The sequence below is a fragment of the Ambystoma mexicanum genome, chromosome 6q (genome assembly GCF_040938575.1).
Source record: "Ambystoma mexicanum isolate Mex_15411 chromosome 6q, UKY_AmexF1_1, whole genome shotgun sequence".
Taxonomy (NCBI): Eukaryota; Metazoa; Chordata; class Amphibia; order Caudata; family Ambystomatidae; genus Ambystoma; species Ambystoma mexicanum.
The window spans coordinates 336,579,348-336,723,526 of NC_090937.1; positions in this window are offsets into that span (position 1 = coordinate 336,579,348).

Sequence of the window (144,179 nt, forward strand, 5' to 3'; positions counted from 1 at the left end):
CTTGTGTTACTATGTGCAATACTGTCCCAAACATATCCATGGAGCTGTGTGAGTGAAAGCAGTGGCACTAGGTCACAAGTGTCTATTTCTTATTTTAGTGTGGAGTATTTGTAGACCCTATTTTCTGGGGCGGGGAATATTTGCCTGTTTTTTAGGGAGTAAAAGTGGCAGATACAACCCTTATCTGTAGGCTGGGTAAAGCCTATTTTTGTTACCACTATGCAGCAATTTCCCCACGTTTCCTTGGAATGGAGTTTGTTTATATCATGGCACCAGCCCCAAAATATTTTGTGATGGGTGTTTAGTGGATGAAAACAAATATCATGTACCCAACAATGTTTGTTTTCAGAGGTGAAAACACATTCATCCCACAAAATATAATACTGAGTGCAACAAGGAAGACCGCCCATCCTGCAGTATTCTATCCCAGGGCCTCACTTGCCATAAGCTGCCTGTGCAGCCGCCCATGGCCTATCAGGAATAACTCCCCGCAAGCAGAAGCTGCTGCTGGCTACAGGCTTGCTTGGAGGCAGGGCTGCTTCAAACAGAATGCATGGACCTTCCTCCTCCGCAGGGTCATCACAAAGGGGGTGCAGAAGTGGCAGTGGGCAGTTTGCCTAGGTCTCGCCCAATAAACAAGGCTTTGCTTCTTAGTGAGAATTTTAGTTTCAGCTATTAGGTGTCACTTAAAGTACCAACTATAAACCAAAACTATTGCATTATGGGAGAAATGGTATATTTAATTGCTGTTTGGTTATTTCCCCACCCATTGACTGCCGATGCTCATACTAATCTCTATGGCCATTCCCACCCAATGCCTGCCACTCCCTGCCCAATACACATCCTCCTTCGATCTCTGTGAGCTAGCTTTTTCAAGCCTCACCATCAAACCATGTGCTCAAAGTGCCTGCCAGTGTTTTTTCAAAGCAGTCATCTGAGAGTTAGCCACTTAATTGGAGCTACAGATGCACTACTGGTGTAATAAAAATGTGAACCATGTCTGCTTACAGTCTCTCGATTTATAAGCACTCTGCAGGTCCTTCACTGAAAGTCCTGTTGAAAACATGCATTTGTACACCAGCCGCTGTGGCTCCTGTAGAAGTATTAGGCATTTGCCAGGCACTGCTATTATATACTCAGGTACTTGCATCATTTTACAGCTGCTTCCATCAATGACCAGTTAATACCAATAAGGTAGTGCCTGGCAAAAGTGCCGAAACTGTTGGCATTGCTAATGCCTACTCCTGTCATCTTGCTGATCGTGCTGCGTTGCAGAGTCAGTCTGAGTCTCCTCCCAGGGCACCGAAATCGACATTCATTTGCAGATTTGTTTCTAAACTGAGGGCACTCTTGTGGGGCATTCTGACCTTGTGAAAATCAGAATGGGGACCATGGATTAATCCAATAGAATGAATCTGCAGTAGCTGCCTGCAACCACGTGCCCTGCTACTTCAAGCTTTGGCGGGATTCATGTTCTTTTCTTTTCAAATGCAGCAGTTAATCGCCTCCAGTGCTATGGGAAGGTGGGCTTTGTTTCATACATTTTGTCAGCTTCGCAAACCGCAATTCGCTTGTTTCCTTCTTTGCATTTGATAGTCCACGTTGCAGAATAACACACACGCATTTGTAATGTTTTAAACCAGCAATATTACTACATTTGGAAGACACGTCATCTCTTTTATGCTAATGTATCTTCTAAAAGTGAAGCGTGTTTGCTTTGCATAATGCATTTCTATGACCTGGCATATGCTGTTGGATCCACAGACGGGAAAGAAATGACAAGCTCCAACATTTGGCGTGTAGGGAAGATTCACAGGGGACGGGTCCCCTAAAGATATGTATCATACTGTCCCCACGTTAAAGGATCAACGTTATGCCAATCTTTCATATCGAATCCACAATATATATTTATCTAGGACGCTTAGTACGTTTTCTTGGTATGAAAATCAATATTTGTTTCGGGGTGTTTTAGGCTTAGGCACATTAGTTGGATACAGAAACGCTGGATTTTCTGCATTGCCGACATTGTATGATCCTGGGCAGATCACCTCTTACCTCTCTGTATGTGCGATAGTTCCAGGGACGTCATTTCACCAAAATGCCAGGGGTCGCGGAAGTGACATCACAATGGCACGCCCCCAAGAGTGACATCACAGGAAGTGATGTCATTTGACCACGCCCCCACGTGACATCACGTACCGTGATGTCATTCGACCACGCCCCACGTGCCCTCACAGGAAGTGGCTTCACATAGCATTGTTTCTAAGTACACTACGAACAATATGGTCACAATAACCCTGTAAATTGATGTACATTTTTAATACAAGAATGGATCACCATATGTATTGTTAATATCAATGCGTATTGGCCCATATTACGAAATCACTGTCATTGCAAGCAGATGTCCAAGGCCAAACGATAATGATGTTTTAATATATAGCACTTAAGCACTGCTTGTGCCTCATGCCTGCTACGCTGTGCCACAGTAACCGTGGCCCCAGCCGTGCGGACTGCATGCAGCCCTCACCTTGCTTAGCGGCAGTGTGGTTCCGGCAGACCCCCTTGCCATGCAGCAGTGCTTGCAGCAGCATCTTCTCCTCGGCCCGGGCAATGCAGCACAGCACCAGCGCTCAGCTGGGAGTGTAGACCCCACAGGGCTCCACCAGGGCTCTGTAGCAGGCCAGGTCGCAGGGCTCCCCAGGGACAACTCTGTAGCAGGCTTGGTCGCAGTGCTCCTCCGGGGCTCTGTAGGAGGAGGGGTTTCTTCAGGCGTTGCTCGAGTTGGCTTCCTCGGGGTGCGTGGTCTGCTCCTCTGCCGCATCCAGATCTCCGCCGGTGCAGCCGGGGCATCCCTGGGCCCCCACACCCTGGACTCCATCAGCAGCACCATCAGCAGCCAGCAGTGGGGACAAATACTTTGGAGTGTGTTTGAGATGTAGAATGGGTGTGCTGGGGGTTTGCGTGCACGCGGCAGCCGGTATTCTGTCTGTGTGTCTCAAAAGCCGGGCAATGCTCCGTGTCCCGGTGCGGGTGCCCATGCAGGAAACAAACATAGCGGAGGCAAGGTCGAACTCGACAAAGTTTATGGTTGCCAGGCAACCATGGCCTTGAGTGCCAGCCTCCAGACCTAGTTGAGTAGCGCCCGCTCCAGGCAGGCATCATGGAGCTAAAATAGTCAGAGGTTGAAAGGCACTGGCAGGTTGTCTCGCGTGCACGGCAACCCGCAAGGCAAGTTCCATGACCTCACCTCTGCAATTCAGGAAACATAGCGGAGGTGAGGTCGGACAAAGTTCATGGTTGCCAGGCAACTATGACTTCGAGTGCCAGCCTCCAGACCTAGTGGAGCCGCAGCCGCCCCCAAGCAGGCATCATGGAGCCTGCCCTGCAAGTCGCTGCGTGCGCGATTCAGCCCGCCAGTGACTTGCCTCATAATTCTTTTTAAAATAATCAGAGGTTGAAGGCACTGGCAGGTTGACTCACGCTCACGGTAACCCGCAAGGTAAGCTCCATGACCTCTGCAATCTTTTTGCGACCCCTGATTATTTTAAAAAGAATTATGCAACAGCCTTAATCAGACGTCGCAAAAAGATCACAGAGGTCGCAAGGGAATCGCCAGAGGTCGCACTTGCGACCTCTTGCGACCCCTAAATGACATCCCTGCATAGTTCAGTGCTGACATTTGAAAGTGAATGAAACTGTGACCACCTTAAGAAGTGCTATACAAAAACCAAACAAGCATTCGCAAAGACAGGATGTTTGGCTTTGGTATAGGCAGTGCAAAGAGAGTCTATGAGCAATGAGGAATTGAGGGCCGGTAAGGATTGTAGCAAAAGGGTTAAAGATACATAGCAGAGTGCAGGAAGAACAGAGTGAAGAGGTGTGCAGGAAAGAGGGGCAGTGATTAATGAGGGAAAGAGACGAGCTTTCCTGGAACTGTCTACGGATGAATGGACAGGGTGAGGTGGATGTTGCAGTGCAAAGGCTTATGTACAAATCGCAACTGAAACGTTTTTCAAAGCAGTTGATGAAATGCACAAAACCCATATGCCATCAACTGGATCTAGAACAAACTACTTTGAAATAGTAAAGGGAAATGTAAAAAAACATGAGATAGCAGAGGCTGGTTATGGCAGAAGTAGAATATCGTAAGTGTTCCCATGTGAGCTGTGAGCAGCTCATGCTAGTGAAATTCTAATTGACATTTAGGAACTGCTTTATACTAGATCAAGTTGATAGCTCAGCGGCAACGTGCTTGCCTTGGAAACAAGATGACACGGGTCTGCACTTAGAAACCTCTGGGTATTAAGCGCATTATAAATAACCTATCATATGTGTTTTATTATTGGAATTCAGCTAATACATTGGCCCTCCTTACAACCACGGCGATAACCAATGGCGCTATTAGCGCCACCGTTAACGCCGGTAACTTACCGATTCCGCCATGGTGAAATGGGGAATTACCACCCCATTCCAAGGTTGGCGGGGTGGTAATTCCCCATTTACCATTGGCCCTTCCCCATTCCCATTTTTCCCATTTTTTGCGCCTTCAGAATGAAATGCATTTTATGAAAGGCGTAACCTTCTACCTAAGTGAACTTTATGAGCATCATTCCAATTGTGTTCCTGATTTAATAATTGTTTCTTACTTGATGTGTGTACATTACATTCTAATGCACAGTATAGGGCATTAAAGGTAGACAAATCAAGTTTTTTTAATGTTGCCAAAACGTGTTTTCATGTAGACCCGTATGGGTGTTACAATTCGTATTATTCAAAACATAGTATTCCGGTTGGCCATTTTTTGGCTTGGCCCAATGTCAAAACCTCATACTCTTCTGTAGAAACCATTTGCAACTGACCAACTGAAGTGTTCCCCAAGATTGCATCACATTCAGGGAGGTGTCCATGGACCAGATTCAGAGAGAGTGGAATCAATTGACTATTTCAGGGAAGGTCACCTACAACACTATGATCAGAGAGATTGCTAGACAATCACAGAGACTATCTTGAATTATGGGGAAACCAGTACATTGCAGGTTTTTCATTATATATAAGGCATCTGTTATCAGGGCATAATCAAAACCTCTTCTTACATTTGCACATGCCCTTCACACTAGTCTGTTTGCCTTAGTCCCTTCTGGTTTTATTTGCCACACTTTTTCCATAACCCCCTTACCGAGGGAATGCCAATGAGATTTATTTCCGAAAGGAGGTTGGTTGAAATGCCTTTTCTTCACGGTTGCATCCCTGAGTGGCACAAACAAATTTACACACCGGGCCCAATTCATGGAAAAGTGTGCATTAATCATGCAAAGGCCGCATGCTGAGAATGACACTGCGTGAAACTTCACGCAGAATTAGTTTTGCGTGCTCCGCGTATTCATGGAATTGTCTGCGCAAAGTAACCGTATACCCAAGTCACTGCCGGAATGGCACCGACACGCTGCCACATAAAGCAAAAACAGCCATAACAGCTAACTATGCATGCTCCCCTGGGTGCGAATACATGCACCCTTCAAACAGTGCATGGAGTCCCACACAAGCAGGCCTGCATCTCGGTGACCCTGTACGGGGTCCCCTGTAACTGTTACTGACAACATGACAACATGCATATGATTTATCGTAACTCGGGTAAAACTCTGAAATTCTGCCTGTGAATCCCCGTAAACTGTTCCTGCACCCCTCTACACTGCATATATGGACCTCTGAGTCAGATCAGAACCATTGCTTCTTACAAGCACCCCTAAATCTGACACCCAATCTTACCACTGTGCAGTGAATCCTATGCGCAAGTGTCTGTACACCGGCCTTCGGGTGACGGATCGTATGAGGGTTTTGCATGTCCATTTCCCTGCTGAGAGGTTGTGCGCTCGGATCCATGAATATGTATCGTTCCATGAAATTGTGGGCATACAATGGACTGCCTGCAGGCCATCCCTTGGAAAACCCAATATTTTCCTTGTTTTTCCTCATTTTCCATGTTATGCCCCCTACTCTGCCCTCGGCACAGGCCATGACCACACTCTGCGTGGTGTTTTGCGCAAGGCACACGGCCTCTAGCAGTGACGTGCTGAGCCCTCACCAAGCTCCCGCAAAGTACGAAAAAGTGCTGCACAGTCATTCCATGAATCGACAAAGGTGATTTTGCATGCAGTTTGGCACACAACGTCCTGATTTTCTGTGCAGATAATTTCATGAATTGGGACCACAATGTACAATTTCCGTTTCTGGGATGCTTGTCCTAAATGATGAAGGGCCAACTTTCAAGGCCCTTTGCAGTCCTCCCTGTCTGGCCCTGCTCATTTAACACCAAGGAACAGGTGTGCTCCCCTTCGAAGACGCCATGCTTCTAGGCCCCCAGCTCCACCTTATGGCACCCTGCCTGCAAGGTAAGCTATTCCAAGCTTTTGATTAACATCTCTACTAGCCATTTAAAAATGGCGTCCGCCACAATGGCGACCACAGCAGATACATTCTGCCACACCATATGCCCACCTCCGCAGGCATACGATTTGAGGCCTGTTACAGAAATACAGCCTACCAGGGTGAACTGTCAGGTGATGCTGGCCCCCTGTAAAGGCCAACCTTCAAGGACCTTTGCAGCACTCCCTGTCTAGCCCTATCCGACAATGACCGCAGGCTCGCTCCTTTTACACTCAGCATCCTTGGCAACACATAGCCCACCAACATACCGAACCTGTTCGTGCTCTGTTTGGAGACACATGCCCACCCAGATATGTTCCAGGTAAGGGCACTAATCAATACATTGCCCCATGTACACCTACTCTGTTTCTGTTGTGTCTCACCAAGCACAACCTACTGTAACTCACCGGATTCGTATTTCACCCGACTGCTCTTCACTCTAGGTAGGCTCTGGATAACCAAACCGACCCCTGACCGCGGGTCTGGGATGGAACCCAGACTGTTGGTCCAGGTCTCCTCACCAGGAGGGAGTTCTTCCTATTAATGCACCCCTCTGTTAGGTTTGCATACTAAAAGATGGGTTAATTAATCAGAAGAGCAGGGCAGAAGTACCAAGAAGAATGCCAGCTGTAAGAACAGAAAGGAACAACAGTTAGCAGGATGAGCATTTAAATTACAATAAGGCGTGCTTAGTAGAAGATCATGGCTAAACTCTTTACTGAGGAGTGACTCGCCTTCTTGGGGTGCTATCAGTCTAGGTTCACGGTCAGTGGAGATAGGCCAGGAGTCTCCTGAGAAGCCTGGAATGACTACAGTAAATAAGCTACTTGGGAGAGAAGATTAGCAACATGGAATTACTGGGGGAATAGGGATCTTACCAGTAAATTGGTACAACGGGAGATCAAGAAGAAGAATAAGGGTCCAGGTGTTCCAATCCTGGAAACGTATGTGGAAGGAATAGTGAGTGTTATTGGGACCTGATTCCCGAAGAAACGAGGATGCCGGAATGACCGGGAAGGTGGACATATACCAGGTAAGCGTCTCTAGTCCATGCACTGATTTTATATGGAATCATTAAGCAATCCGGTAAGCAAAAGAAGTTTGGTATGTTTCAGGCAGCAAGGTTTCCAAATCAGCAAGCCAAAAGCAGTCCAGGTATGGTGCAGAGGGTCAGCGTTAGGCGGGCACCAAGGTTTCCAAATCAGCAAGCAAAAAGAGAAGTCTGGAAGGGTAGCTGAGTCGGTGACTGGTTTCAATAACAAGTGGTAATCCTCAAGGCAAGTCAAGGCAAAAGAAACAGGGTCAGGAAACGAGGAGTCAAGAATACAAGGAAGCAAGGAACTGTAGCAGTAACGCAACTTCAATCAGAAGTAATTAGCTTCCGGATGAGTGCGGCATTACATTCGAAAGGAAGGCAGCACACGTTACGTCCTGACATCATGTATGAGCTTGCACAGCCGTTCCCCAGGCAACCGTGGGAACAGAGTAGCGGGATCTAGCATACAGAGGTCTCCAACGTTGCCATGCCAAATTCCAACGCCGAAGGACAGGCGAAAGCAGTTCCAAAAAGAACCGTGGTGCAGCGCTTTCGGCCTGTTTCACTGTGTAAGCGGTGGAAACCTAATAGTTTCATATGCTTGTCTGCATGCATGATGTAGCCCCCGTACCATGAGGTGAGGCTTTCCCAGACTGCACACACACACCCACTCTCTCTCATACACTTGACTGCATGCCTTATGTAGCACCCGCACCATGAGGTGAGGCTGTCCCAGAATGCACAAACACATATATTCTGGCTGTGACCCATATGTATGTTTTTGCACTTCACTAAATGCACTATGCACTTTCTGTAACTAGAATCTAGATGTCTCAGGGTTTTGTGTGCTGAAATAAATAAATAAATAAATAAATAAATAAATAAATAAATATTATTTTCATTTAGATGTGTCACCCTATACACCATATTCGAGAATTCCAAGCATGTCAGTGAGCTAATTCAGGATGAATAAGGCTGCCAAGGGTACAAATCTGCCAATTACAGTGGGAGACCAATATTTACAGATGCTCAAGAAACAAAATGCCCAGTTCAGAATGCACATATGGGATTTATAGAGTGGAAAACCTAGCTGCAGAGCAATGGCATGCTGAACAAAGGGCCACATTCAGGAAGATTAAAGCTAGGATGCCTTTGTGGTAGATGAGCTGCAAAGGGTAAGCGTCTGCTGACCAGGATGCTAGGCCAGCTGCAGGCAGACAGCATTGAGTAGGCTGCTGATCACGTGTCCAGGCCCTGCCATTCAGTTGCTACGCCCACCTCCAGTTTTTCACACCTTGCAAGCCCCTACTTAAGGAATCTAGGGCAGCTCCAGGCAGGCAACATTTAGTAGGCTGCTAGTCATGTGCCGCTCAGTTGCCCTTGCCTCCAGCCAACACCCACCAACCAAATGCACACAGCCTCTCATGTTGATCAATGCTTACTCAGCAGTCTCTCACGCTGCAGAGATCACAGACCTCATCTCGTACAACAGCCGTGATGCCCTGTTCATCACTGAAACATAGTTTACCCCATCCTCCCAACAGGTTTTCAATGTCCTCCCACCCCAAGGCCACCGCATCCAACATGCCCACCGGCCAGGAAGGGAGGGAGGCGAAGTGGGTATCATGCACAGTAGCAATTGCCCATTCGCCATCATCCCCTCTACCAGAACAAGTTCATTTGAAACACTCACCTGCTGGTTCCCTCTATCGCACAAGCAATCCATCACCTTCCAACTCAGCTACAGCCCACCACACAGGAGTGCCTCTTTCATTGCAGACATTGCCAACTTATTCTCCTCTGCCAAAATAGTGCATTCTAGATATATCTTTCATGGTAATTTTAACATCCCATAGTCACAGCCTGACAATCATACACAATACATGCTTTTCACACTGACTGCTTCCATGGACCTTACACAAATTGTGCTCTCCCCCACACACAACCAAGGCAAAACCCTAGACTTAGTCTTCTCATCCGCCACCTACATCACCTGTGCAGTCGCTATCCCACTTGATTCGTCTGACTACACCGCCATCCAATTATCAGTCACCCACTCCACTATTGCTCACAAAGGTAAGGCTAAATGCCCCCTCACTCAATGACACTCATTCAAAATCTTCCCTGTCAATGAGCTAAAAGCAAACTTTGCAGACTTCCCCACCACAGGAAATGCACTGTTCCTTCTGGAATTATTCAGCAACTCTGCTATGAAACTGGTGGACACTCTTGCCCTTCTAGAATCCAGCCAGCCAAAGACCAAACCAGCCACCCCATGGTACAACCTCAAACCAGTCTCCAACAATCGTCAATAAGAGCCCTAGAGAAACGGTGGCACAAAAACATGGAGACCGCACCAACCTCAAATCTCTCTGCACAAACCATAGGAATCAAATTACTGAGGCCAAAGCTGCACACTACTCCATCACCATTGCAGCAGCCTCCAACAGGAGCAAAGCTCTCTTTGAAGTAGTAAAGCATTGTACCAAACCCACAACCGACCCAGAGGTACCAGCAACTCACAAAAATGTGATGGAATCAACACTCTTTTAATGAAAAAATAGACAAAATCCAAAAGACCATCAAATCAAACTCTCAAAGGATTTGCATCCCCTGCACCCCGCCAGGCAGACTGCCCCTCTGTACTGAATTGATTACCTCCCTCAAACCTACCTCTTATTCTGACGATACAATTCCAGACTCCATCATCAATCAATTGATGGACCCGGTGCTCAATGCACTCCTCAGCATCATCAATGCTTAATTTGCAGAAGGATAATTCCTGTAAACCCACAAAACTGGTCTCATATGACCTCTTTTGAAAAAATCAACCCTATTTCCAGATGACCTAGCCAACTACCGCCCCATTACGAACCTCTTGTCAATTGGCACAATCTTGGAAAAAGTTGGTGCTACACAACTATTCACCAGCATCAAACAACTCCAGCTCCTAAATGACTATCACTACTTTCCTTTACTTTACTTTACTTTACTTTATTAAATCTATAAAGCGCATGCATGAACCCGTAGGCTTCAGGGCGCGGACGGACGTACAACAAAAAATCATAAAAAGGAAGTGGAAACTCAGCCAGTAGCATGTGAGAAAAAAAAGAGAGTCAAGGTGCCAGGAGATCAATAGCCTAGGCAAACAGCAGAATATTCAGCCTCTCTTTGAAGACATCCATTGACTCAATGTCTCTTAGGTCCAATGGCAGGTCATTCCAAGCTCTAGGGGCGATAGCATAGAAAGTTCCCTTTGAAGCCTTCTCAGTTCTGCACCTCTGGATCATCACTAAGGGTTCTGTCACAAGTGTAGCATTGAGACAGTCACCATCCAGGTGGTGGATGATGCCCTTCAACTCATACATAATGGTGACTCATGCCTCCTCGTTCTCCTTGAACTGTCGGATGCATTTGACACTGTCGACTACTGCATCCTTCTCTCTCTCCTTTTGACAGGAAGGGAGTCTCTAGCACTGTCCTGAATTGGTTTACCTCCTACCTCTCAGGCAGACACCAGGGTGTTCAATGAACTTGGAGCTCCAAACCGACTCCAGGTCTCCTGCAGAGTCCCCGAAGGATCCATCTTCTCATCTATACTTTTTAACCTTTACATGGAGCCTTTTGGCACTCTGCTTAAAGATCCCAATATAGCCATCCACCAACATGCGGACGATACTCAGTTGTACATTAGAGTAAACAGCACGCAGGACATCTTGCATCTATGTTATTAGCTAGCTGTCATCCTGTTCTGGATGTTGACTGCCTACCTCAACCTAAACCCATCCAAGAATAAATGTGTCCTCATCGGTCCGCCCACAAAAAAAAACCATGTCCGACACTGGCTAAATTATATGCACCTAGAAGGATTTGATCCACAACTCTCAGACTCAGCAAATTTCTGAGGCTTCACAATTGACCGCAGCCTGTCCTTCCAGAAACACATAGCCAAGAAGGCCCAAATAGCGTGGTCCAGAATCTCAGCTCTTTGAAAAATCAAACCCTTCATCCTGCTGCAGGACTTCGGGAACATAGTTCAGGCCCTTGTGGTCTTCCACATCGATGGGGGAAATGCTCTTGTAAGTGATTTCAACCCAGCACTTCACCTAAGTCAATGCCTAGCGTGGGATGCACAATTGAAACCCTTAATTATATATTTTTGTCTATAAGTTCTTTTATTTCTGAATGATGTACCCTTATATCTTGCCCCTCTCTTTGAATCCCCCCGTCTCACCGAACCAGGAAGCAGGCTGTTTTGCAAAGTTAAAAGATGTATTTTATGAATTTGAACAATATATATATATCACACTATTTAATATTTATACAATGATCTCCATTGGGGTGATGTTACAATCAACAATCTCTTTAATAAGAATGAGTATTGATAAGAAAGATAATGCAGCATAGAATCAAACTTTATGCAGGTTCAATCAAATGCAATGTCACCTTTTCCCTCTGCACACTACTCAATCCCCCCCTAATATGCAAAATGAAGAGATGGAAGGGGAGAACACAGGTTTCAGGAATAAACACTCAAAAAATACAGTTCCAACCCCAATTCCCCCCAGGAAGCATAGAGAAAAACAGGAGTGATCTCAAAACAGGTCAAATGCTTTTAAATGTGGCTTTGAATTAATGGGTAAACACTAAAAAATTGATTTAATTCAGTTAACAGGATTCAAAACTAGTGGGAGCCGCTTTGTATAGTTTCAGGAAAACACTAGCAATGCTGATTGAGTAATTAGCAGATTTAAAACTGAATTCTGAGGTCGGATGCAAAGAATAGCTGTTTTACACGTGATAAAATTTAGCCAAACGAAAAATTTGCGGCAACTTTTTCTGCACGTGAGAAATGCGATTGCGGGAAAACTATAAGCAGTTGGAATGCGGTTTTGGGTTTGTTGGAAAGTTTCAGGTAAACACTAGCAATGATGATTGAGTAACTAGCAGATTGAAAACTGAATTCTGAGGTCGGATGCAAAGAATGGCCGTTTTACACGTGATGAAATGCAGCCAAACTAAAAATTTGCAGCAACTTTTTCCACATGCGAGAAATGCGATTGCGGAAAAACTATAAGGAGTTGGAATGCAGATTTGGGTTTTTGTAAAGCTGGGGATGTTAGCCTCAATTTGACACTTATATGTCATTTCTAGCATGTATGGTATGGAAGTTACAGAGGTTTTAGTAGAGGTCAGTTTTTCTCAGAAAGAGTCAAGATTTTCAAATGAAAGATGTGCTTTTGAATTTACAACAAGATTTCTTTACACTAGGGAGTCTATGAAGCCACAAGCTACACAACAGCACAATCACCAATCCAGTGATGCCCCCGGATGGTTTCTACCTGCCGAGACGCTTGTCTTTCTTCAGCAAATATATTAGCGCAAAGATGATGTTATTACTACAATTAGCAAAGAACTATATGGATGAGGGAAAGATTCAGAAAAGACAAAAGAGATTCTACAATGCAGTTCTGGACATGATAGAATGGGTTGCATAGGATTACTTAAGGATAAGATACTGGCTATGGACAATTCTATGCTATAGATACTCACAACTATGGTTTGGAATAGGTCCGTCAAAGATCTGGTCAAAGGTTTTGAACTGGAATTCTGCTAGGCCACCGCACAGGATTCAGGCACTTGGTTCTGCAGTCAGCATGGCACTCTGGACACTGCACGGTCTCTGGACTGGATCTGATGGGTTAGTTCTGGGTTGCAGCTATAAGGTTACAGCTGTGCTCTACTGGTTTGGATCTCTGGATTCTAGCAAGAGTTATTGGCAAGAAAGCAGAATAGCACAGCCCGGCTGTTCTATGTGGTGTTATTCCCTTTGGAAGTTTGGGGTTAAAATCAGGTTTCAAGATTTTAAAGGCCAGCTGAAAAGGGTTCAGCTTTGGAATTGGGGCTTCTCTGCTTTCAAAGTTCTGGAGTCTAGGATCTGGGTTTCTCCTGCAGAGTGCTTCGCCAGTAAATCAGTTGATGGATCAATCTGTGTGTTTTTCTAGGTCCTAAGCTGTCCCTATTTATGAATTATCCTAAGGGGTGGGTAGGCTGAATCATACTAAGCACACCCTCTAGGAATCCTATTGGTTAAAGTCTATCCTCTCTCCTGATTTGTGAAGGAACACATGGTTTCATGATGATGCAGTATTTTACAATCCAGGGAGTACATCCCCTTTGTTTCTGTACAGTAAACCTATTTTTCACATAAATCATATTGACAATATCACCAACTTTCTAACAATACATATTTACATCACAGATTTAATAGAGCAAGTATCCGTCCGTGTCCCATCTTAGTGAGAGCTTCGTTTCAAATATGAACGTTTTTCGCGCTTTTGGTTGGGTACCCAGTGTCAGATCTGTGCACAGTTTTCTACATAAAAGCGCATGACATCTGGGCATAATCCTGTGAAGTTTCATATTTCTAGAATGATCACAATTGCTACAACATCAACATTTCGGTAGTCATGTCTCTGAACATCACACAGAGTTCAGAGTAGTTTCAAACTGTGAGCAGAATTTTCATGTTAACAGCCTCTATTTTATAGATTTTTACAAGTTTTGCACAGTTATCTATGTGTCTTTTTCAAAAAGATAATTCCTTGTAGTTTAAGATACACATATATGTCTGGTCCCACCCCCCTGGTTTGCTGGGCCCAAAGCAGTCCAGGGCTCTCTTCCCGCTGGCAGTTGTTTCTGTTGACACCTGAATTTGCATTCCCTTTTAGTCCAGGAAGCCTATTGTCTCTCCCCAGAGAAGCAGAGCAAAATCTCCTCCTCCTTTAATTAGCACCTAACTGAGAGTTCCTGGGCAGAGAGCAAAAGGGAAGGCACCTTTGTTTGGGGCAAACTGTGGAATGTGCTTTGAAGTCCTCTGTGGCTGGCATCAGTTCACTTTAAAACACTTTGTTTAAAATTGTCTTTCGTAAATAAACCTTACATTTTCAACAGGTATACACACAGATAGATCTCTTAATTCCAGTCTTTTTAAAACATAGAAATTGAATAGTAGCCACACATATTGCTTTTGATGGCAAGTCTTTTCTTTTCCACAATTTGATCTTAATGTACCAGTTTAAACTAACAGGGTAAGTAAATGACAGCTTTGACACAGGCGAGCGCCGGGATTGTGCCCATTTTCTGACATATTTTCCCAGGCAAGCACCTTTTTGAATGTGGATATTTTCGTGATGAAATGTGCTTCTCTAGACATTGTGCCTTGGTGGATTCTTTAAATAAGGAGATGGTTAACACCCAACAAGGATGTTGGATCTTTTCTGATATTTGGGAACCATGATTTTGCAATTTCAACAGTCAAGGAAAACAGATTTTAAAACACTTCTGGGTTTTCCTGGCAATGCAGCACTGCCTTTTCAGGTAGTTCCATTTCACTCTATGGGCAGCCCAATGACAGGTTTTGGTAGTGTGGTCTCCTGTTTCACCACTGACACTTGGCTCTCCTAAAAGTAGTCTACCACGGTGCAGCATGTTTTATTACAGGAGCACGGACATCTGACCAAATTGCCCCTGTCCTACGTGAACTACATTGGCTTTGACTCCAAACCAGGATACTGTTCAAGACTGCATGTATCATCTGCAAAGCAGTCATGATTAGCACACCAGTGTACCTGGTGGCTAAGCTCCTTATTTCTGGAGGCACACACTCCTCACACAACAAAGAGACAAACTGGCTTGAATCACAACTCGTTTGCAAAGAGAGGACCCGGAAACAAACCTTCTTTTGTCATGCACAACCCTCTGGAACTTGATCCTGGTGTCGGCTCAGAATGCCCGCACAATTCTCTAATTTTGCAAATCTCTCAAAACATGACTCTTTCAACAAAACCTGATCAAGGTCTAATTCCAATGGATTTGCATACCGACGCACAGACCTCACAGCATTGTGCTACTGTTAAAATATGACATCCAAAATGCAGACTACCCACTCTTTGTACAGTGCTCTGCAGCTCTCCAGTTAGGGCCATGCTTTAAACAATAAAACTATTAAAAAATAAAAAGGAGCAGTGAAGGCATACGATCCTGAGGGAGGAGAAATACGGTTGAGTGGAGTGATCAGGATTGGTAAACTGTTCTTTTGAAGAGGAGGGTCTTCAGGGCCTTCATGAGCTGCAGGATTGAGGAGGCCAGTGCTATCTGTGTTGCTAACTTGTTCCAGAGAGAAGGTGTCAGGCTGTATCCTTAAATTGTGGTTTATACAGAACCGAAGCAATCTGCCAAAAGACAGCAGCTCCAGGGCTTCTAAAAGTGTCTTTTTTTAATTTCGTTCTGGGTATTCATTAGAGTACAGCTGGGGAGAAGTGCCATATGCAGTCGGACTCACAGCTTGTAGGTGTTGTTTGGTCACTTACCCACCGATTGACAGCCCATGGCCATGCTAAACTGTATGGCTATTACCACACACTTCCTGCCTTTCCACAAAACATGTCCTCCTGGGATTTCTTTGAGCTAGCTTTTAACAAGCTTCACAACCAAATGTTGTGCAAGAAGTGTGTGCCAGTGTTTTTTTTCAAAGCAGCCTTCTGAGTGGTAATGTCTCAATTTGTGCTTTATGCATACTACTGGTGTGCCACAAATGTCTTAACCAGGACTTCCTTCAGCCACTTGATTTACAAGCATGATGTTTGGCCTTCACTGAATTCCAGTTAAAAACATGCATTTTCAAAGTCAACAGTTTTGGCTTGTGTTTAGGCATTTGCCAGACAAGGCTACTAAATGCCCAGGTACTTGCACCATTTGCAGTTGCTACCATGAATAGCCAGTTAATACCACTACGGCAGGGCCTGGCAAATGCCTTTCCTATGCCTACACAAAAGCCCAAACTTTTGCCATTGGCAAAGCTTGCTTGAATTAGCTTTGGGGCACAGGTAACATCTATACACTAATGTTACAGTTTAATATTTTACAATAATGAAGTAATAATTAGACGCATTAGCCCTTTCATTTTGTCCAGAGGCAATAGAGAACAAAAACCGTTGATAGCCTGAAGCACTGATACACTGCTCCTCTTTTACAGTTTTTAATACATTTTCTTCATTTTTAATTGTGGCTTTTAAACGGAGGAAGATATATGTAAATAGCTAGCGGGGCCTAGATTTAACAAAGCAAACTCAACTATTGACTGCCGATGTGGCCATGCAATTGGATTCTGTGTGTACAGAGTTGTATTTATATGCACTTTATGCATTTGCACGTTACTGCTCAAGGGCCTGAGAAGAATTCTCAGATTTTTTGCAACTCATTATTTGCGAACTCTGCTTAATATATTGTTTTATTCTGGTTTTAAATTGTTGCTACCTTCTCTGTATTCATTTTGTGATGCTGCTGTTAATTGTGATTATCAAAGCGTTATGTCGTTTTAATATCTGTTCTTGTTATGTATGGATAATTTTGCTTTTAGGGCACATAGCCAAAATAAAGATAAATGAGTCAATGCATGAATGATTAAATGATATAACTTGGAGGGTGCAGTGATAGATACATGCATACAAGCCTTAAGTGACATTATGAGGGGTAGGTTCCCCAAAAATCTTTTAAAAATAAATACATTAACAAGGGAATGGATAATGTAAACAATGGCACTCATTCCAGGGAATGATGCAGTGCTGTTAATCTTTACAGATGAGGAGGAGAAACATGATGATGAAAGGTGATAGCACAGTAAAAGTCACCCTAAAACAACAATTCTACAATACAGACCTCTGGAACAGACTGTGGGGCGCCCAGAATAGAAAGATTCCTCTCGGAAATAACAGGCTAGAACAGTAGAAGATATATTTAGCAAATAATTGTTAAAACGCTTTATAGGGTTTGAATAGTAAGTATCATGCAAATGAATATTAGGTCTAGTACTGCCAAGCATCATAGATGGCAATTCATCTGATGGAGTGAATGTGTGGTTTAGAAGGCTGCTTAGACTGATGTCTTAGTGTTATAGGTTTCACTGCATGTCTTCACTATGTTTCTCTTTATGCACTGTAAACAGAACTTTACTATAAATACTTTACAAAAGGTGTTTGTAGTTATGGAGGAGAAAAATTGTATAATGTTATATGCGAATGCAAACAATTGATATATGTCTATGTCGTGTACATAAGGTACATATAACACATGGAGTAGAGAAGGAAGGTCCTAAAGAGGGGACATGACAATTATGAGGAATAAGATGATGATTGATGCACAGTGCTGGCGAAAAACCATATCTTCGTGGAATGTATTTGAGGACAGGCGACTAGACTGGCAATGGATGTGTGTAAAGGCCAGTAGCCCTCCGATAGGCTAGAAGTGCACTCTCAGAATACTTTCTCTGTCTTGACAACCATCCAGGGTTTCATTCATCTTCCCAGTTGTAACGGTTACCTCTGGTGCCCTTCAGGAGTGCCTGGTCCGGACTGTTCCGTTGCATTTCCCCCACAGAATAACTCTGCTAAAATGAATATCCCAGCCACTCCTTTCCCCACTGGCCTGCTGGTGAAGCAAACCCTAGGGGACAGTGAGGTTAGGAGGGACCGGGATGAACCGGGAGCCTCTGGTAAGCTGTAATAGGGGGTCTCGATGAAGACCTAAAGGTAAGTACAGGTGTTCAGTATTTGTTTCCTTTGCTTTACACTTCCACCCTCCCCTTTGTCCCTCTAGGTAGGCTGGCTGGTGCGCTGGTGCTCGTGCTCACCGTATTAAGAATGAAGAAGGCAGGCAGGGGAGATCTGGTAAGCATCCGACTCCAGTTACTTCACTGAAGGTAGTGGTCCAGGCCGGCTCCGACGCACTGGATGCTGGAAGTATGAAGGGGAGTCTTTGCATAATGCTGCCCTGGAGCTGTAGCTGCTTTGGGTGCGAAGCGCAGCTTACTTTGTACTGTTTTCTCCTTTCAAATGATGTGATACGCTTTAATGAGTCTCTTTCTCTCTCTCTTCCGAGGTGCGGAATCACAAAATGTCTTTGAAGGAATTGTTGTGGCGTGCAGTTAAAGCGATGCGGTTGAACTCTGGCGCGGGTACGTTTGTTCACCACAAGGAACTGGGGAGGATTACCTAGTAATTGCAGTCTCTTAATATTTTCTTTCTCTGCTTTTTCGTTTTCAAGATCTGCGGTTGCTGTGGGCTTCAATCGGAGAGCAGAATCTCGAAACTGAACTTCTTGCGGTGAATGAAGTTATCGGGTTGTGCAGCTACGGGTCGACGACGATCCAGGTAAGTATCAGGACAGGAGCATGCAGTGGAATTCTTGCGGTCTTCAGGTGAGTATCCGTAAATAAGTCTGGGTGTTCACTGCACGTGGATGAAGAGGAGTGGTAAGCATTTAACTGCTCTGGTAGGTAGCAGGCGAAACGCTAAGCACACAGTGTGGCCCGGGGTGTGGTTTTATAGCCTTGGGCCACGACCACCAGGGAGGACAGATCTTTGTATCTGCCAGGGGCCATCCTAGGTTCCATAGTGGGTTCTTTTTTGGCAGCCATGTTGGTTTGGGTTAATACCATTCCCATCAAACACCTATGCCAGTCAGCCACCATACAAGTCCACCTTCTCCCTACATTGCCATGGGGGGGGTGCACTCCTGGTCCTACAACCCATGCCTTGTGCCCTTAGTGGAATCGTGGCACCAGTTTTGACAAAACAAACACTCTCAATTAAGAGATCACATTCATTCAAGATACCAAACTCCTCTCTCATTTCACACACAACCACACACAGAAATGTACGCCACTCCACTTGAATAACAGCAGCCTGACTGGTGGGGTACATGGCTAATATCACGGCAATACAATAACGCTTTGCCAAGCAAGATGTGCATTCAATAAAGCAATAAAAACATTGTACCTCACCGTCCAGAGCAACCTTGAGGATTGACAATCTGTGCAAGTCTAGCAAGACCTAATCGTTCAGGACAAAACCAACGGGCATACGTGTGTGGAAAACCGATGTCCAGACCTCCCAGAAAGCAAGCCAACAATTCCAGAGGACAGGAGAACACGTCTTTCACAAAAGGTACAGATCGGGTGGCGTTGCTCCTCGCTGTCAACCCACAACCCACAGGGCAACACATGCACACAGAACCATTATTAAAAACAAGTGATCCCTAATGAATTAAGGCACAGCAGAATTCACAATGAACATACCCGCCCATGTCCCTTCTGGTGAAATGTTCACAACACAACCGCGGGATAGGCTTGGTGAATTAAAAAGTTCCTCATGGGTGACAATCGAGAAAATACCAAGAAAAAATACAGAGAACTTAAACACCACAACAGTATGATGAACTTGGTACATGGTACACATCATCAATGCACGTTAACATCTACGCAGTGATGTTGAACTATCTAATATTTGATTGCCTCTTGTCTCAAACTTTAATGGGCATACAATTAAAGAAATAATCTTTCTAATGCACCTTATACCAAAGACCAGTCAGACGACCAGTGTCTAAGTGCAGGACAGGGATGCAAACCTGTGTTGCGCTGCATTGTCTTGCTACCAGTGCAAACACATTGCCCCTGAGCTATCCTCCCAGGGATAGACAATAACAAATGTATTCCATTACAAAAGCCTAAATCAATTCCATTTTGCTCACTTTAGACCCTGAATAGTGTGACTGGGATGTCGCCCGAACTGATGAGCGGGTATCCGTGCGCACAATGAAGGGTTCTTCGCAGGCCGGAGGGCACATGAATCGGATAAGGTTGCAGATCGTAATGTAAAAATAGATGGAATATATCATCAAAGACAGATTAGTAAGAACTCCCCCTTTTTTAAAAATGATCATTCACTCATCCCACATGTTACATCATGCACACAGTCAATCAATCAAGCACATGCACTCAAGATAACACACAAAAAACAGTTATTACTTCCCACTTCAATGATTCCTTTGTCACCTGCTCTTAGGACAGACCTGCCTGGCTGCAGTTTCCGAATGTCTATACTTGCTCACTGCGGTTTGTCTAACCTACTAGGGTCAGGGGGCTCACAGGCCACTGCCTCAGTGTTGCAGATGTACTGTTCGTACCCCCTGTACTTTGCAGGAGTCCATAGGTACTTGAGGATAATTTGTAGAAGACAAAAGTACATATTTATGTCATGGCAGAGGACTAATAAGTGGTCAATAACTTACCGTCAATCAGGCAGATATTACAAAAAGGTGGGTGCTTTGGCTAGTAAAGTGAGACCGTCCTACATTTAAAGTAAATGCAGAGTGCTTGCCTCACTTGTGCGCACAGACAGCGGTAAACTACCAAACCACTGTGTGCCAATCCCCTCCGAAACAGGTGCAATATAGCAGTCACACAACTATTGTATCGTAATTAACATATATGGGGCTAGGAGGGCCAGCTGAGGGGCTACAACTTGCAGTGTTTAAGCAGTCATACTTACGTTATGAGCAGGAACGGCAGTGAACTCTCAAAATATTTACCTTTTTAAAAAAAATAATGGTTTTGTGTGTTTTTGAAACTTCAAAAGATCTCCAATTTTCTTCAGATCAAGTGGTAAGCGGTTCCAAACTTTAATTGGCTGGATTGTACTTGATCTGCCACATGTAAATCATCAAATTGGAAAACCCACCATGAAACCCATTAACCATTCTTGTTCAACACAAAAAATAAAAGTCAACACAAAATGAAAGTCACATGCACAGGGATAAAATGTACTTCTTCAAAAACCCTGCACCTGTTATGTTCGCGGGCCGCGGCCTACGCGCGGGGGCTGGCGTTGATCAAAGAGGCCGCGCGGCCTGTGGCGCAGCTCCAGCAGGAGCTGGAAAGAATGCACACCCACGCTGATGTTGGGTCTGCCCCGGAACTGCCTCCCGAACGCGGGGGCGGGGCTTTTATTAGGACGCCCTGCGTCACCGCGCAGCGGGACGCAGGGCGGAACGTAACATTCCTCCTTTATTATAAAACAAAACAACACACATAACTATAACTGCCAAACAACTGCGAGGTCCAACAACAACTGTCCGTCTTCAACACTCAGCCGCCCCGCTAGTAGGGTTCAGGGCACCAGTGTACCATCTACCACACATAGTCACTTAGCTTAGCTGGCGGTCTTGTTGTTGTTCTCAGTCTGTATCGTCCTTCGCGGGGGTCACCCCCCCTTGCTTCCGGCTCTGTTCCATCTTCGCGGTTCGGGTCCTCGAGGCCGGGTTCATTCACCGGCTCCCAGTCTCCATCCCTCGCTCCGTTGTCCTCAGGGATGGCCTCCGGCTCTTCTTCACTGGGAGGAGTGTCCTCGCCTTCACAGTGGCCCTCCTTGTCGGTCCACAGTGTACGTGGTACGGCCTTGAACCATGACGCATTCCTCGTCACTTGGCGGCTTCCCCGTGTCACCGTCACCATGGTTCCATGCCGGTTGCTGACGGTCCATGGAAGTTCCTCGTACCTGGTGTCCAGTTTAGACTTGGAGGGGTTTCGTAGCATGATGACCTGGTCACCCACTTGATGATGGGACGGCCTCGCTCTCCGCTTGCCACTCATGTGTTCGTTGGCATCCCTTCTCCTTCTCTCTGTGCGTTCCTCGTTCACCGTGTCCGGGGTTCTGCTTGGGTGATGCGGGATTGAGGATCTGATAACGGTGCCGAACATGAGGTCCGCTGGCGGAATGCCGGTTGTGCTGTGAGGCGTGACCCGGTAATTTCGGAGGAATCGGAAAAGGTCAACCTTCCAGGGGCTGGCGTTGGCCTTAGATACTCTGAGCACCTTATTGATAGTCCTCATAAATCGCTCTACATCCCCGTTTGCCTGGGGGTGTCTTGGAGTGATGTGATGATACTTCACATTGAGTTCCTGTAGATACTTTTTGAAATCCTCCCCTGTAAACGGCGGCCCATTGTCGCTTTTGATTGAGATAGGTAGTCCGTGAGTCGCGAACATTTTCTCTAGTGCCGGAATTACCACTTCCGCTGCTGTGGACTCAACTACCTCGACTTCCGGGTATCGAGAGTGATCATCGACTGCCACCAACAGGTGGAGGCCTTCTTGGAGCTTGCAGAAGTCAATGCTGATGGCCTCCCAGCGAGAGCGGCCCCGTTCTGCTGATATGATAGGTTCCGGGTCTGGCGGGGCCCCCGTGATCTGACAGGGTAGGCACGTGGCAACGAGTGTCTCGACCCGCTCCTCGATCTGGGGAAACCATACTCGGTGCCGAATGCGGGCTTTCGTCCTCACCAGTCCTTGGTGTCCTTCATGTGCTAGGGCCACTATCCTGTCCTGTAGTTTGAGAGGTATCACGATGCGGTTTCCCCGTAGCAACAGTCCACCTTCCGTGACTGACAAGTCTTGCCGCACTGTGAATATGCCGGACAGAAACCCTTTTGCTTCCGCTGTTCTGTTGTGTGTGTGTCTCATGAAAGTCTTCCAATCACCGGAAAGGATGGCATTTTTCACTAAGTCACAACACGGGTCCTGGTGCGTTTCCGCCTCGATCTCCTCGATGCTCACCGCCTTGGGTCTCATTGCGCGCACTACTTGGCATATGTGTTCCTCTGTCTCTGCCGCCACTTGGATCTCTTGTTGAGTGGCCTCTCGCGGATGCCTGGAGAGATAGTCCGCTGGGTTTCCGCTGCCTGGTTGATAGACGAGATTAAAGTCATATTGCTGGAGGTGCAGTAACCACTTGGTGATTCGGGCCGGAGGGTGTGCAGATGTTCCCATGAAGATTGGTAGCAGGGGCTTGTGGTCCGTGATTGTTGTGAAATGACGCCCATAAAGGTAGAGGTGAAAGTGTCGGCACCCCCACAGCACGGCAATGGCCTCTTTTTCGATGTGTGAGTACCTTTGTTCGGTCTCTGTGAGGGCTCTCGACGCATACGCAATCGGTCTCTTCTCCCCTTCTCTCGTGACTTGCATTAAGATGGCTCCGAGCCGTACGGGGCTGGCATCTACGAATAGCTCTGTGGGCAGTTCAGTGTTGTAGTAGGCCATCTTGGTGTCAGCTGAGAGGGAGTCCTTGATGCTCTCGAACGCGTCCTGGCATGTTGGCCCCCATTCCCACTTGACGTTGGCCTTCGTGAGTTCCCGCAGCGGCTCAGATAGCGTGGCCAGGTTTCGGATGAACCTCCCGCAGTAGGTGGCCATGCCTAAGAAACTGCGCACTTCCGTGGGGGTCATCGGTGGGCTTGCCGCCTGGATGTCTGCGACCTTCTGCGGGTCAGGTGAGATGCCTGTGCTGCCAAACTTGTAGCCGAAAAAAGTGATCTCGGATTTGAGGAACTCGCACTTTTCCCGGTGTATTGTGAGCCCAACCTCTTGTAGTCGGCCCAGTAGGGCGTGAAGCCTCTTGACGTGTGTTTCTTTGTCGGGGGCGTGAATTAGAATATCATCGCTCACGTTGAGGACACCGGGGATGCCCCTGATGACCTCTTGGATGGTCTGCTGGAACACCTCCGCGGCAGACGATATTCCAAAACTCAGGCGTTTGTATCTCCGTAGCCCCAAATGTGTAGAGAACGTTGTTATGTATCGAGAGTCTCTGTGGAGTCTGAGTTGGTGATACCCCGCCTTTAGATCAATCTTTGAAAATATGCTCGACCCTGTGAGGTCAGCCACAATCTCGTCGATTGTTGGGGTTATGTGGCGTTCCCTTTTGATGGCGGTGTTGGGGAGGCGCATGTCTATGCAGATCCGTACCTTTCCAGGCTGCTTGGGCTTCCGTGTTACCACCATGGGAGAGACCCAGGGTGTGGGCCCTGTGACTTCCTCAATGATACCTGCTTCTTCCAGGGCCTTGAGTTCCTGCTCCACTTGTTCTCTCATGTGGAAAGGCGTTCTCCGGTGCCGGACGGCTTTCGGCTGCACTGTCTCATCAATATGAAGTTTGATGGTTTTGCCTTTCAGACAGCCTATGCCTTCTTGCAGGTCAGGGTACTGGTTCAGCATCTGCTCCACTTCCTTTTCATCGTTGACATGGCAGATGAATTGGACCACCCCCAAATCCTCCGCTGCGTCCCCGCTCAGGAGGCTCTCAACACCTGCCTTCACCACATAGACTTTGGACCATAGTCTGTTTTTTCCGTGTTCCAGCGTGGTGCGGAACCTGCCAATGACCGGCAGGGGCTTTCGACAGCCGTATGCATACAACAGAGTGTCGGTGCTTTTCAGCTCTGGTGTAGGACTTAGGGTCAGGAAAATGCTTTCAGGCATGACGTTCACCGAAGCGCCTGTGTCGATGGTCATCAGAATGCACTGGTTTTGGATGGATACCATGCATTTGCGCCTTCGGGCGGCTTTTCTGCGAGGTCCTCGGTCTTGGCATAGTGCAGACACCATGTATACCTTCCTTCCTTTCCTGTCTGTGTCCTTGGAGGGGGCCTGCAGCATCGCCGAGATATCATCCCCTTCATCCTCCGTGGAAGAGCTGGCCACTGCGACCCTTCTGGCACTGGCTTGCTTCTTTTTCTTAGTCGCAGCCTTCTCCGGCTGGTTCTGCGGGGGCTGTATGGGGGTGTCCGTCGATCGGCATACCTTCGCGTAATGGTCCTTCCGGCCACATGCTCCACATGTGGTGCCTTGAGCAGGACAGTTGCGACGGCCATGTCGTGGGCCACCGCACCAGCCACACTCTGTGGATCCCGGACCGCGCGGTTGCCACCTGTTTTGGCCGTATCCACCACTGTTGTCATCTCTCGAGGGTTGTTTGTTGGTGACGCGGGCCACCATAGCTGTGTTCAGAGCAGGTTGCAGCCTGTGTAGTGTGGCCTCCATGTTGGCCGCTCTGGTGTGTGCCAGTTCCCTCTGACGTCCTAGTTCAAGGATCCGCTGTAGGGGAATACCCTTCTCACTAAGTATCAGGCGCCTCAATTTTTCCGAATGAATCCCGTTGATGATCTGCCTCCTGATTTCCTTCTCCACGTTCGTGAATTCACAGGACATGGCTAACTTTCTCAGGCGGGTGTGGTATGCATCAAGGGTTTCCTCCGCTGCCTGTAAGGTGGTGCAGAAGAGAAACGTCTCATAGTCTGGGTTTAGTTGAGGGAGGAAGTGATCGGTGAGGGCGTCTTTCGCGCTTCGGTACCCATCCAGGCCATCATCAACGTTGAGGGAATTGAAAATGCGCAGTACCTCGTCACCCACGCTGAGTAGAAGGTGTGCCTTCAGTTTCCTGGGGGCAGTGATCTCTTTGCACTCCATCGCCATCTCGAACTTCTGGATCCACAGCTGCCATCTGGGACCGCATGACGACGGATCCGTGAAAGGGTCAAACGGCTGGACCAGTGTCGACGAAGTGCCTTGTGTTCGAGGTGGAGGTGGCGTCATGGACAGGTTTGCTGCAATTCTGGACGGCGTGGAGGGCCCAGGCGTGGATGCGCCGGCCGCCATGTTGGCGTGGACCTGATCCGTGTTGTCATAGTTGTCTCTGACGGCCACCCATGCAGCGACGTTGGGCCTACCTTGGAGGTGCCGCCGTATCCAGGCACCGTGTTACGACTCAGGGCCTGGCCTTCCCTACCCGCCGTGATGCTGCTCCCTTGTGTTGGAAGTTCGATGCCACCTGGTTTTCTCGTTTCTGGAGTGAAGAAAAGTGGACTTGGTGGCAGAGAGCATGAATGGATGAGGTAGACAAAAAAAAAAAAAATGTTTTTTTTTTTTTTTTTTTTTTTGGGTGGGGGGGTCACGTGTGTGATGGCACTCCCACCGGGTGTCCAAAAATTTAGCCGATGGCTGTGTGGCGTTATTGTGCTCTCCGAGCACCGAGCCTTTCGTGAGGTTCGTCTCTCCTCGTCGCCATTGTTATGTTCGCGGGCCGCGGCCTACGCGCGGGGGCTGGCGTTGATCAAAGAGGCCGCGCGGCCTGTGGCGCAGCTCCAGCAGGAGCTGGAAAGAATGCACACCCACGCTGATGTTGGGTCTGCCCCGGAACTGCCTCCCGAACGCGGGGGCGGGGCTTTTATTAGGACGCCCTGCGTCACCGCGCAGCGGGACGCAGGGCGGAACGTAACAGCACCCACCCAAAACCATAAAACAAGCGCTGGCAAAGCCAATATCTTCGTCTTTTGAGTTGTTCATTTAATTTTACCTTCATGAGCACGCATTTATGTTGGCCCCACAAAGATTGGGATCAGCTCAAAAAAAATTCAAGCTGAAGGACCAATGATTAAGTGACTATTGTTATGTGAACTGTTTGCCTCTCTTGTTTAATGAACTACGGTGTGCAGTTATAATGTCGACTGCAAAAATTCGAATGACAAAAATGTAAAAAAAGAATGGCCGATTTTTTTTTTCGAATGTCATTTTTTATTTTACATGTTTTATTTTGCTCTTGTGCGTTTAAAAAAAGGGTTTAAAAAGGGGGGGCTTGGGGGGAACCCCCCCATTTCGAACAGAAAAAAAAAGGACATTCGACATTTTTTTTTGGGACTTTTTTTTCGACATTTCGACTATCGACATTTTGTAATTCGACATTATCACTATAAACCATGAACTACTTCAACATTTCACATCAGCAGCTAATGCACAAAGCTTACATTTTACACATGGCATGGAGACCTATACAGTGATTTTGATCTCAGAATCATCTGTCTAGGCTATTACAAAATGTTAAAAGATACCTTAAGACCCCAATTTCCCAGGGCCATAAATGATGTCCATCTGAACAGTGCATCCCCTTTAACACATTCACTACAGGGGCAAACACAAGGACTGCACTACTTTAAAATAGATAATACACATACATGTCATATGGGAGAATGTATAGGGGGACATACACTCCTTAATATCCATTGTTTGCAGCAAGATGAGTCTACTGTGTCGTACTAAGAACCACAACCTTTTTACCAGTCACGCCCATGCAAAGAGGGCAGAAACATGTATGTTAACATGTGAACTAATGCAAGGAAGATCGAGTATCATGAAGGCCATATGGCCATTTCGGGAAATATTTGAGCAGCATTAATGCCTTACAGTTTACCCTCATGACAACTGAAGCAGTTGCTTTAATCCATCCTTTTCTGCAAGTTTCACTTTTGAAATCAGTACTTTAGTTACATGGATATTTTAATCTCTCCAATCAAGCCATTTCCTGATTTGCAACATTTAGAAATAGCTGACACATTTCCAAATGCAGGCCGATGGGGTCCAGCAAAACGAAGCAGAATTCTAGCAGAATACACCACATGTGACATTTCCTGCAACCATTCCCCTTGCCAACTCTGGGTGCTCCCTTTATTTGTTTATTCACCGTCTCTTTAACCAGTTCCACCTGTCTGACAACAAAGTCACAAGCAAGAGAAAGGGAAACAGATAAAAGGACAGAGGGAAAGAGAGAAAGAAAGAGCGAATGAGGCACATATGTTTTACGACAAGAAGTAGAGATAGATGAAGTGATACAGATGGGGATGAGAAAAAGACTGACTGAGAGATTGTGCCTGGGAGACTGGCATGGTCTAGGTCAAATGAAAAGGACTTGGATAAAAGAGAAGTACAAGGACAAAGGGCTGGGTCTACAAACTCACAGTAGTACCAAGTTCTCAAACTAGGACCAGGTACTAGGACTTGAACAAAGGACAAGGAAGAACAAAGGTAAGTGCTAGATATGAGTAGACGGCCTACAACCAAGAAAAAGGCCTGAGATGGAGGTGCAGAATGACTTACGTGAAGTGAAGGGCTTGTTCTAAGGAGAAGGATTGGGATGAAGAAGAAGTACTGAGATAAAGTAGATAAACTTGGATGAAGAACAATGAGAGAGGCTGGGACCAAAAAAGGAGGAAGGTTGGGATGAAGAAGAAAGAAAAGGACTGAGATGAAGGCTATGCATTGGGATGAAGGAGAAGGAGACTAGGTGAGAAGAAGGAAAGGGAGAAGGATGCAATCAAGCGGAAGGGCTTAGATGAAGGAAAATATAGTATAATGAAGAGAAGGACTCGGATGGGTGTAAGGACTATGATGAAGGGGAAGGACTGGAATGAAGAAGAGGAATATAAGACACAGACGGAGAAGGGAAAGTATAAAGGAGAAGGATATGTACTGTTAGAGAGCAGAAGGAGAATTACAAGGACACAGATGATGAAGCTTTAAAATGAAGGGGAAATACTGGTAAAATGGGTGAGAAGAAGGCCTTAGAAAGAGGAGAAGAACAGGAACAAATGAGTAGTAGAGGGACATCGGCAGAGGAGAAAAATTGGCATTGAAGAGAAAGACTGGAATGAAGGAAAAAGACTGGGCAAAATAGAAGTACAAGGGCAAAATATGGATGGGAAGGACTGGGATGAAGGAGTAGGATTAACCCTGATTTGAAGGAGAATGATTGTCATGAAGTGACGTTTTTGGATGAAGGAAAAGGATTGGGATGAAGGTGGTGGCCTTGGATTAAGCATAATGAGATGGAAAAGGGTGTGGATAAAGGATAAGGACTGGGATTAAGGAAAATACAAAGAAGTTGGAAGAGTTAGAAGAAGAATGCAATGCATGGAAGGACTAGGGTGAGAGATGTAGAAAAACTGGGATGAAAAGGGAGCAGAAAGACAGGAATGATGTGGAAGAAATACTTGTTTGAAGGTGAAGGAGAACCACTGGATTGATGAAGAAGCAGAACCACTGGGATGAAATGTAAGAACTAGGATGACCGAGAAGGGCTTGGAAGAATATGAAACAGAAAATCTGGTATGAAGCAAAAGGAGAAGGGGCAGAATAGGGAGAATGATAAGTAATGAGAAAAAGTAGAAGAAAGACTGGGACAAAGGTGCAGAAGAATTCAAATGAAGGAGAAGAACTGAGATGATGAAGAAGTAATGTGAAAGAATGTGGAAATAACTTTGATGAAAAAGAAAGATAAGGACTGGGAAAACGGAGGACGAAGATGGCCTGGACAAAGGAGAAAGAGAAAGAATGGGACAAAAGAGGAATACTGAGATGATGGTGAAGGACTGGAATGAAGTTGAAGAAGAACCACTGTAGAGAAGAAGGACTGAGATAAAGGAGAACACGTGTAACAACGGAAAAGTAGAAGGATGAGCAAGAATGAGAATGACTAGAAAGGGAAGGATTGGGACAAAGAAGAATGTTTGGGATTGACTAGACAGCTAGGACGAAGAAACACAGGGAAAAAACAGAAGGACTTGGATGAAGGAGAAGGGGAAGGTTTGGGCCAAAGAAGAAGTAGAAGGAATTGGATGTAGGAGAAAAGGGACTGAGGTAAGGAGAAGATGGACTTGGATAAAGAAAAAGAGAAGGATGAAGGCAGAAAAGAAGGCCTGTTACTATGGAAGAGCAGGAATTGGTTGAAGGAGAAGGTGAAGGAATAGGATGAAGGAGAGGGAGAAGGACTGAGACAAAGGAGAAGGACTGGAAAGAAGGAGAGGAAGAACTGTGACAAAGGAGAAGAATAACCGTCACGAAGGAGAAGTACTGTGGCAAAGGGGGGAGGAACTGCGATGATGGAAAAGTATTGGAATTAAGGAAAAGAAGCAGGGCTGGAATGACAGAGAAGGACTGGACAAAAGTAGAAGCAGAAGGCCTGAATCAAAGGATGAGAAGGACTGGAATGAAGAAGAAGGAGAGGAAGAACTTTGGAAAAAGGAGAAGAGGAACTGGAATGAAGGAGAAAGACTGTCATGAAGGAGAAGTACTGTGGTAAAGGGGAGGAGGAACTGGGATGAAGGAAAAGTATTGGAATGAAGGAAAGAAGCAGGGCTGGAATAATATGATATGATGGGTTATTTATAATGGGCTTAATACCCAGAGGTTTCTTAGCGCGGTACCCGGGATCGAACCTGTGTTGCTCTGTGTTGTCTTGTTTCCAAGGCGAGAACATTGGCATGGAGCTATCCTCCCAAGTCATGAGAAGGACTGGACACATGAAGAAGCAGAAGGCCTGAAACAAAGGATGAGAAGCACTGGAATGAAGAAGAAGGAGAGGAACTGAAACATCGGAGAAGAGGAACCAGTAACAAGGAAAAGGATTGCCATGAAAGAAAAAAAGCAGAACTGGATTGAAAGAGAAGGACTGGGCAGAAGGCTTTGGACGAAGGGGCGAAGGAGAAGAGCTTCAATGAAGAAGAAGAAGGGCAAGGATTGATATGAAGGAGAGGAACTGGGAGGAAGGGGAAGAATTTGAATGGAGCACATGAAGAAGGATTGGGATGAAGAAGGAGAAGGACTAGAATTAAGCAGAAATAAATGGTCTGGGATGAAGGCGATGGACTTGGACGAAGGTGAAGGAGGATGAGTGGGAAGCAGGAGAAGGATGGGATAAAGGAGTAGAAACATTGAGATGAGGGAAAAGAGAAGTGCTGGACGAAGTAGGGTAGGAACAATAGAGAAGAAAGACTGGGATGAAGGTAATGCTGATGGACTAGGATGAACATTTTCTTATTAAAAGTCATTTGTTTGCCCTGTTATCTAATCTCGAACTTCCCTCTTTTTTCTGTTACCCATTTCATTCAATGCCAAAAATAATCTCTTGCCAGTCTCAAAATGTCCTTAATTCGAGTTTCAATTCACTCAAAAAGTGCAGGAGTTGCGCAGCCGCATGCATAATGATTTGCCTGTGATTTTGTCATCCGTGGGCCACCATACACTCTTTCATTTAGCTCCTTGTTTATTTGGCAATCCATGTTTGACAGCCGCGCCCCAGAATCAGCCATCTCATTACCTGTCTTTCATAATGAGGCTTAAGTATATAAATAGTAACTGACGATGTCTATTGCTGTTTGCTTGTTTGTAACGTATGGATTTGAATGTAATGAAATGTAATTTAAATTGTGTATGTATTGTTTTTGGTCTTTTTGCAAAGATTACTTGTCAATCATATGCAAATAAATAAAGTAAATCAATAACAACATGGCTTGCTTTGTGGCGACCATCGTACATCATGTGTTTCATGGGAACACTACCCACTACTTGCAGACAATTGCCACACAAGGTATGCTTATATAAAGTGCTACAGGACAATTATGGTCTATCTATCTATGCTAACTACACACACATTTCAGCCCAGATCCTTTCCATGGAGTTCTGTCCCATTACATTTGTGAAACAAAAGAAGTGATTCGCTGGAACTAATCTTAACCTCTGGCATTGCTCTGGGAAACACTCCCGACCATCATTCTTCACTTGTCAAGCCATTAAACGGAGGATAGCACAGGGGCAACACAGAGATTTTGGAAGCAAGACCACGCAGAGCAACAGAGGTTTGAATCCTTGATCCACGCTTAGAAACTGAACTCAGGTCCCGAACCCAGGTGCGGTATTAGGTGCGTTATAAACAAACTATGAAATAAATAAACAAATTACAAAAGGAGAACGACCATATGCAAATCAGGCTTGGTCCCACCTCCAAAGTAGAAGTCCAACCCGAAATGCAGGCACGGGATCCACTGGACCACGTCTGGGCATACCCGTCCCACTCGGGGTGAGTACAGAGTAATGAAGATGCTGATACTGAAACATTTCTGGGGATGCTTGTGGTCTCGTGCAGAAGGGAATGTGATTTAGCAGTTCTGGCTGGACTGCCCCTTTTGCGATGGGACAAAGCCTAATTTGCATATGGTATTTCCCCTTCTTTACTGGCTTGGCAGGCTGAAAAATGATGGTCTGGAGGTTTGCTCAGAGCTGTTCCAGTGGTAATGATTAATTGACAACTTTCCAGCCATTACCTTGTCTATAACATGTGTATATTTTCTTTCCTTTGTATCTCCTTTTCCAGTTTATTCCTTGAACAGATCCCCTTTTTGTTGTAGAAGTATCTACCGAGCTCTCATTAGCAACATTAAGGTCTGTTATTGATTTATTCTGTTTCCCTTAATGTTTCTGTCCAGTTCTTAGTCCCCTGCCATTTCTACTTGAAGCCATACACCCATTTGAGGTACATTAATTATCTACTGTTTGACTGTGATTTTTATGAATTAATGCGAATTTCAGAGGTTTATTCATGGTGACTTCAAACTCATTTGTTTATTTCACACTATTACCCATTAACTATTTCACTTGTCCGCCTCACCCCTTTTTCTCGTCTCATTATTAGTTCTGTGTTAAAGTGTCACTTTCTGTACTACAGTGAAAAAATGTGTTGAGGACCAATCATAATTAATAATTAGTGTAAACTTAAAAAATTCAAATATTGACTTTAGTTTGATTTTCTTTACTAAGTGGTAACTAAGTGCAACGCTGAACACAACCTCTCTGACTTCCATAAATGAACGTATCCTTACAACGGCGATGGTCTACCGACCACAGCAAGGCGTGATCCTTGAGCCCACTGGATCCCGCAGTGGTGTTTGATATCAACGGCCATAACGTGCGGCTCAATTATCTGGAAATGTTGAGAGGCACTGCGGCACTTTGGCGCGCACTGGAAACAGGGAGCTCGCCCTGATAACTCATGCAAAATTGAGTATTTTAGAAACACAGAAGTCCACATAGGAGGTGACAGCGAGTCATTACTACCTACGTCAATGGGTGGACTGGGAACCAAAAGAAGCCCTGGAAATAATTTTCAGAGTGGCGCCATATGATATATGTTTAGCAAACCCAACTCTTTTCCTAAGGGAACATTTAAAAATACCACACAGAGGAGGCCCAGGGTACATAGGCCTACTGGGAAATCTCCAGAGTTCCCTATTGGCCAGTCCACCCCTCCCTACATCAAGGAACCTTTATGTAATTGATGTAGCACAGGGGTTTTGCTAAGTCCGGAAAAGAAACGGGGCTACGCTAATGTCGGGACTGTCGAGACTCGGGGCTAGCTAGCCATTTGGTTGTAGCCCCTGATCTTCTATCCGGGGCTACAACCAAAACACCCCAAGCTATAGCCCCCTTCACCCCCTCTGTCCCCACACCAACGCCTCTATGTAGCAGAGCCTTTTCCAACCAGCAATTGGAACATTGAAATTATCTGTTTATTGCACTAAGATCCATTGAACCTTACAGTAATGTTAAAGACCACTCTGTTACTTTTGATCCCAGTACTATGTTATATTTAAAACAAATCTTACCAGTGCCTGTCATTTCCACAGGCTTTAGCGCCAAGAAGCTATTTCATTGGTAAACATTGTGCTTCATGACCTATTACAACATACTGGCAACCATTTTTCACTGCCGTATTGAATGATCTCTCTGTAGCATATTTTACTTTGCTCGTAGTAAAAATACCAGTCACCTCGCACACTGGCACATTTTCAGGGTATGCTTTACTTCTCTGACAGATGATTGTGAATACAGAGCAATCTGCGCCTGACTATTCTTCTCCGCGTGTCCCTGGGGTGCCATGTGGCTGTGTACCTCCCTAGCACGGATCTAGGCCCATCATACCCAGATGAGACATTTGCTGGAAAGATTGACGCATCTTGGCGCCAACTCTGGCATCACCATAGACAGGAAATACCTGATCAGGCACGAAGCCTGCTCGTGTTTGATTTTGTATTTCATGGCCACCCCCTAAAGGTTTGCATCAGGCATTCCTGTGCCAAGTTGGCATAAACATCAATTCAAATTGCAAATGTAGCGTCCAATTTAAAGTACCGAACAACGTGCTGCAAATTGATAACAGACGACTTTAAGAGATATGAGCTCAGACTGTTCCTGCTTTATCACACTACTGCTTGCAAAACCTTTTATTTTTTTTCCAGTTTTTAATGCGTTTGACTTCTTCTTTCCTTATAATTGGCCTAATTATATTTCCATGTGTTGTGTACAAATTTTTTTAAAAAAATGTAAAGGCAGGTGGATTTGCGATCCAAGCACTTCACAGGCCCCTTGGCATTTTGCAGCAGCCTTGCGCTTTAAGAGAAATCATGTGTGGCTCCGAGATCTGTGCCAGCATATTTTTCAAGTTCATATTTACACAGGTAACAGGGGTAAGTCAGCACTTGGGCTTCCAGGAAGTTCGCTTTGCTGAAGCTGCTACACAATTTCAGTTGCAGTTAATTAATGTTGGTTGGCACTACTGGAAATATCATTTAGCACAGTATATAGCTCTTGTCACCACTCTTTTCATTTTCTCTGATTATGTTCCATGACGTACAGAATGGAGCATCTACTCCATGACTGAACAATTCTTCAAACGTCATATGTGACACACAAGAAATGTCCTGCCCTTGCATGGGACTTATATATTCTGTGACCGAGGTCGCATCAATTGCACCTCTGCTGGCAATTTAGCGCCAATACATGAAATGAACAAACACGGCAACCTTACGTTTTCACGGTGGTCAGTTGGGGCAATTTACATTTTATTCACTGGAGGTCAGTGCAACTGTTGATGCACTCGCGAGATTGCCCATCACTCTGTTTGAATTCCTGCCCCTGTGCCAGCTGGAACAAGTCTCGAAAAAGGCTGGCACAAGTTAAAGGACTTGTATAAAACGGATAGTAAAAGGCAAGCAAGAGGGTACCAACAAATAGTCTGCCAAAAAGATTCACCTCCAAGCAAAGCTCTCAGAAGCTAATAATACTCAATTCTAAATATTCTAAATTCTAACGGAACAGACCGGCGTCCAGTCCTCGTAAAATTCTCACCCCGAATGTTGCAGAGGGCATGGCTCCGTTCTTCATTGGTAAAACGGACAACTTTTGGAAAAGAGATCTTTGATTTACATCCCCCATAACCTCCCTTCCTATGCCACTATCAGAACCAGAACATTGCTTTCCACGTTTTCTGCAATTTCCATTCAAGAGCTGCTCAGAGTAGACTCTACATTCAGGTCCTCTTCATCAGGTGTCGTCTATACCTGTGTTCAGCGTCAATTCTCAAAAACCATCAAGCCACTTTGGTGTAGTCTGTGGCCCCCTAGGAATAACAGCGCAGACACTAGGGCAATAAAACATTTTTATCAATGTCAGTGCGTGTGCGTGTGTGTGTCATGGACTAAAACATTCACTGTGGAGCAGAATGGAATGTTAAAAGAAAGAAGGAAGGATAGAACATGACGCCCCTGCCAAGGAATGGGATATGCTGGGGAGAGACACGAATTCAGAGAGGATTTTAAAAAGAGACAGTTAGAGAGCATTGAAAGGGAAAAGAAGCAGACAGAGACTTATCTGGGAAGTCACTGCCTTGAGCAGCCCCCCCAGGACCTTAATCCAACTATTGGAGCTGGGCGGGTGCCACAATGGGAGTCTTCCCAGAAGCTGAATCCAAAGGGGTGAGTTGCTGATGTCAGGGGCATCTTGGCCACCCAAGGGCCAGACCTGGTGGGAAAAGTGAAATCCATGTCCCAGGCAGCGTGCCAGGTGCTGCCTGTGCCAATTAAGAAAAGCACAGCTCGGTCCGCGTGTGGGGGCTGCCCAGACCAAGCTGCAAAGCCGTGCCCCTGATGGCCCGTCCCATGGCCAACACGGTGGGCCCTTCATTGAAGTCCTCCCAGTCTGCGTATGCTAGGATCAGCCCAGGAGGTGAAGTGAGGCAGCATGAAAGCCCTCTCCACAAAGCAGGGTGGAACGGTGTGTAATGAAAGTCCTGGGTTGACCACGCCGAGCAACTCGAGTGAAGCGGAGGATCGGGCAGAAGTTCTGGGTTGCTCTGTTGAGCAGGCTGGATGGAGAAAGCCGCGGGACGACCTGAGGAGCAGCCCCATGCATCTTGCAATGAATTACAAAGGGGGGGGGGCCCGAAGCTCCACCAAGTCTGCGAAGTATGACGGCAAAATCAGCGGCATCCCCGTTGTCATGGAAATGCCACACAACACAACATGGCTGTGGGCAACTTGCCAGTGAGCGTGGCTGCATCCGCTTAACAACAGAGACACTGCCAGAAGTCAAAATGGTGTCGTAGTTGCAGCAGTGATGTCATGTAAGCCCTCCCAGCCAACGGGGCCCAACCAAGATATATCAACAATACTGCAGGTGCAGCAGTGAGCGCAGGTGGGCCCTTCAGCCAACAGCGCACACCCAGAAGATAACAACTGGCTGCGTGGCATGTTGGTGAATGGAGACAGACCCCCACTCATTCAATGGGCCGCCCAGTACATTGAGAAAAGCGCAAACGGCACAGTGAATGAGGGTTGCCCATGTGGTGGATAGGGTCACCCTGTAGAAAAGAAGAGGAGCCAGGGCCCCATCGAAATTCATCAGGGGACAGGCCCCCACCTGAAACCAGCACCCTGCAAGCCACCGTCCAGCCTTGCCATCTGGATCAGCCCTGCACCGGCCAGCACAGAGCCATCACCAACATAGAGAGATGCAGAGGTACTGTGAAGTGGTAACTGACTGCAGCCGTGACCCCTTTGTGAAATTGTGTTTTATGCTGTAAGTATGTTGTAAGACAATGTATATATTTATGTGCAGTTATATGTATGTATTTATTTAAGTACTGTTATGTAGGGTAATTGTTAAGTGGGGAGAGTACAGCGTTGGGGTAAATGTTAGGGGGAACATTAAGTAGAGGTAAATGTTAAGTAGGGGTAGGACAATATATGTGGCCATTATTTCAATTAGGGGCAAGAGGGGAGGTACTCTGGCGTGAGGTAGTGGGATAGGATGGTGGCCTGCCTGAGGCCCCCTAACAAGATGGGACTACCCACAGAGGCCATCCTCTGGCCTCACAATCCATGTTGGTGGTACCTGAGTTTAACTAGAGCATCTGTTGTGTCCGACTCACCCTAAGGATCCCGGAGACCCCTCCAAGGGAGGGTGAGCTGACGTAGTGGGTCCCGAGTCCATTGGAGCTCACGCCAGGGGAATCCTAGGGAAAAGGGAAAGGTGCCCATTGGAATACCTATAAAATTCACTCTGGTGATTGTGTTCCATATTGATCAAAGAACTCAGGGTGTAGACCATCTCCTGTTAACAGCGATTTTATTTTAGCAGGTTCAGCGCCCCTCTCTAACCAGCGGGCTGGGAGTTGAAGGTGGTGGTATTCCTGGGTACTGTACCTGCTGTGGGCAAGGGAAGAGTACACCCTTGCATGAAGCAGGGCCAGGAAACAGGGGCTATATTGGCACCAGTCACCACTACTTTCTCAAACGTTGCTATCCTAATTCTCCTTGACCTGTCTGCTGCCTTTGATTCTGTCAATCACTCTGATCTCTTTAATACTCTCTTTATTCTTGGGAATCGCGATCGAGCCCTACCCCCGGGTTGAATGCAACCTTGCACCTCACCGATTCTCTTTCTCCTGGAGCACCAACACCACTCTAATCACTCCCATAACTGTTGGTGTTCCACAAGTCTCTGTTTTGGGTCCGCTCATCTTTACACCATACACCTCGGTTCTTGGGTCACTAATCTCCTCCTTTGGATTTGGGTACCAACTCTTTGCCGGCGACACCCAAATCTTCCTCTCTTTTCCCAAACCTTCCTCTGATCTCTCTATCAAAACGTCCAACTGTCTCTCTGTTGTTAAATATTGGATGGCTTTGCACTCTCTGATGTTAAAATCTATCAACACAGAGGTGCTCTTCTTCCCTGCTAAAATCTCTCCTTCATCTCTTCCACTCCCTATCAAGTTCCCATCTGACACTCTCCTCCTCTCTTCTTCAACTAGAGATCTCTGCATCGTTGATGATCCTTCTCACACCTTCTCTACTTTCATATCCAAAACTGCAACAGCAGCTCGCCTCAACCTCCTAAATATTAGAAAAAGCAGACACTGCCTTCCTTTCAACACCACTAAGTATCTCTTAGCAACACTTGTCTTCTGTAAACTGGACTGCTGTGCCAGCATCCTCTTTGGTCTTCCGATAACTGATGATGCAAAACAGGGCCAGATTTAAATGTGTTCTCCTGGTTCACAGATCTATCCATGGTAAGGCACCACTGATTCTAACCTCCTCTATCCAACTCTACATGCCTCCTTGCTATCTTTACCTCTGCCTCCTTGACTTGGATGATCAGCAGAAAAGAGGTTACAAGTGGCCACTGGGCAATGAGGTTGCCAGGAAACACAGTCCCATGCTTCTACTACAGGTCAATAACACAACAACAGAATTCCTGACTGACACCGGTGAAATGGTGAAAGTTATGAGCGAAGAGGCATACACAAATTTCCCATACCCCCAAAACTGAAACCGCCATCCATGGACATTTATCCATATGTGTCAAACACTCCATTATTGAGCAAAGGCATGTTTGCAGCTGTATGCTCACACAAGTCAAACTCAGCACGCATACAACTGCATGCACTTACCACAGAAAGAAATGGCAGCTGTATATTGAGTTTCAAGACAGCAATAGACATGGGGTTGGCGTCCTATACCACATCGTGGCACACAAATACATAGCTCAAGATGGTGATGTGATGTAGGCATTCCCCATGCTATTCAATGGGCTGGAAAAACTGTGCAACTGTAAAGTGTGATTGCGCATTGATTCGTCAGTCAGACACATAGCCCAGCACTACAGAGGAATACCAATCAACATCCAGAGACAGGTGGAGGAAGAAATCTACTGTTTGCTAGACCAAAATATCATCAAGCCTGTGACCGGGCCCACTCCCTAGGTTTTTCCCAATAGTGCCCATCCCAAAGAAGACAACAGAAGGGTCTATCACGCTTTGTGTAGACATGCGCTAGACAAATGAAGCCACCCAAAGGGAAAGACACCAGGCTCCCAGAATTACAGACATGATCCATCTTCTCAACTGGGAGACTGTATTCTCAAAGCTAGACTTCAACAAGGGGTATCATCAGCTGGAACTCACTCCTGAGCCCAGGTACATTACAACATCTGTGACCAAAATGGGGTTATATGGGTACAAATGTCTCAATTTCGGAATATCCTCTACAGTGAAATATTCCTAGAAGAAATCCTTCAGGTCATCAAACAGGTACCAAATTGCCACAATTACAGTGATGACATTGTAATGTTTTGTGAATCCATGAGAGAACATGATGACACATTACACTGATGCTGAATAAAGAAAAAATTTAATTTCGGAAATGAGCACTCACACATCAATGCTTCATTCAAAACGGGCATAGTCCCAGACAACCTTAAAGAGGCATGCATGCGCCATCTCTTAAAAAAAAACGCTAGACCGAACTAACCCCATCAACTACCGACCCATAAAAACAGGTCCATTCCTCCTGAAAATATTAGACAAGGCCGGCCACAAACAGATTAAACTGCACCTTGAATGGAACGCGATCCTAGGAAAAAGACAATCTGGGTTCCGCCAGGGATGTCATTTCACCAAAATGCCAGAGGTAGCAGAAGTGACATCACACGCCCCTTGACCACCTGATGACATCACAGGAAGCAATGTCATTTGACCCGCCCCAAAGTGATATCGCGGGTAGCGATGGAACATGACATTTCACCCGTTGACAAAACAGGAAGTGGCAACACATCGCATTGTACACTACGAAAAATATAGTTACGATATCACTATGTGATGTACATTCCATACACGAATGGATGGGCATATGTATCATTAAGAATATTGTGTAGAGGCCCATATTACCAAATTACTGTGTATGCAAGCTGACGTCCATGACCAAATGATAATGATGTGTTATTATATAGCACTTACACTTAAGCGCTTTATATAGAAAAAATATACACCCAATATCACCCAACCTGTGTTGGTACTCATTTATCGACCTCAGAAGGTTGAAAGGCTGAGTGAGGCGTTTAAGAACAGACTAAATCAGTGACTCACCCCCTGAAGTGTGCCTGAAATAAACATTTAATGAGCCTAGCAATTATTGTATAGAATTCCAGAAAGACACATTATTTGGTATTCCTATTCTTTCTTATTTAGGGTCAGTGCTGAACGTGTTAGACTTGTGGCACTCCTGTTCTTATCTTTCTTCTTTTTTTAAGGGGCCTGAACAAGAAAGCCAGCCACCCCAGAAGTAAAGAGCCACAGCCCAGGAGCTTGCATTCCAAAAAACATTTTTTTTTAGAGGTCGCAAGGGAGACCTCAGAGGTCGCAATTGCGACCTCTGGTGACCCCTAAATGACGTCCCTGGGTTCCGCAAAGGGCAAGGAACTGAAACCGCCCTTCTAGACCTAAAAACCAAAATCAATAACATCCTTGACAAAGGGAAGCCCGCTCTCCTCCTTCTCCTTGACCTTTCTGCAGCATTTGATCTGGTAGATCACGTCACACTTACCAGTCATCTGACGCATTCTGCACACTTCTCTAAGGACGCAGCGTCCTGGGTAACCTCTTTCCTAGAGGGCAGAGCTATGAAAGTGTTCTCAAACACAGCTCATCCAGCACCCTCCATCATCCATTGCGGTGTCCCACAAAGCTCATGTACTGCCCCCACGCTCTATAATCTTTTTACCAAGCCTCTCTTTGATAAACTGGACGCACTTCGGATCACATACACAAATTACGCTGACGACACACAGGTTCTCCTTCCCCTGACGGGGTATTATCATCAAGACGCCACTACCCTACAGCAAATCTACTCCACCATACAAGCATGGATGGCTACTAACAGCCTCTGCCTCAATGGGGACAAGACTGAAACCCTCATTCTAGGCCAGAAATCCATGCTCTCCAACCTCAACCCGCTGTACCTCAACTTCAACATAGATAACATAGATAACTTTGTCATCCCAGTACTATCTTTAGTCAAAACACTGGGGGTTCACATAGACGCGACCCTATCTATGGACAAACAAGTCAGCACCATATTCTCAGACTCCGCACTGAGTACTAAACTTATCAACGCAATAAAACCATTCCTAACTAAGGATAACTGCCTCTCCATTGCTAGAGCAACCATAGGAGCCAAACTAGATTACTGCAATGTGCTCCTAGCTGGCACCTCCAAATAAAACCTATCTAGACTCCAAAAAACTCAAAACACCACTCTTAGAGCAGCCCTCAGCATACCACATCACTCAAACTAGGAAGACAGCTCCCTGGCTCCCAGTCAAGGACCGTATCTCCTTCAAAATTCTCACAACCACTCATAAATGCATCAACCTCTCGGCACCCTCATACCTATCTGACACATTATGTAGATCTGAATCCATCAGACCGACCAGATTACAATACACCAATCAACTAACGATACCTCGCATCAACAGGACAAAGGCAGGAGGTATAGGCTTCCCCTTCCTCGCACCTAATCTTTGGAACTCCCTCCCCACTGACCTCAGAGCTGAAACATCTCTCTTTTTTTTTTTTTTTTACGCTACTTACCTTGTACTGCACTTTCCCCCCCACCTCCCCCCCAGCACTTTCTCCTTTTCCCCTTACCTCTGCACTTGCGCGATCTGAATGACACCTGGCCTAGTAGGATCGTTTGTCTGTCTTCCCCTTGTTTCCCTCCCTCCCTGCCTCGTCGCGCCTTGAAACACTTGTGTATAGGCGCGTTACAAATACCATATCATATCATATCATATCATTCTCCTTCCACAAAAAACTCAAAACTGCCCTCTTCAACTAACCTTGTTCTCATAGTTACCTGCTTCTCAATGTATGTATGTAACAAAATAATAATATCGTTCAATGTAACACCGACAGACTTGATTTGTATGTAACTAAGTATAAGAAACACTGTAACAAGCGCCACAATGCCTTTGGTCTGATGTGCACTCAGCAAATGTGAATAAATAAATAAATTGTTTGGCCACATCTTCTTGGAAGAAGGAATGCCAGACACAGACAAAGTGGTCGTGTTGAACGAGGTTCCTGAGCCGAAGAAAAAATATCTAATCTGAGAACATTCTTGGGTCTAGCCAGCTATTGCTCATGATACCTAGAGAACTATGCCAAAGTGAGTTCCCCACTGTGTGAACTCATGAAGGACAGGCAAGAATGTAAGTGGACTCAGGAGTACAAAAGTAATGTTGACACCATACGAGCAAACATTTCTTCTGTTGACAAATGGCATATTTCAGCTCCTCGAAAAAGATGGAAGTGACTGTAGATGCCAGTCTAGTTGGGCTGGGCACCATTTTCACACAATATGACAAGGAGAAGCAGCACATGAAATTGATCATGTCATCCGCTAGTCGCAGTTTATCATCCACCGAACAAGCATAATTGCAGGCAGAGAAGGAGAGCCTGGCAGTGGTCTGGGGATGTAAGTATTTTCACCTTTTTTTGTATGGGACAGCTTTCACAATTATCACACACCACCACGTACTTCTCACTATATATTGCAATACAAAAGCCAGGATGCCGCTGAGAATAGCGATCTGGGGCTCCACTCCAAGATTACAAATTCACTATTCACCACATTAAGGGGAAAGACAAAAATCTAGCATATTAAATGTCCCGTCACTGCACAGAACCTGCACGACCTGAATACTTGATTGCAAAGACATATCTCAATTACATCATCCACAGAATGAAGCCATTCCCCATTTCCAGGAGCCTGAAAAACATCCAGCATTGGCCATCATTGTACAATTCCTTCATACAGGGACGATGAGACACGCAAAGGACATGGCGAAACATCACAACCAAATAACCCAGGTACATGGCCCTTGTGTGTGAGGAACTCTTGGTCATGGAGGACCACATCATTATGAAAGGGTGTGTAGAGGAGGTCCCGGACATGGCTTACACCCCAACCCCACAGGGTGAGGTACCAGGAACATACTCGCCAAGGTATGTGACGTATGAGGAACAATTGAACCAACAGAGAGCTGCACTGGGCTTATGCCCAGTGCCCATCAGAAGGGCAATACCTTATGAAGTGCCTATAACCAGACAACCATGGACGGCTCGTTACCCACTGAGGCAATTGTACCAGCAGCTGGCCCGAAGTGAAGACTACTTACAGACCGTCCCCGAAGAGACCCAAAGAGCCTTATTGGAAGCCAAATGGTGACGACATAAGAGCCCGAAAAGACGTACAGATGAACATAAACGACAATCAAAAGATGACACACAAGGACGAACTGTAATGAATAATGGTGTAATGGACTTGTAAGAAAAAACGATGTTGATATATAAAGAAACGGAACCATGAAGTGAGATGTAAATATGCAACTAACAAATGCCTGTAAATAGGATTGGAATGCAAGAAGCTAAGTAAACGGTACTGCTTGCAATGCTTAGTAGAAGAATAGAGCGGCATGCGCCAATTATATATCTACCTCAATGAAGCACAGTTTACAAGTGTGTCTCCATTTTGTAAAGCAGAACTAAGCTCAGGCCGGAAGGGGTAAAACAGACCGAGATTCATATCCCAGCTAAAGCCAGAGAAGAGCAGAATCGAAACTCAGTAAAAAGAAGCTAATGCCTGGGAATTTGAGGTCAACCTAAGGAAGGGAGGAGAGCGGCAGTCTCGAGGAATCGAAACTTCAGAGCATACCAGCCAGCCAGTGAAGTTCTAGATAAAGAGGCCCCAGGCAGGTGGCGAGGCCGTAGAAGAATCAAATACATGAATACAAGGAAAATGAAGCATATTCACGGTGAACAGACACGTGACCAGCCAAGGGCCAAGAGGTACCAACGCCTGATGTCACCCAGAACCCAAGAATACCATAACTTTTCCTGATAAGAAGCTACAGTTTCGAGGCCATCTTCAGCCAACTAATTGACACATATCCCTAAAAGTACTGATTGATGGAAGGGTGGCAGGGCGAATCTTGGGGCACTCCGCATCTGGGAGTCTATTCTGCATGCTGCTAATTAAAGTGGAGATTTATGCCTAGGGGTATAACCCACCCAATCACAATGGACCAAATATTCTAGGGTCCTATAGCCTGTAGAACCAATTAGACGTCGTAGTTGTAGTGACGTCTATCATGAGTGATGTAGAGGGATGGGCGTAGACGCCCACCCGATAAGAGTTATCCAATCCTCACGCTCTGTTACCGTTTACAGATATAATACCTATAGTAAAGTTACCTTTTCCAACCAATAGAATTGCATGACAAACTTTTGAGTGTTACACGTCAATGATGACGAGAATGGACTATAACTAGTGCTGTCTGAATGAAGATTTTGGGAGTTGAAGCGAGACAGGCGATCGCAACACTATTGATTACCAGTTGTTTCCCCGTTTTTTGTACTTGTCATTAAACAGATTTCCCTTTGCCAAACTATTGAGTTATCCTAATTGAATTGTGTTGGAGTAAGTGAATCTACACCCCATTCTCCTCAACGTGCAGCTATCTTGTCTTACAGGTATCGAGGGTGATCACTGACCTATGGGCCCGTCAGAGGACGCTCCGCCCTCCTGTACACTTGGTAGCAGTGGGGATGGTTTTGACCATCGATTATTGAATAATTATCGATAAGACATCTATTGACCAATGACACGAAGTAACTCTAGGTCTTAGCAATATTACGATTCCTTCGCTATTCGGCTGAGTAGACTGAGAAGCTTCCCGTGGACAATGATAGTATAAATCCATAAAAAATCTGCAGTGGGTCTGAAGTAACCTGCCTTTCAAAGCATAACCCTTCTCATTCCTATGGGCAGCTGATCGGACGAAAAAAACAGAAGAGGCGGTAAAGGAGGGGCGGTGATCCAGAAGATCCAGAGAGGAACTATGCGAGCGGTGAGTGAAACAATAAATTCAACATTTTGGCAAATGTATTGTAGGCATTAGAACAAGTAGGTGTCAGATTGTTCACCGTCACCACCCTTCTCCTCACCTGAGGCTTCCTCTTGCTTGTCCTTGGAGTGTTTGGAGGATCTTCGAAGGGTTCTGGTATCTTCCTTTGTAGACTTGTCTCTGGACCTCCTGTCATGCAAGTAGGGTCTGGCTCCCTCGGAGGCCACCTCGACAGGAGGTGGAACCTGTCTTGGGGGGCCCCGAGGAGCCAAAGCCCCGCGACAGGGAAAAAACCGATGGACGGTGAAAAAACCCTGTGTAGCCTTTCTGAGATGGTATTAATGGGAGACTCCAATGATTTATGTGGTATCGAGAGATCCGGAACGAAGCCAAGATATGAGTGGATCGAGCAAGTTGGTTCAATCCTCCGAAGTGAAGGTGTCTCGAGGAAAAGGAGGCCGGCACCAATCCGAAGAGGCGAGGTAGCAGCAACGAGCAGCAATGGAGGAAGAGAGAAAGGAGGAAGAGTCCGGAATGGGGAATCGGACCGAGCCGAGAGGGAAAGGTAGGAAAAGAGGGAGAAGTAAAGAAGTCCCTACTTACCAGAAACGGTTGGATCCACGAAGGCACAGAGAGGAACACGAAGATACGCGAGGTAGGCGGCGAACCGCTAGTACGAAAGGCAAGATGCCTAAGCAAAAAGGAAAGTCTGAAAAGGAGTGGCGGAGAAGTGCCGAGAACGGAACAAGGGAGTAGTGAAAGGCAGAAAAAAGACAGAGGTAAGACGAGCGGGTATGAGTAGCACAACAGGAGGGACTCAGAGAGAGAGAAACAGAGTAATTTAGCTGAGCGCTGGTATCAACTAGGAGTAGCAATACAGATACAACGCGCCGGGAGGTGGGCGGAGCTTGCTTAAATAATAAAGGCAGCCATGTTGGATGAGGACTGGACTGCTAAGTGCAGGTTCTCCGCGGCGAAAACTTCCACTTCTGCCATAGCTTCCAGGGATGGATCCTGACAGTAGGGGAAAAGGTAACGGAGGGAGGCGAAAATAAATTAGTCAGTAGTAGAGAAGACTGTATAGATATATAAGCGGATAATGACTCGAGCACAATAGATACAATAGTGGTTACTGGGAGGACACCCAAGAGAAAATAGTGGTTACTGGGAGGACACCCGAGAGAAAACAGTAGGTTACCAGGAGGGGCACCGGAGAGGAAAAACAGAGGATACAAGGAAGGACACCTGAGATAAAAAAGTAAGAGGATTCGCCTTGTTCTTGCGCTTTAATATAGCAGTCAGAAGAAACATGATAGGGGACGATTAGGCTACTCTGACGATTAAAACGTCACAAAAGGGGTTTGTTTAAGCTCCATGTTGGGGTAGTGAATAGAAGGCAGGAATATGTTTGTCCAACTGGTGTCCGTCTAGTCTGTCAAGTGTCTGTCGTGCGTGTTCTGTTATATGTGAAATGTAAAGAATTGAATAATTGACTGTTTGAAATGAAGTTTGGGCTTTACGCAATTCTGTAACTAAGAGAGAATCGCCAATGGATTGATGCTCTCGAATAAACTGATGATATAAGAATTTGGCAGGAAAAGATTGGATTGGAGCTTGTGTATGTGGTGCTCGCTCATATTGTTGGAAGTGTTAAACGTGCATGAAAATATTGTTGGTAACGGAATTTAAGAATGGAGGAGATTACCCCACTCGCCCACTTATGTAAGCAGCAGCCCAAACATGCACCCAAGCTTAAAAAATACAGCGCAGAGTGGGTTAAAGGTACCGCCCACAAGATGTTTATGCCGTGACCACAGAACGGGTCCCTATCTAAAGCCGTATTACAGCATATGACGACTTACTTGCATGCCACATATACAGCCAAGAAACTAGAGAAACACCTCACTGTTCTAGAACTTTGGAAAATGTTCGAACAAACGAAGGAGGAAGAACCACCTGTAGACTGGATATTAAATGTATGCACAGAGAGGGGTGAGACGCCTACTGCTCCGCCAGCCCCGCCTGAGCCAGAAGTCAAGGGAAGTAAGTCAGAGGGACTTTACCCACTAAGAGAGCTCAAGGCAGCCACGGGATATAGCAACCCTGCGTATGAGTCACCTACGTACAGTAGGGACGAAATCAAGGGGAAGGACCAGGAATTTAATATTACCTCCGCAGTCCCGAGGGACATGGAGAGACGCGATGATGAAAGGAAGGACCAGGCACATATCGGTGCACCTCTCGATAAAGAGAGGGAAGTAAAGAAGTGGAAAGAAGTGAAGGCAGAACTGATGAGATAGCATTCACAAAGGACGAATGGATGGGAGGACAGATATTGTTGAAACTCGATGGTAAAGGAAGTGATGATGTGATACCGAAAGAGAAGTCTGCTGAGACGCAAAGAAGGGAGAAAGAAAAGGAAAGAGAAATAAGGGATGAAAGAATAAAAAGGAAAGATAGGTTAAGGCGAGAACAGCTTTATCGCGAAGAGCAAGAAAAACTGTTTGTTCGCAAACAGAAGACAGGCTATGACCAGTACAGACAGAATCAGCAGAGTATGGAAGAAGAGTAAAGAGTATGTGAAAAAAGAATAAAGAGGCAAAAGGATGAGGAAGTTAGAAGGGTAAATGAATGTAGGAATGAAAGAAAAGGGGAAGAAGAAAGGACTAGAGAAGATGCAAGGAGACGCAAAGAAGTTGATGATGATATAGAATGTAAGCGTAGACAGAGGGCACGAGAACTTGAATACTTGGAGCGGAAAGTTACGAAACCAAATCCTATTGTAGAATGGGAAGACATCGAAGAATTCATCCTGCATACGATTCAGTACCAGGCACGAGTGGGACGAATATTGAAGATGACTTCGACACCAGAAGCATTGGGGAAACGATCGATAAAATATATGATGAAATGGGGTTAGAACAAATGTCCCAGGGGGCAAGGGAAGACGAGCGCTTGGAAAGCACTCAACTGTATGACACTGAGGATGTCACCCGAAGTAGTGGGAACAGGTGACTGTCCCTGGACAGGCTAGAAATGAGTAAGAACGACGAAGATGCAAGAAGTTGCGTGAACTGGGAGCAATCTGCATCCGACTCCGGTGGGGAGACAGAGGATGAGGCACACGATGAGGGGAGACGGCGCGAAAAGCAGCTCCCAAGGGACAAAGGGGTATGATGGTCAGATGCCAGTGAGTCTGCATCTAGGGCATCAGAGTCTGCAGCGCAGCCTGGCTGACATGAAGGAACACACCACGGCCAGAGGGGGGTGTCAGCACCTGCCTATGTAGACAGATTGAGGACATTGCCAGGTAGACGGCGATGTGGAAAGGCTACTCCAACAATAGACAGGGGAGCTATGGGGAAAGAGAAGGAGGACTGCACATTCCAATTCCCGTTACTAAAAAAGGGGGGAGTAAGACCACAGTATATTCCATGGCCACACACGGACAGTGAGAACCTGAAAAACAAGCTTACAATGCTGACATCGGGAGCTGGGAAGTGGATACACGAGTTAGAAAAGATGACAGGGGGTGTCACATTAGCTATAGGGGACATTAAGGGCCTCCTGATCACCATACTTGGTGAGAGTGCAAACAATGTATGGAAACGAGCTGGGTACCCTGGTGTAACCATAATTAACACTACCCATGACGGAGCGCCATTTAATAATTGTAGAGCAGCGGTGTGGAAAGCGCTACGAGTGTTGTACCCAGACACTTCCGATATGGGAGCTATAATGACTCGGAAAATTAAGGAGTCAGAAGATTGGTTACTTTATATCCAGAATTTTCAAGACGCGTGGGTGCTCGAAACACATGAATCTTGGTCGAAATCCATCCCTGTATTCTGCCATATATTGTGCCAAGGGTTGCCTGAACAGGTGTAGAAACAGCTCAAGAAGTTGGGAGCAGTGGAGGCTAAACCATGGGCCGAAATACAATTGACAATTGCACATTACTGTAGATTGTTGCAAGAAAAGAATCAGAAAAAGGAGGCAACTCGTATGGGTGAGGAAGCGAAGCTGGTGCAAAAGAAACTCTCAAAGTATGCTCTCGAAGGAGTTATGCTGACCAGCCCAGCTGAATCGAATGTACAACAGACGACTAACCCGTCTCAGAATAACCAGGGCAGCGCGGGATTTTAACCGAGGGGAAGGGGATTTAGAGGAAGAGGATTTCAAAGTAATCGGGGAGGTTTCCAGAATAATCAAGGAGGGTTTCAAAATGTGCAGATGGCCATTCCAGATATGCCAAATGGACAGATGACCCGACCACCACCAGTGTGTTGGCTGTGTGGAATGACAGGACATGTGGCATGCGGCAAAATGGTCAAGGATTGGGAGTTGGCACGGTGAATCCGCCTGCTATCCCACAACAGGGTGGTGCACAAATTCACACGGTGTAGCAGCAAGCACCAGGCTTGCAGCAAGGTGCTGAGCTAGGGGTTCAACCCTCAAACATGGGAACTTGCCACAAGGGCAATCCCAAAAGGCACCACCGCAAATGCCTCAGGGCACAAAGTCCGGAAGGGGAGGCAACCCTGGGAATAGAGAAAACGCACAAGCATACAGTGGGCCGAACTTATACATGAGCTAGGACAGCTCGCTGGGGACCCTGATGTGTTTTATCCTATCAGTGACACCAGACACTAATAGGGAACCTAGGGTAAATGTCATCATAGGGGGGAAATAATATACCTTCTTGGTTGACATGGATGCAACACGTTCGTGCATACGAGAAGGCAAGTTTTCCTTGTCTGGCCAGGCCATAGATACTCAGAGTTTTAAAGGAGCTCACAGCAGAGTTCCCTTTACGGACAATCTCCCGGTCTCTGTAGGAGAATGGGAGATGAATGTACCTTTGTTTTATTCACATCAGACCCCAGTAAACATTTTGGGTCGAGACTTAAAGACAAAGTTGAATATGACTATCTCGTTCACAGAGGAGGGCATAGTGTGCTCCACTCCAGGTATGCATTATTTGAACATGTGCGAAATGATCAGAGCATACTCGGGACGCATAGCCATGAGAGCTTTACCATTAGAACCAGAAGTTTTTGCATATGGCATGTGTATGCTTATGGCGGGATTGCCAGGCCTCGCAGATAGAACTATGAGAATTCCTGATGAGTTCCTATTCAGGCCAAGAACAGCTATGCATAAAGAAGAGGGAGAAGTATTTCCCTTAAGAATACATCGTGCAGCAGTACGAGGGAAGGTAGCATTGGTCGAAGGATACGATGATGAAGGCAGACAATGGTGTGCGATAATCGCCATTGAAGAAGGGTAACAAGTGACTGACGTCACTGATGACGATCTGTTCGAAGAACACCCTGACTTAGAAGAAAGGAGGGTGGAAGTAAGTCTCATATTCTCAGTCAAAATGATCAAACGAGAAGTGCCACAGAGAATGTTGTTGGTGCTGGTCCGTCCAGCATACTTTGATGACGACATGGCCGAGGTGCCTGTCTCAGTATGGACTACAGGACCCTATGACGTAGGCGTCCTGAAGGCGTGGGAGAAGTGAAAATCAAATTGAAACCAGGAGCAATTCTACCAAGAGCGCGACAATATCCCATGTCCATAGAAGCGGACGAAGGGATCGCAAAGACAATTTCCGCCATGATGGAACAGGGCATCCTGGGGACGTCAGAATCGCCTTGTAACACAGTGATTTACCCTGTCAAGAAATCAAAGGGAGGGTCTTGGCATTTAATCCAAGATTTAAGAGCATTAAACAATATAGTCAAAGCCGAGTTCCTTGTAGTCCCTAATCCATCCACGATCCTGTGTAACATACCGAGCGAGGCAAAATATTTCACGGTGATTGACTTGAAAAAAAAATGTTCTCGATCCCGCAGCACTGTGACTCACAAGATCTGATGTCATTCACTTTCAGACAAATGCGTCTGAAAAGCACGAGATTGCCACAGGGTTATTTGAGTCCCCGTCCATTTTCAACAGAGTCTTGCAAATGGACCTAAGCAATATTGCAGTAGACAGTGTTGTTTTGCAGTATGTGGATGACATTCTGATCTGCAGCACCACCGAAGAGCAAGGCAGGCGCGATTCAGTCCAACTACTGCTCATATTGGCAGAGAAAGGATATAAGGTTGAGAAAGAAAAGTTACAATACTGTCAACAAGAGGTGCTATACATAGGCCAGCTAATCTCAAATGAAGGGAAAACGGTAACCCCAGAAAGGGCTGAAGCTATCATGAATACGGCTAAACCGCTCATGATAAAGCAAATGCATAGCTTCCTAGGCCTGTGCAATTATGTCAGAGCATGGGTCTTCGATTACAGCTCGTATACCAAGCCCTTGCTCCAAGCCCTAACGAAGGCCCAGGCGATAAAGGAAAATATTGAATTGACTGAGGCAATGGAGAAGGGGTTTGCAGAACTCAAGAGGGCGATTTGTACGGCGCCAGTTCTCGGGTTTCCTAATTATGCAGAGGAATTCTGCCTGTTCTCACACACGAATGGCAACGTTATGACGGCAGTACTTGCCCAAAGAAACTCACTGGGGTACAAGCCCCAGGCAGGCATACTACAGTGGGAACCTGGACCCAGTCATGAGAGGCCACTTCCCATGCGAACAAAGTTTAGCTGCTGCAGCGTTCGGCATAGAGAAGGTGCCACCCATTGTGATTGGCTGTTCCATGACGTTATACGTCGAGCACTCCTTATTCGCCATCTTGGAGAAACCAAAAGGCACATTGACATCACAGAGGGCTTCTGCCTATGAAGTGATCATATCTAATCCATCGATCAAAATAGTTCGATGTAAAACTGTAAACCCAGCTACGTTCATAGCTGAGCCAGTCACGGAAGGAGAGCCGATACATGACTGTGCAAACTATGAAGAATTCTATGATGAAATCCCCAGGTTAAAGGAAAATGCCCTGGCAGCAGGTGAGATCGTTTTCATTGACGGTTTGTCAAGAATCGACCTAGAAGACGGACAAAGATACACAGGCATGGCCATGGTGAAATACATAGCAAACGGAGAAGTTTGAGTGCTCATCAGTGCACGAATACCATCACATTATTCAGCACAGGCTGCACAACTGTTAGCGCTGATACTCGCCATTAAGAGTCATGCAGACCAGGAAGTAACAGTATACAGTGACTCTGCCTATGTGACGTCCACCGTGCACGCAGGCCTAGCACGCTGGAACAGGAGGGGCTACCTTCGAGCAGATGGCACGCAGCCTTATTGGACAGGCTGATTAAGGCACTACAGCTCCCAGTGGGCATAGAGGTCATGAAATGTGCCGCCCACATTAAGGGAACAGATTTCGTGTGTCACGTGGAAACCATGAAGCAGACACGGAAGCCAAGCATATGGCATCCAAGAGTGAGATGATCATGGAAGTAGAAGTGGCACGCACCCATGAACGAATGATGGTAGCTTGAGCCACACCAGAGGCCTACAGTAATATGGGGCAGACTCACTGATGGAGCTTCAAGGGGAGGCACCACAGGACGAAAAGAACCTGTGGAAGCTTTGAGGGTGTTCTTTAAACCCCTCTGACAGGTTGTGGCGGCAAGACAGCACTGGTAAACCAGTAATGCATCTAGCCCTACTAAAAATAGCATTGGAATAATTACATTACCCTCTTCACATGATAAAAGAAAATCTTGCTGCAACGCTCGCAGAAGACTGGTTTATACCGAATTTAGCTGAGCATGTTGCATTCTTTATGGTGAACTGTATAATCTGCCAGCAATTCACTGCTGGTCACACATTAAAACTAGTGAGAGGATTTATCCCCAGGCCAAATGGGCCATTTCAGCACTTACATGTTGATTATGTCGACATGATTCAAGTATGTAACGGGTACAGGTACTTAATTGTAGTGGTGTGTCCATTCTCTAGATGGATAGAAGCAGGTCCTTGTACACACCCAGACTCAATATGTGCTGCCAAATTCCTAGTGAGGGAAGTGTTCCCTAGATAGGGGGTGTGTGAGGTGATGAGGTCAGATAACGGGGCTCATTTTGTTAACACAGTTTTAAAGCAGATCAGCTTGTTGCTTGGTATAAAGCACACGTTCTCATTGGCGTATCACCTGGAAGGTAATGGTATTTGTGAGAGGCTCAATGGCTTGTTCAAGGAAAGGATAGCCAAGTTGAGGCTTACTCTAAAGAGGGGATGGCTGCACTGCCTACCACTCGCATTGTATGCTCTTCGGAACCAACCAGGCTCCAACCATCATCTTATGCCGCATGAGATAGTCACGGGAAGGAGAATGAGGACCCCCCCTTAACCCTCGAGATAGAGCTAGATGTGATGCCCAGCCTACCCGAGAGGTCTTGGGAACCGAACTGAAAGAATACCTAAACTGCATGACATCAAGCCTAATGTCATTACAGACCAACTACAGAGACGACGAAAAGGGTGCAGCACAGCACAAGCCACAGCAGGAGGCACTGAGACAAATGCAGTTCAAGGTCTATGTGCGCCAATCATCTTCCCTGGTGATGCCGTGTTGGTAAGAAACCACACAAGAAAAAGGTGGGATGAGCCAAGATTCAATGGTCCGTTCATCATAGAGGACTGCACTCCTTCAAGCTGCAAGGCCAGAGAGCATGGCATTAAACCATATATCGGTGAGACCCCTTTAGCTGCACCACACCGCGAAGAAATCACAGACGACGGGGAAGAACCTCAGCACATGCAGACGAGATCCATGATGAGGAAGAAGGACGCATGAGCAGCAAAGCCAAGACAAAATGAACTCTGTTTAAAAACTGTGGCTTTAAACTGGACAATTCCTCTAAGCAAAAAAGGGGAAAGGACATAATAGATGCTCTGTGCATCCTAGTTGCAGGGTGAGGAAGAGAATTACACATCTAAGCCACAATGCACTGACAATATGAACTTTTGAATCAAGCTACACTTAGGCATCATTGAAGAAACAAGACTCTGAATAGACTGTACACAAGGACTTTTCGTTAGGAGATTAACACAGTAACCTGAAGTAACCAGCACCAAGACCTTGGTTTGCAGATCTCATGGTATCTCCCAGCAGAAATCTCACATGGGATGTACTCACTTACTTCCAGTTAGTGGTAATATCATATCCGTCATTTGCAGGGAGAGTCACCAGTGTCACAGAATTTATATAAGACCCTGCCAACAAGAAAGTAATCTGGCAACTGCTGACTGTCATCACGGAAGCCTTCGCCGAGTTGCCCGAATACAGTGATAAGGACACAAATGCTTCCACCACAAGTGATTATCGATGAACTCACGAACACGCTTTTCTTTCACATCATAGAGGAGTGCCCAGGACTCGTCTGGAGAACCACGGATACACTCACATATATTAGAGATCCAAGAAACACTGAACATTTGAATCAACTGTGGATCAAGCTAAACTATGTGGTCGCAATCCACGAAACAGGAAAGTGCAGCGACTGTTCACGTCAAAAGAAAGGCCTGTGATCCTGAACCCAGCAGGACAAGACAAATATCCCTTTCACCTGAGACAGTAGATATGCATACCACGTCTTCTTTCACCTAATTGAGAACTTTCCAGAGCTAGTAGGAAGACCAAACGATGTTGACGTACTTACATTTCTCAGAGATCTGCTAAAGAATGCTCAGCTAAATATGCTCTTGCACGCCATTGTAGCCGAAGTTAAAAACTCTAACCTCCATCAAACCCTTAGGAGATCATGAAGAAACCTTCTGCCGAGGGACAGATCCAGGGGACAGAGACACTGTTCTTCATCTTTCCGCCAAGGGACAGATCGAGGGGACAGAGACACAGTTCTTCATCTTTCCGCCATGGGACAGATTGAGAAGAGCAGAGAAGAGAACTTCATCGGTTTGTTTTATTTTTTATTTTTATTTTTGTTTGATTTTGAGTGATACTATTTCTTCCATCTTTTCTGCAGTTTAACAGGTTCCAGCATGTCATCAGGACTGAAGCAGATTCGGGGAGTGCATTGGGAAGTTACTTTTTTTGAATATACATAATGAATGTGATTTACCAAAGGCGTTAGTCTAATCTTTTCCAGTAAGAGTACTATTTCACATAACCAGAGACAATTGTCAACTGCAAGAGGGGGGCACTTGAGAAGCACTTTACACTTTATGATACGAATCTTTCGAGAAACAAGAGCGGAGCAAGTGAAAAGAATTAGACACTGACAATTGACTCATGATTGAAATGGGGGCTCAGAACAGTAATCTGGTCCTCCCGCAAACAGAAGGGCGCCCCCGCTTCCCGGGAAGAAAATGCTGCCAGCTGTCGTACCGATCAATCATGTGTATATGCATAGTAATTATCATTGTGTTCCTGTCATTAACAATCAGAACTGCATTTTTCATTGGTGCACAAAGTGTCCCGATTTCAGTGCACCCACCGGATAAGGTACGCATGAGTCCTACAAAAGCACCTGGACCTTATATAGTAATTCCAGTCCCAAGAAAATCTGATGGTAAGGTAAACAAACTAAAAGTAAATATAATTAGCAGTGATTCATATACATTTGATGTAACAAACAAAGAGAAAAGCTGGAGACAGGGTCAGCGCGGAATGAATGAAAATGTAGCACTGACTACTACACGCGCACATACACTGAATGCACACGAACACGGGCAAGTGTCAATGGCTACAGAACCTCGAACGATGGCAACAGAAAGTACGAGACTGCTTCCCAAAGAACCAGTTCCAGAAAATAGGGGAAGTGACCAAGAAGAATCAAGTGAAAGACAAACTAAGGAAGATATAACAAAAGCCCTCAAGAAGACAGAGGCAGCTACAAGAGAATTCACTGCAAGGACACAAATGCTGATAGACAATTTGTTCCCATTTATAGTAAGAGCAAAGAAACTGCACGACGAACTGACAAATAGAACCACAGAAACTGCAGCAATACGCACACCAGTTCCAACACAAAAGACAAGCACCAGGCCCACGACGCAGCCACACGTTGGACAGACGGTATACAGATGGTGGCTAAAGGAGCTATGAGAGAATACCAGAGGAGAAGAAGAGAATCCCAAAACCTCCTCCTACCTCAGCGATACAGATAATGAAGCCTGGTCCACTGGCAAGCATGCCTGAGAAACCTCCAGCCAGAAAGAGTAGCATAGACGCATTTAGAGATATCGTTATAGCTAACTACAAAAAGACACTGAAAATAAAGAGAAGCCTGCATGAAGACAACAATGAACTAAATGATTACCTGGATAGCACAGCACATCTCGGAAACAACATTTGGTACCAACACATGAAGGAAGTGGGAAGACAAAGAGCTGAAGGAGAATGCTTCGTCTGTGCACTTCTACCATACAGCATGGGAAAATCCAAGATCTTTGTGGCTGTAGAAATAGATGTCCCTACAGCACACTGTGGGCCTCATTACGACCCTGGCGGTAAGGGGTTTACGCCAGCGTTAGCTGCGCCGACCCCTTACCGCCAATTACGAGGTCCCTTAGCGCCATGGCGCTTTTAACACCTGCTTTTAGCAGGTGTTACAATCCATGGCGCTAAGGGACCATGGAGTTAATTACGCCACCGTAATTTACGGTGGCGTAATTAACGCCTTCCCCACTCCCATTATGCCCTATGGGGCAAAAATGGGAATGGGGAAGGGTAAATGGGGATTGGGGACTTACCGCCCCGCCAAGGTCGGAATGGGGCGGTAAGTCCGCCAACCACCATGGCGTAAACGTAGTTTACGCCATGTTGGTAAAGTCACGGCCCAGGCGGTAACTTACCGCCTGGGTCGTAATGAGGCCCTGTATGTTGCACGTGGCAATGTGCAACACCAGAGGACAATGTATTGGAAGAGACGCCTCATTGATATGGGCGACTGAAACAGAGTATCCCGATGAAGACGGGTACTTTCAGGATATGAAGACAAGAAACAGAGTGCACACTAAGAATCACGTGATCAGGTATGAGAAGCCTGAAGTGAAAGGATCAGGAACAAGATGGGAGATAAACCCGAGACTGAATGTCAAAGGAAAGACTGCAGAAGGGTCCCAAATTTGGAAGAACAGAGGCCAGCTGCAGATCTGGGGAACAGTGGTTTCCCCAAAAGGATGGGAAGAAGAGTCGTAATCTGCCAAGCATGGATGGTCCTTGGAGCCTGCAAGGAAGCCATAGAGAACTCACAGAGATTATGCAAACCTGAATGGCCGAAATTGGTAAAGCTACTGATATGGGTCGAAGACAGAAGAGGACCCCTGCAAATAGTACCACTGGAAAACCCAAAATTGTGCTTCAGAAGCAATGGCACAAGGAAGATGGGAGAGAATCACAACTGTGGACGAATCTTTGAAGCTCCCGGTATGACTCAGGGGACCGCAGTTATAATGGACCATTACTGGGCATGTGGATCCAAGGCATATATAAGACTACCGAAAAGCTGGGGAGGCATATGCACACTAGTGAACGTCCACGTTCCTGCACTAGTGATCCCGAAATGTGACCTGAGTATAGACAGTTTCCCGAAAGCAGATGCTCACCTAAGGAAAAGGAGGTCTGCGGAACTGCTGTCCCGAATTAAGAGGGAGAATTACTTTTCTGCCAAATCAGAAGAAGCATTTTATGCAATCCCATATGAACACAGGCTGTTTAGCCTCACCTCAATAGTATTCACAACACTACTCTTGCCACACATCCAAGTCGGAGTGAATGCTAAATGGTTGCAGATATCCAGATGGGAGTTATTGCAGACCATCAACACCACCATAAAAGGATTCAACGCGATCAAAGAAGAACTGAGAGCAATCCGATTGATGACCCTCCAGAACAGATATGTACTTGACATGATCACAGCGATGGATGGAGGTGTTTTCGCAAAAATCAGAGAATCATGTTGCACATTTATACCTTTGCATGACGAAGAGAATGGAACGTTAACAGAAGCCATAAGTATGCTGACAAACCTAAAGAACCAGGTGATTGACGAAACCGACAAAGTGGGTGATGACAGCTCGTTTGGAGCACTATTTTCATGGATCCCACAATGGATGGCGGACATATTCAAGTTTCTGGGAGCCCTGCTATTGAATATACTACTAGGATTCTGTGTTATCAAGATAATCATCACACAATGCCAGATAACTGCAAAAAAAGCCATTCGGATGAAAATGATGGTCGATGTCGAACCTGGATGGAAACCCAGAGACCTGACTGATAAAGAAATAAGAAACTTTGTGAAGGCCAGCGAGTTTGTGCCAGAAGGAACAAAGTTTGAGTACCCCAGAAAACGAAGAAGGTATGAAGGGAAATGGGTCTACTGCAGCCCAAACGGACAATGCCAACTAAGGACCTGGAACAAAGACGAACATGTAAAAACAGCAGGAAGTATAAAAGGAGTGATAAAGATATATGGGGTCATTACGACCCAGGCGGTCATTACGCCAACTTTACCACCATGGTGTAAACTTCGTTTACACCATGGTGGATGGCGGATTTACCGCCCCATTCCAAGGTGAGTGGGGCGGTAAATCCCCATTTCCCATTTTCCCTTCCCCATTCCCATTTTTGCCCCATAGGGCATAATGGGAGTGGGGAAGGCGCTAATTACGCCACCGTAATTTACGGTGGCGTAATTAGCATCATGGCGGGTTAGCGCCATGGATTTTAACGGCTGCTAAAAGCAGCCGTTAAAATCGGAATCAGGCGTTAAGGGTTAACGACGGCGTTAACCCTTAACGCCTGAGTTGTAATGAGGCCCATAGACTCCAAAGACACACACGTTCACACCATCATGTACAAACCCAGAAGATGATGAACAAGATACAGAAGAACCAAGTAAGACAAATCCAAAGATGGCTGTAGAAGTGATCGATGAACCGACCAGAGAGGGGAGTGTAGAGGAGGTCCCTGACATGGCCTACACCCCAACCCCACAGGTTGAGGTACCAGGAACATACTCGTCAAGGTATGTGACGTATGAGGAACAATTGAACCAATAGAAAGCTGCACTGGGCCTATGCCCAGTGCCCATCAGAAGGGCAATACCTGTTGAAGTGCCATGGGTGGCTCGGTACCCACTGAGGCAACCGTACCAGCAGCTGGCTCGAAGTGAAGACTACTTACAGGTGGTCCCCGAAGAGACCCAAAGAGCCTTAATGGAAGGCACATGGTGATGACATGAGACCCGAAACAGACGTACAGATGAACATAAACGACAATCGAAAGATGACACACAAAGACGAACTGTAAAAAATAATGGTGTAATGGACTTGTAAGAAGAAACGATGTTGATATATAAAGAAACGTAACCATGAAGTGAAATGAAAAAACGCAACTAACAAATGCCTGTAAATAGGATTGGAACGCAAGAAGCTAATTAAATGGGACTGCTTGCAATGCTTAGTAGAAGAATAGAGCAGCATGCACCAATTATACATCTACCTGAATGTAGCACAGCATACAAGTGCGACTCCATTTTGTAAAGCAGAACTAACCTCAGGCCGCAAGGGGCAGTACAGGCCGAGATTCATATCCCAGCTAAAGCCAGAAGGGAAGAGCGGAATCAAAACTCAGTAAGAAGTAGCTCATGCCTGGGAATTCGAGGTCAACCTAAGGAAGGGAGGAGAGCGGCAGTCTCGAGGAATCGAAACTTCAGAGCATACCAGCCAGCCAGTGAAGGTCTAGATAAAGAGGCCCCAGGCAGGTGGTGAGGCCGAAGGAGAATCAAATACACGAATACAAGGATAACGAAGCAGATTCACGGTGAAAGACATGTGACCAGTCAAGGGCCAAGAGGTACCAGCGCCTGATGTCACCCAGAACCCGGGAATGCCATAACTTTTCCTGATAAGAAGCTACAGTTTCGAGGCCATCCTCAGCCAACTAATTAACACATAGTACTGATTGATGGAAGGGAGCCAGGGTGAATCTTGGGGCACTCCGCATCTGCGTGTCTATTCTTCATGCTGCTTATTAAAGTGGAGATTTATGCCTAGTGGTGAAACCCACCAAATCACAATGGATCAAATAATCTAGGGTCCTATAGTCTGTAGAACCAATTAGACGTTGTAGTTGTAGTGATGTAGTGAATCTATCACGAGTGAAGTAGAGGGATGGGCGTAGATGCCCACCCCATAAGAGTTATCCAATCCTCACGCTCTGTTACCATATACAGAAATAATACTTATAGTAAAGTTACCTTTTCCAACCAATAGAATTGCATGACAAACTTTTGAGTGTTACACGTCAATGATGACGAGAATGGAGTAGAACTATTGCTGTCTGAATGAAGATTTTGGGAGTTGAGGCGAAACAGGTGATCGTAACACTGTTGGTTATCAGTTGTTTCCCCGTGTTTTGTACTTGTCATTAAACAGACTTCCATTTGCCAAACTATTGGGTTGTCCTCATTGAATTGTGTCGGAGTAAGTGAATCCTGCACCCCATCCTCCTCAAGGTGCAGCTATCTTGTTTTACAGGTTCTTGAGGGTGAGCTCTGACCTATGGGCCCGTCAGAGGATGCTCCACCCTCCTTTACAGGTGCAAAATTATGTTGCCCATGTTGCTGCGCTAGCAGGTCATCGAACTGGCACATGAGGGCCATTGGGGAGTATTATCCACCAAGAAACGACTGAGACAAAAGATTGGGTTCTTGAGACTGTAGAGTAGAAGAGACACTCAAAAACTGCACCATACGTTGTTAGTAGCCCCGGCTCCCAGGCCCAACCCTTTGCAAATGTTGCTGCTGCCCTAAGGCATATGGGAAGATCTGGCAGTGGATTTCTTTGGCCCAATCAGGGATGGCTCCAATCTCATTATTGTGCAGGATGAATATTCAAGATTCCAGAAGTGCAACTCATATCATTCACAGCAGCTACTTCTGGACCTCATCCTCACCGCATATGGCATTCAGAAAATCATTCAATTGGACAGTGGCCCACCATTCCCAAGCCAAGACTTTGCCAATTTTGCACAATACATGGGGTTCAAGCACCAAAAAATTGCATGGTTGAACGATTCATGGGGGTTATCAAGAAGGCACTGCAGGTTGTTCAAGAGGCGGGTAAGCTGTTGGAAGAGCTCTTATCCCAGCTCATGATGGATTACCTCCAGACACCCCACCGCACCACAGGTATGTGCCCAGTGGACCTCAATTTTGGCAGGAGGATCAGAACCTGAATCCCACAGGTGGTGAAACAATCAAAACATTGAAAGGAGGAATCCATAATTACACTGGATGTTCTGATGGTCATTCCAAAGAAGGCACCATGATAGGGAAGGGTGGACAATCACAAGAAATATATCTCACTTCAAGGAATGCCGGGAAGAGAGTACTAGAGAGCGAGCAGCCAGAAGACATAGGCGTTCATGGGACTCTGACGACTTATACCAAGTAGGCAGTGAGGCCTCAGAGGTGGAGGTGGAGATGTCAGCGGTGTCAAAGCACAACACTCCGATAAGAAGTCTGGATCATAAGAGGAAGGGGTGGCCTCTAGGGGCAAAAATAAAACTGAAAAGACTAATTGAAGAGATGTGTTGATGTGTAACATAGTGTTTAAGAAAGGGGGGCAGTCATGTTGACAGTCAGCCTCATTGTGAATAAAGACGGAGTTCGGGGAGGGTGGGAAAAGGGAAGTGAAGTGTGAGGACGGGAAATCCTCAGTGTAATATTAAAGATACTGTAGTTATACATACTAGTGTGGCCTCCGTTCTTTGGTAGCACTACTCGTATCTGGAGAAGGCCCCTCCTATGTGGATGTTGCAAGGACATCACAGTATGTAAGAATTATTTGACACATTTTTCTATGTATATTCTCTAAATAGGTGTGTTCTTAAATCTAGCCCATGTCAGCATTTACCACCATGATTCACTACTAAAGAACAGAAAGAAGTGATAGCAGGTGCAGCAGCACACTGTTACTTCCCTTTCTCTTCTGCGTTCCACAAGCTCTCACTGCAGCATATGTATCTGCTGCCACAGAAGCCCCAGGGCACTGACCAAGTGCTCCATCCGCTCCTTTGCATTTACCCATTCAGCACCAGACCTCATCTCCCCACCAAACACAGGTTCTAAGTCCTCTCGGAAGCCCTCCAGAGTGATCCTGATCAGCTGACCAAGCTATTGTATGGGCCAGATTGAGCTGAGGGTTGACCGTCATCAACTCTTGCAGGGCCTGATTCTCAAATCGTGTTCCCAATTCAAAAAACGCTTTGTAAATCAGGCCCACAATCTCGACAAATGGTGTCTTAATGATCGAACTATTTCTGTCCATCCTGTTGAGCAATATGTATTATAAATGTTGTTTTTTTATGATCTATTGTATGGTAATGTCACTTTTGATGTTTGTGTTTTGGACTACATATTTATTACACTGAACAATGACGTTTTTAAACTATTTCAATTGTGCTGCTTGTTTAACAGCGCTCTGGCATCACATCTGAAGGGATGCCTGGTGAGGCGCTTGTTCCAGCAAAGCAAGCAAGGAACACTGCATTAGCCATTGCTCGCTCTCGTTGCAAGGGTGCCCCCTGTAACTGACAGCTGATAGACAGCCCCACAACCACATATGAGCAATGGAGAACAATGCTGACCAAACATGGAGGCACAACAGAAAGAGCAGGCAGCTACCAGCAGCAACATACAGAAGACTGAAGAAGCAAAATAAAGGGTGCCCTCTGCCCTGAAAAACTGATACTGTGCCCTCACTTCCCCCAAGAGCATGGCAGGCACACATTAAATATATGCCCTAAGAAGGCACAATGTTCTGGGGTATGTACCCTCCTGGATATTGGTGGTGTTTCAGACATTACACAGGACTAGATGGGAATCTAACAAAACATTTGCAAGGTGTGAACATTGTATGCAGGACCATGCACCTGTTGGCTGGAGCCCTATATACCATCCGGTGTTTATCAACCATTGGATTCTGCCAAGCGCAAGATTCAAAGAATGACATGATGGTATAGGGTGGGGCAAGGATGACAGCCCAGGACATACCACATGATATGCAAAAATCCACATGAATTATAAGGGCTCCTTGCACACTGTAATAAGTCAGGCTCCGGACCTACACCTGGATTATAAAGGCCCCATTGAAGAAGGCTGGCGTCTTTCCTTAAGTGCAGAACCCTGATCTTCTCTCAGGTTAGCTCATTATGTCTCGACCGTGTAATCATTGTGATAAACCCTCGCTGAACAGGTGCATTGTCCTGTGGGGTTCCCCGACTCCTCAATCCTTTGTAGTATGTGTGTCTGACCCTTCCTCCACTGGAACACCTGATGTGGGCTGACATGCCAGTCGTGCAGGGATGGCACCCATATATATCTAGCAGCCAATGGGCATCCAGATCAGTTTCTATGCCCAGTTGGGTGATTCCCATAATGCTGCGCAAGAGTCGATTGGGGCCAATTGGCTCCAGCCTGATGGGGGAGAAACGGATATCATATTCATGGGGTCCCTGCCACATTTATGCAAGAATTAAAAAGATAGTCTTTTATGGGATGATTTCTCCAACCGCATAAGTAATAAATGTGGCAAGAACTGTTTTAATTCAACTCCACTGAATGAAACCACCCCTCCCCTTCACACCTTTGGCAGACCGGGCCATTATGGGGGAGGCACCGACCAACTCAAGGTTTGATTATTGTAATAGTCTCAATGATGAGCCAACAGGACACACTTTTATCCTGTATCGGATGTCCCAGAATGCTGCAGTTACACTGAATCATAGCTCAGAGAATAGAGGCCAAATCACAGTTTTTACAAGGCCCTGCCCACACTAGATCCCTGTCAAATCCATAACCAACTATAACATCTGTTTCTGGTCGATAACTGCATTTACGGCCGAGGCCTGTCATATAATTCAGGGGAAATCAGGAGAACCACATGTATCCACCCCCTAAACCCTCTATTCATTAGAGCAAGACCTCTTTACTCACTTTTTAGAAGGGTCATATTAGGAGCCAGAGACGTTAGAGCACAGGGCGCAAAGACTAGTGGTAGGTTCCTTTTAACCCTTCACCGAAGTGATGAAAACCTTTTCTTCAGTAGAGATTCGGAACACCTTCTCTTCAGCTATCACGTGATGCCAGATTTATTCTGTATGAGTGTGTCTCAGAAATGTACTGACTCTTCTTCTCGTCATATTAGGCGCACCCACATCTAGGTCATTACACATCTATTCTATTTGCTGCCAGGATAGCTCTGGAAGACATCCAGGAGGACCAATGAAATACAGACCTAGAATTAATTTAAGAACCTCTCTGGTCTTCCGGCACTACCCTCCACTCTCTCTCCTCCATAGAAGGGAAGCACTGAATGTGCTCCTCTAACGTACTCCTCATCTGCAGACCATTTAATCGAAACTGTCCATAACACTGACAGCCACCTTGACGGCGGAATCCAACGCCACACACATGCTGCGATGCAATTTACACTACTATGTGGTCATGCCAGACAGAATAATCAAGGATTATGAGAAACAGTAAACAAGATGCCAACCTCACACAAGAAATAGAGAGGTGATTTAAATGTACCCCCAAAACATAGCACACTATGCCTTCACACTACAGCACAAAGAGTAGCCCTGCGGATCTCTGCATACCCACAATGCCTGGATACATTGTTTCCTTTTGAAGGGTCACGATTTGCAAAAGGTACACGGTAAAAGTACAAAGGCACATGCCAGAAGACACAGCAACGACCACACAGCAACTGCAAAGCAGCTATGTTCACAGATCAGTAACCTGATCTGAGAATCTGCAAGCGCCAGGAGATTAATCCCACAAAAGGCATGTATGAGACTGAGAAAGGAACAACTTTACAAAAGCCACATGTCCACCCAGGCATATATACTTCAAACCTATGTTGAGCTTCTCCACCAGTCTGCAAAAGCACCCAAATCACAACCGAGAACAATCTAAGACAACGTCTGTATTCCCTGCTGTGGTGAGTGATAGAGTACGGGAACTGATCATTAATTGCAGTTTAAGTACAATCAGATGCTCTGCCTGGTAAAAATAAATAATTAAGACAATGGCCGATTCTCAAAAGGGCTTGGAGAAGGGCAGCCAGTGCAATACCCCACACACCCAATAAGTTCTCTCAGTGGGAGGAAGGAAAATATTGAAAGAAGCCTAACAACAGACCCAAAACATGGAGAAAGCGGACAAAGATGAAGTATGCATCAGAACATGTGACATCTGTATGCATGTGAGTCACAGTGCAGAGGTGACAAGTGCTAAATCAGTGGGAGGGAGTTCTGGGTGCTCTGACTACTGGGCTGACATTCAGTAAGGCACATGCCACGCTTCATTTGCTTGCACCACACGGGGAGTGGGGTGTTTGTGGCACCAGGGCCAATTTAAGGAATTTTGGGGCCTGTGAAACAGACAACCTCGGAGCACGCTTTCGAATAAAGAAATGAAGGGATCCAGAATCTCTGGCCATGCAGTAAGCACGGGTGCTCCCTTAAACTCCCCTTGCCCTCTTCATCCTTATTAGAATCAGAATAGGAAACAAGTGGCATGCCAAGGCCAACATTACCGGTTCACAACCAGGATACTGGTGTTATATTGTAGGCACAGAGCACTTTTTAACAATAGCAGTCACAAGGAAGTTATACCAGATGTAGTATAAATCACGACCCAGATCAGTAGCTGCACGAACAAGCATTGGCTATGCCGCTAGTTTTGGCGTTTACTGTTCTTTGCTTTTTACATTTATAGGCATCTAGGTGCAGGAAGAGTGCAAAGTGTGAAAGGAGGGTGTGGATAGGGGTGCAGGTGTGCAATAGAATGAGATAGGGAATACAGCAACGGGCGAAGCCATTGATCAGGGATGCCGATGAGAAGCAAGAGGAAATATGTGTGAGAGTGTAACAAATAAAGTGAGAAGATGATTTTACGGAACACGTACAAATATACATGTTTTGGGCTAATAAACCAACCATTTTTTATGTTTGCATTAATGACTCCCTGGCCTTGTCGATTCCACAAAAATTGAAAGGAATGTGTTGAAAATGGCAGAATATTCCCTGTTTCCAAAAACGACATTTCTTTCACGCCTCTTGAGCTCAGTTTTACCATTTGATTTTCTTACAATGAAATACCTTGCCTTACCATCTGCAGCGTACATGCAGCAAAGCATGTTGTTATTGCAGGTATCTGTTTAGTGTGGCACTTTAGAGTTTGGTGCAGAACCACTGTATTGGCTCGAGGATGCCCACCTTGGCTGTCAGCAATCGTGGAATGTTTTTGTCCTATTGCTGAAACTAAGCGCAACCCAATGAACACAAATCATCTCCTCAATGTTTGTAATAAACATTGTCACTTTCAATGTAAGGTTTTAGACGTACAAAATCTGCAGCATTGTGCAGTGTAACGTCGTCTTCGTGTTTGATTGGTTATGGAAGGAAGTGGTTGGCTGACTGCCACACCATTATGCTAACTAATTGGTCACTGTGCAGTACAGAACTAGAATATACTTCATGGGTTCTTTTCTTGACACTAAACCTTTTTTAAAGTGCAAGCGTGCATACAGTGTAAAGAATGTATAGAAGCAATTTCAAGTAGTTGTTCAAAAATTCATAATAATGTCACAATCAATATTACACAATCAAAAAACACACACTCTAATGTTAAATTCAGTAAACATAAACATAAACATAAAAATAGGAGAGTCCAAGGGCACATAATCTAAAAAAGTTGGTTTGACCTCCATCAAACAGACAAAAACAATCTGTTTTCATCAAAACTGAAAGGTAATTTAACTGTGAAAAACAAAACACCAGAAAGCATATTTAAGTACCTGCCATTTTTCCACATGTAAAATCATAAAACATGATTTTTTTTTATTTTTTATTTATTTGTATATAGTCTTTTTAGATTTTTACAAAGACGTTTTCGTAGTTACAGAGAAGAGAAAGGTTGTGAACTTTCGCAGGGTAGGACTTGTTGAGCGCTTTTGCTGTTCATGACTAGCAGGGTTAACACAGATGCTGTGAAGAGATAAAGTTTTGAGGACGTCTTCTAACTCGGTTAGTAAGATTTCCTGTTGAGGTTGTGGTTAAAGTTGGTTGATCTTTTCCATGGCGATGCTTAGGAGTTTTGCCGTTGGTATTAGCCATCTAGTTTGGGCTCCTTTGATGAGACGATTCCACCATGTGTCTTCATCGTCGACAAGAGAATTTGTGAGCAGCGGGCCGAAAAAGGCGTTTCTTTCTTGTTCTAATGCCGAACAGACCATCAGGAGATGTCTAATTGATTCTGTGGTTTGCGGGTTTAAAGGGCAAGCGTGCATACAGCGTATAGAATGTATAGAAGCAATTTCAAGTAGTTGTTCAAAAATTCATACCAATGTCACAATCAATATTACATAATCAAAAAGCACACACACCCTAATGTTAAATTCAGTAAACATAAACATAAACATAAAAAGAGGAGAGTCCAAGGGCACATAATATAAAAAAGTTGGTTTGACCTCCATCAAACAGACAAAAACAATCTGTTTTCATCAGGACTGAAAGGTAATTTAACTGTGAAAAACAAAACACCAGAAAGCATATTTAAGTACCTGCCATTTTTCCACATGTAAAATCATAAAACATTATATTTTTTTATTTTTTATTTATTTGTATGTAATCTTTTTAGATTTTTCCAAATACGTTTTCGTAGATACAGAGAAGAGAAAGGTTGTGAACTTTCGCAGGGTAGGACGTGTTGAGTGCTTTTGCTGTTCATGACTAGCAGGGTTAACACAGATGCCGTGAAGAGATAAAGTTTCGAGGTCGTCTTCTAACTTGGTTAGTAAGATTTCCTGTTGAGGTTGCGGTTCAAGTTGGTTGACCTTTTCCATGGCGATGCTTAGGAGTTTTGCAGTTGGTATTAGCCATCTAGTTTGTGCTCCTGTGATGAGACGATTCCACCATGTGTCTTCATCGTCGACAAGAGAATTTGTGAGCGGCGGGCCGAAAAAGGCATTTCTTTCTTGTTCTAATGCCGAACAGACCATCAAGAGGTGTCTAATTGATTCTGTGGTTTGCGGGTTTAAAGGGCAAGCATGCATACAGCATATAGAATGTATAGAAGCAACTTCAAGTAGTTGTTCAAAAATTCATAACAATGTCACAATCAATATTACACAATCAAAAAGCACACACACCCTAATGTTAAATTCAATAAACATAAACATAAAAATAGGAAAGTCCAAGGGCACATAATCTAAAAAAGTTGGTTTGACCTCCATCAAACGGACAAAAACAATCTGTTTTCATCAGGACTGAAAGGTAATTTAACTTTATTAAAAACAAAACACAAGAAAGCATATTTAAGTACCTGCCATTTTTCCACATGTAAAATCATAAAACATGATATTCAATGTTCTTCTTCCATATAATGTCCGAAGAAATCTGATAATCGACTGAGAAAATCATATGGATTGAGGTAAAGGCTCTCGATATGGGATGCATTCGAAAAATCCTCTATCTGATCCCAACTAACACACCCAAATTGCAAAAATTCCAAGGGCTTTATTCTATTTCAGACTATCCATGTTTCCTAAATGTAGAAACACACAGTTCCACCCTTCAAATACCAGAACTTTACGTGACAGTATGAATGGAATTACGTCATACAGAAATGATTAACAGCTTTCAATGCAGGCTGCAGCCACTGTTCCAGGTGCAGTTCACTAGTGCAGTGAGCAGGCGGGCGTGCATGTGTCACTATGATGCGCGACTAGTTGGACCTCCTCACGTGGGAGCACTCAGCGGGCGCTCTGCCCTTAAAAAACTCGAGTCCTCTGTGTTTATTGGGAACACATTTACATAATGAATTAAACCGGTCGATTTTAAATAAGTCAGAAAAAAGGGGCTGGGTATAATTTCATCATGCTGATGTTAGAATGCATAAATCCCCTGTGACCCGCATGGGATGAAAAAAGTTGTCTCCCCACAGCGGGTTACGATGGCAGCATATTTGTGAGCTGAGCAACCGTACCCACGCTGCCTCTTTCTCTTCAGAGCAGCATACCCTCTGAATAAAAATACCTGTGGACAAAGGCTGCAGAACAGCTGTCATGTCTGGGAGGTTGCAATATGAATACTAAAAATGCAGAGCCTGATCCGTTTAGAAATAAATTGAAACACACTGCTACAATGGAATGAAAACTATGATCACTACTGCCCTAGAGCCCTGCTTGGATTCGGTGAAAGAAAATGGCTGCAGTGTGGACAAAAAGCACATAGCCAAGAGCGAATAACAGAATATTAACATTACTAACAAACTGGACAGCCAATCAGCTACTGCTTACATTTCTAAGCATTAGAACAATACCCATAAATTAGTAAATGGGCATTTTCAGAACCATTTTATACCAAAACGTAACTAGTACAGTACTTTGTTTATTTCAAATACAAAATGCAGTAACATGGTTAACATTAAAACTTAGAGGCCGCCATTTTGGAAGGAATAATAGCTGACAAATTCACCACACAGTAGAAAATCAGCCTAAGTGAGCAAAAAGAGGTGTGGTTGGAGGGAAAATGGGTGGGAATTGGAGTAAAATCCTATAGATTTTACTAGGTGATGGGCATTGAATGGGTGTGACACATAGCCAAACCACATATATCCATCCTTATTGGTCAACTTGCATTGCAAATCATTACAAACCTGCATTTAAAGCCCCTATTTTAAGCTCCCATGTTAAAGCTCTTATTTTAATGACAATAGGTTCGGTTTCATAGGTAGCGCTTTCAGCGCAATCTAATAGACAAAACTAAAATAAACTCAGATCCCAGCCTGGACACAAAACTCAGATTACCAGCCTCACAGAATATAAAAGTGCTTAAGCATGGATTCAGAAGGCAGATTGGACGCAATGAGGAAGGTATACATTTCATAGTATAGATAGTTGATAATGTTCAGAAGGTACGAGAAAGGTGCACATGTCTGGAGCTGGACTAATACTAGAAGAGGACCATGGTTGTCAAGTGGTTAGTGAGTTTGGATACACACTGGTCTGCGATATAACAATGGTCACTATTATATTATATATGAAGCAACAGTACAGCCAGTTAGACAATGAGTGAGTTTTTTTTTTCTTTTAAAGTACCCTGACAACTAAGTCACTTTTAGGACTGGCAAATGTGACAGGTTAGTTGACTTGTTTTTCACTGAATTTGATAGTTTTTTTATTAGTGCAATTTAACCATAATGTCCTTTAAACAAAGTTTTTTTCAGTGAATTTCATGGGTTTTTACCAGTCCAAGCTAATTTCCTACAGCTTACTAATATCATACTTACCCCAATTTAGCAACATTTTTGTCCAATTTACAAAGTTTCACCTTATAACTCTGCCATTTCTAACCTTCTAGCATCATTTTTAACACATCTATACACTTCTTGTGATTTTTTCCACTGTTTTTGGGTTCATCGACATCCGCAAATGTCTGATGGCATCGCTGACTTTCTGGACAGTGTCACGTGACCTTGCGCGCGCACAGCTTGATGACGTGTTCGCAAGTGCATCCACACTTCACGATCGGGTCTGCGCTTCGCGAACAGTTTGTAACTGCATTTTCTGCTGATCTAGCAACTTTCATGCTCAAAATGTACCCTTGCACAACTCCTACATTTATTTGTACTCATTATTCATTAACAAGCTAGCACAGAACACATACTTTGAAGAATATTCACACAACTGTGATTTATCTTAAAAATGGCATCAGCTATTACCATACCTCCTCCACACGAGACACCACCACCACCTGCTGGAGGACCTACACAACAAAAGAAGGGCAGTACTTCAAAAGACAATGAAGAGGATCAAAAAGATGAGGTAAAGGAACTACCTACCTCTACAACCCACAGCAGATCATTGATGTGACAGCTATTTACCACTGTTGGGAATGGACCAAAGGCTAAAGCTACCAAAGTAAAATGCACTGACTCATTTGCGGATTACCTGGACAGTACTCCTGCGGGACCACCTTCATGCGCTGCCACACCAAATCCAACCACTGCAATGTTCTCAGAAAGGTTGTTCCTTTCTTAGTAAGTACTAGGCTGACTTCCTCCACCTCCTCTTCCTCAACCAATTCTGTAACCACACAGCCTACTTCTGTGGGACACAAAATCCCACAAGCTAACTTGCAAGTGATAAAAAAGGCTGTTGATCCATATCTTTCAAAGACAACAGTACTCTGTAAATACTGCAACATACTACTCTGGAGATGGGAGCAATGTCTAAATGCTTTTGAAGCTGTATTCAAGGAGCATGAGAACCACTGCCCTGTACCTTAGATCTAAAAAAAGGATGTTGCTTCGTACAGTGAGACGCGTGCTGTGTCCCGCTGTAGGAAGGAAAATCCTTTTCCAAGATGGCCACCATTGAAAGCGAAGGTGGGGCTCCGTACAGAGTCCTTCTTCCATTTTCATGGTGGCCTGCGGGAGGTAAAGAGAAGGCGCAAATGCGACAGTGGCACCTCCCACCGCCGAAATAAAGTAAATAGTGGGTTGTGGGGGTGAAAAAAATGAAATAATGGGACGGAGTTTGCGGAAGAAGATGTATGCCGGGACAGCTGGCCATCACGCAACTTGGAATGCGGGCTTGTACCAGCGGTTCAAGCCCGCATTTGTACCCAACTGATTGGCTGGATCGCCGCCCAGAGTGCTAATAAAATGACAGAAACTATTTTCTGTCCCAAATACTTTTCTCTAGCATACAATAAGGACCATAATCGATGGACCTTTATAACTATCCACGGTTTCCACAGTCCCCTTTCCACGCCATGGATCATTAAAAGACCCAGATGGCACATGCGCACCATCACACAGGACAGCCCTTTCACCCTTGTTAAATTTATATTTGTAACACTCCCTCAATGCCTCCTTTCAAACAGTCACACATCCATCCACCAATCCCTTTAAAAAACTGTGCGTATAACCCTATGACCATATTAAGCTTTCACACAACAACTGCCACTTAATAATCCTTTTGAAGGTGCAGAAACAATAAGAATATCAACTGTGCTTCTATAATTCCGGTGATGTCTCGGTGGGTACAAATGGCAAATGATATGTGACAATAAACATTGCAGATCCCAAGAAAGGAAAAGCCACAGTGATGGATACCTACTGGGTCTGCAGCGAGCAGGCGTTCTTGTACCTCCCACCATCATTGAGGGGTGTATGCTCGCTGACTAAGCTGCACTCAGATCTTCCTGTGATCCCAGAAGTGCACCTAATTATGAAACCAGGGAGCTTGGGTACCTCCACATCATCACCAGAGCCCACTGCTTCTGCATCTCCAACACAACCTCCTTTCTTTAGAATTCTGCCAGAGAAGAAAGAAAACATACTTTTGAAGATGAGTAAAGGTCTAACTATTTATCATCAAACTCAAAACAATTGCTCAAAGAAATACCTGATCAATGCAGACTGTATAATAAAGAAAATTATTTGTTTTGCTTCTCTGTTAGTGCCATGGATACAAGCAGCAGTCAATACAAAATGACTGCAAATGGTTAGATACAAACTGATATAGCTGGCAAATGACACTGAACAAAGCTTTAATGCGATTAAAGCGAAACTGAGAGCTATGCTGCTGCAGAACGGGTCCATACTCAATTTGATCACAGCCATGGAAGGGGGAGTTTGTAAAAAAAATGGAGAATCCTCATGTACTTATGTGCCCCCAAACAATATTGCAAACGACTCTGTCATGCACATAATAAAGGCTGTGCACACCCTCAGAGAACATATGCAGTCAGAAGCTGGGATACAGAAGAGAGACTGGTTCAATGATCTTTTCTTGTGGGCACCATCATGGATGGAGTTATCGTGAAGATAGCAGGGCAAATGGTGGTGTTCGTGTTGGTGATTTTCTGCATGTGCCAGTTGGGACTTCAATGCTGTGCTAGGGCGATCCCTTATAGTACGATGATGATGGTTACAATTGGGGAAAGCAGTACACCTTGCAGTATAAAAGATGGCCAAGTACAAACAGAGAACCCAATAAACCCTGCATTGTGATAATGGAGCAAAATATTGATCCCCTTGGAACAGTTACCACAGCCTCAAGCAACTATGACAATTATCTGGAGCACTGGGTAGATTTAGAAGGAGATGTGGGCTGCATATATCTTACCTGCACCCCAGAGAAGTATGCTCAAGCAGGGGAAAGTGTGTGCTCAGTATGTAGAGTGTGGGTGCCCAAAGAAGGTACATGGAGGTAAGAGGAGGCTGAGAGGATGGCAAGAGAGTTTATTAACATAGCATTAATGAAAGTGGGGAATGTTGGGAGGCAGGGATGAAGGTCCAAGGCCGCTGCGATTTTGGACAAGGCGATTGTAGAAAGAGGCACTGCAGCAGAGTTTGGAGATCAATGGTGTGAGTGGGACCCACTCATAGGAGCGAGATTGTAATGGAAACATAGTGAATTATTGAATTGTAACCTTAGAATCATGTGTGTAGCAAAACCCCATTTTAAAATGATTCATGCCATGTTGAAATTAAGGCCTAGTGCCATGGCTATGCTAGCATGCTTACAGTTAGTCCAGAGGGTTCGAAGGTTGTGCATGCGTTTTTCACTCACAGCCCAGGCAGTTCCGCAGAAGGTTAATTTCCTGAACACACACACACAGACACACACACACACACACACACACACACACGCACGTGCGCGCGCGCACGCGCACGCACGCACGCACGCACGCACGCACACACACACACCTTTATTGCATCTTATCAGTAGTGCATTCAACCCAGAAGGAATGTAACCAGCAAGGCCAAGAGAGGCCCGAATGAATTGTCAAAGAGCAATCCCACAAGATGAGGGTGAGTCCAGATCCCTAAGTTATAGCGACCTTAGACCCCCAAGTTACAGACATAACCATTTGAGTACACTGACCTGCCTATGACCCTTGGTCATAACACTGTAAAGTGACCAATCGATCAGGAAGGTCAGAGAACAGGGACTGGCTTCCCCCACCATCGGTACTTGTGATTTGTGCCGCGAGGTGCCAGGGGAGAAAGTAACAAATGTATGCCTCAGGTGGGAATGTTGGGAGGCTCCGGCATGTCTGTAAAAGGAACGTGGGTTCATGTAGTTCTGAGGAGTTATCGCAACCTCTAAAGTAGCCACCTTGCTCATGTCCTTGGTACCATTTGCACAGTACTGTTAAATAATAAGGTGTGTTTGTAACTTAATCGTCAATGAGTGCTTTATTCTTTGCTGACGAACGAAGAAGATCCCCATGCGGAAGAAGATGGACAGGAGATGCTGTGACAAATTGCCTGGCATCCAATATGGAGCAGGCTAGATGTGTATAGAGTGGCACCAAACAGCTACCTGGATTTGTAACCTATGTGATGTAGGTCTCTCATGACACTGTGTATTCTTAAACTATATTGCTCATGCTGTTTTTCTACAGAGCGCTCCATGGCAGCAGAGCCATTTGTTGACACGTACTAGTATTGTTATGAAATTAAACCTTGTTCTTCTTGCAAGAGGTGTGATGGGCCATTTTCCGTAATGCATTACTTTATCACAGGCTTACGGCATAGCCCATCACTCATTTCCCTAAGATAGGTCACGACTCAATTTTAAAGACCATCAACAGCGCACACCTTAAATCTCTTGGTCTCGTTCAGCTGCACTCTAACTCATCAAACACAAATATTTTGGCGTATTTGACATTTATCCTAAGTGATTGAATAGCTGCATGAGAAAGCAGCAGCAATTTCAGAAAGACAACCATGTCATACTGCACATCCCATCTTTCAAAACATCTCTTTTTATGCCTGTCTATAAAACATCGAATGGCAAGGCCGTGCTAAAATGTGTTTTACTTTCTCATGTATTCTCTTGAATCAGCTTATCCTATTAAACATATCAAATATTCAGGGTGACGGACAAGCCGGTTATGTGAATAAAATAATGTAAATGATCAGACATTACTGAGTGCATTAGAATTTACCAGTGCACTCCACAATTAAGGCCATTGTGTATGCTAAAAGAACATTTGAAATACATATTTGTTCTTGTTGGGCCAAAACATCTCCTATGCATAACCATCTTTAACGTCTTCCTATGACTTCTAAAACTAGCCATTTCAAGCCATTGTCTTTGTGTCCTAGTGTTACAAAGTTATCAATTAGAGGTGCATTCAGGGGTTTGGAACTGGCCCTTGGTCGGTATCTAGAGATCCGCAGTAAACCTGGGAGACTGGCCATGCTAATCTGCAGTGAGCCACATGGGCCTGCAATGCAACATGTTACAGTTTTAGTTTGACTATTTACAGAATTTTTGATGCCATCAGGTAACCTCTCACACCTTCATTGTAAGGATGCATGAATTCATTGCTCAACAGGAAATGTCTCCTCAATGGGGGAAAAACACAAAGAACCGTCAATTTTGTGTATGGTCGATCTCTCTTTCTCAGAGAATGCACCAGCATTAAGCCTCTCACTTTTCTCATAGATGAACAGTTGCCCCTGTGGCTTCAACAAGATGCAATTTATGCGTGATTGCTTTGTGGATCTTATTTGAATATTTGTAAAAGTCAGGTCACAAACTATTGTATCCTCAACTTGTTTTCCCTTTCTTACCTTACAGAGTTTGGCTCTATTTGGGAACCAACCTCATTTGATGACTTTCTTCATGTGCTAACGGAGATATCTCCTTTGTATCAGTCTCTGCAGCATTTCTTTAGCCTGACCAAAATAATCTTGTTCCTAACACAGTTCCGGCATTGCCGCTACAATTATCCATAGGGGACATCATCCCATTTGGCTCTTCATTGATAAATGAACTAATGTCAGACCATGTTGCGATCTGCCTCTTGGCAAAATTGTTTTGCAGTGAAAGTAGTCTCTGTCTATACCTGAATGTCTAAAAAAGGGATTTTCTAGCCTGAATCCATAAGGAATGTAAGTATTTTTTTCTCTTTAAAATGAGTCTGTCCAGACAATCAACATGTCATCAATGGAGCTTTACCACAGCTGCCATTTATTCATTTACAACACCTCTGGAATATTTTTAATTTTCATGATTTCTTAATGGAAGGTCATGAGCAGTGTGCTGCCTGAAGCTAGTGCTTTCAATTAATCACAATAGCAAATTAGAACAGATTACCGTATAAATAAACAAAATTCATGATTCCTTTGACAGGCAAGCATAGTTATCCAAGCTTCTTGTTTTCTCCTTCTAGCTATGTCAGCAACACAAGGAGAAAGGAGATTGAGGGTCAAGAAATATTGAACAGCTCAAGTTTCAGAAGGTTCCTCTGGGAACATGTTAGCAGCAACATGGATTCCTCAACCCCGTACTCTCAGAAGCACGCACGATTGATTACGAATGTAAAGCTGCAACATGTGAAGCACACTCATCAAGGAACTCAGGGGACCTACTAAGGTAAAAAGGTAACTTCTTGCATCATCTTCACAGGTTCCCATCTTGTAATCATCCAGAAGATGGTGAGATGTAGCCTCTGCTAAAAAGCAGAATATCTTTATAACCAGACAATTGAATCCCCACATGTTCAGAGAGAATTATTTTGTCTAACTGTGCTGATGGTGATATTGGATTTCTATGAAAGGTATTTCAAGAACAACAGTTATTCCTCTCTTTTGCCTCTGTCACCCCTTCAATTTCTGAATGCATAACCAACTGCCTAACTTCCATTTGCAACGTAAGACCCAATGCTGTTTTATGCAAACATCTTCAAAGAATGAAGTCATTTTCTCCCCATGTCCAACACCAACCCTTCTCTACCCTCTCCCAATTTCCCCAACAGTCCTCACCAAATCTTCACCGGTAGCCTGAAACATTGGCGTTATCTTTGAGGGCAACCTGAATCTTTACAAGTTCATCATGACAACTGTCACTGCAATACTGCAATAAGACTCAACCTAATCATTACATAAATCTGCCTACACATGCCACATTCAAATAAAACCCTTATCTCTACTCTTGTACTCAGCACAATTGGCTACTGTGCAAGTCTATTTCTTAGTCTTCTCTTTTGCTCCCCTCAACAAGGTCCTCAGCATTGTGACACATGTCCTTTCCAAACTACCCACCTCAACCTATCATCACTGCACTGCAAGGCTCTCCATTAACAAATATCCTGTCTTTAAATGTGTGCTATTTGTCTAAAAATGTATCCATTGACTCGTACCCCTCCTAGTCTCCTCAGATCCTATCAGTCCCCACCCCGTGCCTCCTCCCACCTCTGCACTTTTTACCCACTTGCCCCAATCCCCTGGAATTCTCTTCCTCTAGCCATCAAAACCATCTCTTCAGTGGAACTGCATTCATCCCTAAGGACTACTCTATGGGGCTCATTTTGGAGTCGCATGTAGCACAAATGGAGGCACTAAAGTCAGGTGTAGCATAGCCTGTTTTGAAGCCTCCATTCATAATCTGGGGGATTTTCATTGTTTTAGAAGGTGGAGGGCCGGGGCAGAACAAGAGTTACATTTCTGCCTCCCGTGTACCCTCCGAAAACAACTTGCTGTTATGCCAGCATAAGATTTTCATGCTGACATGAAACCAATACATTCGTATGAAAACTGTATGTGTTCGTGGCAGGCAGCGTTTACTCTATTTGCACTGTTAAGCAAAGAGGCGTCCGTCATCTCTTTACACTTCTCATTTGCACTCTGCAGTGCAAATGATGAAAATTGCCCTCTGGCCAATTTACATATCAATATACAATTAGCTCCTAGGTAATTTGTAACTATGTAAATACTGGCCTCGGCTCTGAAAGCGTTGTAATGTCTCCAGTCACAGTCCCTATGTCGTGTTCCTATTCTTCCTATTCTTACCCGGTTCCCCACCTGGCGTATACCTTTTAAACCAGTAATGCTCTAATGTACAAGCACACTACCCCTAGACTACCTCTGCTCTCTGTGATTGACTACTTTATAAGTAATTTCAGTTCGAAATGACACCCTTTTCTTAAATAAATATAAAACATCAAATATAAGTATCCATGTTCCGTTATAGTTAACATACCAAAACAAAATGAACTTTTTTACGAGGATTAACTGACATGGTTTTCTTAATTATGGTAATTTAGGAATCTTAAATAACAATGTTCTATATGGTGTATTTTGAGTTGTATTTTATGTGATGTTATATAATGTGGTATTGTGTGAATGAATGCATGATTATGTTGCTCTATTGGGGTCCTGTTGAAGATGAAATTTGAAATGTTATATTGTGTATTTTATGAAGTATGCATATTAAGGAATTTGAGATTGCAATGATGGATCTGTATTGTTTTGTCATTTATGATGTTATGTGTTTGTTAATGGTGATATGCTTAAGGTTTAATTGTAAAACATATATACATGATTACAAATAAATAAATACATAAATACAATATTTTTAGTTAGCATACCAAAAGGCAGAATGTTGCCCTGCATGCCTGTGGCAGGGGAATGTGTCAGACTCACCTCTTGTGGAGCTGTTCCAAGTGCTATGTTTTGTGAATCTTTCACTCTAGATCTTACTTTTATTATTTGTAGGATTCATGCGAGCAGCCATTTTCTGATTACTAGGGCTCGTCAAACACCCGGATGAGGCCAGGACTGCTTACAGCTACTGTTCTTTCCAATGGAAGCCAAGTCATGGAAAATGAAAGCAGATGTTTTCTTGGATTTACCAAACGTGCATCCAATTTTCATGATGTCCATTCGCATTTACGCCCATCCAATTCCAATGTGAAAAAAACACACTTTGTTATTTACATTTCAGGCTATGTTTGTGTTATGTGGAATTATGTATATCTTTGTCTTAATCTAACACATTGATTGCCAAGGCCTACATATTCATCATGGGCAGTGTGTCCATTCAAAATGAGCATTGAAATGAAACACATGACATTCTCTCGTTCTTCATTGTTTGCCTCAATCCCTCTTGCTTCCTTTACTAGGATTCTGTACAGCATAGTATACACTTACGGTACATCTGTGCATTGTTCCTCGTCAGAAGAGTTGCATTCCATTTACTTTACATCTGATTAAGCCTTAATTTGAAAATGTTAGTAAGAGGGCCTGGGTGACCAGCTTGAAAAAAACTTGAAATACTCAAATATTGGGTGATTCAAGGACCCTCAGACGTTTACATGTTTTCTGTGATTAGGTGGGAATTTCCCTGGGGGAAATTCGGGGGAGAATTCGGGGGACCCCACCCAAAAATAAATAAATAAAACATTCAATGAGTTTTTTCATAAAGGAATTTGCGTTAAAACAACCACGAAAAAACATCCCATGATGGAATGACATGGAACTGTATCAGCATTCTAGGAATGGAAAATGCACTTTTAAAAAGTCCAGCACGAGGTGGAATATTTTTGCTGAAAAAACTCATCAGTTTTTTTTGGGGGGATTAGAAAAATATATAATTTGGGTGTGGATGTTCGGGAAAATATAAAAAATTAAAGGGGTTAAAGGATTGGGGGAGAAAACCCCCAAAAATAAAAAATAAAAAATTCAATGAGTTTTTTAATAAAAAAATCTGCGGTAAAAAACCCAGCGAAAAAACATCCCGTGATGAAATGACATGGAACGGTCGGGACATGGCAGGATTGCACAAGGCTGTCGAGCATGTTTTATATTCCGCTTCGTGCTGGACTTTTTAAAAAGGCATTTTCCATTCCTAGAATGCTGGTTCACACTACAAACAAAAACATATTTCTTTTCATTTCCAGCACTGGAAATCAAACGTTTTTTTATTTTTTTTATTTTCATCCCATCGCATCCATGTTAGAGATAGAACAATAATTATTTCGGAGGTGATACTTAGTGGGACAGCTATCAAGACAGAGACCAAAGCTTAGGTGAAATCTGGCTCTAAAGAAATCCTGCAGCCGAGAAATGTTTTGGATCATTTGTCCTTAGTTTTCAGGAATCCTGGGTTAAAACATGATTACATGAGGGACCAGCACTGCACAGACATTGGGCCTCATTATAAGTTTTCACGGAACCCTTCACGGAAGCACCAGCACGTTAGCAACGGTACAGTGCTTCTGTGTCCCCACTCCAATAGAATGCCATACTACTCCATGGGAATGGGGACTTACAATTTACTGTTGCCTGACTTCCTGGGCCGCCAGACTCGTAATGAGCCGATGGCACCAGGAAGTCAGGTACTGGTAGACAATTACGGGTCATGCGGCAACCCGCCGGTAGCACCGACAGGCTTATCACCGGACCCGTAATGAAACTGTGTTCCTTGGAAAAGGCTGTGTCCATTTGTGACAGAATGCCATCTGTGAGGGCAGACTAACCTGAACGTTGTTCAATTTAATTGTAAAGTGATGGTGGTAATTCTGCCTCTGAAAGCGAGCTCTGCTAACCAGACTCACTTTCAGGAATTCCCTTTGCTGAAAAGTATAGGGCAAGCATGTAACTCTGTTGACCCTGTCTACTGTCACCTCTCAGAAGCTGCCTTGTAGTTTGGCAAAATGGCATTTACAGAGTGACATGTGCATTTCTGCAAACGCCCCAATGGAACACAAAGTTCAAACAGCCAGGGGCAGTCTTTTAGCATCACTGATCCAATTATATAATTTTTTGTTCCCAGTGCCTGGTGGCTAATTACAATATAAATATAAGCAATGTCTAGTTTTAGCATGTGGCCTCTGGAAATACACAATTTTACTAGTGTAGAGGAGCAGGTGAATGCTTTCTCACTAGTTCCTGCCCCTCAGCACTGACATGTTAGAACAGCAGACAAAGGGCTGTGGCTGGGACCCCTTGTGCGATCCCACTACCGCATTAAGTGTATGAGAGACGCTATGCACTAAGACAGCCATATAGAATGTACCCTAACACTGAAATTGTGGAAGGATGTGGCATGTAAGGATGTCAGCACGCGCCTATGGACATCATGGGGCGATAAGTGAAATCTGACGAGGGCAGAGTGATGTCATAAATAAGATATATGAACCTATGCTGATATGATATGAAAATCCTTAAGAGTGAAAATGGGCCTCATTATAAGTTTGCCGGTCTGGTACCGTAGTTACAGGACCGGCAAACTATGAGTTCTGACCTGGCGTGCGTACCGGCACCCGCGAACAAAGCATGTCGGGTGCACCGGCACCATTCCGAATGGTGCCGGTGCATGCGACCTCCCCATTCCAATTGAGCCCAGCGGGGCTCAATTGGGAATGGGGAGCATTTCATTCTGGTGCCTGCGTATGGGCAATTACTGGGTCCGGCCGGGCCTTAATTACCCGGTAATTGCCCATTTGCAGGAGACAATTTTTCGCAAGTTTGGCAGCAGCCTGCCGGTTTTACCTTAAAGACTACCGCCGAACTTATAACGAGGCCCAATGCAACTGAAGCACCAAGAGAAATATGCACCTGAAGCTAAATTAATCATGGATATAAAGAAGAATGAAGTAATTTACAGGTTAATAACTGTAAATATGAAGTAATGAAAGATAGATGAGGCATATAGAAGCTTGCTGTAGAAGAATACATAATGTGGCAAGGACGGCCATGATAGGAAAATGGACACTGGCTCATGTCGAATTCAACCAAGCTACCTCAGAGACAGACCAAGGAAACTCTGGAAATACAGCTTGTGTGTAAAACAGCAATGTGTCAAGGTTTGACTAGTATAAAGGATACTATTTTAAGTAATAAGTGCAAGGTACAAAGGGAGGTAGATTGATATGCCCTGAATGTGAGACAGTCTTCGTAGATCAAGGAAGAAGGAAACATCTGCAACAGCCAAAGTTTTGGACAATTAAAAGTGTGTGAAGTCTATGCAAGGTAGAGTGAGCAAGTCTCTAGAGGCCAAGAGGAGCAACAGCATCCTGCATTATTGAATCACATAACAGTAAATAGATGAATTTGTGGTCACTTCACATGTAACTCTTTTTATATTTAATAGAGCCTCAGATGAAGATAGTGGTGTGTTCACACTCCCTCAAATGTTCCAGGGCAGTGAGCAGCGCACAAGGACAACTACAGACGGAAGACTATGGTTTATGACTGACCGATGAGGTATGATGGAATAATTGAGAGAATGAGGAGTAATCTGATGCAATTCTAAGCACCTAGGTTTCATTTCACTTATGTGCTGCTAACGAGCTGAAAGTCCAAAGTTGGGATAGTATGCCAACCAATCAGTCAGTCTAAGGGGCAACCTAATGTACAACGTTGCATAGACCAATCTGCTGCTATTTTGTCCCCTATAATCAGTACTGTACATATGCAGAGGTAGTTCAATGTGCGTCCTACAGATAAGGAGCAGACAATGATGCCAATGATGTATTCATTCTTATATGTTCTATAAGTAGATACAATCCCCTAACCCATCCCTCCCTTCCATAGGATTTATGATTTGCCATATATGATGACGCCATAGATGACATAAGACCTCTGTGTAATCAAATAAATGTGTGAGTGTGTATGCATCAGTCCGATGCCTGTCAGTTCTCCCTTCTTAAGCAAATGAGAATACAGTAATACTTTGCCATATTTATTGAGACTTTACCGGTCATTTGGTACGAGATCTTTATTTGTAATTCCATCTAGCACAAGAGACCCTTCAAGGTGCCAGAGCACATTTTGGTTGCGGTCTATTCCACCTGGGCCAGATACTGACCCCGGACGCTTGGCTGCTCCCGCCATTAGCCAGAAGACCGCCAAGCTTCCTGTGGCTTCCTGTGGAGATCAGCGCGCAGAGTCAAGTGCAAGACGTTATGGTTGGCAGGTCCGCCTTTGACGAAATTCCAGTCCAGTTCCAGCAGGTGGCCCATGGACGGAAGGCAAATTGGTCGGTTGAGGGAGAGTCATTGCCGTGGGCCTCGAGCTCAGTCAAGGATGTAAGTAGAACCATGAAGGTGACAAAAATAGGGGGAGGGATTGTGTTGTAAAGAATACGTACAAAAGTAACAGGATTTTTTGAGAGATAATAAAGAGAAGAAGTAGATACCGCGATTCCTGGTTCCAAGGGGCAGAAGGGTACGCACTAGAGTAAAAACTCCAAATAGGGTTGTTAAATATTCCTGATGCAAGACCCGCAGAAGAGTGCATATCAAATTCCAAAATGGAGTAAAGTTGAGAAGATATACATTTACTAAAAATAGTAAAGGAAGGCAGACGCAGTAAAATTGAAAAAGTGCATGTTTGGGGCTATACATATGCCAATATAAAGCTTTTGTTGTGTCTAGACTAAAAAATATAAACAATAGTAAATAATGCATTAGATTGGTGAACATTTGGACCAAAAGATTGACGTCAATAAGGAGGGTAAAAATCAAAGGAAATTAATATATAAAGAAGAGATTCTTAAAATACTAAAAATAAAAGAACAAGATAACAAAAATTGATAGAAAGTATAAACGAAGGAGCAAACAGAACAAAAAGCAGTTTAAATATTTTTGGGATTATAAGCGGTGATTGACGGTGCCCTCGTCAATTGATCGGTGTGGTGTATTTGATAAAATAAAGAATTGCATAAAAGAATAGTTAAGTATTGACATTCGAAACCGACTTGTCCTCATGGGGGACACTCCTCTTTTAGAAGTGTGCAGGACATTGCCAAGATACACAGCAAAGATAAGGATCGATCATCGGAATGGGTCAGAGGCACGACTAATAAAACACTCATGCCGTCGCCTCAGGAGGGTTCGCTATCCAAAGCTATATTGCTACACATGACAACATATTTGCATGCCACATATAAGGGAAACAAGCTACAGAAAAGGCTAGCCATTTAAGAACTATGGAAGATGTATCAGAATGAGAAAGGAGATCCAGCCGAGAGGAAGTGGATGCTTTATCAGCATAAAGGGAAGGATAAAGCGCCTTTGTCTCCACTTTTTTCCCGCCTGAAAATAAGAGCATAGACATAGAGAAGAGATTTTATCCTTTAAAGGAATAAAAAGCAACAGTGGGGTATGTCAATCAAACATATGTGCCCCCCCCCCCGCTTATAGCAGCAAGGACAATGCAGAAGAGAGCAAAAGTAGAGAACGCAAAGATATATCAACACGCAATGAAAGTAAACAGTATGGTGAGAGAAAGGACAGACAGGATAGACAGATGGAGATAGAGGAAGAAGTAAGGAAACAGAAAAAAATAAAGATAAAGCTAAAGAAATAACAATAGCACAGAATTAATATATGGCAGGGCAAATATTACTTAAGATGGATGATAAGGGCATTGATGGGGTTTGAGAGAGAGGAAAGAGAAGAGCAGGAAAAGAAAGAGAAGGAAGAGGAAAGAGCATACAAAGAAGAGAGGAATAAAAAATGCAATTGAAGGGAAGAATGAAGAAGATATGAGGCAAGGATAGAAAAGGAGAGATTACAAGAGAGGAAATGAGAAGAGATAAAAGCCCAAAGACTGAAAGTACGTAGATTGCATAGAAGGTGAGGGGAAGATGAATGTAGGGAGATGAAGAGAAGAGACTAAGAAATGAACAGTAGTAAGGTATTAAAAGATGACGAGATTGAATATCTGTGTCATAAGAGTATAGTAAGGATTGATGCACAAGAACGATTGGAGAAAGAGAGAGGGTCATAAAAGACCTGCAGGGAGCTGCAAGGAATGCCAAGTTCAGCATGGGTTGATGAGCAAGATACAGAAGATATAGTGCAAAGACTTCGGAATTTATACCTGCAAATAAGGGATAAAGATGGGTATAGAACCCAAGAGAATGGGACCCTATCAAGGGCAACTGAAGGTAGGTCATATGACACCATGACAGACAAATACAGAATGCTGTCTTTAAACAGATTAGATCTTGTTGAAGTGGAGAAGGACAACAGCCATACGAGCTGGGGAATAATGATGTCAGGTGAAGACAGGGAGGAGAATGAGAGGACACAAAGGGAGGGCGCATACAGGTTTTCAAAAGAATCATGTGTAGAAAAAGGTGTAAAATTGTCAGACCTAGAGGACCCTAAAGAAAAAAACACCAGAACCGACACATAAACTGAGTGACCACAAGAACGATCGCGTAGTACAGGGGATGTATTCCTGCATTATGTAAGCAGATTAAGGTCACTACTAGGAAGGAGACAAAGGGCGAGACTAGCCCTGCCTGGAAGATGAGGAGTGTAGGCAGTTTGATTATGGACCAGGATTTTCACAGTTCCCATTATTGGAAAAGGAGGGAGGACGACTACAATATATACCGTGGCCACAAATGGACAAAGATAATTTGAGATGTAAATTGCTGACTTTGAGTTCCGGTGCAGGAAAATGTATTCATGAGTTAGACAGGATTCCATCTGGGATGACGTTAGCTAAAGGTGACATAAAAGACTTTGCTAGCAGCCATCATAGGGGAAAGAGCTAACAACATTTGGAATTGTGCAGGATACGCAGGTGTGACCACACAAAACACAACAAATGATGAAGCGCCATTTAAATATTGCAGAACAGATGCATGGCAGGCGCCCAGAGCACAGTATCCCGATACAACAGACATAGGTGCAATTATGACTAGGAAAATGGAGGAGGATGAAGACCCTGTCACTTTGATTCAAGATATTCAAGAGAAATGGTGTCCTGATACACGTGAACTGTAGGATAAAACAGTGGCATTATTTTACCACATTTTGTGTCAAGGGCTACCTGAGCCAGTGAAACAGCAATTAAAGAAACAATTTGGAATGGAAGCAAAGCACTGGCCAGAAATACAATTGAAGATTGTGCATCACTGCCAATTGTTACAGGAGAAGAAGAAAAGGAAAGCTGAGGACAGAAAGCAGGAAGAGGCAAAGTTAGTCCAGAAAAAGCTATCTAAACTCGCTATAGAGGGAGCAGTATTGACAAGTAACGAGGGTGAGGTAATACAGGAAATGCATCCACCACAGCAAAACAACCTAGCGTACCCCATGGATTAGGGTGGGTATGATTTACGGACAAGAGGAAGAGGAATTGGGCCTAGAGGAGGAGGACATGATGGATTCCAGAACCTTCAGTGAAGAGGATTTAATGGCAGACAGCCACACCAATGTAGGAATTGTGGAAGAATAGGACACATAGCCAGATTATGAGAAGCAGAGGAGGCATGCAACATAATTGGCAAGGTCTAAGAAGGGGGATGTGTTATGCTCCACAATATAATACAGACCACTGGAATATTTTGCCCAAGATCATATGCAGGCTCAGACATATGCACTGCAACCCCAAAAGGGCAACCACAGCCAACACCCATGCAAGCACAGCAGGTGCAATCCCAGCAGGTGCAGAAACACCAGGCTATAGTACCACAATAGGATATGACCCCAGGAGGCCAACAAGCACCCTCACCTAAATTGGGGAGTTTGACTGTAAGGAAATCCTTTCACAGATACGAGGATTAATTTATACCCACAACAGGACAGCCCACAGAGTGGCCTGATGTGTGCAGTACTATAAGTGACACCAGACCCCTAAGAGGAAACAAGGGCCAGGGTTACGTTAGGAGGCAAGACATTTTAATTTCTTGTAGACACTGCAGCCACTTGTTCCTGTACCCATAAGGGAAAATACCCAATGTTAGGTACTGCCATGAATGCTCAGAGTTTCTCTGGGGTGATGTGTTTAGTTAATTATACAGATTAATTACCACTCACTATAGGAGAACACGATATGTCAATGCCATTACTATATTCAAGGCAGTCATCAGTTAACATATTAGGATGTGGCTTGATGACGAAGCTTAACATGACAATGGGCCTCATTACGAGTTAGGCGGTAGCCGTGCTGGTAAAACCGGCACGGCTGCCGCCAAACTCGTGAAACTACCTGCACCTGGCAATGGGGACGTACGTGGGCATTTGGACCCCAGCGGACCCGCTCCGTTCCCTTTGCCGGGTGCCAGTATTCATTACTCCTGGGGAGGTTGGATGCACCGGCATCATTCATGATAGGTGCCGGTGCATCCGACGAGTTGTGCCCGCGGGTGCCGCTCTGCAGACAGGCACCCGCAAGCACAACTTGTAGTTTTCCGGTCTGGTAGTTACTGCGCCGGTAGCTTACCGGTGCCATTACTACCGGACCGGCAAACTTATAATGAGGCCCAATATCTTTTACTGACAAAGAAATAGTGTGTTCTACTCTAGGGAAATAATATATGAATGTGGGAGGGTTTATATTAGCCTTTACAGGCCTGAAGGCATTATGAGGAGTTCCTTTATACTCAGAGGTATTTTTCTATGGAGTTACTGTTTTATTATCATGGTTACCCAGATTGGTAGATACAAAATTGAGAATACTTGATTAATTCTTGTTTAGACCAGAGATTCCCATAGACAATGAGGAAGGGCAGATTATCCCCTTAGAATTAAAGCAGCAGTGGTTAGAGAAGAGAGGGTGATGCTTCATTGGGCAAATTATGAAGGAAGAGGATAAAGAACAGTAATAGCCCTCAGTGAAGGATACAGGTTGACAGATTTGACAGGTGAAGAACTGTTTAGCAATGACTACTCAGACAAACAACTAGTGTTTTCATAAGTGATGTCATAAAGAAGATATACGAACCTATGGTGAAACGATATGAAAATACTTAAGAGAAATATGTACTTAAAGCTAAAGTAATCATGGATATAAAGAGGAATGAAGTAACTTACTAGTTAATAACTGTAAATACGCAGTAACGCAAGATAGATGAGACATATAGAACCTTGCTATTGAGGAATCTATAATGTGGCAAGGACGGACATGATAGGAAAATGGATGCTGGCTCATGTCGAACTCAACCAAGCTACCTCAGAGACAGACCAAGGCTGCAGAATCAGGAAACGCTGGAAATACAACTTGTTTGCAAAACAGCAATGAGTCGAGTTTGACTTAGGATCAAGGATACTAATTTAAGGAATAATTGCAAGGTACAAGGGGAGTTATACAGATACGCCTTAAATGTGAGACATTCTTCTTAGATTAAGGAAGAAGAAAAGATCTGCAACAGACAAAGTATTGGACAGTTAAAAGGGTATGTAGTCTATGCAAGGCAGAGTGAGCAAGTCTAGAGAGGCCAAGAGGAACAACAGCACCCCACATAATTGAATCAAATAACAGTAAAGAAGAGGCTGAAGTGGACAAATTTGTGGTCTCTTCATATGTGACTCAGAAGTCGAAGACAAGGGCTTTTCATTAGATCCTCAGGTGAAGATAGTGGTGTTCTCACACTCCCTTAGGGTCATTCAAGATAATTTGAATCACAACTCTGCCTTCTGAGCATGTATATCGCCCCGCGTTGCCCATCACCTGTCGTCTATGTAGAGAATATTCACTTTTTCATTTTTACTTTACACTTGGCACCGTCATGGTCATTCAAGCCAATCTGATTCACAACTCTGCCTCTTGATCATGCCCAATTCCCTGCACCACCAACCAGCCCTCAGCAGCAAAGCTCTCTGCTTGATTGACACACACCCATGCTACATGCATCTGCATACTGCCACGCCACCTCTGGTGGTGGCTGACCTCCACGAGAGGAGCCGCCTGAAGCGGGAATGTACGAATACCCACCAACTGACCTAAACAACGCTCACCTACTTCACCAATTTGGGATGCACAGGAGCCACTGGGCCGTCCCACTCACATGAGGAACATACCCATGGCTTCCTGAACAGCACATCTCTCGGATCCATACAATCCTGGTATGCCCGCTCTGGCCCCAGAACCTAGACCCCTACGATGACACACCGACAATATAATGTGGCATCTGCCACACACAAACCCAGGTGTGGCCCATACCCCTCCATGCCACCTGCATTTTACTCTAGAATCAGCACACAAACTGCACATACATCCAGGCCCAACCTGATGGTGCCAGGTTACCATGACACGTACTTCGGCACAATAACCAGCCTCACAGAAGATCTTGCAACCTTCCAACTGGTGCACATATCCACCCTCACCACCTGGCCCACCCACTCATCCCCTGTCACCCCATTCCAGCATCCCAGCATTACAATGACCACCAGGTCACCAACACTTACAATATGCCATCCAAACTTGATCTCCATCCCATCTTTATTGGTCCCAATCAGACACAGCCCACCCACTCACCACCTGGTATCCTTGCTTTACAACATACACCCATCAGCATGCTAATCAGCCATATCAGGACACAATAGTAATGCCTTGCTACTTCTCATGATGCCCATTGCCACTTGTAGCATCACACACCTTATGCTTACCCTACAGGTTCCCATATTAATAGACACCCAATCCAGAAACTCTGTATCAACTCAGACTGCATTCTCTTGCAATTAACACAAAGTAAGGACCGCATTTCAATTTCGAAGATACCAGAAGGGTCATAATTACCTATTGTCTAACCAACACTCTGCTCCCCCCCTGTTTTCTCCCCCTCCCTCCCTCTCACTGCTTTCCTTGGTGTACCCGGTTGTTTGTTATGAATGAAACATGCTCTGACAAACCCTGCATACAATTGTCTTAACACAAACTGCACACGCTATACCTACCTAAATGTATAACTTGTCATATGTATAGCTTGTCACCTATAAACCCTAACACCAACCATCACTATAACGCTATTGATGTGCATCAACCAACATATATGTCATGCTCGCTACCTGTCTTTTCTCAACTGCCACCATGTTGTATAAATTCTCACATATCACCCAGCATCTTAACTTCTTATTTGGATATATTCACTCACCACTTGGTACTGTGGGCCTCATTACGAGAAGCGCTGTAAAAAACGGGGTCATTACCGGCATGCAGGAAGTAGCAGGTCCGGTATGACGCCGCTAATAGAGGGTGATTACAAGTGCGCGAGCACGTGCGAATTCCCATGCCGGTAATGGGCATACCGCCATGGCACTAAAGGCGCTCCAACCCCCAATAGCGCCATCATGGGACCCGCCGATACCGCCTCCGCCTAGGAGGCACCTCTTAATACCGACCTGGTAATAATATCATGCTAATACCGGGCTCGTAATACCGGACCCGGAAGTAACGTCATTGCGTCGGAACGGGAAATGCGCTGGTGGCAATCTTTAAAAACACAATCCATTGCAATCCTCCCAAACCACCAGTTGTGTTCAGGAGAGACCAGTGCCAATCCCTTCAACATGTCTAAGACTACCAGGAAATCAACCCCCCGCCTGCGCAAAAAGCGTTTTTCAGACGAAGAAATGACCATGCTGGCGGACACCCTAGCTGCCCATGCTGAGGAGATCAACCAGCAAAACCTGAAAAGGGAGGTTCAGCAACGTAAAAAGGAGATCTGGGAGGAGGTAGCCCGCAAGGTCTTGGCAGTCGGCACTACCCCACGGACAGTCAAGGACTGTATAAAAAGGTGGGATGACCTCCGCCTCAGGGTATGGAACATCCTGGCCAGCAATAGGAGGGAGCCCATGGCCACAGGCGGGGGTCCCCACGCAACCACTAAACTTTCACGCTGGGAGGAGACGTGCAGTAGCTTCATACAGATGGAGTCCATCGAGGGATTTGGGGAGATGGAGACGGGTGCCGCAACATCTGCAGATGGAGGTGAGTGACCCTGCAGATCCCTGTAGGGGAAACCATGACGTAGCACCAGTGATGTGGAAGAGAGTCTAGGCAAAGCAATGCATGTCCCAACACACACATCAACATATCCTTGTCCAGATGGAGGCCCAAACCCTGCCACACTGAAATGCATACTGAGTGCCAATCTCATTACCAACACACAGCCAACACACACGGACCATGCCCATGTAATACATCACACAAAGCCCAGTACAATGGCACGCCACCTGCCATGCATCATCCCTGCACTTAGACGTCATGGCACATGCCAAAATGGCCCCTTCATACTACCCTGTGTGACACACCTGTAAGATATTAATGCAAGATAAATGAAATTCTCCAAAGCACCATATAATGCATCTTGCATGTAACACCATCACTAATGCCCGGAATCTCTTCAACCCCCCCAGGCACCGATGGAGAGGATGCCAGTGAGGAAACAGCCACAAGGACATCCACGTCCCGGCACAAGACTACTCCCACAGGCAAGACTAGCTCCAGGGCAGCCTCGCAGGCCACACCGAAAGCCAGGGCGAGTGCCCAGGCCATGGCTGCACAAGAGGGCCCCACATCAACGCCTGACACCGGGACCACAGAGCAGGCAATACCAGTGGAAGGTGAGGCCAGTGGCACAATGTCGGCAGCAACAAGTTCGGTGGGCGAGGCAGCAGCCACTGCCCCACTAAGCGACATAGAAACTGCAGTGGAGGAGTATGTGGACGAGGATGGACTAACCCATGTGGCATGTCCGCACTCCCCAAGTCCCGTGTCCACCCCACAACCCCACATTCAGCCCTCACCCACCAGCAGCAGTGCGGATCCTTTACTACATGATTCAGACCTCAGCACCCTCCCCGAGGACAGCACTGCCAATGCAGGCCCGGTGGCAGCACTCTCAACCACTGCTGCTCCCACCACCAACCTTGAGGCACGGCTGGCAAGGGTGGAGGCTAGAAAGGACTCAATGTTGGACCTTCTCCAACAATATGTTTCGGATGGGGAGGACACAAGGCGTGAAATTGCGCAGGCCATAGCGGCGAACACAGCAGCCGTCAATGCCTCTGCATTGATGATGCAAGACAGTCTGGGGGCCGTCACGCAGGTCCTCACCTCTAACATGCTGCACATGCAGCAGCCACAACCCACACCAGCCGTACAAATCACTACGGCTTCAACCCCATCCACCACACCCCCATCCTCCACACCCTCTTCCTCTGCACCCGCTTCCTCTGCACCCTCCAGCCCTGTGCGTCCAACAAGACGGAGTGCGAGGCACTCAGAAATGCTGCCCCCGGACAACAAGAAATCAAGGAAATAGTGTGGCACAACAATGGGAGTGGTTCAGATGGTGTCGGTGGTGTATGGGTGTATTAGGGGGATTTCATTGGGGGGTTTTGGGAGTTCATTGGAGGTATGGGGAGTTCATTGGGGGGTTTTGGGAGTTTTGGTGTTGTAGGGGGTAGCACATTTATGTAGTTTATATTAATACACCCGTTGTGTGAAAAATCATTCAATGCCTGGACATTGTTCATTTCGTGTGTATCCATTTAATTCATGACAGTGCACAGTGCCCAACTCCCCACATTCCCTGTGTGCATGTCCACATGGACCCAGTGTACAATGTGTCACTGACACATATCTATTGACGTCCCTGTGGGTCAGAAGTATTTGCCAATCAGTGATTGGCGTACTGCACTGCCATCTTGTGCATCATGTACTGGCAGGGGTGCTGCTTCTCCTCCATCTTCATCCTCATCATTCTTACCCGGTGCATGCATGTCAATGTCAGGTGTCAGTGGTACATTTCTCCGGACGCACATGTTGTGCAGCATTACACAGGCCATTGTGATCTTTGCCACCTTCTCAGGCCTATAAAGGAGTGCTCCACCAGACCTGCTTAGGCAGCGGAACCGCGCCTTCAACATGCCAAAGGTCTGCTCAATCACAACACGGGTACGGTAATGAACCCGATTGTACTCCTCTTCATGGCTGTTCCGTGGGTTCTGCACAGGGCTAAGTAGCCACGGCTTCAAGGGATATCCTCCATAACCTGCAAGCGAATATAAATAGGTGTATGTGAGTCACTCTGAGCTGCCAACTTCAGGATTCACAGCCATGGCTGCAGCTATTTGCTGTCGACATGAACATGTCCCTGTACGTAAGCACAAGTATTATATAGTATCATTTTATACTGAAATATGGTGTGGTAGTCTGGATGTGTTGTACAGATGATGCAGGGTGAATTCTTGCATGCAGATGTGGATGTACTGTGGTTGCACGATGATGTTTTGCCTCACATTTTTGCTGTGTATACTACACTGTGCATGGTCACACTAGCCACATTGGCACAGTTGCAATCATGTTTAGTCATGCATTGCTTCACATACCCATGATGGCCAGGTTGTGCGTCTTACATGTTGTCATTGATATACGGCATTGGTCCAATATGTGCCAGTGATGTATAATGTTCGGGTTGGGAGGTTCAGGACAGGAGTGTTTAGCTCTGTGTGCATTCTCCACTCACTTGCCATTCCCACCCAGGTGGTGTATGCACCCCCCATTCCCACCCAGGTGGAGTATGCATCCCCCCATTCCCAACCAGGTGGAGTATGCACCCCCCCATTCCCACCCAGGTGGAGTATGCATCCCCCCATTCCCACCCAGGTGGATTATGCATCCCCCCCCTTCCCACCCAAGTGGAGTATGCATCCCAACACATCACAACCCCGATGCACTACCATGGGCCAGTCAGGCAACTCACCAATCAGACAGGCACGTCGTCCAGCATGTCGCTCCATGTGACGGGGTAGCGTGGAGTTATGCAGCACCATGGCATAATTTGTCGATCCGGGATATCGGGCACAGCAATGTGTGATGATCTTGCTGGAGTCACATACCATCTGCACATTGATGGAGTGGTATTGCTTGCGATTGTGGTACACCGCCTCTACGGCATGGAGGACTACCAATTCTACATGGGTGCAGTTGAGGGCACCAACACAATTGGGCATGCCTGCCAGTGCATGGAAGCCTACTTTGGTGTCGGCTATCTCCTGGGCAGTCCGTGGTAGGGATATGTGGGTGCTAGCGTGCTTCAGGAGGGCATCCAGCACTTGGGTCAGCATGCGTGAAAATAGTGGTTGTGAAATGCCATGCATCTGGCCCACTGTGTGCTGGTAGGTGCCTGAGGCCAGGAAGTGGAGCATAGACACCACCTTTAGTAGCGGGGGGATGGCAGAGCGTATTTCTATGAGGCTGATGATGTCATTGTGTATCATGTCCACTATGGTGGTGATGGTGTCCCGGTCCACCCGGTACAGGGTGTGGATCTGCTCAGGGGTTAGATTGAATGGACTGGGTCTGATGCAAGGTACTACTGGCTGCACTGGTGGTAATTGCTGGCCCTGTCTCAACTTCCTTCTCCTCCTGCGTCTCCTCTGTGCTGCCTGTTGCTGTGGCTGTAGTTGTTGTAGCTGCTGTTGTTGCTGTAGTTGTAGCAGTATAGGCATGATCTCCAGACCCATGATTGCAACAGCTAGTGGTATCATTTTGGTGTAGGAAGGGGTGTGGTGTGTGGGTGTACTCCTTTTATACTGGGACAGGCTCCATTGACTCCACCTGTGGTGTTTGTGAGCACCTGTGGCAGTTGCCTTGGTTGCAGATTGCTGTTTACGGCTGGTCCGCCATGTCTGTATGGCCGCCATCGTGCAGGCTCTAATTCGGGGTGCCGGTAATTGCATGCCCGCGTGAGTTGTGATGTCCTCCTATTACCGGCATCCCGGTATTTACTCTGCAAAGGGGCACGTGTACATGCGGAAGCCGGTATGAAGGGGCAAGGTACGGGCGGTGGTGGTATTGGCGGGTTGTCGGGTCGTAATGCCCCGGACCCGTTAACGATGCAGGTATTACCATTCCGCCTTCCTTTTTTCATTACCTCCATTCTCATAATGAGGCCCTGTGTGTACTTTGTGCACTGTTTTCACCATATCCTTTTGGCTAATGCGCTGAATGTGTACCCATCACAGCCTTGAAAAAGACCCCTGTTGGGTCAAAACACGTGTTGGCTGACCTGTACTAATATAAGTCTGAGCTATACCAATAAAGTAGTGATGCTTTAAAACAAAAGGAGACTCTGCCAATCTCGGTATACATAGTTAAGATTACTGAGAGAAATGTCATAACCAATTTAGCGCCACTGTGACACAGGTTCACACCCCAACCTTTTCTATAATCAGTGCTATATGTATTTAGAGGTAGTTCAAGGCATGTCCTACAGATAAGGGGCAGCCAAAGATGTATTAATTCGTAAATGTTCTATAAATAGATATGTTCCCCTAACTAATCCCTCCCTTTGATAGGTTTTATAATTTGCCACGTAGGATGATGTCATAGATGACGCATATTGTGATATAAAACCTCAGTGTAATCAAGTTAATGTGTGAGTGTGCATGCATCAGTCTGATTCCTGTAATTTCTCCCTGCTTTATCAAATGAGAATAAAGTAGTACTTTGCCATATTCCTTCAGTCTGTACGGTCGTTTTTGTCTGAGATGTTTATTTCTAATTCCATCTAGTACAAGATGTGCTTCAGGGTGATAGAGCACACTGGCCAAAATGATTTGGTGTGATGTTATTGTTTTATTGTCAGCTTGGTTGCTAGTGATTAATTTAATTGACAGGGCCTTTTGTTCATCAGCTTTCTGGGACTGAGCTTCACCCATAACAAACCATGTGGGCCCAGCACAGGAACCCCCATCCCCATTCCCTTTTCATCTCACTGGGAGGGCTGGCAACCTTCCTAAAAGCACGGGAAATCTCCCTAGGGGTTTAGCAGCAAACTAGTGTTTCAAAGACGATCCCTGTCAGGACCGTTGAGAGCACACAACGGCTGGTAACCACTAGAGACTCTTTGTTTCAGGGCATACAGAAATGATGGCAGAATTAGAATACCCAGGAGCTGACTACCAGTTCAAAGAGGTTCCCACCAATTTGGAACATCTCATGGCTCCCTCATTTCCTATGCCCCCTCCCTATTTCCTGCAAAGAAAACACTAGGACTGAGATCATCAGTCAAAAGACTCTGAACAAAACAGCTAGAATTGGACCCTTATAGAAGGCTTATAAGAGAGCAATCTGCAGTGGCAGAGTGCCTATTTAAGGGGGTGAAAGTGCCTTCACTGTTGAATCATTTTTGCACTACAGGAGAAGAAGGATTACACTTGGAACTTTATTGAGGATACAGTCTGCCTAAATGTCTTCTTACATAAATATGAAGATAAAGGCTCCAAGAAGGGAGACAGACACTTCCCACTCATATCCCAGAGGAACATTTGGGTTTACCTACTATTTGGGGAAGGTTTGCTTGCAACTGAGATCACTGGTACCCAGGATCCTGTTCACTGGAGATGACAGCCCCTGGAAGTGCTCTTTGGTAGTTTCCCTGGATGGGAAGTGCAGAACAATAACTTGTCTTGCCCCTGACGACTTTACACAAGATCACCTATCATCCAGAAGTCAGTGAACATATCTGGGCCCTGTTTACAAGCTTCAATCTGCCTCTGAGACAACTTTACTGCTTCTCGTTATTTTTTAGGCACTTTTCGCACCCTGGGCTAACTTGGACACTCGCCACTTTACGATCTGATTACAACCCATTGAGATGCTAACTCGATGACCACCTGCCTTTGCTACTGCCAGTGTCGAGCTAATCCCCACTGAAGACCTGCATCACATCATTGGACTTTTTTTTGCTGAATCAACCTATTTGCAACGCCGACACAACCTTTGCCTGGGTGTTCGTCACCCAATTCAGCTGATGACTGCTAGAAGGCTGCATAGCATCTCTGGACCATCTGGATCTGACGTGTCTGCCTCAACGCATTTGATCCATTTGGAGCAACTGGCTCCATGCTGACTAGACCCATTGTAAAGCACGTAGAAGCCTGCCTAAATGCTGTCAACCACCAAGAACATGCATAAAAGGCATTCAAAATGGTGCTGTCTACAAGGCCTGCCTTAAAGTCCCTTAGTGCATTGAATGTGATTTTTCTGCCAACATTTTTTCCTGTGAATGAGGATACACTTGAAGCCCAAAGCAAGTGCAACTCCTGGTACGACTCAGACCTCGTCACCCTTAAACGCAAGTGCAGGGTGGCTGAGAGGAAAAGGCGTGCTTCCTGCTCATCCTCTGACAAACTTGCCTGCCGCCTGTCAAAAGGCAATATTGGCTCTCTGTCTGGACCAAGGAGAGAGTCTGCATCCAAGCCCGTGCCTTTGCGGCACCTAATAACTCTGCCAAACTCTTTAAAATCTGCAAGGAGCTGGCCAAACTTGCTGCAGTCTCTACCTCTCCTGTCCCCTCACAGGCCTTCTGCACAGCCCTTGCTTCTCATTTCATCTCTAAAACCCAGGACCTCTCTCTCCTCCTCGCCCCCTCCTCCTGCTACTCCCTGCTCTTCCTCTGGCTCTTCTGTGGACACCTCTCCTCCCTCCTTCACTGCCTTTCTCCTCTTCTCCACACACAAGGTTTCTAGACAAGTACGATCTATGAAAGTCTCATCAAAACAGGTTCTCCCCTGTTCCTCCAAAACCATCAAGGACCACACTGACTCCCTGGCTCCTAATCTAGCTGACTTCTGCAACCACTCCTTTGCCACTGGAGTCTTCCCTTCCCCGCCTGAAGCACACCCTTGTGCACCCTCTTCTTAAGAAACCCTCTGCCGACCCTTCCTGCAGGCTAACTATTGTCCTATTTCCATCACTCCTTTCCTGGACAAACTCCTGGAAAAGCTGGCCATCTCTCAGCTTAACCTTAACACTGAATATGTTGGTTGTCTCCATGACCATCAGTCTGGCATCAGAGCTGCAAGAAACACAGAAACTGCTCTCATGAACATCTGTGAAGAACTGCTCTTCAACCTCGACCCCAACACTCCCTGTGTCCTTATCTTACTTGATCTCTCTTCTGCCTTTGACACGGTGAACCATGCCATCCTGCTCAACAATCTCCGTGATAACCTAGGCATCTCCGAAAAAGCCCTGGCTTGGCTGACATCCTTCCTCTCCGACTGACCCTCCCAGGTCCAACTTGGGTCCTACCTCTCCTCTATCTCTATCTCTACCTGTGGTGTTCCCCAGGGGGTCTAACCTCTCTCCCTGGCTGTTCAACCAATACCTGGCACTCTTTCCCACTGCCTTGCCACTCTCTGCCCCAACTTTCAGGGCTATGTGGATGACACCCAACTCATTATCAGGCTCCCTTTCACCACTTCTTCCCCTTCTCTCATCTCTGACTGTCTTTCTGCTGTCCAGGAGTGGTGTGCCGACAATGATCTCTGCCTTAATGCCAGTAAGACCGAGATGCTCCTCGTCCACACACCTGCTCGTTCCTTTCCTGTCACTTTCTGGCCGGTCTCCCTTGGCCCTCTTCCCATGAGGCAAGAAACCTCGGGGTCATCTTCGACTCCACACTTTCCTTCGCTCCTCACATCTCAGATGTCTCTAAGAAGTCAAACTAGCAGCTGCACCTCCTCCGAGGAATTCTTTCTTTCCTCTCCTTCCCCCAGAAGCTCACTGTCTCCAGAGCTCTCGTTCTCTCTAGACTGGACTACTGCAACAGCATATTTCTCAATCTGCCTGCCTCTACTCTCCGCCCTCTGCAACTCATCCAAAACAGGACTGCGAGACTTGTCCTTGGCCTCAAGCCCAGGGATCATATCTCTCAGGACTGAAATCTCTGCACTGTCTTTCAATGGTGGCAAGGATTACGTTCAAAACCCTCTGCATTGTCCACAAGGCCTTCTGCAGTCTGGGACCTCAATACCTTTAACACGCTCTTCCTAAATATCTTCCCTTTCGAGCTCGTCGCTCATCCACCTTCAAGGTCCCTCGGGGTCAGTCACTTCTCCAAGCAGCGAGTTGAGTGTCAATCTCTTTCTTCTGCTGGGGCCTACCTCTGGAATAACCTCCCGGCCTCTCTGAAACTTGAGGAGAGCCATATCTTGTTCCGGAAGCACATCAAGACCTTCCTCTTTCGTTCTGCCTTCTCTCCTCCTCTCCCCATCTGATCTCCTGGCTGAATCTGAAACTGCACTGGTTACCTGGCTAGCCTCTGATCTCGGGCCCAGGACCCCTCCCCACCAGTTGCACACCTGCACTGCCTCCCGGCAACCCTTGCATTTAGAGACTGTTCTCTAACCCCACAGCCCCTGACTAGCACTTAACACCTGACACCTGATATTTGCACTTACTCTAGCACTTGCCACCTCCTGGCCACACTTTCTATTTATTTATTTATTGTCTTATTTATCTTACTGTTATTTTATGTACTGCACTATCCCCTCCCCTTTTCCGCCGCACTTTCCCCCCTCCCCTCTCCCCTGCACTTGCGCGATCTCAATGTCACCTGGCCAAGTAGGATCGCTGTCTTAGTCTTCGCTCTGTTTCCCCTCCCTGGCCTCGTCACGCCATGAAACACTTGTGTATAGGCGCGTTATAAATGCCATATCATATCATATCATATCATTAGTGCTTTTACAAGTTGTGTCCATTTTTAGTTTCATTAAATGCTTCTTTTTTTTTCTAGAACCTTGGTTGGACATTGTTTTATTTTAGCACCATAGTTTTATTACTGTTTCGAGGTTGCTATCTCACATTTATCTTGAAGAGTAGAGCCTGCCCTCGACCCATGCCACCTTAAGGTTGCAGAGCTGGTGTACTAGTCATGTTTTTCCTTTTCAACCTTGATGGAGATCAATGCTGATTTTGTTTTAGTGTAGAGCTAAGTAGGAGTTTTAAGCATGACTCATCACTGTAATCCTGCAATGCATATCGACACTGCAAAAATGTAATGCTGATTGCTTGCCTCTTGGGGTTACAGCACCACTTCTACTCCCTCAAGAAACTCCATTGCTGTACTGCACATAAACATTGCATGCATATACAATGCATATCTGCACAAAATGTAAGGAAAGGTGCATTTGTACTCACTTAGGTTGCACATTTTGGTGGGCGATACAATTGAAGTCAGTGAAAGTCCTTATTTATTTTCATGCTATTTTGGTGCTGACTTGCAGTTTTGATTTACCTGTTAAATAACAAGGACTACAAGTTCCATGATACAAAGCCAAAATCAGGACTGGATATGCACATATGCAGAGTGGAATGGATTGCATTGGCAAGCATTGTAGAAACCCATGAAATATGGACAGCAAGTGCAAAGTCTGACTCATATTGTAATCCACCAGTTCCATCCAGAGCTTGGTGAGCATGGATCATGTAATACGTGCATAACTTTGAACTCCTGAAAAGAGAACATCCGGGATGTGCACTCGGTCACAGTTCATTTGTCAGCCTTCCTTAATCTGTGTGTCAACAGCCTCACACAGGCACCTGAAAGTCTATAAAACAAGTAATATACGGCAACGCTGCTATAAGGTAGGCCCAAAACCTGCAACGAGTACAAATCCATCCAAGGGACAAAAATGAGTGCATGAGTTTGCAAGAATAACAAAAGTTTATTACATGCAGTTTTGGCCAGGAAAAAAGGTAAGCTTCATGGCGGTTTATACATAGGAAAGGAGACATGACATCGTTTTGACATTGTTTCAACCACATGTAAATCCTTATGCATTGATTGGCTGATAATTTAAGTCCCCTAAACAAACCTATATATTAAATAGCCCTATTGCTCCAACATCTCCCTCGTGACCAGAGTACCATCCCTCTAATTATGACCTAATATCCTCCTTAGGGAAGGTTCTTCATTCTCATTGGCTAACTCTGGAGATATATTTTGCTATTTGTGAGCCCCTTCTCCATTGGATGCCCCACCTCTGGGTGTCTCATGGTGTGCTTTACCCCTTATTCTTGACCAATCCTCTGTGAGGTGCAGACAGTGTGGCAAATACCTCATCCTTTACCAATGCCACCAGAACGCTGGCATCCCCTGATGATTCTCAGCCCTGTACCTATGCATCAAAGAGTTCATTTTGTGGCTTCTCTTTGGACACATGTTTCACCTCTTTCCTTTTCCCATGGGAATGTGTTACCGCCTAGTGAACACTACTCAACACATCTTGTTTGGGGAATAGTTACTTTAGTGTGTGTGTGTGTGTGTTTTATTTTACTTCAATTTTCTCGACAGCATTGATTGAGGGGCATGAGTATTTCTCCCCCGCCTCCTCATGGGCCATTATTTCTCTTTGCTGTCGTGTTTCCCAGTTCCTCCATTGATTTGTCAACAACGTTTCCAAGTACCTACTTGCGGTTACATCCTAAGTGACTATTTTCTGCCAGGGGGCAGAGTGTGTTCAGAACCTGATCTGCTCTTTCTGGCTCTCACTCAGCATTACTGTATTCTCACCAACCTCTGCCCTTTGCTTGCTTAACCTTCAGCTCTGAGATGCAACATTTACTTGCACTGATTTTCCTTGCTCAAGGCCTGAGAACTCGCTACCCCTTCCTTCCTAACCAATCCCTGCACAGCTCCTCACCCTACATCCAAGGGCACTGGCCATGTCCATGAACCATCTAAAACGAACATGAATAAAGTGTATTTTACTGCATTGAAAAATCCATATGCCACTGTAGCCTAATAATCTGAAATGGCCCAAGAAGCTGCTTCTACAATAGAGCCTATTTCATGAATGTGCAATCTATTTTCTGTGCAGTCAATGGACTGTTGAACATATTTTACTGTGCATTATGGCTACTACCCATGGTATTATTAAATAAGGCTTTTCCAACTACTTATGGTGCCCTTTGCACCTATCAATTCTCTGCTTATGATTGTGTTTCAAACCTACTGCACCACTGCACACTACCTGCTCCATTATTTTACATAATCTATACTCTCAGTGTGACATCTACTACACCTCTGTGGCTCCTCTGCCAACTCATTCTTCGGCCGCCTCTCTGCTACCTTCCTCCTCCTCTCTGGCTACTATGCAATCTCCTGTTACCACCTCTGCCCATTCACTGGCCCCTCTACCACCGCTGCTGTGTGTACCTTAAGCCTGTACCCCACCCCAGAAGTCTTTCAAATGTGGCAAACTGCTCCACATCGCTACTTTTAACTCTCGCTCTGCTGTCAAACACTCCTCTGACATCTGCCACCTCCTCGAAGAACTTGACCTGGATGTCCTCGCTCTCACTGAGACATGGTTCACGGTCAGCTCTCTCACAAGTTTTGATTCTCTCATTCCTGATGGGTACAAGACCCTCTCCGAGCCCAGAACCAACTGACCCAGAAGTGGAGTAGCTCTGATCTTTCCAGAGTGCGTCCCTGCTTCTGTCATTTCTATGCAGGCCTACTCCTTCTTTGAATGCCTGGTCAGCTGGCTCTCTATCTCTTCTGGCCTCTCCATGATGGCAGCCACCATCTACAGACAACCCAGCCAGGTTGTCCTCTTCCTCTCAGAGTGGGCTGACCTCTTCTCTTCTCTCCTTGCCTCTAGCTCTCAACTTCTCTGCACAGACCTCAGCATCCACCTTAGCATCCACCCGCATCTGGGCTTTTCTGCAACCTCTACAACTCCCTCTCTCTCTCTCTCTCTCTCTCTCTCTCTCTCTCCATTCTACCATCTATTTTGACACACTCTGCCGGGCACACCTTAGATGTTCTCATCTCCTCAGACATCCCCCTCTCTAACCTTCTAACCACTCCTTACTCTTGGACTGACCACTTTCTGCTTTCCTCTCACCTGAAACCCTTTGTCCATCCAGCAAAGGCCATCCCTGCACTGCCACTTACTTTCTCAGTTATTCAGCCCATGAAGCGTTTGTCAGTGGATGTATTTTTTTTATAATAGTTTTTTTTTTATAATGCGCTTAATACCGAAGAGGTTTGTAATCGCGGACCCTGGTTTCAAATGTGTGCTGTGCTGCATCGTCTTGCTTCCAAAATAAAACGTGTTTCCACTGAGCTATACTACCCTGATGCCTTTGCTTCTACTTTCTCTGCTACTCCTCCTGTGGCTGACACATACTCTGACACAGCCCTCTCTAACCTGCATCTTTCTATGTCCAGCACACAGGAAATTATTGCCCCTGTCATGAGAATCCATCTGAGGCCTACCTCCAAATGCAACTCTTGGTATGACTCCGACCTCACCGCCCTGAAACACAAGTGCATGGTGGCTGAGAGGAAATGAAGAGCATCGGGCATATCATCTGACAAACCGGCCTGCTGTCTGCTCCAAACACATTACAGACTCTCTGTCCTCTCCAAGAAGAGAGTCCACATCCAATCCTGCATCCCTGCAGCCTCTAACAACACGGCCAAACTCTTTAAAATCTGCAAGGAGCAGGCCAATCCTTCTGCAGTCTACACCTCTCCTGTTCCCTCCCAGGCCCTCTGTATGGCGCTGGCTTCTCACCTCACCACTAAAACTCAGGACATCCTGTCCTTTCTCTCCTCTTCCTCTCCCTCTACCTCTCTCGGCCCCCGCTGGGTGCCTCTCCCTCTTGTCCTCTTTTCTCCTCTTTCTCTCTGACACCACCTGACAATGTTTCTGGACAAGTACAATCTATGTACGTCTCATCCAAACAGGTGTTCCCCTGCTCCTCCAGAACCATCAAGGACCAAATTGACACCATTGCTCCAGCTTTGGCTGATTTCTGCAACCACTCTTTTTGTCACTGGATCTCTCCCCTCTCTTCTCAAGCACTCCCTTGTGCACCCTCTACTTAAAAAGCCTTCTGACAATCCTACCTGTCTGCCAAACTATCTACCGATCTCTATCAGTCTTCTCCTAGGCAACCTCCTGGAAATGCTGGCCATCTCCCAGATTTCTGTCCACACTGAATCTGCTGGTTGCCTCCATGATCATCAGTCTAGCTTCAGAGCAGCCAGAGGCACAGAAAATGCTCTCCTGAACACCCGTGAATATCTGCTCTCCAATCTTGACTTCAGCCTGCCTTCTTTCCTCATCCTGCTTGACCTTTCCTCTGCTTTTGACATGGTCAGTCACACCATCCTGATCAAGTGACTCCATGAGAACATGGGCATCATGGATCAGTCCCTCAAGGGCTGACCTCCTTCCTCCTGCATCGACCATCCCAGGTCCAACTTGGGTCCTTTCTCTCCACCACCTCTCTCTCCACATGTGGTTTTCCCCAGGGCTCTATCCTCTCACTGTTTCTATTCAACGTCTACTTGGCACCTTTGGCCTACCTGATCTCTACGCTCTCCTCTAACTTTCAGTGTAATGCAGATGACACTCAGCTCTCCTTCAGGCTCCCCTCAGCCTCCTCTCTTGCTAATTCCTGACTGTCTATCCATGATTCCCGATTGATGCGCCTCCAACTATCTCTGCCTTAATGCCAGTAAAATGGAGATCCTTCTCATTGATACCCTTGTTCCCACTTTCCCTCTCTCACTCTGGCCGCCCTTCTTGGGTCCTCTTCCTTCACCTTTCTGTGAGGCAAAAACCTTGGTGTCAGCTTCAACTCCACTCTCTCCTTCTCTCCTCACATTACAGACCTTGCCAAGAAGGCCTACTACCAGCTGCACCTCCTCAGAGGTAGTCTTCCTTTTCTCACATTCCCCCAGAAGCTCACTGTCTCCAGAGCCCTTGTTCTCTCTAGGCTGGACTACTGCAACAGCCTCTTTCTCAATCTGCCTTCGTCAAGGTTCCGTCCTCCGCAACTTAGCCAGTACAGGACTGCTAGACTTATCCTTGGCCTCAGGCACAGTGACCGTATCTCTCCAAGCCTGAAATCTCTCCACTGTCTCCCGGTGGCTGCAAGGATCAAGTTCAAGACCCTCTGCATCATCCACAAGGCTTTCTGGGGCTGAGGCCTGCATTACATCCAAATCTCTATTCCCCCTGGCTGAGCTACCTCAAACTCTCGAAGGGTCAGATGCTTTCCAGGCAGAGAGTGGAGCTAGATCTCTCTCCTCTGCAGGTGCCTCCCTCTGGAATGGCCTCCCTGACCATCTCAGACTTGCACCAGGCCACTTGAAGTTCCGGAAGCAGCTCAAGACATTTCTTTTCTCCTCTGCGTTCTCTCTCTCCCTCCTCTGCTGACCTACTTGTCTGCTGTGCTGACTGGTTTCTTGGCTACACTCAGAGCTGACTGGGATCCATGCTCCTCCATGATCGGTCTCCCTTGCACTGCCTCTGAGCCTACCGTGCACTTAGGGGCTGAATCTGTAACATCTACAGTCCCCTGCCTCCTTGCACTTACCCAGAGCAGCGCCACCCTGGCTGCCCTTACTCAGAGCAATGCTGCCCTGATTGCTCTTCCGCCTTCCCTCTGCCTGGCACTCCCTCCTCTCCCTTTCCCCTGCACTTTGTGTTGTCACACTTGCATGATCTGAATGACAGATGGCCTAGTAAGATAATTTGTCTGGTCCTCCCTCTGTCTTCCCTTCCTTGTCTTGTCACGCCTAGAAACACTTGTGTACAGGTGCGTTATAAGTGACATATCATATCATAACATATCATGGAATAGTCTCTGAAACGTATCTATCCCAATTGCTGTTTGCACAGAGTAGGGAGGGTGCACTTGTGACTAAAGTCACTGTCACTCTAACAGGCCCATAGTCCATTCTATAGGGAGTTTCTTAATTTGTACTTTCTCTCACATTTGGGGCATTTTAACTGCATCCCAACACTAGATTTCAGAACCATACAAACCATTTTTTGCAGATTCTGGATAAATAAATGTGCCTTTTGTCTTACATTTGGACGAGTCATATTATAATAACAAGACAGGTGAAAGAAAGGAAAAAGTACTCACAAAAGACACATTTTGATTTAAAAATCAGGAATCTCCCCTATGCATTGCACCAACCAACAGCACTCTCATCTTTTAGAGTATACAGTATAACACTTACTTGCCCACATGTTTAATTCTCCTATTTTGTATGTGCTATTTACAAATGGTGTTGACGTAGATGGTAGATGGCATGATGTTAATTTCAAGAATCGTGAGTCATTGCTACATTTCTGTAATTGATTATCAATCTCTGGAAAGCTCACTCAACTTGGCGCTCATCTTTGGACCAGTGTTTTTTTAGGCATTGTGCAGTATAAGAAAAGTGAAGAGTACAGCAGCTGAAGTATCACACATGTTGCAATGCACAATTAAAAACTGTACCATCTGCAAAATGAGGTCCTATAAATGGAGTAGAATGGGAGGATGAGTGATACCCAAGGTGTGTAAAAGACTGAACTTCAATTTTTTCTTAGAATACTGAGTTAATTCAGACCATCAACAATTTGTGCCTTATTTAGGGCCTCATGATATTTTGACAAAAAGTGTCGACAGAAACTGTCCAAGGGAAAAATTGTGAACAACTTAAAAGAGGCACAGTTTGTGCCGGGCACTCTGCAGGAAGTATATATATCCATATCAGTGGGTGTCCTCACCCCCCATAATCCAACCCAAAATTCAAATAAATAAATTCAATATTGTTCCAAAAATAGTAGCGTGCAATTGAATCAAGAGACACCATTAGAAAATTCAGAAGTGTAATGTATGGGGAGACAATAAAGAGTGCTACCTTAAGAGTCAAAGCATGGAGGAAAGAATATGCAGCATTCTTTACATAAACTAAGCCTCAGCACAGACTTAATGGAAGAGATCATATTTGTCAACAATCCTGAGAGAGGAGATAATTGATTTTTATTAAGAAGAAAAGAATCAGAATGGATTTGTTTAATGGATACAGTAAACACAGGTTTGAACACGGAACATGAGATGGCCCGCTGGCTTTAGATATAGAAACTAGCAGACTACTTTAAAGAAATCTCTGGAATTTAAACATATGTATGCAGGTTGTCTGCAAATTATGAAAATTGTTAGCATATGAAAAAGATTATATGAATGTTGTGAGAAATAAGCTATAGATATGATTTTCTTTGTAGCTATACCAAGAATACTGGAGATAAGCTGCAGATATGTGTTGAGTTGTTTAAGCAGCTACATAGGGTTGATATTAAGCAGACACATGAAGGGCATGAACTCTATCAGGCAGCTCTATGCTGATCATGGAATGGATACAGTAAACACAGGTTTGAACACGGAACATGAGATGGCCCGCTGGCTTTAGCTATAGAAACTAGCGGACTGCTTTAAAGAAATCTCTGGAATTTAAACATATGTATGCAGGTTATCTGCAAATTATGAAAATTGTTAGCATATGAAAAAGATTACATGAATGTTGTGAGAAATAAGCTATAGATATGATTTTGTTTGTAGCTATACCAAGAATACTGGAGATAAGCTGCAGATATGTGTTGAGTTGTTTAAGCAGCTACATATGATTGATATTAAGCAGACACATGTAGGACATGAACTCTATCAGGCAGCTCTATGCGGATCATGGACACCTAAAATATACAATATTGATAAATAAAGGAGGAAAAGGGTGAGTCCACAATGTAGGCCAAAACAATGGTATAACAATAAGCAGCATTTACAAATCTGGCCACTAGGATGAAGTATTAATAATACAAAACGGAATCCAAAATGGGCACGTCATGCAAATACGCAAGGACACGGCACGTTTAGACGTGATGACATCATCACGCACAGAAGAGAGATGAGGTCATTCACCCCATTGGGTATAAAATAGCCCAGTACAAGCTTGTTTGTGGTGCGGGAAGGTTGAAAGAAGGACAATCGTATCCTTTTGAACATTTGGAACAGGTAAGGAGGGGGAACACTACTTTAGAATGAATTGATGTTAATATAGTCTGATACTATTGTTGAGTAGAATTACGATTTCCTCACCAACTCTTAGTCACTTTTTAAATATAGTTTTTCACTGTTATCTGATGTTTATGCTTAGAGTAAGAGTTATTAGCACACTTGGAGCTTAAAATGACCTTTTATAATTTGGCTTCAGCATTGACCTTAATTATGGGTATATTATGAGAGAAAGAGTATGATTTAAGAGCACATAAAACTCGATCAGTAAGAAGGAATAAGAATATAATTTTAGTTTATGTTAAAAACAAAGCAGGCATGGTTCCATGTCTTAAAATCACAGTAAAAATGGCTGTGGATACAAAATATTGCAGCAAAAATGTTATGGTTTTGCCGCCACAATCATGTAAAGGAAGCGGGGGACACCCCTGCAACCCCTGCTCCCCTTAAATGGTATAATTTACCAGGTCAAACCACAGTATTTTTGCCGCAATTATTTTTACCAGCGGCCGTTTTGCTGCAATTTTATTACCTGATACTGCAGGCATTAGGTAACTAACCATAAAAAAAAAATGTTAACTTTAGGTGACACCCTAAAAACAGACAAACAAAGGAGATTGAAATGTGCACTGAGAGAGATGAAACTAGGAGTAAGACAGCGTAAGTACTTGAATGCATGTATGACACACAGGAGAATTTAAGTTAAGCAAGCCAAATATATTGACATATACACTGCGTGTACAATAAAAAAAACCTCCTTTGTTTTGTATTAGATTTTTCGCATGAGGAACCATGGGAATAGACCATGGGGAAACAAGTGTTGAGAGAGAAAATACAGAACTCAAACACTAAGAGAGAGAGAAAATAGAGAACTCAAATACTAAGAAGAGAAAAAATAAAGAACTTTAACATTCAGAAAGGGAAAAGAGACAATTCTAATTCTATAGTGAAGCTGGATCTTATAAAGGAATGTGAATACTAGAAATAAAGAAACTATTCAACAAATACTTGGAAACTAATGGTTTAAAAAAATATATATATTAACCATAAGAGTGGAACACCAAACAATAAGCAGTTAGTGCACAGCAACAGCAAGAAGTTGGACAAATTAAGCCTAAACACTCTTAGTGAAAATCACGGTATAGTGTACTAAGCAAGTTATGAAGGAGTTGTATTGACCCAGCAACAACTGAACCCAAAATGTCAACTGAAATAACTTATAAATTGCAGCCGAAGCAATAACGTTATTTTTCAATAAAGAAGCATGATTTTTATTATTCTGAGTAATTAAAATGTGTGATTGCCATGAGGGAAATAATTAAACACATTATTGAATGTCAAAGGGCTCCAAACTTGGACACTTTGACCCTCCAATGGGCTGCCTCAATATATCACATGTTTTTGCACAGTGGTGGCACAAGGACCCCTCTACTTCAAGGAGTTGAGTCAAATTCTGGCCCAAGTGGACAAAAGCTTTTACCACATGTTGGCCTATTATGTTTTTATTACATTTCTAATTGGTAAAAACGCAACAAAATACACATTTTAGAAAACAAGGCCAATTCAAAAAGGCACTGTTGGAGGCAAGAGTAGAACCCAGCAACCATAATTTCTCCAGCTTCGGAGTCGATCGTACTAACCACTTCTCAACCTATGCTGTAACCCATATGCCAACTGATGCCTAGATAACAACAACATATTATATGTCACCATGCTCTATGCTTGGCCAAATACGTTTGCAAGGACAGTGCAGCTTCCATCTAAAGCTATATCACAGAGGGAGAGGAGAGGTTCCATTAGTTTCCTTCTAGGCAGTGGAGAAAAGGAGGTCAATTCACAATCAGTAGTCCATTGAGACAAGAGGTCTTGTACTGGTGCAAAGGGAGCATCATGTGTTGTCCAATATTGCAAAAATAGAGGACAATTAATGAACATGTAGGATATGACTAGGTGTTAGGAAATATCTATGAGAAACAATGCATAAAAAGAATAATAAATGGGCTTCTTCATTTAACCGTCCAGAGCTGTGTAACTGTAGTTCCAAAACATGTTCGACCATTTTGGAAAACTGCAATATGTGCAATCTCAATGTAAAAAATATTAATGTAAAACCTTCCTTCACAACATTTTCAGTCTTATAATTTATAAGGCCGATTGTGAAGTAAATGTTACAACACATGTGTTCACCAGATATGTATGCAGTTACACCAGAGAGACAACTGGTATGAGCTAGGTGTACCATGACCTACTCATGTGAATTTGTGTTGTTCATTTCTCTCTCTCTCTCTCTCTCTCTCTCTCTCTCTCTCTCTCTCTCTCTCTCTCTCTCTCTCTGTCTTTCTCTCTCTCTCTCTCTCTCTCTCTCTCTCTCTATTACGTTTGTGGTGCTCCTCTGGCTTGGTATTCTTTTCTCCAAAAGAAGTGTTGCACTTCTCCGTGGGGAGGAACAGTTTTATTACAAATAAAGTGTAGCATAGCAATGAAGCGATGATGGAAATATCTTGAAACATTAACAGGATCTAGAGAGCAAAGTTCTCCAGGTATTAGTATATCGATGCAATACGGTGAAACAACAGAGCGTTTGAAGGAATATAGAACGACACTGACACAGGCAGAACACCCGTGACTGGGAAATCTGCTACTGCCGGTTCTAACAGCTAAGTCTACAGCTCCATATTTCAGCAAATGGACGACTGTCTATCCTGATAGGATTAAGACTGGATCAGAAGACACAAATCATAGTTTATGGACCACAGATTTGTAAATCTACGTTAAATGGGGAACGAGATTAATCTTCTAGAAGTAACATTTGTCCTGAAGATGGCCCAACATCTATTTTACTGAACACTGCTGACATGAGTGGTACACCATCAAGGGCCGAAACATATGTCGACCGTTAAAGGAAAACTAAATTCTTTTTTCCTATGTCATGTATGCATATTCATATTAACTGTTATGCTGGGATAAATTTCAAGTTGCAGTACCCTGTTGTTACAATAGGAGCATGTTGATTGAATGGTATGATTGATGAACATTAGAGAAAAATGTGTGTAATGTTTTTTATGTGTTTTTTTATGAATAATTAAAGAGATTCACGTTTTGCAAAGTTGCATTTAGCTTCAATTACTTCCCCATTAAGGTGTTAACCCTGTTAATGATCGAGACAGGGTAACCTCCACACTTACCTGTGTGACATACAGGACTTTCAGAGGGGGGTAGTCAATCTGTATCTTACTGTTTTTCTCCTATATTTTTTGTGTTACTTTTATAAAAACCTCTGCGGCAACACACACACACGGTTTGGTACTTCAGCGGATGTACTTTTAAATGTTAGTATTTCTTTTTTGTATGTGTGTAGTAGAGGTTTGCCATCTGTACAATTGTTGCTAGTCTGTTGTAAAGCTATTGCATTTTGTAAGTGGCTTTCACTTCCAAAATATTTTCTCTGGATATGCTCTATTTTTCAGGTATGTCTTTGGCTGTACCATGTAGAAGAATGTTATTTAAATTGGCTAGTACTAAAGCAGTACTTTTAGCATAGTACAATTTATTCACTAGATTTCTTATAGTTGAATGATGTGTTGATATCATTTTGATATGATGGAAGGTGCTTTTGCAAATAGGTCCTGAAATGCAGGCTAATGAATGTCCTTGTAGTCCTGTGTATTTGCGCACTGGACAGGTATCCATATTTTGTAGCAGTTTCATTTTGATTTTGTCTTTGCCTTTCACATACTGATTGAGGAACTGGCGTAAAGATTTGAAAGATTTTTTGGCAATATTACACATTGACGTGCATGGCCGTTTGTATACTGGACGTTCAGGTTCAGTCGAATGGAGAGGTGATACTGAGTTTTCGGGTATATTTTTGGAAGCAGTATTTCTTGTTCCATTATGGCATCATTACGTTTTTCATATCCTCGTCCACTGTTATGTATGGCAATTGTGTTTGTTTACTTTTGTTTGCAAGCTTCTTCATTGAAATATGGTTCTGTGATCACGGTGTGACTCCATTCACATCCACAGATATTTAAGAAGTTATTTTTGTTTACATTCCGTTTATTGAGAAGTCTTTTTTGTAATTTAGTAGTTAGTTTTGTTAGTGGTTTCATTCTGTTTAACACTAAAATAAATAACTTCCTTTTGAGAAGGATTGCACAGTCTATCAAAGCTTCTAAGATTGATTGTCTACGGTAGGTTTTAAGGGTTGTGCATGATTTGTCTCCTGTTTTTATAAGATTCCGAAGGACTCTGGGTTGGAACATTTTTGGTAAAATACTTTTTTTGGTATGGTTACTTGCCAGTACATCAAGATTTATAGGAGCAATGTTAGCAGTAGTGGTAGCTGAATTCTTGTTAATCACTTTCTGTTTCGTTTTACATTTTGATAGAGAAGGCAAAGTGTTACGCTCACCTGCCTCCTACAGGGGCGTCGGTCGGACCCGGACAGCTGCGGTCTCCACCCACGTGATGCGTAGTGCAGCGATGACTGACTGGATCTGCCCTCCTAATCTTGTCGGCTTAACCCGTAGAAATATTCTCCTGAAGTTGGAGAGATGGATTTAGCCACTTGTGGATTCAAGTGATGGCACCCCCACAGTCCTCCCCAACTAATCACCTCCAAAATGCCCTCAAAGCAATCTCACCTTAAATTCTTGAAAGATGAGCTCTCCATCCTCCGTGGATTTGCAGGGGCGCGTCGATTCCAGTTACTTCACTGGTTTGAAGGCTCAGGAGAGTTCCGGAGAGTATTGACTCTGAGGTTCCTGGTGAGGACCAGTAAGTATTAAGTTCATAGAGTTCAATATGTCCGATGTTCACTCTTGTTCCCCCCCCTTCCTTTCTTATCTTGCAGCTGGCTCGTGAAAAGATGCTCTTGTGGCAGCTGGTGGCACTCAGGTAAGACTCTATATTACCCGGCGCTGTCCGGTAAATGTTGCACGAGGAAAACGTGTTGTTTTGTCTCTCTTTACAGATGCGGCACGTGAAAATATGGAGTGTCACAAAAGGATGCCTGCGGTGGTAAATCAGGTAAGTCTATGGTGGTAAGAATTATATTTGTTGGTTCCCTCGTCTCACCTTGTGGTTTTCTTTTGTCTGCTAGGTGTCGAAGTTCGGCAAAGAAATGATGGAGGCAGCGCCAACCCGAAGGATGCTGTGAAGACTGGTGAGTATGGTGCGGCGCTGCAGCTGGAGGTGCGGCGCGTGCAAAAATGATGTTCTTTACAGATCCGGAGACAAGATGGATCCAGAATTAGGTGTGGAATAGAAATAAGTTTGTTTTCTAACCTTGTCCCTTTCTTTCCTCTTTGTTTTAGGAGCTCCGGATTCGAGGCGGGTGTGGCAGAAGACTGGATGCAGGCTGCAGGCACGGTGAGTGTTACGCTGCTGGATGCAGAATAACACGAAGCGTGTGTTGCTGGTCGGGTGTGGTTTAAATAGCCTCAAAAGTAGTCCCAGGTAAGACGTCCCTAGAACCACACCTGAGTAAAAAATAGTCCCTGTAGAAAAATAGTCCCTTTCAGGCTTCATGTTGGATTGGAGTCATTTGCAGCATGGTCTGCGTGAGCTAAGTAATGACTATGAGCCTGGGGCCTTAGGCGCCAGGACTGATTCCTACTATGAGCCTGGCGCCTAAGGCGCCAGGACTGAACCCAGATAGCCCATAGCCAGGGCTGCTGAGGTTTTACTAAATATCTAGATGCCTGTTCCCGGGGCTGATGGGCTTGGTCCGGATGCCTGGGGGTAGGCATCATGAAACAAAGTTTCTGTACTAGAGGCTTGTTTGGTTTTGCTTAATGACTGCATTAGCTGTTTTGTTTGAACTTTTTGTACAAATTCTGCTAGAGATGGATGCTTATTTTGGACACTTTTATTTTCATTTGCTCTACTTCTGCGTTGCTTTCTACAGACTTGCTTTTTTGTAGGCATTCTTTGGGGTCTGTTGAAAAAAAAAGAAGGTATGGGTTGGGCTGTTCTGCAATGTATGTGTGCTGTTATATGAGTGTCTGAGTATGATGGTAAGGATGTATGTGGTGATGTGTGATTGTGAATTGGGCAGCTATAACTAGTTGGGAAGGCTATTCTTCTATTTGTGTGTTACTATACTGAAGTTCAGATGACAGTAGAAAGTAAGCTAGTGGTGAGGAGAAGCACTAATACTAAATCTAATGGAATAGAATTAAAACAGTTCGTTGTTCTGTAATACTAACATTCTAGGGGCTTAGTCATTTGTGCGCCGAAAAAGGGGGATTTGTGTGCCATTCTGCCTGCTAATCCCTGCTTAACAAATGGGGATTTGTGGGCAGAATGGTGTACAAATCTGCATTTTTCGGTGCACAAATTCCATGAATGAACCCCACAGTGTGTTTGAGTAACAGTAAGAATATTATGGTAGTATTGCACTTACTCCTTTTTGTGGAATGAGCAGGTTTCTTCTGAGTTGTTTGTACTTCAGATGCTGCTGTTTCTCAGGAGAGTGGTCTTCACTGCAATTGTAAAAGAAATAAGTAAGTAATTTTGTGTTTTTATAGCACTGATGTTAATTTAGACGTTGATTTTTAGTTTGTTGTAGAAGTATTCTTGTTTGATATATGAACATAGTGTGTGCATGCAGTTTCCTTTGACTATCTGCAGCTTTTATATTTTACTTACAATATGTTAGTTCAAAATGCATTGCAAATGTGTAGAATACTAAGGGTATGAAACTCACTTGGTGTTTTAAGGGTGTGTTATTGAATGTTAAGAGAAAAAAGAAATAATGATATACTTATTTTGCAATTTTTATAAGGTAAATTACAGATACGGTATAGAAAAGCAAGCATGTATGCATTTGTGAAGGTGTGAGTAATAAATCAGAAGGATGTGATTTACAAGCAGTGGTGTTATGCAGCTGGGAGCTTTTCAATGATAGTGTCTATCTCTGTGAGTGTATGAAGATGCATGATCTTATCCTGGCTATGTGTAATTTGTAGTACACTACTAAGTGTTTTTCTACAATGATACTGTTATTTCTCCCATCTTCTAATATTATAATCTTTTAGATAGCTATGTGTGTAAAACAATTTAGATAGCAGACAGGTTTGGAAATGACCGTTGATTATAGTAGATGAGAAAAATGACAGTAAGTTTGTTTTATAGGTTAGACAGGTTAAGTGGCAGTTACTCTGTTTATATGCATTCATAAGAGTTGTACATGTACTGTGCAGAAAATATGCATACCTTTGGTTTGTATTCATGCGTGTGGATATGCATGCAGCTGCAAGTAGAGATCTTGGAGACTTATAGAATAGTTTTTGTAATAGGTGCTTTCCAATGATATGACACTTGTACTCAGAGTGATCCACAGTACATTTGAAGTGCGGAACTCTGATGATGGGGTTAGATGTAGAGGTCTTGGATGTTATTGGTGGATGGTTGTGTGACTGCTTAGCTGTTTCCAATGAGGGAATGGCACAGAGAATGATGTGGAAAGGGTAGAAGGGCTGTCTAAGAGTTACGCGTTCTGCGGACACCGCTGCTGTCCGCGAGGAGGGCGTGCCACATCCTAGGTTCTCCAGCAAATCCAGCATGGAAAGGGGACTGTAGGGATCAGCCAATCAGATGTTGAGGTTGTTGATTTGTGATGAAAGAGACTGTGTGTAGTGAAGATGGCAGAGGCAGAGAAAGTCAGGGTGTTGGTGCTTGGAGATATGTTTGTACATGGTTTACAGCAGTATGTTCAATGCAGTCATGTGGCAAACAATTTTGATGTGAAAGGAGTGGAGGTGGAGTGGAGCACTGTGCCTGATTGCAATGTACATGGAATTGTACAAGTTTGTCAAGATATCGGCAGGATGAACAATCCCCGTGTGGTAGTTTTGCACTATGGTACTTTCCATTTGGGCTATGTCAGTGCCCCTACTTTGTTGGCAGATTTGGAACACTTGGTTCAAGCAGTAATGAACATCCTTCCAAATCCCAAAGTTATTATTTATGGATTACTACCTAAGGCAATATGGGACAATAGCAATTTTTTTTGTCCTCAGCAAAACATTGCTAGGTGTGCAATCAATCGAGGCATCTGTGCTTTCATGCTTAGTGATGGTATGTTCTTCTGTAATAATAAGAATATTGATTCCAGTAATGCTGTTTATTTTAAAGAAGATGGTATCTCTTTATCTTTTACGGGAAATGCCATGCTGTTTTGGAATGTAAGGGTTGCTTTGGAGAGGTTATGTGAAGATTTTAGGAGTAAAGTAAGAAAAAAAAAAGAAAAAAATACAAAATAACAGGTGTCTGTCAAGCATCTGCAAAAAAAAAGAAAAACGGCTCTTTTCAGAGCCAATCTCAAAGGGGAAATGGGGCACACTATTTAAATTTACATTCACCACGCTCTGATTTTCGATATGTTCGTGGACATGGCGGTAGTCTGCAGACAGCGCGTATTACATACAGGGATTTTGGGATGGAGAGGCATGCAAATGAGAATGAGCAGTGCAAGGATTATCTGGATTTTGGGAGATTCATGGATACATTGGTTGGAGGTGCATGCAGAACACTGTGAAGTAGCTGCAGATCTTGGATTCCCTCATGTGGAAGTGCACTGGCATGGAGTGCGTGGAATGAAGTGGCTGGACTTGGTACCTTTCTGTGCTACTTTAGAGACAGAGCATCATCCAGACGTAATTATAATTAATTGTGGAGGGAACAGTTTAGGACTTGTGTCTGGAATTTCATTGCAATTTGCAATGAAAAAGGAATTGGGAAGGTCATGGACATGTTTCCAAATTCCCAAGTAATTTTTTCTCGTATTGCGCAAAGACAAATGTGTCTGCGTTCTTCTTCATTTGGTCCACAAATGGAGAAAGCGAGGCGCAATGTCAATAAGGCTGTTTGTGCCTTTCTAAGAGATGTTGGCATGTCCTCTTTTCACAATGAAAATATTATGTTTTGTAGCACATACATTTTTCACAGAGATGGAGTCCATCTTACTTATGCTGGCAATCAGATTTTTCTGAGAAATGTACAAAATGCATTGTGACCTTTTTTGGAATTACAGTCATCTATTTTGCAGCAGATGTTGACGATTTCAAGTTTTTCAAACACACAAAAACACCACTAAAAGGCTCTTTTCAGAGCCACCACTTCCTCCCAGAGAAAAGTGCATTGGTTTTGCTAGGGCAGCACCCCAAAACTTTATATGTCCTAGAACTGTCTGCGGACTTCTAAAAAACGCACAGGGCCCTTCACTGTTTATTTGCCACTTCTATTTTTAAACTGTGAAAGGTGTCTCTGAAAAGAGCCTTTTTTAATGTTTGTTCTTTTATATATTTTTTGCACACGACACACTAGGAGAGGAGGGGAAAAGAGGGTAATGTGGGGACACCAACCACGGGGATGAGAAAGGGCAGGTGGAGAGTGGAAGATGTAGGGTGGGCCTTACTTAGGTATGTAGCAGGTCTTCTGGTGCTCCGTGACTGCAGTCTCGATAGCACTTCGAAGACTCTCCACCCTGCAGAGTACTGCGTACCAGTACATACACAATATTGTGACCCTCGAATGGTAAGGGTCAACAGCATTGTGAATGGCCTGTGAGGCTGCTGGAGGGATACGTTCTCCACAGGCATGTCTCTTGTGGTGAGAGGAGCGGAAAAGGAGCATGTGGTAGAGGAACTCAACCTGCTATGTTCATCACAAGGTACAACCTTGCAAACGGCCCCACCGTGGAACGACTTCAGGTGTCGCTTCATGGATGTCGTACCAAAGCTGTACGAACCACGCCTCTCACGACTCGGCACCATTTTGCACTGGTTGCAGGTGACCTTGTTTGCACGTGCTTTTGGTGTGTTACCATGAATGGTAAACAACCGCCACAGCCAAGACTCCCGGCGAGTTCTGGTAGTAGGGACTTCCACTACCTCATTCTCTTCATCCTCTTTATCCTCGTCCTCTACATCCTCATGCCTGTTCCCCTCTGCAGGCCCTTGGGGAGGTGGTGGTTGAGGGGTTGGGGGTGGTGCTGAGGCAGATGTAGCAACAGCAGCCATGGATGCCATCAGGGTTGATGTGATAATCTCAGCAAGAGCAGCAAAGGCAGCAAAAGTCAATCTGCAATAGCCAGAAACACAATGAAGATCAGCTCTGGGGTGTGGCCTTTTATAGGGGTGGAGCGGTGCACTTCGCAGACAGATCGTACACCCCAAAAAGGTTAAAAAAGTTCCAAAAAGTATGTGGAAAGCCAGGGTCATTGTTTAATTATGGACATCACGGATACCGCGCGTGTTCTAAGAACAGTTCCATTTTGGTTGCGTACAGTAGGGATAGGTATAGTGTCCTTAGGACACCTCCATTTTGTTCACTTACGGATATTCCAGACACCGGGTTTGTTCTACGAACAGTTCCATCTTGCCTGCGAATGGTACGGAGAGGTATAGTGTCCTTAGGACACCCCCATTTTGCTAATTACGGACATTCCGGACACCGGGTGTGTTCTACAAACAGTTCCATCTTGCTTGCGAACGGTACGGACAGGTATAGTGTCCTTAAGACACCCCGATTTTGCTAATTGCGGACATTCCGGACACCCGCGCCGTCCTCCGACACCCCAACAGACTTTAAAAAAAAATAAGACACAAAGGATTGAATTAAAAGACACATAATATTTTTTTATTATATACAGATACAAAATGTATGAAAGAGAGGGGGAAGCAGAGACTGACACAAATACAGGGGAATTAGGGGTTTGGAGAGGATGGATGGGAGGAGATGAAGGGATTGAAGTCTCATCAAAATGTTTTTCTCGGTGTTGAGGGTTTGGGGATAGTTCACTGGGGCATGGAGAGGGGGAACAGGTGCATGTGGGATAATGATATTTAATGTTTTCTTTTATGTGGTCCTCCACAAAATGTTTCAAAAGATTAACATTTACCATAAGCATGTCCATTTTTGTTCCATGCCCTGTAGAGTATTTTCTAATGTCTCTTTTGGTGTATTATTTTCAATGTTTTTATGGTCTGTTAAAAAAATATATATATATATATATATATATATATATATATGTTAAGTGCACATAAAGTAATGATTATTGATTTGCTTATAAAGAGAAGTGTCTACCATTAGTATCACTGTCTTCAGACATTTCCTCACATGGGAAATTTCCCTTAAGCCATTCCTAAGTACTGGACATTTCTGTGTAAAAAAAATATATTACTTTTAGTGTATCTAATACAGAACGTTTAGAAATATATAAGAATAATTAAGTGTACTTACTAGTTTCTGGTAAATTGTGTTCTTAATGTTGTGTAGGTCTGTTGTTGCTACTAGCTGTGCAGTTTCTGTGAGGTAATTATGTTGGAAGCATATCTTTTTTGTTTTGGTATATTCCATTTTAGTACATATGCTATTTAAATGGATGGTTGATGTGTTACATATATAGGTTCCACTTCTTATTTATTATTATTACATATAATGTGTTTATGTGCTGCTTTTTGAACTTGTGCATTGTTTATATGGCATGATAGAACAATTTAAGATACCCCCTGAGTTTTTGGGTAGTGTTGATGTTGTCCGCATCCATCCGCGGACATACACACAGCCCACGGACATCAAAATCACTAGCTGGGAGTTCAGTATGTTCTATGTTATATGTATATAAAGTAAGGAAATCCTAGTAAACATCTATCAAATTCACACTATGAATATGCATATTCAGTAATATTTCAGTAATGGTTAAGTTGCGCTACTAAAAACCTATGAAATTCAGTAAAAAAATGTTGTTAAAGGGACGTTATGGTTCAAAGTAAAACTGAAAAAACGCTGAAATTCGCCTGTTATGGTAAGCTAAGCAGCCATAACTCGCGCCACCACCGTGCATTGCTATAGCTAACACCCAGGACATCAAAGATGACATCACAAATGTCATTGATGACATCACTGATGACATCATGTGCATTTACTTTTCATAAAAAGTCTGTACAACGGATTCTTATTATAATGTTGACAAAAACACAGTTTAAAAAAGTGTCAAGGATCATTGGAAAAGACATCTTGAGCTATGTAGTGCATAAGGCAATGCATTGATATAAATAGCATTCTATTATGAAGTTCTTTACAGTATACTAAATTACTCATGTATAAATATAAGCATTGTGTGCAGCATACATAATGGAGGTGCAATATTCAGAATCTTTCCATGTTGAATAGTGAATTGATAAATGCTTTCTTATTAGAGTTTTGTGTACTGTGCAACAATTTATAAGTAGCTAATAAAACCACTTACTACATAATTTCATTATTACATACAAAACACAAAGACACAACAACACATACAAATATGAGTATATATAGAGAAAGTGAAGTATGCAAAAAAGCAGTAGTAGAAGCAGAAAGTGTTCACAACCTAACTGATTATCTTTATGCACAGAAAGGCTTGCTCTGCTTCAAACTACTATTTCACTATGTACAAATACCACATGATGTGACTGCACCTTAAAGAAAGTAATGCAAATACAAATATGATCACATTCAGATAAAGTACAGTAATAAAAAAACAGCAGAACAATAAGAAAGTGTTGATAACCTTACTGATTGTTTTCATACACAAAAATGCATTGCTATCTTTTAAGTGTATATTTTTCCTATGTATATGTTTTATATGCTGTGAGTGGACCCTAAGTGAATTATTGTAAGAACATATTTGAAGTATAAGTCAACAATACAGTACTTTTTGATTTCTTTATTCCTAACTATTACTGTCTAAGATATATAACTAAAGGAATAAACAGCGAGTCAGACATGTGATGTCATCAGTGATGTCATCAATGACATTTGTGATGTCATCTTTCATGTCTTGGGTGTTAGTCTTAGCAATGCACGGTGGTGGCTCGAGTTATGGTTGCTTAGCTTACCATAACTGGCGAATTTCAGGGTATTTTCGGTTTTACTTTGAACAATAACATCCCTTTAACAAAGTTTTTTTACTGAATTTCATAGGTTCTTAGTAGCGCAACTTAACCATAACATCCCTTTAACAATGTTTTTTACTGAATATATGTATATATATATATATATATATATATATATATATATATATATATATATAATTTATTTATTTATTTATTTATTGTTTTATTGGTTAAATAAATTGTCAACATTTAACAACTGTTACATGTAATGATCCTTTCCATCTAGCTACAAGGAGGAGAACAGTACAGGAGAGAGTCGTTCTCAGAGTCCTTTAAATTCCTCCTTCCTCCTCCACTTTAGAGGTCAGGTCATCATCTTTGTCATCTTTCCTTATTTCTATGTATATCCGTTCCACTAGCATCAGTACATCTAGAGCCTGGCCAATTTTATCGACTGTCATTCGTGTGGGTATCACCTTCAGATATTTTCTTCTTACATTTTGAAGTTTCGGACATGATAACACCAAATGCCTTGTTGATTCCATCCTTTCCCCATTTTTACAAAAGCGGCAGAGAGCCTCTTGTTCACTTATCTGTTTCCTTAGAAATGTCACTTCCTTTGATGGTAATAAGTTCAGTCGACATCGCATCAACAGATCTCTGTAGTGGGGAGATGGACATTTTCTGATATATGATGGGAGATGATTCAGAGCTTTCTTTTCCCATACAATGTTGAGACAGTATCCATTCTTAGCCTTTGATGTATCTCTTTCTTTTAGCCATCTCTCGCCTTTTCAGGATTTGTTTTAAGCATTTCTAGGTTGATGTTATTATGCTGGAGTTGGTGCAGACATGTTTGCTTCCATGCTCCGAGGAATTTGTCCTTGTTGCTGTTCGGGTGAGTTACTAGGATTTCAAATGGGATTGATTGTTTTTTCAGGATACATTTCTGGAATAGGGAGATTGTTTTCCAGAGAACTATTGAGGCCATGGATTGCAACCTCAATTTGTGCCTGATTGTTGCCATTTTCAGACAATTCGGTAATCTTAAAATTTTCCTCTAGAAATACCCCTCGAATTTTCCCCATGCTTCCCATGGTAAATTTAAGAGGGTCTCAGCTGCATGTGTAAGGATAGGTGTTACCTTTTGTTTCCATAATGTTATGATCTGTATCATAGAGTATACGCCATATCTCTGATGCAATGATCTCCCTTGATTTGTTAATTTGACAAGTCTTTCCTTAAGGAAATTCAGTTGAGCGTGTTCGTTACTGTCTTTGTTTACTTTGACTCCAAGATATATAGTGGTATCCACAGTTTTTAGGGCCTGATTTTCAATTGTCCAGGTAAAAGGGATTTTCTTCCTTCTACCCATTGTTCTTTGCATTATAAGAATCATGGATTTTTCAATGTTGATTTTCATTTTGTTTTCGTCCAGGTATTTTTTAAATTCCTTGATTCTCCTCTGTAGCCCTACTGCCATCTAATCGATGAAGATGACATCGTCCGCATGCAGGACCCATGGAAGTTCTGCTCCTTCCAATTTCGGTGGAAAAGCTCTTATATTTTCCTGTGAGGTTTGCATGTCCGCCATATATAGGACAAAAAAAAGGGGGCTAAGGCACAACCCTGTTTAATGCCTTTTGTTGTCGAGATCTTTTCTGCTGTGTCTCCCTCTTTCGAGACAATTATCTGAATTGTTGTGTTCATATACAATTCTTGGATTGCTTCTAATAGGTGTTTGGGGCAATTCCATTTTTTTTAGTTTTGTCAACAGTCGCTCTCTGTTCACTGCGTCAAACGCTTGCTCAAGGTCTATAAAGCCCAGGTATACAGTCCCCTTTGTCTCCAAAGCCCAGGCTTTCAGTAGATTTAGTAGGAACAGATTGAGGGAGGTGCCCACCCCCTTCATGAAGGCCGTCTGGCGTTTGTCCAAAATGCCAGTACTCAGTGCCCACTTCTTTAGATCTCTTAACAGGATAGATGAAAAGATTTTACCAATAGAGTCCAACAGAGATATTGGTCTGTAGTTCCTGGGGTTCGTACGGTCCCCCTTTTTGAAAATTGGAACTATCAGCGCTTCTTTCCAAGATGCAGGTATTACTCTCTCTCGCAGGATCTTTTGAAAGAGGATCAGAATGAAATCCGCCCACTCCTCCTTATTTTCTTTTATATATATATATATATATATATATGTTAATGTTAATGTTAAAGGACATATGTACCGCGCACTATCACCACCGTAGTGGTACCTTGGCGCTCTGGCGGCTCTGAAAAAGGGGGTGGGTTAGTGGGAATAAACTGGAAAAGTGCAAGATAGCAGTGATGTGATGTTGGCAGCCTCAGCCCGGTGGGTCCATTGGTTGGGCTTGGGGTGTTTTGCAGTCGATAGTCGTCATGTGCTGTTGTGCAAGTCTATGTGTGGTTTGTTTTGTTGTTGCATTGTTGTGAAGTATGTGCGGTTTGCTGCGTTTAAGGCTTGTGGTTGTGTTTGGTTAGAATTTGAGAGGTGTATGCATAGGGATGAAATTGTTAGTTGGTTGGTTAGTTGGCATTGCTGTCCTTGCAATTATGGGATTCCATCTAGGTACGGTACATGCTGACATTCACATTTCTATCTAGGTGTGACGCAAGCTAGTGTTCAGAAATTCCATGTGAGTGTGGCACGTGCTAACGATCACATTTCTATCTAGATGCGACGCGAGCTAGGGTTCACAATTCTAAGTGTGGTGCATATTAAGAATAACATTTCTATCTAGATGCGACGCAAGCTACAGTTCAGAGTTCCATACGAGTGTGGCACATGCTAACAGTCACATTTCTATCTAGATGCGGTGCAAGCTACAGTTCAGAGTTCCATACGAGTGTGGCACATGCTAACAGTCACATTTCTATCAAGATGCGGTGCAAGCTAAAGTCAAGAAGCCTGTGTGTTGCACATGCTAACAATCACATTTCTATCTAGATGTGACTCAAGCTAGGGTTCAGAGTTCTAAGTGTGGTGCATGTTAAGAATGACTTTGTATCTAGATGCGACGCAAGCTAGAGTTAAGAATCCTGAGTGAGGCACATGCTAACAATCACATTTCTATCTAGATGCGGAGCGAGCTAAAGTTAAGAATCCTGGGTGTGGCACATGCTAACAATCACATTTCTATCTAGATGTGACGCAAGCTAGGGTTCAGAGTTCTAAGTGTGGTGCATGTTAAGAATAACATATATATATATATATATATATATATATATATATATATATATATATATATATATATATATATATATATATATATTAGTGAACATTTGTTTGTATGTTCGCTCCAGCCCCACAACAGTTGGTGGGCTGAAAGGTTGGCCCCGTGTTGGCATAGCAGTCTGGGGTGTACTGGCAATAGTGAAATTTGCCAATCCCACCCATTCAACCTGCACAGATACTGTCCTATCAGTATGGGTGATTTCTTGAGATTGCTGATTTTGCGATTGTGGGCTCCAGCTCCCCCAAAACAGTTCGTGGGCTGAGGTTTTGGCCCGAGGTCAGCATATCAGGCTGGGTCCTACTGGCGATAATGAAATCTGACCAACCCCATTCATTTGCTCTGCACAGGGCAGGGTACGGCCCAGTGCTATCATTATAGGCATTGGCTCCAGCCCCATAACAGTTGGTGGGCTGACATTTTGGCCCACGGTCGGCATACCAGTCTGGGGTGTACTTATGATAGTGAAATTTGACCAACCCCACCGATTTGCTCTGCACAGGGCGGGTCGCCCTCTGCTATCAGTATAGGCGATTTTGGGAGATCGCTGATTTTGCGACTTATTCAAAAATGGGAAGTTAGGACACAAGGTTGCCATACCAGTGTGGGCTGTACTGACAATGGTGAAATTTGACCAACCCAACCCAATGCCCCTGCACATGGGTGGAGCGAGGTCCGGCCCTGGGCTAGGTGATTTCGGGAGATTGCTGATTTTGCAATTTTTCAAAAATAGGTTATGACACAAACAACATACACAAGGCTATAGCAGACCCCTACGTGCATGTCAGCTACAGACCCGTGCACGGTGGGTGGTACCGATAGTATTTTATAAACTTCAAATGGGACCCTATTATTTCCTGGTGCCTTCATAGGGGCATTTTAGAAGGGTTTTGGAGATTCCTATTCAGTGATGAGTAGGCTGAAGGTAAGATTGATCCCCAAAAATAGACCAGCAGGGCCTTGAACTTCCAGGAAGGATTTTGCCCAGAAAAGCGAGCCCTCTGCATGCTTTTCTGGCTCGTAACTTGCACTTGGAAATTGGACAAGGTTTTGGGCCTTTTTTGGTGGGAATTGTTCCACTTTCTTTTGCACGTACACTTTATTTCCTTTCCCCATCTGCTTACCCCTTAGTTTTCCTATTGTTCTCCTCCATTTCCTTTATTTTGAGGGATGGGAGAAGTTGTCCAGGGACATGTTTAGCTTGCCGGCATTGGAAGAGGTGACTGATGTGGTGGAGATGATAGATAAAGGGGCAGCTGCTGTCTGGGGTTCAGTAGCTTATCATCAGAGTGTATTGGGCGTGTGGCACATGGAGTTCAACAAGTTAATGGAGATGGAAGAGGTAGATGCAGACTTCATGTCTGGGGAGGAGTTGGGGGCAAGTACAGATGGAAGATGTGGAGCTCATTATTGTTGTGTGTTCAGGTTGGGTGCAACAATTTTACTGCAATGACTGGTCGCAGTGGAGGAAATCAACAAGAGCGCCTGGGGACCAATTCAGTTGTTGACGGTGCGCTATATACGTACCTTTAACATAACATAACATAACATAACATGTGTGGTGCGTGGAGCACCTGAAATGATTTTAGGTATCATATAATCTGCCTCATGAGAGGAAGGAGTGGGCAGCTGGGGCTAGCAGGTCTCTAGAGGGAATGCTTTAGGAGATAACTTTGGACAGGAAGGGATGGTGACAGCTTGGGGGCAATGGGAGACTGATCAGAAGGTTTAGTCAGAGGCTTAGGAAGATGTTCAGAAGGTGGAGAGGTTGGGTCATGGGTAGAGGTGCATGCAGAGAATAGGTGGGAGGAAAACATTTACTGGATAACCTAACATAATTTGAAAAGGGTTTGGAAACAAAGCCTCCCCAATGCCACCCAACAAATGATCCTGAGTCTGTGACAATTTCGAGATGCCAAAGGTGGCGGAGTGCTTTACATCTTCTTCATGAATACAGTCTATTGGCGTTAGCATTCTAAAATGAAGGGTTGCTTGTTAGGCACGATATGCACGATCAAAATGCCACCCATAATACACATAGGGATTATAATGAGGCATCTGCCAGCACTTTCCAGGATACTGAATGTGGCACATCATTAGACATGGTACCACAAGCAAACATGAGCAGCCGTCATCTGCCTGCCATCTGCCTGCCGTGCACATCCCCTGCTGGTTACACAGATGTAGGCTTACTGTTTGGGCTGGCGCCTCCATTGCCTGGCAAAGCGTATTCAAGGGAGCTGGAACTGATAGTAATTGAGTATGTATTATGAGGCCCGTGCTCATGAACCAGCCTTCTCTCTTGTGAGTGATGGGGGTAGAGAGAGGCACTCATAAGAGAGTCACAATCCTCTGAGTGCAAACCACACAAAATTGAGGGGGTGGCTCCGGTCTGTGTGAGAACTAGACACATTATGGGAGTGTTTTTGCATTGTGAATGTGTCTGAAAAATGGAGGCAGTAAACTCTGTAGGAGAGTATGAAAATGCATATCAGTGGTGCAGCTCTGGATGATAATCCGAAATATTGGTGCCGTGGTTCAGCTCTCTGATGAGGCCATTTCATGATCCTGAAAAGTAGTGGATAATCATCCATTCCCAGCTTGTATGTATTATTCAGACATTCATCCAAATCTATCCAGCCTTTATGATTATGTTTGGTTATTTATAATGCGCTTAAAATCCAGAGGTTTCTAAGCGCAGACCAGGGATCAAACCTGTGTTGCTCCGCGTCGTCTTGCTTCCAAGGTGAACACGTTGCCCCTGAACTATCCTCCAGAGACAGTGCCTTTGCCTGTTTAAGTGTGTTCTTGTGGGCCCTCATGGATAGGCAATTCATAACTGGGGAAGAGAGTTTTCTATAGTCTCTACTGCCTGACAACAGCAACCCGAATAGTTTGCTTCACAAACCCTGAGTCAGATATAGGCAGTACAAGCTTTGTACGGCCTAATCATTTGTTTTTAGCTGTGTTGGAGTAGTGAGCTCAAGATATGCTTCATGCCCCTGCTATGCATACAATTGCTTTTCCAATCACTTTATCCGTGCATAATTCCATAGTAAGACCATGTTTTGCTTTGCTTTGGGCAGGGTCTTTCGAGTGCCCCTTACCCTTATGTTTGCGGAAAATGCCCCCTTTCACATTTAATTATGGATTGGTGAATTATGCTAAAGACATTCTACATTCCCTTGCATTGCAGCAATGCGTGCTTTCCCACCGAAGGCTGCCATTGTGTTTCTCACTAGCTGTGCAGTTCAAGCCTTGCCAGACAATCATTTTTCTTAAGAGTGTTGAACACGTACATTTCCAGAAAGTAAATGAGGGTCAGTGCCTCACTGTTTGAAGAAGCAGACAGGGTGTGTGAATTTCTGAAGTGGCCAGGGCAAACAACAGACACATGTGAGCAGTTTCCACTGGTCTGGTACCAAAGGAACTGCTAACAGCTTTGCCTGTCCCAGCTTTGGCTGTCGCAGAAGTCATTTAGAATTATGAATCTAGGCACTCCAGCATGAGTAATGTTTTTCTTTTCTCCAGAGGGTCGTTGCTGCTGTCTGTCCAGCACATGTATGACACTGTATAACTGGCTGCACAGCAAACAATGTTTCAAACACACCAATCATGGCATTTGAAGACTGGCAATAACTGATGAAAGGTATCACCCCAAAATAGAAGGCATCAACAAAGTAACGGGATATTCATGGAATGACCAATCTTGAGCATAGGAATGTCAAGTGAGCTATTACCAGCTGCCATACATCCCAATTCTAACTGTTGAGCGGTGAGTGACCTCCACCACCTACTCAGCCTTCTTACAGTGTTCAACTCCATGATGGTCTTTGCCATTAAAACCTTGCATGCAAAAAATGGCTTGTATATCCATTCTACTGCCCTGGGGATTTCTCTTAATTAAAAGAAGGCAAGGTAATGGAGTGTGGCGTGATGGTCATTTTGACAGCCTTCTGTCCACTGGTCTTCAAGTCGAAGTTGACTGTACATTTCTGCCTTTGTACTTGTCTAGTGCCATCCTTGCCTCACCAAGGACTTAATGTTACAGCCAGGCCACAGAACTTGGCATTTCCCTACTGAGAACATCAAATCCCAACTGCTGCATACAAATTAGATTTCTTTCATGAATGAGGATGGAGTGAGCGCTACAGGCAACATTACTGCAATGTTTGCTCGGAGCAGGGGTAAAATATTATAGGATTTGTTTTAATGATGGGCTTACTCACAAGCCTCAGTGACACTGGTTTGGCACATCGGTGGAGTGTAGATGGGTATATGTGGTGTGGTTTGACCTGTGGCATGGCACACATGGATTTTAACAGTTTATGAGCTGGTGGTAATCTTGCTGAGTGGAGTGCTACAGCTGATTTCCTCAGACTTCTTACCAAACGTACTAATGTTGCCACCTTGAATGAGCCTGTGGGGAGGAGGTGATTAAGTTGGACCCATTCATCCATCATCAAACACCTTCCATGTGCAGCATGCAGGTGGCAACCTCTGCTGTGTTATGTCTAATGTGAAGACATTCCAAAACCTGGACTTGATTTGTGGGATGAGGCTGAGAAGTAGCGCAAGCTCATGCGTTCCCCTTGGTGTAGTATGCAGAGGTTGTGGGCCTGCTGGTGGTGCAAGTGGTGCCGCTGCTAAAGAATAAGATCTTGCACCAACGCTGCTGATCGCTGGTCTCTTTACAGATTTAGCCAGGCAGATGACCATCTGGCAGTGTGGTGTATTGGTTGGGCGCAGTGCGCTGATCCCTCTACGACATTAGCCCATACATATGCCACTCATCTCTCACTGTGGCTTTCCCCCTTTGCATGCTGGTCTCCACAGAGATGTGTTTCATAACTACCCAATGAGACGGAACATAATTTCTATCTTGGTCATCACCCTCCTCATCATCGTCATCATTATCATCATTGTCATCATTACCTGACTGCCTGGAAAAGAGGGTGGCGTAAGATATATGGACATACTGTTCCTCCACTACAGAGTATGTGTATTCCTGTTCTTGCATTTATGGCATTCTTTGCACTTATGACTCAAATAAAATGGACTGATCTTCTTCGTGCATTATTTGTTCGGGCTGAAACACCCATGCTTCTTACTGTTGAATCTGGTTGCAAGCAATCCTCTGATACTCAGCTCTTATCAGGTGACAGTTTGAGATGTGCTACTTCTGAATGGTTGTCAGGGCTGCAAAATGCCTTACATCATTTGAATATCTATGTTGCGTACAGCATATTCAGAAGCTGGTGTGAAATTCTGACTAACGTCCAACCTCCACAGCGCAGACATGTCCCCTTTGGAGTTTTTGTATATAGCTAGATGTTCTCCATGTCAGTGACAGATATTCAGTTGTTTTACTAAAAACGTCATTCATATTGTTTTCCTGCAAGAAAGGTTTGAAAGGAAATCATTTGTTTTATGTATTTATGTATTTATTTATTTATGTATGCATTTATAGCTGCCCACGTAGCCCTGGGGCTTCTAGGCGCTAGTAACAGACAAACAAGAGGAACCAGGTGCACAGTGTTGCTGGTAAAGACAGTTAGGTGAAGGGGTGGCTTTTTAGCTTGTTTCTGAAGGACTGTCAGGAAGGCTTGGCCCACAGGTGGGTGTGCAGGGGGGTTGTTCCAGAGGGTAGCGGCCTAGACTGGGAAGCTTTTACCCCCAGCTTTTTTACATTGGCATCTGGGAATCTCTGGGGAATGTTTGTCGGCTGATCGCTGTGGTCTTGTGGGCTGTGCCTTTTGAACTCATAGACTCAGTATGTTGAAGCATGGCCGGCTAAACATTGATGCATAATGGAGAGAGTTTTGAATTGTATTCTTTCCCTGATAGGGAGCCAGTGAAGGGCTTTCCTCGTTTCAGAGATGGGATCATGTTTACCCAGGTCAGTGACTGCACAAATGGCATTGTATTGAACAACTTGCAGCTTGTTTAAGTTTTTCTGAGGTGCCACACAGTAGAGAATTGCAATAGTCCAGTTTGGAGCCAATGAGTGCTTGGGCGATGTTGATTTGGTTCTCAGGTGAGAGGAAGGTTTTACTAGCATTGATCAGCTTGGTGGCATAGGCGGACGTTGATGCAATGTGATTCACTTGCCTGGACATGTTGAGAGTGGCGTCAAGATAAACCCCCAGAATTTATACTGCCAAAGCAATGGGGATGTTGTGACTATCAATAGTGAAGGCTTTGAAGGATTTGTCGAGTTTGGCGATGGACGCTGTGGAGCCAATGATCAGAACTTCTGTCTTTTCTTCATTTAGGCAGAGGCTTTGCCTAGCCATGAAAGTTTGAATGGTTTCGTAGATAGCATTAACTTTAGCTGAATCTAGGAAGTGGTTGCCAGAATGGGGGATGAGGATTTGGGTGTTGTCTGCATAGTTTGTGTAAGAAATGCCGAGGGACTCCAGGAGGTGGAAGAGGCGCTTGGTGTAAAAGTTATACAAGGTAGGGGAGACGCTGGTACCTTGGGGTAGTCCACATGTGATGGGAGTAGGGGTGGCTGCTGCAACACCCGCAAAGACTCTCGTGGTTCTGTTGGACAAGAATGATGCAATCCATTTTGATGTTTCTGGGGTGAAATTAGCTGAAGTGGTGAGTTGTTGACAGTGTATTGTGTGGTCGACCAGGTCGAAAGCTGCGGATAGGTCAAGTAGGAGAAGGAGAGACAGCTTGCCGGAGTTGATGGTGTGGTCAAGTTGGATTTTCAAGTCAAGGAGGGCTGTCTCTGTGCCGTGTCTAGGGCGGAAGCTTGATTGACGGGTGCTTCGGGTGTTATTGGATTCAAGGAAGTCACGAATCTGGAGGTAGGCAGCTCTGTCTATGATATTCAGTGTGAAGGGGACAGTAGTGATAGGCCGGTAGTTTGTGTGAATGGTAGGGTCCTGGGATGTTTTTTTAGGAGGGGGGAAATCCAGGATTCTTTGAGGATGGTGGGCACTGAACAGGAGGCAAAGGAGGAGTTAATGATGGCTGTGATGAGTGGTAGCAGCGGTTCTGCACAGTATTTGACAATGGAGGCAGGGCAGATATCTCCTTTACAACAGGAAGTTTTAAAGGTTTAAGACACTTGATGATAGTTTCGAGGGCGATGATCGAGATAGGTCAGAATTGGAAGGGTGGGGTTACCAGGCTAGGTTCAATGTGCGTAAGTAAGTAAGTAAGTGTCATATTTGTCTTTGACAGACAGTGACTATTCTTCTTCCCCTTGGAAAACCTTCAGTCATTCTACATGTTTGTGTTCCCTCGTTAAGCAGTATATGTTGCTCTCTGCAATGGACTAACCACAGTGGGAAACTTTCCATGCAGTGTTCTGCTCCCTTAGCAAAAATTGCTGTCACTTTCCGCAATTTTCTGTTCCATCGGGAAAAAAAAGTCTAAATGACTTCCGGAAACGCTCTGTCCCCTCTGCAAAAAAACACGCCACACTTTGCAATTTTTATATCTGACTTTGAAAATGCACACATATCACATAGTCTCTATGGGTTTATGCTACTTTGGCAATTTTCGTAAAACAAGTTTCACTATCAAGAACGTTTCTGGCAATAAAAGAAAAATGTCACTCACTGGAGTTTACCCTTCCTTCTGTAAAAAAGACGTGTTGCTCTTTGCAATCTTCTGTCCCCTTTCTAAAAAAAAGTCTTACTCTCTGCAAGTGTTTCTTCTGTTAAGAAAAAACCTATAACAAAAAATGGCACCCTCTTAAATATTATTTTCCCTTTGGAAAAAAAATATATAATTTACTGTTCCCTCAGGAAAAAAACATGTGACACTTTCTACTCTGTTCCATTCCTTGTGTTGCTATCTGCAATTTCGTGTTCTCTCTGGAGAAAAAAGTGTAATTCCCTGCATTTTTGCTCACCTCTGAAGGAAACAAAGCTGTCACTGCTGGTAATGTATTGTTCCCACTGGGGTAAAAACTCGTGACTCTTGGAAAATGTAGACATGTTGATTTTTGTAATGCATGGTTCCCTCAAGAAAGAAATTGCATGGAATGTGATTTTTTGTTGTTTTCCCAGGAACATTACATTGGTCAATCTCTGCAATTTTCTGTTCTCCTGTGTTGCTCTTTACCATTTTCTATTCTCTAAGGAAAAAAAAAAACACATGAATTACTCTGCAATTTCTCTTCCCTCTAGAAGATAACTGCTTTGGATTCCTACGATTCAGAAACTGCCACAATTAAGCAGTGGGATAGCTTCTAAATGCATTAGAAGAGAAGTACACTGAGTTAAGGTCCCTGTGGGCAGTGGTTGGTTCAGGTAGGGAGGATGGGGAGACGGCAGTGGATAGCTCCCTCTTTAGCAAGTAAGTGAACTTCAAGCTGAGCTTTGAAGAGATCCACAAACCGGCTGCCTTTGATAGTTTTGGGTATTGGGTTCCAGTGCAGTGGGGCGAGTAGGGAGAAGGAATGGAAGCAAGAGGATTCACAGGGAAGCCATGGGACAGTGAGGTTGTGTGTAGAGGAGGATCAGAAAGGAATGAGATGGTGAGTAAAATGAGATACAATCAGACAGCTACTAAGGAGCATGACCATCGATAGCTTGGTGCACTTGGAGAAGGAACTTGAAAAGAGAGTGGTTGTGCATAAATAGGCAACCAACATGTTGTCAGTAGGCAGTAGTGGGGTGGATTTGGGTAAGTTGTGGAGAGTATGGGTAGCAACATTGAGGATATTGTTCATAGGTAGGAAGTAGTCAGTGGCAGCTGGTGAATTTCTTAACTGGAGGCGCATACATGTCCCTGATATGGCTGAGCAACCTAACGTAGTGAGGGAGCCCACACCACTGAAAGAGTTGAAAAAAAATATAATGGGTGAATATGGTGCATTTTAGAGCACACTGTTTAGAAAAATTGGGTAAAAAGCCAAACAGTTTGCAATTGAGTTTTATAGGGTAACTCATGACAAAAATCCAATAGATGCAAGTCACCAACAGTGCAAAGAAGCATTTCTCCAACACATTTTCATGATGCCCTTTCCCACAATATGTGCCAGTATAAAATGAAGTGAAATGAGCGCGACCAAGCAAAAGGGAGGGGAACAATGGAGAGAAAAAAAAAAGATAACAGCGATCTTACTAGGCCCAGTGACATCTAAGAAAGCGCAAGTGAATGGAAAAGGGAAAAGGGGAAAGTGCATGTAAGGGGGGAGTGAAAAGTGAAGAGCAGAGGTGAGAAAACAGAATAGATATTAAATAAAATAAATAAGGGCGATAAAACCATGGTAGTGCAGCCAGCAAGTGGCAGGTGAAAGTCGGTCAGATGAGGTATATCTGATAAGTGCAGAAGAAAAGTGGCAGGGGGACTGTATGGGTACAGGTACAGAACCCTAGTCCAGAGGGTAGCCTGGAGGCAGTGCAGGAGGATGGCAGGGTGATCAGGGACCTGGGCCCGAATGACAGATGGTGGCCAGGTGCATGATACCAAGAGAAGAAACAGATCAACAGGGGAGAAGGGGGGAAAAGTCAGAGGCAAAGAGGAGGGTCTTGAGATGCATCTGGAACGGGAGATGGTTTTCCTCAAGTTTCAAGGTGGCCAGGAGGCTGTTCCGAAGGGAGACAACAGCCAAAGACAGAGATCTACCCCCAGCTTGTTTCTTTGCAAAACGACTAACCCTGAGGGAGTTAGAAGTAGTAGAGCGAAGGGCTTGAGAGGGGGAGGTATTTACGGAGGGATAGTTGAAGGTATTTTGGACCCAGGTCCCAGAAAGCCTTGTGGACAATGAAGATGGTTTTACATTGAATACTTGCCTCCACTGGGAGCCAATGAAGGGATTTCAGGGCTGGAGAGATACTATCCGAGGGCTGGAGGCCAAGGACAAGTCTTGCAGTTCTGTTCTGCATTAGTTGTAAAGAGCGGAGAGTGGAGGCAGGTAGATTTAGAAAGAAGCTGTTACAGCAATCCAGTCTGGAGAGAACCTGAGCTTGGGAGACAGTGAGATTTTGAGGGAAGGGGAGGAAAGGCAGAGTACCTCTAAGGAGGTGCAATCAAAAGTTGGAGACGTCAGAGATGTGTGCGGAGAAGGAAAGTATAGAGTCAAAGATAGCCCAGAGGTTCTTAGCTGTGCAGGTGGGGGTAGGAGGAGGGCCAAATGAGGCTGGACAGATAGTGAGAGGAAAGGATGGAGATGGTGTACCAATAAGGAGGATCTCTGTCTTGTTTGCATTTAGACATACATAGATTGTTGGCAGCAAACCAATTTTGTATGGCGATTAGACAATCAGTGATGAGGGAAGGAGAGGAGGAGGCCGAGGGAAGCCTGAAAATGAGTTGGGTGTCATCAGCATAGCACTGGAAATTTGAGCAGAAAATAGAGATGCAGTAGGCGAGAGTTGCCAGCTATTTGTTGAAAAACCAGGGCGAGAGGTTAGACCCCTGGGGGACACCACATGTGGAGTGGGAGATAGAAGATAGAAAGGACCAAGTTGTACCTGGGATGGTTGATCAGAGAGAAAAGAGGTCAGCCAGGCCAGAGCCTGATCAGTGATACCCAGGTTTTCACAGAGACGATTGAGAAGGGTAGTATGGTTGACCGTGTCAAACGCAGAGGAGAGATCAACTAAGATGAGGACAGAGGGAATGTTAGAATCGAGATGGGAGAGCAGGTCTTCACCGATGTTCAGGAGAGCAGTTTCCGTGCTTTTGGCAGCTCTGAAGCCAGATTGGTGGTCATGGATGGAGCCAACAGAGTTAGAATGAAGATTAAGCTGAAAAATGGCCAGATTTTCCAGGAGCTTACACTAAACTGGAGTAATGGAAATTGGGTGGTAATTTGACGGACATGATGGCAGTGGATTTCTTGAGGAGAGGATGCACAAGGGAGTGCTTAAGAGAGGAGGGGAAAGAGCCAGAGGCAACGGAGAGGTTGCAGATATTGCAAGGGCCGGAGCAAGGGCGTCAATGTGGTCCTTAATGGTTTTAGAGGAACAGGGATGGACCTGATTTGAAGACGTTTTCATAGATCGGACTTGTCCAGCTACCTCATCAGCGGAGAAAAGAGAAAAGGAGGAGAAAGGGGGACGTGGGGTAGCTGAGGGAGGGTCAGCAAGATAAGAAGGAGAGGGAGGAGGAGGGAGAGCGGAGGAGAGGGTAGACAAGATATCCTGGTTTTAAGAGATAAATTGAGATTCAAGGGCATTGCAAAGAGCGTGCGAGGCGAGAGGAGGGGTGGAGACTGCAGCAGGGTTGGCCAGCTCCTTCCAGATTTTGAAGAGTTCGACAGAAATGTTAGATGCCGAAGAGACACGCGCTTGTATGTGGACTCTCTTCTTAGTGCAGACAGCGAGTCGGTATTGCCTTTGGAGTAGGCGGGAGGCCAGTTTGTCAGAGGATGAGCAAGAAGCTCTCCATTTCCTCTCTGCAGCCCTACACTTCCATTTTAGTTTAGCTAGGTCAGAGTCATACCAAGAAGTGCACTTGGATTTGGACTTCAAACAGATCCTCGTGATGGGGGCAAGAGTATCAAGAGTATCAGAAATAGAAGAGTAGAGAAGAGAGAGGGCTGTGTCAGGGTGTAAGTCAGCCTGGGTTGGAGGAGGGGGGGAGAAGTTTGCAGTGAAGGCCTCGACTGACAAACGCTTCATGGGCCGAATATCCGAGAAGATGAGTGGCAGACTAGCAGTGGATTTGACTTGGGGTGAGGAGATGGAGAGATGGGAGGAGAGGAGGCATATACAACATTTTCACACTAGCTGTGCCCATACATTCCCATGCCGACTGCAACATTATTCCCTATTGTTCCCATATAAGAACATACTCATATTTTCTTTGTGCATAATGCCAGTAATGATACTATAAGAAAAAATGTCCATGTTTGTTCTGCCAATATAAGGCAGTAGCACACACAAACTTACACAACATACACACAGCAATCACTCACTGTATCATTCACAATCACAAGCACCCATCATGCACTCATAACACAAGCATAAATGCATACATACACATATTTAAATAATAAATAAACATACAAATACACACATTTACACAACATATACACACCACCCACACACTTCAAGCACTCTTTCATTCACAAGAACATCCATCAAGCACTCACTAAAAATACAAGCATTCACGCGTCCATATACAAATTTAAATAATAAACATACACACACACATTTACATAACATACACACAGCAAGCACTCTCCGTTTTATTTACTCAAACACCCATCATACACTCTCATAATACAAGCATACACGCATCCATACACACACTTAAATACTACATAAACAAACATACAAATACTCACATTTACACACCATATACACAGAAAGCACTCTCTCATTCACACCTGCATCCATCATCATACATGCACCTAACAACACAAGCATGCACGCATCCATACATATATTTTTTTTTATTTTTTTTAAATGAACATAAACAAACGTAACCTCTGCTGTGGGTCCAGAGGTTCCAGTTTTCCAGCCCCCTGCAAGCATAAACAGGAATGAGGATGTGTACGGGTTCCTGCACAGACGTGCAAGGGGCCTGAGCGTGGGACAGTAGACATCCCACTCCAGCCTGCTCTGTGTGTATGTGCGAGGAGGTGCAGGAGCACCCCCTTGCACATACAAACATGCAGTTCCCCAGACAGCATTTCAAATGAGCCATGCAAGGCTGGGGAAGCAAACTCCCCCATCCTTGCTTGGCTCATTGAGCTTGCGCAGCGGGGAAATGTAACTGTGAAAGGGAAACTTCGTTTCACAGTTATATGCACTCCCTCAGCTGAAAAAAACAGCTGAGGGAGTTCTCATATTTTACTGGGCTGGCTCCTCCATAATGGGTGAGCGGGGCCAAGACCTGGTGGGTCGACACCCCTCACTCATTATGGACAAGCCGCCGCTGGAAGGAGTACAGAGGAAGGCCAAGGTCTAGGTTTGAACAGTAGTCAAATTTGCTGAGCATGAGAGCAGAGATTAGAGTTTGTGTACTGCGATTAGTAAGAAAAGGCACATTTTCTGAATGTTAAGGTTATTAATACGAGCAACAGAGGCAGCAGTAGTGATGAAATGTTGCAGTTGTGGGGTGCTATCAAGGAGGACCACAAGATTCCAAGCCTTGGATGAGGGAGGAAGAAGATCAGGCCGGAAGGTGATAGGAGAGGTGAGGGAAGGGATGGCTTTGGAAGCCAGGAAAAATATGACTTCCTTTTTTGAAGAGTTCAGCATGAGGAAGAGGAGAACCTTCCAGTACCAAATTGCAGTCAGACGGTTTGTAATACGTTCCAAGATGGCTTGGGTAAAGGAGACAAATGAGAACAAATGTTGAGTGTCATTGGCAAAAGGTGACAGTGAAAGTGCTAGGGCAGAGACATAGAGGGTTAAAAGCAGAGGTCCAAAGACTGAACCTTGGAGGACTTGACAGGGATATGGGTGAGGTCAGAGGTTTACAAGATCTAGGAGATTTTAAAGGAATAATGTTGGGCAGTGTGCACTAAGATTGATTGGAGGATAGATGAAAATTGGTGGGGGTGTTTGGCAAGGGAGGAGATTAGGTTTGTGAAGTAGGATGATTCCAATGGTCAGCTGGTCTGGTGAGCTCAACATTCTGATGAGTGTGACAAGGGAAATTCTGCAAAAGGTACTCCTCTGAAGACCTTTGTTCTGAGTTAGTATAGTATCCTATGATATGCCGGCCTATGGGGTCATTAATACTGAGTAAGTAACAGTACAGTTTAAGACATTTTGCCCTGTAGGGACATCTCTAAATGATATGATATGATATGATATAAATCATTTATAACGCGCCTGTACACAAGTGTTTCTAGGCACGCCACGACAAGGAAGTACATAGTGAAACAAAGTACTAAGGTAGGCAAAGTGCATTATAGGGCAAGCAGTGCTGTGTGGGGTCCTCTGTTCTGAACTAAGCAGAGCGCATCCTGTGAGTTTTATTCTTACAGGTGGTCGCCGCTACCCAGACAGCATGCATGTTGTAGCATTGAGCTCCATGTGAGTGTCTATCTTGAGTGAAGCAGAATGCATCATTCTTGCACATTTCATATGGATGGAATAACACAGGTGTGCATTCTGGGGAGTCAGGTCTCGTTGGGAAATGTGCTGTATGTCACGCGGTTGATTCATGGGCATTTATTTCTGCTGCAGCTTGTGAATTGACTTGAGTCCATGTTTACACCTGGCTGTATATCTGTGCAGAAACATACACAGTGTCGTGCAGACACTTTGCAGTTTCTAAGTACTCCATCAAGCTACATTTCGAAATAATTCTGCCCCATTTATTTACTGTCTGCAAAATCTTTCAAATCCATGATTCAAACATGTGGTTGGAATATGGTGTTAGCCAGACAAAAAAAAAAATATATATATTTATATATATATATTGGATTAAAAATAATATAAACGTGAGATGATGCCCAATTTTGGCTGTTATCTTCAAGAGTCGGGATGGTGCCTGATTGTCAGGAAGACAGCATATTGTTGGAAGTAAAGGAGATGGAATGTATAAGCCAATTAACCAAACCTGAGTCAGTTAAATGGATAAACGCTTCTCTCACCATGAAATGTCAGAGGGATTTGCATATGTTATGGAGGAATCTCCTATTCTTGCTCTTTTGTTCAACGGGATCCGGTGATGATTTCTTATGCATCCTGAAATTCTTCTCGGGTGCTGACATCCCCTATGTTGTGAATGGCTTCTCTTTCTGATCAAGTTTCTCTATGTAATTTAGGTCTATGAGAAACTGCGATGGCAGCTATTTGCAAGTCTACCATGTTTGCTTTAGTGTGAATGTCTCACTTCCACACAATAATCTTGTGGGTGTGTGTGTGTACAAGATAGGTGTCTCCACATCACATTATAGTCATACATCTAAAGAGGCTGAGGATCAGCAGCTTTGCAGCCCACTCCTGATGTCAGGATGGATGAAAGAAGAGCAAGAAGTGTGATCCAGTTGCCTGAGGTGGTTGATGGGGCCGGGATACACATGGGATATAGAATGTACGGACAGAAGCAATAATCCAACAATCCTAATGAACAGAGAGAAGTCTCAAAGTAGATTCGAGTGGACAGAATTAGTTGGGAGAACCAGGGGTGTGTATGGGACATGCTGACCGAGAGGATAGAAAGGTGTGATTGATTGTCATGGATTTGGACTACAAAAGGGTGTATAGATTGTCATATAGTTCACCAGGAGGTTGAGGTAGTTGAAGAAGGGAATAGCTTTTACACAATCCCAACCAACTCCTCACAGAGTCTTTTGGCAGAAATTGGGGTTGAGATTATGAAGTCATTTGGCTACTTTATGTTAGGTGGGCTAGACCCACCTGACCATTTGAGGCTATTAAATTACAGGAGGAACTGTTAGAGCAGCAAATACGATCACATTTTTTCATCGTTTTCCTAGCTCTTCAGAGAACCAAGGCGCATGTGGACTCAAAGACGCTTTAGTCATCATTTATTAGCATAAGTCAAAACCAGAAATGTAGAGCATCTGGTACAGAAACGACTTGTAAAGGGTATTGGGCCGACATAACACATTACATCAATATCTCTCTCTGCAAAAGAAAACTATTGAGGGTTAAGTGTAGACCTTTTCAATGAACCATGTCTGCCTAGATGTGGTTGGGGAAGGGAAAGGGTGCAGGAAAGGCGTAGCAATTTAGCAGCAGGAAATGGAAATTGACTTGTGAAGAATCAGTTTAGTTCAGGTCCCTGGTGGTTCTAGCAAGATATTTGTGCCTGCATCATTTTGTATTGGGTAGGACGAAGTCCTTACTGGTAACACCTATGATGTCTAGTTAGTAAACAATTGGAGAGACATTAGGAGAATAAGATTACAGACCAAAATCATCTGCATTTACCTATGGCACTGTAGGAAAACTGAAAGGGAAAAATAAGAGAAAACAGGGTGTACACACCCGGGAGATCTTAGACAATATGAACATACATGCTCAAGAGGAGAGCTATATGAACCCCCATGGTAGCTGTGCAGAAAACATGCAACACAGTCACAGTCTCTCAGAACAAAAGTGATATCTCCTAAAGTTTAGTGTTTGAAGTCTGTGTGAGATAGTTTGCCAGTAAGGGAAGAAGGCCTAGATGAGGTGGATTGACATCCTCCGCCCCCACCAAATTCCACTAAGCCCAGAGGCACAAGGTAACTCTTCCAGAATGTAGCTGAGTTTGCCAGGCACCAGATGAGCCCTGACTGGGTAGCCTTTGTATCTGCCAATGAGCTCATTTGTATGGGACAAAACCGCTGGTGTCTTATTTGGTTCTTTTACAGGAACTAGTGAATGACTCGAAATCCAGGGTGCCCGGCCGTTTCAATGTCATTGTTGGAGGAGACTTAAACTTACAGTTCGAACCATTAAGAGAAATGGAGGGACTGTGGGAAGACGTGGATGCGGCCTGGGAGATCCCCTCACTGGGGGCTAGCTTTCCAAAGCACCCACCCAAATATGCTTTGGAGTCAGCCCGGATATTATATGGGCTAAACCTGAGGGCATGTAATGATAGGTGCACAGAGGACAGGCCAGGAAAAGGCCCTTTTTTGGATCTGAATGTTCTTCAAGAATTGACCACATATTTGTAAAGATGGGTGACTGGGAAGATGTGGAAGAGTTCTCTATTGTAGATCGGAGAGATAGTGATCACAAACCCCTCTTGCTAAAAATGAGATGGCCGGTTAAAAAGCAAGGAGTTGTTTTGCCAGCCGTACTGATTGGGGTAACAGGGAATGCAAAATGCGTTGTCAAGTGGGATAATATCATGACAGCCGGTCTAAAACATTCAATATATTTTTTATCTCTTTCTGCCATTGAAAACCTCTGTCACCCCAACCTAAGGGATGGTGCAATACTGGTTGGGTATGATCTTTTGACTCCGGAGCTTAGTCCATGGTTCACTAGCTCAGTGACCAACAAAAGCAGTGAAATCCACAGAATCTAGTTTGGTTTGTCTCCAAATGACCTTATGTCATATCTCTGAAAGGAAGGAAAAGTAAATAAGGAAGCTCTGCACTTGAAGAGGAGTAATTACAAGAGTTTAGTGAAGTTGAGGAAGTCAGAAGTCCTCAAATCTTAATGGGATCCATGTACAGAAGCAGCATTTAACAAGGACAATAAGGCTTTTTGGTCCCTAGTTTATAACCGGATGGACTCAAAAGATAACACCCTTCATTGTATGATCACAGAAGAGGAATGGTTTTCTCACTTTCGTGGCCTATACAAGGAGGATGAAGATTCTGAGGGCTCCCATGGGAAGAGACCAGCTGAAATGGACAGGGTATTACCCAACCATGGTAGCCTAAACATCAATGTCACTTTGGCAGCTGTAAAAAGTGCATTATTGAGTTCTACGTGCCATAAGGCCACGGGCTCTTATAAAATCCTTGTCGACCCCTGGAAAGACGAGCCTGATGTCAGGGTGCCCATAGTGACGAGAATGTTCCAAGTAGTGGTTAGCCTCAACAAGGTACCAAAATTGTGGCATTGTGCAGAGATCATACCTATATACAAAAAAGGTGGGAGAGAACGACCGAGTAACTATAGGCCCATCTCCTTACTCAACGCATAGAGCAAATTGTTTGCCAAAGTGGTTATACATCAACGGAAGAACTGGGTGACAATTAATGGCCTCTTTTCCTACCTCCAGGCTGGGTTTCAGCAGGGGCTGAGCACAGTAGATCCGTTCTTTCGCTTGTACATAGTTTTGCAGAAATATACTATGCTAAAGAGGATGTGGGTTTTCACAGTATTTATAGACCTGAGGAACGCTTTTGACAGCATCCCACGGGTCTAGTTCAAACTTGGGGGTGGGCGAGAATACATTTTTTCAAAAGCTATTTAGGTTACCATGCAGCTCACCAAGTGCTCTGCTATTACTGGAATGCGACCTAGAACTAGAATTTACCAATTGTCGTGGAAACCGTTTCTTTAATGGGTCAGACTTTGGGGCTCTCCAGAGCTTGGAAAGTACAAAGATGCTCTTTTTGGACTTGTTGAACCATCCAGGAGGTCACTCTCTGCAATGGCCGAGTCATGTAAAATACCAGCTAGAATTGGTGGGTTTAGAAGAACTCTGGAAGAACCCACTAAATATGTGCCATAACTCAAAAGAGACACCAGGTTGATCACTAAACGTGTCAACCGAGAACATCTTTTAAATGTATACCCGATGTTGAAATCAGGGTTGGATTACCTCTGCTCGAAATCCGTCCAAGGCGGGGAGAGCTATTTTGATCTAATAACGCCAGTCTACGCGCATGCTTTGTTCATCAAATTCAGAATTGGCAACCTACAGGTTGCGACTTTTACACTTTCAGGGGTGGCAACTCTGTAACTTGTCCGGCTTGTGGCATGGTTACTGAGTCTTTTGTCAATGTTTTGCTGTTCTGTGAATGCTACAATGAACTGAGGGAAATGTATGTGATTCCATTGTTTAGGAAAGCTTGTGTAAAACATACTTTAGAAGAAGTTGCTCACTACAGAAATGTCAAATGATATGTTTTTTGTTGCTAAATGTATTCAGTGTGCTTGGCTTCGAAGGAAGCTTTAATGCATAGCCTGACTGCATTTTTGCCACTTTCCGAGTATCTTATTTGATTTTACGATGCGACCATATGAATTTTAAATTTGAACATTATCATGTCTTGAATTTGAATTTTTAGACTGATGCAATGATGTTTTGTAACCTGTGAGGGCTGAAGGCAAATTTGCCGAATAGATCATTTTCTGACTGACTGATTGTAATGTGAACAAGGGACGTCCCAGAGTGAACAGTGAGCTTCGTAAACACAACCGAGACACGATATGGGCAACGAGAAAGTCATAGAAATCTAATGTAAGTATTGATGTTTGTCCCATATCTCATACAGTATCATGGCGGAACAGTAATTGTTCCTTTTTAAACTCCACGGAAAGCATCAAGTAAAGATGAATTTCAGATGGGAATCGTTGGAAGAGTGACCAGCAAGAATAATTGTAGCATTGTGTGTTCTAATATTTTAAATCCTTGCTTAGTCCTTGCTTGGGCAATCACCATGCACAGAGAATGCAGCTGCAGTTTTGCCCAATGATATAAAGCAGCTGTATTTCCAATTGCAGACTCAAAATTGTTGGCTCATTGTTCACGATTGCAGGATAGGAATGAACACATTTTGAGTCCAGGACTGATGAATCATTGGAACTCGATAGCTTGTCTTAGCAAACACTGCAGTTCCAGGCTGCACACGCCATCACATTGCAGGCTGTGACTGAGCCAGCAGGAACCTTCTTGTCTTTATCAAGCCAAACAGGGCCAGTGAGGGAGTGCTATCCAAGGAAGCAATGTGCATCACTCACTGGGTCAATTATTTCTCTTCCAAAGGAATATATTTAAACCTAAATATTCATAGGAACATCGTGTACATATGAGCTTTGATTGTGAACACAGCTCCTGTCACTAGGCTGGGAATTGTAGCGCAAAGGTGTGCATTGATCTAGCAGCATTTTGCAAGAAGTTTCAATATCGTTCCCCAAAGAATGGTTGCATAATGTTTAAAACTGCACCGAGTGGGGATGTTGCAAAGGTAGGGTAGATGCACAGAGGAATAAGAGCCAGTAACCTCCCTGATTCATAGGGTCATCATAATAAACACAATGGGGTCGATTCTCAAAAACTGGAGCATCTTAATTGAGATGCTCAATGGCGCAAAGATGCGCCTGCACCATTGCACATCTCATTGGAGATGGCAAATTAGCAAAGGAAACACCAAAAAATGCCCAGTGCGCAAAGTTTTGCAAATTGTGGCGCAAAAGAGACACAAACAAGTGGGCAATTAATGGCTCATCTGGTGAGATGCATATGTTTATGGCACATCTGTCAGATGCCCACTTTTTTATGTGAACATGCTGACATGGGCTAACATCACTTTGCGCTAAAAACATGTGCATCTCATTAGATGTCACAAAACAGCGAGGATCTGACCTAAAAAACACAAGCAGAGTATTTCAGACAACTTGTTTAATGTTCATTCTTTTTCTTGTCTTATGTGCATAATAAATCTGCGAATAAGACAATACATATGTTTACCTTCACCTTTGTGTTGAGTTTACATTGTAAAATGGATCACTTCCCATGGAAGTAAGTTTAAACCATTTAAATGTCTCAGTAGTTTGCCCTGACATTTAGAAATGTCGTAGAGTGATGTCTATAATTGTGTTCAGGATTATGCATTTAACGCATATAGTTGTGTATAAATAAATGGCAGTGCTATTGCTAGTCAGCCACATGGGAAGTGTTCTACTAATGTCCTCTCATTCCAGTACCAATGTTCTATGGCTGCATCCGTATGATGGCCACATGGGTGCAATCAAGGGCAGCACAAACGCACAGTAGCCAGCTATGTCATAAACTGCCCTCACTAATCCCGTGCTGGTACATGTATAATGAGGCATGCCTATATATAGCCTGGCAGATGTAAGGATCATTTTAAAGACCTTGTATGTGGCCTATGACTGTGAGGATTATGATATCACCATCAAGACACCACTGGTGATCTGGAAGGAGCCTTTTAAAAGTAAATAAAGAGCTGACAGTATATTGGCTAGTGGTGGAATGCCATGGGTGTGTAAGGGCTCTCTCCTACTGGTTCACCATCTCCAGTATGATATGGGGTGGGAAGTGCTACCTCTGGGTCACCTCCTGATCATCCACTTGACATACATTGATCGCCTCCTATGTATCATTGCTCTCCTCCTCAGCCAGTGCTCCAGCAGGATGCCTTCTGAACTGGCCATTTTGGGAATGTCTACCTGTCTCTCTGTGCAGTGCGTTTGTACTGCATTGTTGGTTTTGATTGGGGTGCACTGTGTACTGCTTTGGTTAGAAAAGTTACTTGCACTCCTTTCTGGGCAACTTGCTGCACTTTCAAAAAGAGCAGATTTTGAAGGGCATTTTTTGGAGCAAACTCTCTGGCCAGGTTTTGTGAATCAGGATGTTGGTGCATCAGTCAATTCTGATCACTTACTGCTGGAGCAAACAGATGAATGCAGCATTCTTTATCGGCACATCCAATCAGCAGATTTAAACACTAGCTATTGAATTCTGAACATGTATTCATTTGGGATACTGCATGCATTAGAGACAATATC